General features: G+C 33.8%; 18 protein-coding genes, 1 long non-coding RNA gene, 1 other non-coding gene and 1 pseudogene across 30 annotated transcripts in view; 11 read left to right on the top strand and 10 right to left on the bottom strand.

Annotated features, from left to right (window-relative positions):
* LOC7464525 (MAG2-interacting protein 2) overlaps nucleotides 1-3496 on the top strand; it is an 11929-nt gene extending 8433 nt beyond the window's left edge. For 3 of the 5 annotated variants that reach the window (XM_024586035.2, XM_052447297.1, XM_024586036.2), the window contains 2 exons: nucleotides 1-2643; nucleotides 2750-3496. The exon at nucleotides 1-2643 is cut by the window's left edge and continues 599 nt beyond it. In XM_024586035.2, coding sequence (XP_024441803.2) covers nucleotides 1-2017 — 2017 coding nt within the window. In that variant the 3' untranslated portion in view covers nucleotides 2018-2643; nucleotides 2750-3496. The remainder of the gene's footprint in view (nucleotides 2644-2749) is intronic. The other 2 variants (XM_052447296.1, XM_052447295.1) reach the window with 2 other exon arrangements.
* Nucleotides 3497-6550: 3054 nt separating this feature from the next.
* Nucleotides 6551-8228, bottom strand: LOC7475163 (scarecrow-like protein 18). The gene has a single exon (XM_002321348.3). The coding sequence runs from the start codon at nucleotides 7977-7979 to the stop codon at nucleotides 6675-6677; it is 1305 nt and encodes a 434-aa protein (XP_002321384.1). The 5' UTR covers nucleotides 7980-8228; the 3' UTR covers nucleotides 6551-6674.
* A 15606-nt stretch (nucleotides 8229-23834) lies between these two features.
* LOC7464524 (uncharacterized) lies at nucleotides 23835-27528 on the bottom strand. The gene is made up of 8 exons (XM_002321346.4): nucleotides 27117-27528; nucleotides 26412-26556; nucleotides 26172-26340; nucleotides 25632-25902; nucleotides 25193-25458; nucleotides 24886-25101; nucleotides 24428-24530; nucleotides 23835-24278 (listed from the first exon to the last, which is right to left on the bottom strand). Exons 1-8 carry the CDS (start codon nucleotides 27265-27267, stop codon nucleotides 24220-24222), a joined length of 1380 nt encoding a protein of 459 aa, XP_002321382.1. The 5' UTR covers nucleotides 27268-27528; the 3' UTR covers nucleotides 23835-24219.
* Nucleotides 27529-38231: 10703 nt separating this feature from the next.
* On the top strand, nucleotides 38232-40029 carry LOC7475161 (rhodanese-like domain-containing protein 14, chloroplastic). The gene is made up of 6 exons (XM_002321939.4): nucleotides 38232-38736; nucleotides 38911-38957; nucleotides 39043-39135; nucleotides 39269-39407; nucleotides 39497-39599; nucleotides 39728-40029. The coding sequence occupies exons 1-6, from the start codon at nucleotides 38514-38516 to the stop codon at nucleotides 39840-39842; spliced, it is 720 nt and encodes a 239-aa protein (XP_002321975.1). The 5' UTR covers nucleotides 38232-38513; the 3' UTR covers nucleotides 39843-40029.
* A 194-nt stretch (nucleotides 40030-40223) lies between these two features.
* LOC7475160 (MYG1 protein C694.04c) lies at nucleotides 40224-43201 on the bottom strand. The gene is made up of 7 exons (XM_002321345.3): nucleotides 42902-43201; nucleotides 42441-42587; nucleotides 42210-42308; nucleotides 41769-41960; nucleotides 41464-41583; nucleotides 41032-41103; nucleotides 40224-40760 (listed from the first exon to the last, which is right to left on the bottom strand). Exons 1-7 carry the CDS (start codon nucleotides 43130-43132, stop codon nucleotides 40536-40538), a joined length of 1086 nt encoding a protein of 361 aa, XP_002321381.2. The 5' UTR covers nucleotides 43133-43201; the 3' UTR covers nucleotides 40224-40535.
* A 1522-nt stretch (nucleotides 43202-44723) lies between these two features.
* LOC7475159 (AAA-ATPase At2g46620) lies at nucleotides 44724-46730 on the bottom strand. Its single transcript, XM_002321344.4, has one exon. It carries the CDS (start codon nucleotides 46483-46485, stop codon nucleotides 44995-44997), a length of 1491 nt encoding a protein of 496 aa, XP_002321380.3. The 5' UTR covers nucleotides 46486-46730; the 3' UTR covers nucleotides 44724-44994.
* A 3330-nt stretch (nucleotides 46731-50060) lies between these two features.
* Nucleotides 50061-54160, bottom strand: LOC7464521 (uncharacterized). The gene is made up of 5 exons (XM_002321343.4): nucleotides 53717-54160; nucleotides 52238-52538; nucleotides 51378-51536; nucleotides 50934-51229; nucleotides 50061-50508 (listed from the first exon to the last, which is right to left on the bottom strand). Exons 1-5 carry the CDS (start codon nucleotides 53912-53914, stop codon nucleotides 50290-50292), a joined length of 1173 nt encoding a protein of 390 aa, XP_002321379.3. The 5' UTR covers nucleotides 53915-54160; the 3' UTR covers nucleotides 50061-50289.
* A 4526-nt stretch (nucleotides 54161-58686) lies between these two features.
* On the top strand, nucleotides 58687-60794 carry LOC7464520 (cytochrome b5). Of its 2 annotated transcripts, none has more exons than XM_052447294.1 (4): nucleotides 58687-58909; nucleotides 59108-59205; nucleotides 60083-60149; nucleotides 60322-60794. In XM_052447294.1, the coding sequence occupies exons 2-4, from the start codon at nucleotides 59122-59124 to the stop codon at nucleotides 60573-60575; spliced, it is 405 nt and encodes a 134-aa protein (XP_052303254.1). In that variant the 5' UTR covers nucleotides 58687-58909; nucleotides 59108-59121; the 3' UTR covers nucleotides 60576-60794. The 2 variants fall into 2 exon arrangements, with proteins under 2 accessions (XP_052303254.1, XP_002321974.2); XM_002321938.4 differs by having other exon boundaries at nucleotides 58690-58890.
* Nucleotides 60795-61361: 567 nt separating this feature from the next.
* Nucleotides 61362-64004, top strand: LOC112324363 (phosphatidylinositol 4-kinase gamma 7-like; annotated as a pseudogene).
* Nucleotides 64005-64037: 33 nt separating this feature from the next.
* LOC7475157 (rab GTPase-activating protein 22) lies at nucleotides 64038-68159 on the bottom strand. Of its 2 annotated transcripts, none has more exons than XM_024586571.2 (5): nucleotides 67515-68159; nucleotides 66738-66873; nucleotides 66607-66656; nucleotides 65772-65825; nucleotides 64038-65610 (listed from the first exon to the last, which is right to left on the bottom strand). In XM_024586571.2, exons 1-5 carry the CDS (start codon nucleotides 67670-67672, stop codon nucleotides 64368-64370), a joined length of 1641 nt encoding a protein of 546 aa, XP_024442339.2. In that variant the 5' UTR covers nucleotides 67673-68159; the 3' UTR covers nucleotides 64038-64367. The 2 variants fall into 2 exon arrangements, with proteins under 2 accessions (XP_024442339.2, XP_002321378.4); XM_002321342.4 differs by having other exon boundaries at nucleotides 67753-68159.
* Nucleotides 68160-73923: 5764 nt separating this feature from the next.
* On the bottom strand, nucleotides 73924-76108 carry LOC7475156 (probable 6-phosphogluconolactonase 4, chloroplastic). The gene is made up of 3 exons (XM_002321341.3): nucleotides 75680-76108; nucleotides 75205-75340; nucleotides 73924-74529 (listed from the first exon to the last, which is right to left on the bottom strand). Exons 1-3 carry the CDS (start codon nucleotides 75841-75843, stop codon nucleotides 74059-74061), a joined length of 771 nt encoding a protein of 256 aa, XP_002321377.1. The 5' UTR covers nucleotides 75844-76108; the 3' UTR covers nucleotides 73924-74058.
* A 4235-nt stretch (nucleotides 76109-80343) lies between these two features.
* On the bottom strand, nucleotides 80344-82192 carry LOC7464519 (6-phosphogluconolactonase 3, chloroplastic). Its single transcript, XM_002321339.4, has 3 exons — nucleotides 81756-82192; nucleotides 81504-81639; nucleotides 80344-81030 (listed from the first exon to the last, which is right to left on the bottom strand). Exons 1-3 carry the CDS (start codon nucleotides 82106-82108, stop codon nucleotides 80566-80568), a joined length of 954 nt encoding a protein of 317 aa, XP_002321375.4. The 5' UTR covers nucleotides 82109-82192; the 3' UTR covers nucleotides 80344-80565.
* A 2270-nt stretch (nucleotides 82193-84462) lies between these two features.
* Nucleotides 84463-86628, top strand: LOC7464518 (ubiquitin-60S ribosomal protein L40). Its single transcript, XM_002321936.4, has 4 exons — nucleotides 84463-84720; nucleotides 85754-85856; nucleotides 86184-86250; nucleotides 86363-86628. Exons 1-4 carry the CDS (start codon nucleotides 84531-84533, stop codon nucleotides 86387-86389), a joined length of 387 nt encoding a protein of 128 aa, XP_002321972.1. The 5' UTR covers nucleotides 84463-84530; the 3' UTR covers nucleotides 86390-86628.
* A 1770-nt stretch (nucleotides 86629-88398) lies between these two features.
* On the top strand, nucleotides 88399-91453 carry LOC7475154 (NAC domain-containing protein 41). Of its 2 annotated transcripts, none has more exons than XR_008057367.1 (3): nucleotides 88399-89032; nucleotides 90557-90834; nucleotides 90912-91453. XR_008057367.1 is itself a non-coding variant. In XM_002321935.4 (3 exons), the coding sequence occupies exons 1-3, from the start codon at nucleotides 90067-90069 to the stop codon at nucleotides 90981-90983; spliced, it is 522 nt and encodes a 173-aa protein (XP_002321971.3). In that variant the 5' UTR covers nucleotides 90033-90066; the 3' UTR covers nucleotides 90984-91453. The 2 variants fall into 2 exon arrangements, 1 of the variants encoding a protein (XP_002321971.3); XM_002321935.4 differs by lacking the exon at nucleotides 88399-89032 and adding an exon at nucleotides 90033-90238.
* A 609-nt stretch (nucleotides 91454-92062) lies between these two features.
* Nucleotides 92063-95275, bottom strand: LOC7464517 (pyridoxal reductase, chloroplastic). Of its 2 annotated transcripts, XM_024586805.2 has the most exons (8): nucleotides 94783-95274; nucleotides 94356-94446; nucleotides 94084-94207; nucleotides 93545-93646; nucleotides 93275-93426; nucleotides 93086-93179; nucleotides 92463-92644; nucleotides 92063-92379 (listed from the first exon to the last, which is right to left on the bottom strand). In XM_024586805.2, the coding sequence occupies exons 1-8, from the start codon at nucleotides 95132-95134 to the stop codon at nucleotides 92376-92378; spliced, it is 1101 nt and encodes a 366-aa protein (XP_024442573.1). In that variant the 5' UTR covers nucleotides 95135-95274; the 3' UTR covers nucleotides 92063-92375. The 2 variants fall into 2 exon arrangements, with proteins under 2 accessions (XP_024442573.1, XP_024442574.1); XM_024586806.2 differs by lacking the exon at nucleotides 92063-92379 and having other exon boundaries at nucleotides 92459-92644; nucleotides 94783-95275.
* Nucleotides 95276-95516: 241 nt separating this feature from the next.
* On the bottom strand, nucleotides 95517-95596 carry TRNAL-UAG (transfer RNA leucine (anticodon UAG)). Its single transcript has one exon. It is a non-coding gene; the product is annotated as a tRNA-Leu (tRNA).
* Nucleotides 95597-98893: 3297 nt separating this feature from the next.
* On the top strand, nucleotides 98894-100737 carry LOC112324343 (uncharacterized). The gene is made up of 2 exons (XR_002978146.2): nucleotides 98894-99753; nucleotides 99895-100737. It is a non-coding gene; the product is annotated as an uncharacterized LOC112324343 (long non-coding RNA).
* An 11498-nt stretch (nucleotides 100738-112235) lies between these two features.
* On the top strand, nucleotides 112236-112592 carry LOC7464516 (auxin-responsive protein SAUR32). Its single transcript, XM_002321934.4, has one exon. It carries the CDS (start codon nucleotides 112236-112238, stop codon nucleotides 112590-112592), a length of 357 nt encoding a protein of 118 aa, XP_002321970.3.
* A 4809-nt stretch (nucleotides 112593-117401) lies between these two features.
* Nucleotides 117402-123724, top strand: LOC7464522 (uncharacterized). Of its 3 annotated transcripts, XM_024586335.2 has the most exons (17): nucleotides 117403-117662; nucleotides 117752-117923; nucleotides 118410-118460; nucleotides 118537-118773; nucleotides 119111-119209; nucleotides 119298-119353; nucleotides 119616-119727; nucleotides 119937-120107; nucleotides 120424-120690; nucleotides 121241-121453; nucleotides 121627-121830; nucleotides 121924-122049; nucleotides 122179-122481; nucleotides 122572-122670; nucleotides 122752-123134; nucleotides 123249-123286; nucleotides 123419-123724. In XM_024586335.2, exons 2-16 carry the CDS (start codon nucleotides 117813-117815, stop codon nucleotides 123280-123282), a joined length of 2466 nt encoding a protein of 821 aa, XP_024442103.2. In that variant the 5' UTR covers nucleotides 117403-117662; nucleotides 117752-117812; the 3' UTR covers nucleotides 123283-123286; nucleotides 123419-123724. The 3 variants fall into 3 exon arrangements, with proteins under 3 accessions (XP_024442105.2, XP_024442103.2, XP_024442104.2); XM_024586336.2 differs by having other exon boundaries at nucleotides 117403-117923; nucleotides 118543-118773; XM_024586337.2 differs by lacking the exon at nucleotides 123249-123286 and having other exon boundaries at nucleotides 117402-117923.
* A 2556-nt stretch (nucleotides 123725-126280) lies between these two features.
* LOC7464514 (uncharacterized) lies at nucleotides 126281-129033 on the top strand. Its single transcript, XM_002321932.4, has 2 exons — nucleotides 126281-126505; nucleotides 128619-129033. Exons 1-2 carry the CDS (start codon nucleotides 126383-126385, stop codon nucleotides 128712-128714), a joined length of 219 nt encoding a protein of 72 aa, XP_002321968.2. The 5' UTR covers nucleotides 126281-126382; the 3' UTR covers nucleotides 128715-129033.
* A 9168-nt stretch (nucleotides 129034-138201) lies between these two features.
* The window catches only part of LOC7475152 (growth-regulating factor 4), a 2526-nt gene continuing 417 nt past the window's right edge, over nucleotides 138202-140310 (top strand). Inside the window, 4 exon segments of the mRNA XM_002321929.4 lie at nucleotides 138202-138791; nucleotides 138979-139116; nucleotides 139232-139658; nucleotides 139763-140310. The exon segment at nucleotides 139763-140310 is cut by the window's right edge and continues 72 nt beyond it. Of these exon segments, the coding sequence (XP_002321965.3) occupies nucleotides 138452-138791; nucleotides 138979-139116; nucleotides 139232-139658; nucleotides 139763-140310 (1453 nt within the window). The 5' untranslated portion in view covers nucleotides 138202-138451.

The raw sequence follows: 140310 nt of genomic DNA, 5'->3' as shown, positions 1-140310 counted from the left end.
GGACTTTATGAGTCGACTGGAGCAAACCTATGATTTTTGTAGAACATATATCAGGCTTTTGGCACTTTCAGATTCTTTAGATATTATGAAGCAATACTTCACAGTGATTATACCACTGCATGATTCTCATGAGAGTATACCAGATAACTCAAAATGGCAGGATTGCCTCATCATTCTCTTGAACTTTTGGCTTAAATTGAGCGAAGAAATGCAGGAAATGGCATTAAATGAGAGGTCAGTTGGAAAATTCAGGTTTGATCCAGAGTTCTTATCTAGTGGTCTGAAGGTTTTTATGAGGATGATGATGGAGGACAGTGTTTCACCAAGTCAGGTCTGGGGCACCTTAATTGGTTATGCAAGTTGTGGTTTAATTGGTGATTTTTCTGTTGAGATACCAATTTTCTGCAGATCTATGTTATATGCTTGTTGCGGGTTTGGAGCCATTTCAGAAGTATTCTTGGAAGCAATGTCGAAGTGTGCCATCAGTTCAGCTCCAACTGCTGACAATGAATCCCTGGATCTTCCTCATCTCTATATAAATATGTTGGAGCCGATTCTAAGAGATTTGGTTGGTGGATCCCATGACCACCAGAATTTGTATCAATTTTTGTCATCTCTGAGTAAGTTGGAAGGTCAAATAGAGGATTTGCAGAGAGTCAGGCATGCAGTTTGGGAAAGAATGGCCCAATTCTCTAATAATTTGGAGCTCCCTAGCCATGTTCGAGTTTATGTTCTAGAGATTATGCAGTTCATAACAGGTAGAAACATTAAGGGCTTCCCTACAGAGCTAGAATCTAATCTATTATCATGGGAAGGATGGGATGGGTTGATCTCTACCAGTAAAAAGAGTGAGACTTCTGCAAATCAGGGGTTGCCTGATCATATAGATACTTCTAGCAGGTTTACAAGTACACTGGTTGCCCTCAAATCATCTCAGCTTGCATCCTCCATATCCCCTAGGATAGAAATTACCCCTGATGATCTCGTGAATATTGAGACTGCAGTCTCTTGCTTCTTGAAGTTGTGTGCATCTTCCTGTACAGAACCTCATTTTGATGCATTGATAGGCATTTTAGAAGAGTGGGAAGGTTTTTTTGTAACGGCAAAAGATGAAGTAGATACCACAGAAGCAGAAAATTGCTGGAGTAATGATGGCTGGGATGAAGGATGGGAAAGCTTTCAGGACGAAGAAGCTCCTGAGAAAGAGAAGACAGAGAATTCTAATCATGTTCATCCTTTACATGTTTGTTGGATGGAAATTATCAAAAAGCTCATCGGGTTGTCCCAGTTTAAGGATGTGTCAAGGCTGATTGATCGATCTCTTTCAAAAACTTATGGAATATTGCTTGATGAAGATGATGCTAGGAGCTTGAGCCAGGCTGTACTTGAGAAGGATTCTTTTATGGCTCTAAAAATGGTGCTTCTTCTGCCTTATGAAGCAATACAGTTGCAGTGTTTGGATGTAGTTGAAGACAAGCTGAAACAAGGAGGGATTTCGGACTTGGCTGGCAGGGACCATGAGTTCTTAATGCTCGTGTTATCTTCTGGGGTTATCTCAACTATAATCGCCAAACCCTCTTACAGCACCACTTTCTCTTATCTCTGCTATTTGGTTGGGAATTTCTCACGCCAGAGTCAGGAAGCTCAGTCATCAACAATCATGAACAAGGGAACAAATGAACATGTAAACACAGAGAAAGACGTGTTATTACTTTTCAGAAGAATCATGTTCCCCTGCTTCATTTCAGAGCTTGTGAAGGGCGATCAGCAGATCCTAGCAGGATTTCTCATTACCAAATTTATGCACACAAATCCTTCTCTCAGTCTCATTAACATCACAGAGGCTAGTCTTAGTAGGTACTTGGAGAGGCAGCTCCATGCACTGCAGCAAGCTGACTTTTCTGCCGAGGAGATAATTTCCTGCGAAATGTTTAAGAATACAGTCTCCAGATTGACTATCAAGTTGCAAGATCTGATCCAGTCTGCATTGCCATTGATTTCTAGCAATGCTAGATGATAGGCTTGTTAGAAGATTTTCATGTCAGAATAGCAGTTGTATAAACTATCTTATGAACTCTTCATTTTTGCCCCTGAAGGGGGGTAGAGAGGGTTTGATTTTAAAAAACCCATCTAGATCACAACACACGTGTGTGCATTGTTCCTTCCCTGGTTTTGTAAAAGAAGATAGGGTTAGCCTGGTTCTTCGGTCCACTGGCCTTTCCCAGTAAGATTTTTCAATTTTGCAACCTGGAATCGCTTGAACTTTTTTATTTTGTGTTTCAACTGTAGGATATTTTTGAACCTGTTTTTTCCATCAATATCTCTCTTTCCTGATTAGTTCTTAGTTAGGTTATTTAGTTCTTAAGGAGATATATAAAGACCTGAATTGGATTGGTGTATTCATGAGAATTTTAGATAGACTATTATTTGTCTAAGCAAATATGTTTAACCATTAAATGTATTGGAAAGCCTACTGCTACATATAACATTCATTTATAGTCTTTTGGTTTGAAATGTTTCCATGGCCTTTTCCTTCAACTGTGTTTATTATGTTGAGTTTCTTTTCTTGGGCAGTATGGGAGAGCTGGAAAATTATCTGGTTTGAAAGAGTAATAATCTATTTTGTTTGTGATAAAGGACAATGTGAGCTTGAACCCTTTTCTTTTGTGGATAATCTATATTTCTATGCTGATAAATGTCATTTTTTGAGGAAATAAACTTATTTGTTTTTCCCTTGAATGTTTTGCAGGTACCAATCCTCCCAGGTGATGCTTATGCCATCAACAATGCCTTGTCGGCTGAGGGTGCAGCTGATGATTATGAAACCTGTCTCAAACTTTTGGTTCATACTGGCGTGGTAGATAAATCTTCATTGAGTGGACTCCCAAAGTTTGATCGGATGCTTATCGGCACGGTCTGGATGGGCATGTAGCTTCTGTTTTCCCTAGACATCCACTCCTCAAGGAAAATCAGGAATGGGTTACATCAGTCTCTCCAAAACCACCTCCAGAGAGAATCACCTTTACTTTCCCTGTGATCAATTCTTCTGAACATATTGCACTTGTGTGTGGCGCTGGTAAAGCTGGGGTGGTGGAATCAGCAGTGGGAAATAATCAGAATTCTGATGCAAATGATTCAAAGCTGCAGGATTGCATGTCTTAGCTGATGATTTCATCCCGTCCAAGTATATACTATATAGAACTAGCAGCATGTTTGTTTTCTCCTGTGTGGTTGATGATCAACAATGGATCGTGCCTTCAGAATACAGAGATTCGCCTCCCAGTCCTCAACCTTCCTGCCTGTGGAGTTCTCAGGGGCGATAATATCTTGTCAGCTTTTCCAAAGTTTACACACCCACACCCACACCCTTTTCTGTCATAAATCTCTAATGATTGTTTTAGCTTAATTGTTGTTTGATAATTACCAACACCCTTAATATACATAGCTTTTGATAAAAACTTTTTATCAAAATAATAATATTTTTTAAATTCATCAATGTTGATTTGGCCATGTTTTACTAAGTTAATTGAATTACAAGTTGATCAATATTTAGTTTCATCAGGTCAATTTTGGGTTCAAAGTAAACCTCTAATCTAATTTAGATTTTGAATCATGGATTTCTTAGATTTGAATTATAGATTAAATTGGACTTACCCTTTGGACCAACCATGATTCCCATTCGTTTACCCTTTCAAAGCCCAAAGACGTACAGGTTGTCTTCTTAACCATTCACGACTTCTCTGTAACCCGTAACTTAGCCAAGCTCACTACTAAATTTCATCTCTGGCATCATGCCATAAGTATGCCTCATTTGCGTCGTCAAATATTTGCAGGGCTTTCTTCTACAATGGAAATAAACCTTTTCTCTCTTTTGTTTTGGAGTTTCATTGGGCTGCACTAAACAAAAACTTACCCATCCGAGGGCTGTACTACTCTTCAAGTATTTTAATTAACATTAGGACATGGTGTGTGTGTTAGATTATTTGAAATTTAAGTTTGATTCTGTGGTCTTCTGTCCGTTTGTCAACAACAATTTCAGTACTTCTCATTGATTTAATTAATGCGATCCAGCTTTACCACTTCAATTACTTTAGTTATTATTTGTGTCCTTTCATATTATATCCAATTTAGAGTGATGCTGAGAGATTTCTTACGTAAATATACCTATAGTTGAAGGACAACATGCATGCTAGCTTTCCGACATGTTGTGCCCAAGTACAAGAGATCTTGAGCCGAAATGAATGGCTAACTACTCATGTCAAGAAATATTGACGACAGAGGAGAGGAGGATAGGGATATAAGCTCTCCCTTTCGTGTGTACAACGTATACCCTATGATTCATATGCTTATTATGAAAAGAAGCTAGATATTTGGATTTTATATTAGCCATATAATTTCTAATAAGGATTAGGGTTTCGGTGTAGGAATTTTATACAAAAAAATACCTAGCTTAATTTTTCTGTACGAATTTGATAATTAAGTTTAAATATTGTAATTTTAAAGTTTGTGAAATTCTAAGCTCTTCTTTTCCATTATGCGCGGCGTAAACTCATCACATATTTACACGATCCTCAATAAACTTGTATTCCATGTATGTATTAGTTGGCTCATTTTCTCCTTGCATTAAAATATCTTTAATTAGTTTGAGCTTGCATACGAGTCACCCTTCCTGGAAAATGCTCTGAGAAAAAGATGACAGCTGCTTCCATTCCATCTACAAAGCTGATCATCTCACCAAATACTCGCTTGTTTTAAGTGTTACTATTGAACCATGATCCTGCTTAAATACCCACACAGTTCTGTCAAAAACTCATCATTCACCTTAGCATTCATCATATTTGTGTGTGTGTGTGTGTGTGTGTGTGTGTGATGAATGGTCGTTGTTCCCTTACATATTGTGTTGGTTCCTGTTGATGACGCCTCGCTAATTAATTGGCTTGAATTCTTATTGCATGAGTTGATATGGAATTGTACCAAAGGGACAATGATACTGCAGACAAGTTCAGAAACAAATCTTAGACATTAATTTGTTGTCACTGCTACTTTGTTTTGGGAATTATTGTTCTTATTTCTTGTTTATAATATAATTTCTAAAAGCATTATATACTGTCATGGAAATAGTCAGTAGGCAACCATCATTTTTTATTTTTTTTATTTTTTTTATCAAGCAACATATGAATCGATGTGGATTTCAGTTTTGATTTTTTTTTATTAGTCCCTTGCAATTTAAATAAAAGTTAAGGTCCTAACTCTCACTTCTTCTCAATTCAACATAGTATAAAATTATTGAATACATATATATATATGAATAGTTGCTTATTGGTGACCAAGAGTCAGACTATCTAGGAGAGTTAGAAAGAGACCTAGTATACATGAGTTGCTTATTGCTTATAGTGTAAATAGTACTCTTGCATGTATGATCAAATGCCAGATGAGTTAGTAGTGATGATAGAAATAGGAAAAGCAGAGGGCAGCAGCAGCAGCAGCACGGCAGGAGATTACGTCTCCATGGGTGCACCAACCCTAGCTAGCGGTAGCTAAGGCGCCGTATAACATGTCTTTGGCTTGAACACGCAAACTAAGATTTTAGATTTTTCCATGCTAGCTAGTGACCATCTTATCAGTGTCAGCTATCAGAGAGGAACCATTAGTAAGCTGCTAAAAGCTTATCGTGCCATCTTTCTTCTGTTTTTGTTTTTTTATATGGAGATTGTGATAAATTACAAGACCAAGAAACCACAAGACCATCTTTCTTCTACCTTCTCCTAATTAATTCTCTAATAAATTACAGCCCTTCCCTCCCTGGCATCATCATGCCAATGGCCATGCAAAGAGGTGCATGTTTAGAAAATATGGGAGAATTTTAAATATAGTGCAGGCTTAGTTTTCATGTGTTGCATGCATGGCATTAGAGGAGGCAAGGTATAGGCAAGAAAAAGGTTTATTTTGGTAACTTCGATGATTTTGTTGCTGGGGAGACAAAGGGCAGATATTAGGGTACCGATTAATGGTGCGAGAATGAAAGACAGCAATAGGAATATACGGGTAACTTGGTGCTAAAAACAAGAAGAAAACCCTAGTTCAAGCTCATGTTCATCCATCCCCTCGGTCTAAAAAGTTGAAACCACAGCTACCTAGCTAGATAGCTAGCTATATTCAACAAGACAAAGGAATTTCGGGAAACAATTGCGGGCTCTTCTCTCGTCATTTGCTTGCAAATTAGTAAAACTGATCAAGCATCACCATGGATAGAGCTTATGTATATTCCAATTAAGTAAAGCTAGCATTATTAATTATCATTAAAGATTGCAACATATATAACAACCTCAACATTGCACTAATATTTAATTAATTAGCAGACAAACAAGATAATCTTCTGAGAAAATGCTGCTAAATGCTTTGAGACTGCTTAATTTGTCAGTGGAAACTGACTGTCACCTTCCTCGATATATAATATTGATGCTGTGTTCATGATAAATACAAAACATCGATCGTTCTAGCTGAATTAATTAATTAAGAAACAAAGAAATTAAAAAGTTTACTCCTGATCTAAATAGAAGACAGATAATTATTACTATATTCATATAGGATCAGAACTAGCATTGATCATGTATAAGAGGAGACATTAATGATTAATTAGAAGAAGGCTATTGATATTTTAGCATGCATGCTAGCTAGTGCCAGGAAGAGATAGAGAAGAGGGAATGATTCTGCCAACCTAAGAAGAAAGAATTTTTGAGAATCTGAAGCTGATAACCCTCTGAAGGATAATGGAGCCTTAGCAAGAGCTTGGCCTGCGAAAGTGCAAAGGGACTCAATGGAACTTTGTTAAACCCTACACTCTTCAGCATCATTTCCCAAGTCTCAAACTTCTGGTGCCTTTCTCTTCTTCCTTCTCCCTCTGCTGCTACTATGTCCAATATCTCTCTCCCAAACCATATCTGCTCAACTGCCAGTCTCTCCCTGTTGTTTGGTGGGAGGGTTGCCTCTAGGGAGTCAAAGAGAGCTTTGTAGTGATCCAAGGCCTCCAGGAATCTCTGCAAGAAGAGAGGCTGGTTGTGGTTGGCTTCCCTTTCAGCAACAGTCACCACCTTAGGGTTCAAGGCCTTGATTTTATGGAGAAAAAGGAGGAGTTCGCGAGAATCATCCTTAAGGAACCTGTGAAGATACAACACGCAGTTCACGGCTAGGGCTTCATCTGGGAGAAGAGTAATTGCTGAAGGGAGATAGAGGGCAAGAGTGGTAGGGTCATTGTTGAGAAGAAGAAGAGGATGGAATTGGAACCTGAGGCCCAAGGACTGAGCAAATTTCAAAAGGCGGTCTCCAGTCCTGTGTAGAATGTTCAAATCATGTCCAGTTCCAGTGATTCGAAGCATAGGAGGAGGATGGAGAGTGTTGTTGGGTCGATCAGCTAAAGCTTGCATCAATGGAGGCCATTGCACCCCATGCATGATATCAAAGTCTATGATGTGAATGGCTTGCTGCCCTCCTTGTACGGCTTCCAAGATAGCCTGATTGGCTGTTAGATGGCTGAATCTTATGAATGGGGTGATCTGATTCAAGGACAAATAGCAAGACCGAAGAGTCTCCTGATCCGAATCATAGCTGTTCAACATCTTATTATTAGTACCACAAGGAGGAGAAGTATGAACTATGTTGTTGATATTGAAAACATGAGGAGCAGGAGCAGGACTAGTGGGGATGCCATGGCGATCGAGGCGGAGAGAAAGGGCTCGAACGAATTGATAAACCAACCTCTCAATAGAGTCACCATAAGGAGAAGAGTTGGAGGACAAAATGGAGAGGAGGCGTTTCGCGGCTGAGTAGTCAGATTGAGTGATGAGGTCTGCACAAGTGACTAGCAATTGACGCAATTGAAATGCTGTTTGTGGCCGCGGAATCTCTTCTTCTTGACCTTGAACATGGGAAGTAGATGAACTCATGAGCTGTGACTGTGACTGCAACTGTGAGCCAAGCATAGTGATCTATGCTAGAATCCAGCTGGTGACCTGCCTTGGCCGAAGCTTAAAATGCATCAGGTCAAGGGTTCTTTCACAGCTGGTAAAAAAAAGAAAAAAGATTTATCAAACAGTGAACCGTAAAATGTAGCTTGTGCTGAGCTTGGTGTGAAAAAGGGAAATTAATTAATGGCGACAGAAACCAGCAGTCGGTCGTGGGTTGACATGGGCAGCAGGAGAGATGAAAACCAATCAAATACATTCGTCTGCCTCTACCTGCTACTGCTGCAGCAGAAGCTGCACGTCCCATAGCTCATCTTGCTCCAAGCTAGCAAGATACTCCGGTAATTAATTAATTCTGTGTGTAAAGGTGCATGCACTAATTAGACGTCGACTGTTCTTTCTAGCCACCTCTTTCTTAATTAGGTGGATCAATTCTAAGGATAGACGATGTAATTAAAAATATTTTTTTTCTCCTTTTTAATTCTATGAGTTACCAATATAAGAACAATATTTTAAAAATAATATTAAGAAGAATTAGTCTTAATTGACACAGGATTATTAAAAAAGATATTATCTGCAGATATTAAAATAAAATAAAAAAATAATTAGGTGGACCTCTCTAAGTAAATGTCATGTTACAGGTAGGTAGACGTGGTACGACGTACGATCCTGAAAGAACAGTGAATCCCATCAATCTTTGTGTTGTGTTGCAGACTTTGGAATTTGCTCAGGGCCCGGGAAATTATATAATTATTATATATGGAATGTGTTTGATGAGTGTTTTTTGGCCGGTAGTTTTTGCCTTTTTTTAACAAAAAAAATTGCTATTTATTTTAAAAACTGTTAAATTAATATTTTTATCCATGTTTTTGTTTTTTTTAAATGAATTTGATATGAAACTAAAAATATAAAAAAATCATTTTAATATATTTTTAATTAAAAAAACACATCCAATGTTAAGCTAGATTCCTTTAATGAATTGAAAATTTCATAATGAGTGTTGATTTGAAAATCTTTCTTATTTAAGCTAAAGCAGTGATATATATATATATATATATATATATAAACAAGTGAAGAAATTCTTACAAGTAATCAAGTTGTTTCTAATACTAAAAATAGTGGATTGAGATGTAGTTTTGAGTTGATTCTTTATTTTATCTTGTTAAATAAAAGTAACGAGTTTTTTATATACAGAATTTTATCTTATTTTTAGTGTTGAAAGTATTCATCTTTAAATAAATATCAAATAAAAAACACGCAAGTAGTGAAACTTAGATTATGATGTTACTGATATATTATATTGTAATTAGACTTGTTTCAATTTTTTTTTCTTTTAGTTTTTTTTTAAATTTATTGTGTTTTTTCTGGCTATTATCTAAATAATTATTTCATTAATAAATCAATTGATTATTATAAAACAAATAAGGTAATTCTTATTTCAATACCCTCGATTCTTTTTTCGTGAAGAAAAATGAATATAGATTTACATGGTCGTGCTGGGTTATTTTCCCTGGTTTAGCCAACGTCATATATGCACGAGAGAGAGCTTTCAAAATTGCAATTATCAGTAAAAATTAACAAATATTTGACGATCCATGCCATAGCATGGATTACTAGCTAGCCACTGTTGGGATTATGAGAGTTGCACAGTGCTGGATCATCCCTTCAAACTCATGGTCAACTACTTTTTAACATCTTCATGCAGCTACTCTTTTAGAGCGTGTTTGACAGTGTGGTTGCGGGTGCTTTTCAAATAACTTTTCGTGTCAAAATACATATTAATGATATTTTTTTTATTTTTTAAAAATTATTTTTGACATCAGTACATCAAAACGATCCAAAACGTACAAACCATATTAAATTTTAACAAACAAAAAAAAATTCAAATTTTTTGGGAACGCGGGTTGAACCGCGTTCCCAAACACTTCTTTAGTCTTTGATTTCTTTCCAATTAGTAGGATGATAAGTTATTATTAAAGATAAAGCAAATATTGTAAATTATATAAAAAATGGTTATGTAAAATTACAGTCTTTATATATATACATTACAAAAGAGGTTAGAATCCATGATCTTTAATTAAACTATGAAACAGAAGCGTAAACAAACGCTATCATCAAGGATTCCAAGTTTAGATTATCATAATTTTAAAAATTATTTAATTTTTATTATTTAAACTTATTTTTTATATCGAATTATGTTACAAATTTAGGTTTAAAAAAGCTATAATTTATAAATTTTTTAATCTGTTTCTATAAACTTCAATAGTAAAAAAAGGAATACTAAATTCATCACTCTTTGTTAACATGGTACACCATGTTAATAATAATTTATTTGAAAATGTAATAAATGTTGTTTTTTAAAAATATTATTTATTCAAAATATATATTAAAATAATATTTTTTATTTTTAATATTAATATATCAAAAATAATTTAAAAAAATAATTTTAAACAAAAATTTTAAAAACTTTTGAGAAACCAGTTTCAACAGTACTCCACTACCCTTCGTGAGGGTGCAAAAGGAATTAATGTTGGATGATCCAAACTTAATACATCCAAGATTGCAATAATTACAAGTGGGCCGAGGTAGAGAGCATCAATAGTCTTGTATGATTACAAATAAGTGAGTATTGACAGAAATAGAAAAAGCAGAGTTCAGCAGCAGCAGCAGGAGGAGGAGGGTAACGTCTGAATCAGATTGAAAGCTATATATTATATAAAAAATAAAGGGAATGATTTGATTCTATCTATCACTATTCAGGGCTTGCAAATGCAATGGCATGCCATGCGTGCACTAACCCTAGCTAGCTAGATATAGTCATAACTTGAACACGCGAACTAAAAGTTATAGGGACTATCTCATCAGTGTCAGCTATCAAAGAGGAAGCAGCAGCAGCAGCTTGCTGCTGAAAGCTTGTGGTGACAAAACAAAATAAATAAATAACCATGGACGTACAGGATACGACAGAGATCCATCATCCATCCCTAGCTTACAGGAGAGCAGGAGGAGGGTTTTGATCACATGTGTGTGTGTGTGTGTGTGTGTGTGTGTGTGGTTTGCATGGTGTTAGAGGAGGCAAGAAAAAGGTCTATTTAGGGAAGTTCGATGATTTTGTAGTGGTTCAGGGGACAGGGGATAAATATTAGCGCTAATTAATTAACGGTGTTAATCTGGAAGACAGCAGTGGGTATATAGTGAGGAAAACAAGAAGATGCTGCCTGCAATATACTTAAAGTTAGAGATTGTAGGAGATAAGATTTCTGAATATATTAGGAAGTTTAAACAAGAGAGATAACAGCCCTCCTCTTGTATTTATATGTGCAGGATTGTGTACAGTAACAAACATACAATGTATTACACAGACTTATCCTATAAAAGCAAATATGTGAAATAATCCTGTAATTCCTATAAAACTTTTTATAATATACCCCTTCAGGTAGTTGGTGAAGACTCCATATAAAGTTTGGAGTGAAGTTAAGCAAATAAACCACGAGGAAGATGCTTGGTAAGAACAGATAAGTAGCATTTAAATTATCACACCAGAATATAGTCATAGGAGTAAGGAGAAAAAAAAAGATTTGAGAGCAAAGAACGAAGCCATAAAATCTCAGCAGTACTATCTACTAAAGCTTTATATTCTACATCAGTTGAAGACCTAGTCACTGTTCTTTGCTTTCCAAACTTCCATGAGATGGGTGTATTGTCGAGATACACTAAGTAATTGTTAGTGGATTTTCGATTATCAACACTACTAACCCAATTAATATCAGTGAAATCATGCAAAGAGATACGAGTAATATGCAACCCATATAAGGTTGTACCCTTCAGATAACATAAGATATGTTTGATAAGAGACCAAGAACCTTCAGAAGAAGAATACATAAACTGACATATCTTCCTGATAGCATAACAAATATTTGGTCTAGTAAAAATGAGATATTAAAAAGCATCAACAATCTGTCTATACCGTGTAGAATCAAAATATAAAGTACCAGAAGCCAAAGCAAACTTAAAAGAGGAAGAAACATGTGTGTCTACAGGTTTACAGGAAAACATACAACTCTATGAAGGGTATTAAGGTCATATTTATGTTGTGTGAGCATGAATCACATAAAGGTGTGTTTAAATTCAATCCCTAAAAAATAGTGCATAAAGCCTAAGTCCTAAAGTTTAAACTATGAATTCAGCAAGTAAATCAATTGTTTAAACATAACCAGATTGCTCCTAGTAAGCAAAAAGTCATCCATATACATACGTAAGAAAGACATAACATCACCCATAACTAAAATAAACAATGATGTATCAACTTTAGAGGTATAAAAAATGAGAGAAAGAAGGTAATCACTGAGTCTAGTATACCATTCTCCAGAGGTCTATTTTAAGCTATATATAAACTTATAAAGGCGGCAAACATGAAAGGATAGAGTAGTGACTGAAGCCATATGGTTGCTCCATATACACCTCTTCATAAAGGATCTCATTATAGAAGGCATTATAAAAATAAAGTTGATTAATGAACCGACCACGAGAAATAACAATAGTGAGCACTAACCTCATAGTAACAGGTTTAAATACAGGACTGAAAGTTTTTTAAAAGTCAATCCCCTCTTGTTGTGTAAACTCTTTAATAACTAGACGAGCTTTGTATTTTTCAATATTGCCATCTACTCGCCTTTTAATTTTATACACTTAATGATTACCAACAATATTCATTTACGGAAGAAAAGGAACAAGAATCCATGTACCTTTTGAGTGCAAAGCCTGAATCTCATCTTACATGGCCTAATGCCATGCTGAATACTTGGTGGCTTCTTTGAAGGTTAGTGGTTCCCTGTTAAGAGGAGAAGTAATCAAAGAATCTAAAGGCATCGACACATTAAAGTTAGCATGCTTAATTAGGTTGCCATAGACGATGAACTATGAGATGAAATTGGGAAGGTTATGTTGGAGGCACTTGATCACTATTTGAGACACTCTAAAGATTAAAGTTAGAAAGATCAATTACTAGATTTAACCCGAGAGGAGACACAGATGAGGGAGAATCCGGTACTGGACTAGGCTATGGAAGAGGAGACAACACAGGTGAAGGATATGACCCTGATGGAAGAGAAATAGTACTTGGAGAAGCAGAAACTATACCTTGAGAGTGATCAATAAAAGAGGAGAAAATTAGAGATGGATCATCAGGACTATTGCTCACGGGAATAAGTTGTGGAGAGGTATTGTTCATAGGGTTTGTCATAGTTTGATGAGAGATGTAAGTTGTAGATGAGGGACATAGATGAACATGACTATTATGTATGGGAATAGATTATGGAGAAGTGTTGGCTTTGGGGTTTGATTTAGGTCAATAGGAAATGTAATCCGTAAGTGATAGAAAAGATGTCAAGATTGATAGAGATGTTATCATAGATGATAAAGGGAATTATATTGTCTGTTCATAATATGCGAAGGTAAACACATTTTCATGGAACCAAACATGTCGTGCAATATATATGCGATTGGAAGACAAATCAAGAAATCTATAACCCAAGTGAGAGGCACTATAACCAAGAAACACACAAGGAGCAGGACAAAAATCTAACTTGTATCTATTATAGGGACGAAGCAATGGAAAAAACAAACACTTGAAAATATGAAGAAAACTATAATCAGGAGAAGACTTAAACAAGCTTTCAAATGGTGTGCGACCATTCAAAAAAAACAATTGGCATGTGATTAATTTGATAGCCAGCCGTTTTAAAGGCATAACTCTAAAACTAAGCAATAATTTAATATTTCTTTATAATTTTTGGACGTTTTTAATATGTTATCACTTAAAGCATAAAAAAAATACTTGAAGAATATCAATACATATATTTTATAAAAGTATTTAGATCACATTACTAAAACTCACACTTAAATATTTTTATAGAACATAGAATATATATATATATATATATATATATATATATATATATATATATATATAAGAAAAAAACATTGAATGTAGGTGAAATTAAGAGTAAATGTTTGGTATTTGGAATTGGGATAATGTGGACACCATAAATGGGTAAATTCTACAAATGTCTTAGATTGGGAATATCCTAAACTAGGCATTTTTTTATGCCAAAGAGGAATATTTTTTTTCGAATCAGTTCAATTGGATGGGAACAATTATGAAACATGAACATAATTTTTTTATTTGCTCATTTAACATTAAAAGTATTATCAGGCTAGCTAGAACGTCAATCAAGACTAAAAACATATTTTTTATATCAGTTTAGTGTATTAAAAAAAATTAATAAATCTTCACGATTTTTTTTTATATAAACAAAATATAGTTAAAACCTAAAAAAGGCAACAGCAACTACCCAAGTGGTTTGCGAAACAAAAACAACAGGAAAAACAACACAACCAGGACATGAAAACATCTTGTGTTTTGGCTATAACCAGGACATTAAATTCAGTACTGAATTTAATGTATGGACTTCCAACAAAAGGAAAGAAATAACTAGAGAGAGGAGAGAAGAAAAGGGAAAGCTATAATGAAGAGAAGATTGAGATTGAAGAGTAGCTGTGGAACAAGATTGATATCCTCGGCAGCAACACGCAAAGCCATAAATGCGTATAAGAGATCAGAGCTGCTTCTCTTCTAAATGTATTGAAGTCTCAAGCCTCAACGCTGCTAGCTGCTCAGGCACCTCCTGTTGTGGCTTTGCTTGTCCCATTAATTAATTTACTCTTGGGATTGATTCCTTTCCTTTCCATTTCATTTCACAGTGAAAGATACTCTCCAATTATAGGCCAGAAATTAATAAATGACCACTACAGAGATATATTTCCTGTAACGTGCATGTATATATCCATGCTAGCTTCAAGCCATGGCTCCATGTGTATTCGCAATATTTAGATATGAAACCTTTCCTTTACTTTCGGTGAATGTTATGCAATCACCCCCTGCTCGCTTATGATCAGTAATGCATATTCCTTTGTTTTTTTAACTTGCAGGGAGACGAGACCATCTCCCATATCGATCCCTTGCCGTAACAAGTCATGATGATCTACAGTTCTACACTACACAAGCAAACTCCCCTCCTCCTACTCTCTTTGTCACAGCCCCACGCACGTGTGCTACCTACCCTATATACCTGTACCCTAGCTAGCTAGCTTGCTTACAAGTTTAGGTTAGCTTCAATTCATGAATTCCTGCTCTCTTTTCTTTCTAAATGGAGTAGTAGTGATTTATTAGGCCTCCCTCCACGAATTCGTGAGTGTTTTGAAGTACAATAGCTTTTGTTTTCTTGGTGTAATATAAAAATATATTACCTTGCACATGGAAATACTTTGTGACGCACATCTCAACAACGCTCCCAAAGCACATCAACATTGCTGGAACCCTAGTAGCATATATCAAGAAAATCGAGTCATCGACAATTCTTAGCTCTTGAAGCCATTAGAATCGAGCATCATCAACCTTGATAACGCTGATGCTCATGTTTTTGAGCAAAGAAGCCAATTTTAAAGATGGCCCAGATTGCCTTGATATATGCTTACAAGGTTGCACCTGTACAGATGGGTGGAGAGCATGTTGAGATCTGTGTCTCAATACAACTCCATATGCAGGGGTCTGGAATTTTGGAAAAATAAAAATATATACATCACCTTCACCAAATCAGTGCTTCTTGTGAGTTGCAAGAGAAAACTTGCATGAAATAACTACTTACTAGTTGGTTTCAAGATAAATTTTTTGCTTGTGAAAAGAAGATGAGTTAACTAGATATACGTATTGAATATTTTCCGATCATATTTGTAATTGATAAATTTAGAGAGGGAGAAAAAAAAATAGGCACAAATAGTCTCTAAATTACAACTAAAATTTAATCTGGTCCCTTTCATATTTTGTTTTTTCTATTCACACCCCCGAGTACATTTAAGTTAAATATATAGCCTTCTGAAATCTAAATTTTAATTGAGTAGTCGACCGAAATGCTTTCCTCTATACACAACAGATAACATTTCTCCATATTTCTTTGCCATCTAGGCTGTTCATAATATATATAATCGACTATTATTAAGAAAAAAAATAATTCCATATGGATATAGTAATGTTCAACCTTATTATTTATATAATATCTATCCTATACTAGGAGAAATTGATAATTGAAGCATGTCATATTTCAGTTTTCATTGTTTCTATATTATGATTCCATTTTTAAAATCCTTGAGGATGAAATGCCATCGATGGTATATATATTTTTATACCTAGACACCATGTTTTATAAATTCAATTGAATCAACTAAGTTTTATAATAAACGTACTCAATGACGTTCCTTGAAACAAAAGGGGTTTTCAAATTTGGACCATATATGCAGCCAGAAGAAAAATCTCATGATGCTCAACATTTTTTTTATATAATAATATTCGAGGTAATATATCATGTAATAAGGCTAGTTTCAAAATAAGATAACTATCGTCAAATAATTATTTCAATATAAAAATTTAAGTCGTTAGGTGAAGTCATAAGAATAATTTTATTTTATTGTCTGACACATTTCCTTAAGTGAAAACAAATTAGACTTAAAATTTATATAAGCTCATACTATCTTATGTTTAAATATTCTTATTAATTAAAATAGAGGTGGTGAGATTTGAACTTATAATTACTTAATTAATAAGATTTTAATATCATATTAAAAAATCATTTCATCTAAAATCTTAAACTTTTAAATTGAAATGATTCTTTAATAACTGTTAGAGAATAATATAAATCATATCCTGGGACCTCACCTAACAGTTTAAGCTATTGAGTTGAGATGGTTCTTTGACATGGTATCAGAGCCTTGATGACCAAGCGGTCACGAGTTCGAATCTCACCATCCCTATTTATTTGATAAAAAATTAAGTATAAGGTAATGTGGGCCTGTGTAAGTTTCACGCCTAAAGGGTTTTCACTTGAGGGGATGTATTAGAGAATAATATAAATCATATTCTAAAACCCCATCTAATAGCTTAAATTATTGAATTGAGATGATTCTTTGACAATAACTATCAAGAAAGTTTACAAACATATATACATGTACACAAACAGAGGAGTTTAAAAGAAACTAGAATACAAGCCCACAGATAAAAACAGAAGAGACAAAAAGAACCCGCAAAAGCCAGTGACAAGAGGATGCAAGAAAGGGTATGGAATCAAGGCTTCTGTGCTATTGCGGAAATTTCAAGATTCAATAGCACATCTTCTGACATGTACAACAAAGAATAAATAAGATAATATGGTACAACATTATTACAAAAAATATCTCACATTGAATGAATATAAAAATATTACAAAAATAAAAATGGACCATCAACCATATATAAAGCTTATTATATAATTTATTTAATTATCAAATTCAATACAATACCAAAAAAAGAAAACAAGACAAAATGGGTGAAGAGAAATAATGTTCTTCTAGGATGAGAGAACTAGAGTCATATTGCTTAACTCTTTATACTTACATAAGGATACGAAATGTCCCAAATTAATGGGATTGAGAAAATAAAAATAAAAAATAAGGTGAGATTTTTTAAAATTTAATTTGTTCTTCGTAAAATGCCTTCAAGATCTTATATAGATCCAGGCTCAGGCCCGTATAAAAAAAAATTATTGTTTATAGATTAACCAAAGAGCCAACATGAAGTATGACATAAAAGATTGATCTATTTACTGTATATATAGACAAAGAATCATGCAGGCAGGCAGGCAGGCATGTCCTTATATGTTGTTATTAAGGGATTTTTGTTTTTTTCAGACCATTGTGGACGTTTGCATGATGGTGGTCTTTCTTTCCAAAACTACAAAATTCCCTGTGTATGGAGTTTGGCTTGCGTGGCTGCAACGTGGAAGCCTTACGGCGACCAAAGCCTGTGTGTAAAGTGTAAACTGCATGGAACTCTTGTGGACATGTTCTTTGACTTTCTTTAATGGATAATGGAGCCGACACTTGGCTTGTGCGATCTCTCAGCTAATATTCCTCCCGACGACGTTGGTGCTCGTATCGATGTCGTCTTTTGATTTTTCCTTATCTAAACAGGTGATGCAGTGATCGACCATTCACTTGTTTGTCGGTATTGTCGGCAGTGTTTTAAAAAATAATATCACTTATTTTTAAAAAAAAAATTTAAAAAAAATATATTAAAATAATTTTTTTTTTTAAAAAAATATTTTTAATATAGAAGATCAAAATAATACCCTCATCAAAAACAAGTCAAACAGGACGCTCAAGAGTTAGAGCTGAAATCCATATCACCCTATATTAAGCTTTATATTAGTTACGAGGATGAGTTGTGGTGCGTGTAAACCGGTCCGAACATGTTGGATTATAAAAAAAAAAAAAATATCAAGTCACTAATCAGCAGAAGTAAAAAAAGCAAAATAAAGTGATGTTAATAAACCTATATCACCCTCATCAAAAACTGAAAAATCAAACAATCCAACGCAAAATCATGAAACAAAAAGACACTCAAGAGTTAGAGCTGAAATCCATCCGACTTGAAAGAGAACTCTACTGTTAAATGTTAAAACACCAGAGATGGAGAGAAAAACAGGAGTTAACTGACCTTGTTGAGCAGTTGCAAGGTTCTGATGATCTAAGAACAGAATATTTAAGATAAAGATCTGCTGCCTGCTGGTAAACTTTACATCTTAATTTTGTGATGTGCTCCCTTCTCTGAGAATGTGCTACAATGTTGCAAAGTATAATAAATTATAAAAGAAATTTGGATAAAGAATCAAGAAAATGAAATAAGAAATTCTCATAGATGAGAAAAAATAATTACTTTATTATTGAGTTACTGAATAGAGGTAAATAACCCAATGTGCCATTATCTCTCGCAATATATCTTCAGCTGCTGCTTCTCTTCTCTGTTGCATATTTTACCACAGACCTAATCACTTAGGTCGGTGTAGAAATAAAGTGAACATGTTTGTAGCCTTCACCTGCTTTGACTTTGTTTACAGTTGCCAAGGCAATCGCGTAAAGTTTCCATTTTTAAGCGAAAAAAATATTGATGCTGAAAAAACTATGCCGAGCTGTTGATAACTAAGTAGAAAAATAAAGGTGTGTTTACTTGTAATGTTCTTGAGGATTCACTATCCAAGAATTAACCAAATGAGCATATATTCAACACATGAACGCATAACTAATCATTACTTGAAAACACCAGTTTACGGAATTTTCTTGTTTTTGCAGTCTTTCATGGCGCTACTTAGTTTCAGAGAACAAATACTTTTAGGCAGCATCTAAGCTAGAGTATTTGGGATCATCCAAACTGATTAAATTATCTAATCAGTTAATAGGAAAGTACTAATGTGTTTGATTGGGTGGTTGATGTGATCTTTCAACCAAAATATGGAAGTTAATGTGCAAACTCATGTTATTTTTTTTCTGTTCTTTTTTGTTCTTTTCTGATAAGCCATGCAATTGCATTATGAAGAGAAACTCCAGAGGGCTAAGAATGCAACAGGTAACAAGCACATTCGCTGAGTGAGAAAAGCTGATTTTTGTTTAAAAATATATTAAAATAATATTTTTTTTAAAAAAAAATATTTATTTTTAACATCATCCCATTAAAATAATTAAAAAACATTAAAAAATTAAAAAATAAATAAATTTTAACCCATCTCTATTTAAACTGTACTTCTAAACAGGGCCAAATTCTAACCAAAACGAAAAACTAAATTACAAAGCGAGTCAAAAGTGCGTGAAAAACCAGAGCAATAATACACAAGGGTTGAGGACTTCACAGACAGCCTATAACAAAATTAATCCCATAATCAACTTCTATGGACTAACTCAACTTATTATGAATCAGCTGCAGCAATGCAGAAACAGTAGTAACAACCCAGAGGAACAATTGCAGGAGCAGCTGCATCGTACTTTGCATAAACAGATTACAATCAGCGGAATTAATTCAATGCAAACATTCCCACTCAATGCTTAGTTTAAAAAATAAGATTTCCCATTAAACAAGCAGCATCAACAAACAGTAAGATACAAGGCACAAGATCAGGAACATATCTGCAGTCTATAATGGAGTAGCAGGAGCAAAACCTCAGACCTTTACATGAAGAGCTTACTTATCAGTACTTTGATTCTATATTGGTGCATTGTTTAATCAACATCCCATAGACAACATACTTCCAGGACTGAATTCAAATAAAGCACCTTTTTCCTTTTATCTTTCTCCTTAGACATGCAATGCTCATACTTATAGAGTCACGACAACAATTAAAACAAAACAAAAGGAAGACCAAGAGCTGCAACTAGCATATAAAATAAAATGCCAAACAGAATGTTGTGGCACGGAGCTTTAATCAATCAAATGGCATAGGGGAGCTTTCCTTGTTAGAATCCAAGGACAACATACTGAAACTTCCAAATAGTTGATAAACAAAAACAAATATGTAATAAAACTCTATCAAGCAAAGCCAACCATCTGCATTCACATTTTTTAAAATGAAGCAAAGCAAAGAACATCCCGGCCCATAAATAAACAGTCACATAGAGCAGATAAAAACTCCCGGAACAGATCCTTTACTGCATATCATATAAAATTGCTACTTCCGCATTCCTTCGCTTAACATAGAAGTGTTCCAGATATTCTCAAACCAGCAGTCATTCAGGCTAAATATCAGTGAATTTTATATCAAAGCATGCTCATTAAATAAGAAAGATCACGAGTACACAGAATTTTATACAGAAAGGAAAATGTGAACTTGTTTAACTCTTTGAAAACTCAAAAGTTGAGAGCCTAACAGAAATCTATATGTAAATCTGCAACATCCATGGCCATCATTAACATATCCACAATGGTTCTTTAGAACACCTTAGCAGTTGTCCTGTAGTGGATGTCCAAGTCTTGAGAGCAAGCCTTCATAAAGGAACTTGGGCCTACCATTCGGAATTAACCTCTCATCTAACTTTCTCCTACAATACTTGAGCATAACCTTTCTCCTACTATACTTGAACAAAACCCTTTTCCTACTATACTTCAGCAGATAGCGATCATGCTTTCTCTTGCATCCTTTATCATCAGGAACCAAAGACTCGTTTCCTTCCCTATAAGACTGAAAATCAGAGTTCACACTGCAATCATTCCCCCTTGAGTTTATCAACTTGTTGAAAAAGCTCTGTTCTTGCTGCTGCATGCCCACATTCCTATCTTTCTTAGCATCTGGTCTGATTACACCATCATCATTTCCATTTGATTTCCGACGCCCCACGTCCACACTTTTACTCATGAAGCCATCAAGCTTTCCAAAAGCACCGAGATTCCTCAATTCTGAATTTCTAATCCGCATTTCACCATTACCCTCCCCTATCATAGGAACACCCAAACAACTTGAATTAACCAAGCACAAATTACTTGAAATCCGAGGTGAACTATTCATTGCTCTATGCAATTGAAATGCCAATTCAATATCATCAACATTATCATTATTCTCCTTGCCACCCTCATTATTAGCCACTAAATCTAATGCTTTCCTAGCCACATCCGCCGCCTTCCTTGCCTCCAAAGCCTTCCTCACAGCCAACTCTCTAGCCCTAACCGCAGACTCAACCTTCTCCTGTACCGTGCAAGCAGCATCCTTCACCACATCCTCCAAACTTCTACCCAAAACCCCAGTATCGTTCCTCTTGCTAACCCCACAAACCTTCCCCCTTTTAATAGCAACCGATTTCGGCACCCAACAATCAATACAAACAGAAAAACCACCACTATCACCATAACAAGAATACGACCAAGGGGCAACATTCTTACGTTTAGCAAAACAAGATTTATGAACAACCCTCTTACATTGGCAACAACGAAGACACTTAGTCTTGACAGAAAATTTTCTAAAACAATAAGAGCAAATTTTGGAAGACTCAACAAGGTTAAAACATTTTGTACAAAGAAGGATGATTCGCCACTCACTGTATAAAATTTCGAGTCTTTTATGAGAGGGGGTGCGGAGACCACAGGACTGACATTCTGTCAAATTTGGCTGATCCCTTGTCTTCTTGGCTTCGTTGCTGATCATTGGCTGCTCTTGTTCTGCACTCATTCTCTCTTTTCGTGAAAAAATCGATGGAGAATTTCTGGTTAAGACCAACTTCTTATCGTTTCCATTCTCTTCTTTATTAGAGACCCTAGAAGAGCAAGAAAAAAATGAAAATGAGAGGTTAATGAGGTTTGGAGGTCCTTATAGTTTTTGTTGTTTGTGTAAATAGTCCCTCATCAAAACAATCTTTTAATCTGACCCCTATACTTTTGCCGCCTATATCACAAGTTTGCTAGGTCATTTTAACGAAGATAAAAGATTTAAAATTTTAAAAAAATATCAGAGTTTATTAAATTATATTTTATTCAGATTTATTTAACTAGATCAATTAAATCAATCAATCTTAAAATTAATTTGAAATAAAACTGGACCGGAACCAAGTTTTAAATTAATAAATTATTAAATCTCACATACTAAACCGGGTTTAATATATACATCTTACTTTCATTTATCGTTTTACTCTAATTATAATACCATTTTTATTTTTATTTTTTTACTCTGACACTTGTCTTCTTTTTCGTATTTAATTTTTGTATCCATTTCTTAAAAAATATATTTTTAGTTCCTTTTCAGATTATATTTGTTTGGTTTTATTGTGGTTTATATCTATCATTTTAGGTATATTTCTTGGTATTCTTTTATATTCATCTCTCTTGGTTTAATTTTTCTTGATTTTTCTCAAATATTCATAGTATATTTCATGGAAAAATTCCCAAGAGTTAATGAAACAAAGGAGCTAATCATATGAACAAACTTGTATAAAGATTGGATTAAAAAAAAAATTCTCTCTTTTTCATGGAAGACCCTTTGTATAAAAACCCAAACTCATTGCACTGCATGTCTAGCCGAAGAAGATGAACTTAAACATTACATGTATTTCTAGCTTTTCAATCTGCCAATCTTGATGACTACTCAAAAGCATTTTAATATCATCAATGATTTGATAGATATCCCAATTAATATCCTCATGTTGCTGTGATAATGCTTCAGCTACAATGGCTGAATCAGTTTCAATGATCAGATTGTCATGTCTTCTTGATACTGCCATCCTCATTGCCCCTCAAAGAGGAAAATTAAGCTTCAACCTGTCACGAGTTTCCGCACCTTAGTCGCAGTGAGATGCCATCCATGGCTGTACCTCTGTGCTTTATCCATACAATCCCAACGCCAGCATCAATTTCATTTCCTTTGAAGGCTGCATCAATGTTGCTTTATCCATTCAAAATATTATAGCCCTAGTATAAGATCAAAAATTGGAAAAAAAAAAAAACTAGCATAATTCAATGAAAAGTCAAGAAAAACTACATATCCTTCTATTCATTCGAAGAAAGAAACACAACATATCACTCACCAACCAAAAAAGAGAAAAAGCAATCAAGTTCAATGCAAGAATCATTAAAAAAAAAAGAGACCCTTAGAATCTAGAACTGATTATTTCATTTGATGATTTTTGTGTTTTACATATACAGAGATGTTCTTTCCTCACAAGTATTGGTCAAATCACTTGTGATCACAAAAGGGAAGAGTAAGTAAGATCAGCGTGCCTAATTTCTAAACTTATCAGCTAAGATTTCCTTTTTCTCCTAATAATTATCAGGGTCACTTTCAGGCCCCATCAGTAAATTTCAATAACCTGTAGCTTCCTTGTAAAGCATCAAGAAATCATATCTTAAACCTTACATGTAAAGCATCAAGAAAAGCATTAGGATACATCATCGATCATTAGTTCGTTGCGACATCTACATATCAAAACCATCTAAAAAATCATTTCAGCGCAAAAGCTTGAAAACACATCATCAAATAGGTAAGCACATTGAGAAGCCATATATAATTTAAATTGAGAGTAGAGACTTATAGACCAAGTTTTGAAAACTATTACATGAATTACTTTGTAGACATGACAAATTCCTTGCAGACTTGCAGTAATAAGCAAAGGTGGGGGAACCAAAAAGACTACTACTAATACACTACTACTACTCTGTCAAATAAGTGACAGCCAAAAATGAATAATTGTAGAAGTCAAAGAGGCATGTTTGTATCTCCTTCTTCTTTGAAGACAGACCACTATATTCTCCTTGTTGATTTCAAGGTTAAATCATATGTAAACTTCGAACTATCTGGAAGCACAACAGATATATAGAATGAATTGGGTGGTTGTTGTTTCCAAAAGTAATCGGTCTGTTTGATCAAATGTTCAGTGGCTCTGCCTCATTATCCCTTTCCTTCATTTCCCAGACTTCTGTCTCTGTAATAATGCAACAGGCAAGTATTGGTAAATATATGCACCATGTTTCTTCCACTATGCAGTATGCACAATATAATCTAAAGATGAACTGAGAACTGCATTTATATCTAAGTTCAACAGAAGTTGCAAAGTAGAGGGAAAAGATTTACTTTGCTTTTCTGCAATCACCAAGAGCCTCCTCTGCAAGATAGACGCCACCACAAGGAAAATCGAGCACATACCAAACATAACAGTGATAGGGAATGCATTGACCTTCAAATAAAAAACCAAAGAACTAGTAAGCAAACACAAAACCAGAGACACTCCATGTTTGCAGTCTTATGTGGTGCGTGAGTTGGAGGGGAGGGGGAGGGTGGTAGCATGGAACAGAAAACTACTTCCAAGTTACAGGTTGGTCATGCTGGAGATGGATACCAATAAGGTTAGTCTTAACTAACTGAAGGTTAAACCACTGCACTGAGTCTATCGAGTGTGATCAAAACTTATACAATGCTAGCACAAATGCATAAACACCTGGTGAGTAATCTAGGTTTTTCCAGTTTTATGAGCAATTCTACAATTACTACTCCTAATGGGTCAGGATATACAAGCAAAACTAGCAACTTACATTGTATAAAACAACGCACACAAAGATATTGAGTGGAATGCGGAAGAAGTTCATAATGGTGCTTCTGGCCTCCTCAGGAATGTATTGGGACCTCATCTTCATAATAGAAGGCCAGAATATCCCTACACAAGCCTCAAAGGTGCAGAAGCCAAGCATCTGGAGACAGCCTGATAATGACATGCTGCCACCCTTAACTTTAGAAGGTGCTACTAAGAACTGTTCCATGTCAGAGAAACTGCAGATTAATAGGAGAACATGAAAGGGAGGAAACAAAGGATCAAAATGATAGATTGGAAACCATACATACACTGGTTACAATAGGAAGCAGAAGAGATGCTGATGAGACAATGAAAACAATCTGCATGTAGCTCTCTACCCTGGGTGATGAGCGGGCCATCAACCGAGATGCAATAGAGCTTCCCAACATTGATGCCAACATGAATGTTGCAAAAATAAATCCATGAGGAATTTCCTCATCGTTTGGGCTCAAAGCAGGTGTCCAGAGGAACACAAAGGTATACATAGAACCTTCAAACAGAGACTGAATTGCACCCAGCAAAGCAATTTTCTCATCTGAAAAGCATTAAATATAATTCAGAGGAAAGGGGAAAAGTATAAGAAGGAAAGAATATGGGGAAGCAAGGTCAAAAAAGTAGCAAGGAAGAAACAGACTAAAAAAAAAACTAGCTTGCCAAACACCACACTGAACAATGAATGCATCATGCAAAGCAACTATCAGACTCTACCAGAAGCAATGGCCACGGCAGCACCCCTGAATTGGGTAATCAAGTCCTTGTTCTCTGAAGGATCTCCGTAGTTCTCTGTCCATGATGACAAAATAACAGCCATTCCAATTGCAAGAAAGCATGCAGCAGCATCAAAAGGAGCCACAGGGCCAAGTTGAAATGTATCTACAAGAAAGTTTCCAAACAATCCTGACAAGATAGCCACAAGTCCATTTCCCAGAAAAATTGCCTTTGAAAATGTCAGTGACAGCCATTGTTGATCAAAGCCCCTCTGCACCAATTAAGTGAGAATAAGAAGAATTAAGATGAGGTTACATTTAAAGGTGATTACCCATCTGTTAATGATTAGATTGAATTGGTTTTAGCAAAGAACAGTGAGGAGAAATTGTTATGGCAGAAACTTGGATCAGAAATCTTGAACCACTAATGTTAAGGAGGTTCACTGATCTACCAAGTGTTATTTAATGATTTGTTCTTCTAAACCCGAAACCAGAAAGTATTATTAACTAATAACACGACAGCAGAAAAACAATCCATTACCTTATTGTGTTCTGCGACCAGCCATGACTCAAATGATGAAAATAGGAGAGAAGTGGCGATACCTCCCAAGACACGGCCTATCATTAAAACTCTGTACTGAGGAGAATGCTTGGTAATGCAGCTCAGTATATAGGTAATGCAATAAGTCACACATGCTCTCCTTCGACCCCTGCCAAGCAGATCACACTTAGTAAAGGAAAAACATTATCATAAAACAACAACTCTCGAGGAACCACTCACTGTTTATCAGCCAAAGATCCAACAATCGTCCCAAACAGCATGGAGGACCCAAAACCAGCAATAAAAAGCTGCCCAATCTCCCCTTTCCCAAAGCCATATGTAGTATAAAGGAAGTAAACATATGGACCTTGCAACCAATCACCAGCTGTCATATAAACAGTAATTTATCAGGAACAGAATTGCTGAAACAACTTAATCAACAAATTCTAGTCTGATATTGAAGGCAAGATAGAATATCCAAATCTAGCTAGCCTTAAGAAGCTGCTCAACTAAAATTCAACAAAATAAACCAGATCCAGTCTCCATTATCAGTTTTACAGCACGGAAAGTACAAAACACAACGGAAGCTCAAACTTTTACAGCACCAAATACTAACCCTCAACTAAGTAGTAGAAAAAACAAACAAAATGAAAAACCAGAACCCATATCAGACCCACTTATTTATGACCAATCTAAATCCAGATCCCACTTCCCCGCCCTATAAAAAACACAACCCAAGTCCCGCATTCCTCACACTTCTCATTTCTCTAATAAAATTTCCATCTTTGAAGACCAGAAAAAACAAATCCCACAAAAATGCTAATAAGCCCACCTCCAAAAAACAATCAAACACACGTAAATCACATCAGATCCATGCAAATACATTATAGATCTAAAAAGGTTAGGATTTTTAATGGAAAAATAAAAGAAAAGGCACACACTTACCCATCATAAGAGAGTACACTACAAGGTAGTTATTCTTGAAAGAATTGAAAGCAGGAGATGTATTGATTCGATCTTTTGTTGTCTTGCTTATCTCAACTCCAAACACTACGGCACTTAATGCCGCAAAAACCAAATAGTAAAAGGCTTCCATTTTTTCTTATTTCACTCAATATCTCTCTGTTTTTGAGAGAAAGAACCCCAGAACAATACCCCTTGCAATGTATAATGTAGTGTTGCCCGGCGTAACAATCTCTACACAGAGCGTGTGAGATTCACTTTTCTTTGAAGCCCGTGCTAGCGAGGGAGAGAGGAGGTATATATAGTAAAGTTGAAGACGAGTGGGCTGTTATCTTCTGCATGCAATTCTATCATCATTTCATAGTATTTTTAGCCGTTGCTCGTGATTCTTGGACTCTTGCTTTTTCGTTTTGTTGTACGTTTGACTTTTCACTTTTTATTTTGGTTGGGTCTCAAAATCATCAAGGCTTAATTATCTATCTAATATTGCAATTAAATGCTACCATGAAACTAATAATATGGAGTTGTATTTAATAATAATGGTATTTTTTAAATCAACTTATATGTTCATCAATACTAAATTTCTTTCTAAATAATTTTAATGATTCATCTCTCATATCAGTCTGATATATTTAATGAAATTTAATAGATTTTTATAGGCTTTGATCTCAAGATTTAAACCTAAAAAGTCAAGGAATAATGAAGCATACCTCCTTAAATACTTAGACTAATCATTTAAATCTTTTGATAACTGTAGCCACGAGAGAAATAAAAAAAAGATCAACTTTAAATTATTTTTTAATTATAAATATTTTAAAATAATATTTTTTATTTTTTGTTAATATTAACATGTTAAAACAATTTAAATATTAAAAAATAATTTAATATTAAAAAAAATCGGACCATGTCAATAAGAATCTAAGTAATATAATATTAAGGAACAGCTTAATTAATTAAACTTTAAATTTATTTTTTAATAATCATAAGTTTGAAATTTTTTATAATTATTAAAAATTTATATAACCATTAACGTGAAAACTCGCAAAAAAATTAATTGAGGTTAATGTAAATTTACTCAAACATTAATATTACATGATAAAATTGTCAGGGCCCTGAAAAACGCGGTTTTCACGTCACGGAAGTAGTACACGTGTCGAGATCAGACGGTTTGATATAATAAATTCCGGCCTACAGTGTCGGTGGTCTGTGGACGAGAGCTAGTGGTAGTCTGGTAGAGACCCGTATGGCAACGTCTTGGATCATGTGCTTCCCTTGACATTTTGTGGACCCTACTTTCCTATTCTGTTCACCGTCGATTATATCATCATGTGGGACATGGATCAGGAATTAACTCTCTTTGATCATGCACTTGCTGGGGAGCGTAAATAGAAGGTTATTCTCTTATTACTTAAGTTAATGTGGTGTAAGTGATTTTTAAAAATATATTTTGATTAAAAATATATTAAAATATATTTTTTATATTTTATATTTTTATAAAATTATTAAAAATTACCTAAAAAGTATTAATTTAATTTTTTTAAATCAAATATATTTTTAAAACTTATTAAAATATAGAAGTTGTCACTCTCTCAAACAATCAATAAATTGATGGGTAGGATTTACTAGAGGAACTAGATCTTACATGGAACTTGTTGGTTTGTGTGATAAATGTTATTTTTTAAAGTATTTTTTTAATTGAAAATATATTAAAATAATATATTTTTTATTTTTTACATCAGCACATCAAAACCATATGAAAACACAAAAACATAATTTGAAGCAAGGAAAAAATTAAAAAAATAAATAAATTTTTTCAAAAGCACCATTGAAATGAGAAAGCAAACGAGCTCGTGAAATGATTTCTCTACGGATAAATCATTCATTTTAATAGAAAATTGAGTGTTTTTAAAATTTATTAAGGGAATTTTTGAAGGGATTTTGTAATGCTTTTAAATTTTTTAATGATACCTGTATTTTTCAGGTTATCGTAATTTTTTAATGAAATGAGTGTATATATAAATAAATGGCATACCCAACAAGAAACATTGTGATTTACGTGTATATATTTTTTGATATACAATTTTATTGTTGAATTGGTACATAAAAAAAATCCACTTACAATCTCAGCTAAGATTCAAACTCAAGATGATATGGAGGAAATAAATCACTCACTAAATCAGTTAATATCTTAAATGACATAGAGTGTTTTATGTGCATATATAATTAATAAAAATAATAGAATATTTTATCATATTCCTAGCTCGCACTTGAATTGCATCCCATCTTTTCTTAAATCCAACAGATACATTTGCTATGATCCCACTGCTCTCACCTTTGCATTGGTACTGGTGTGTGTTGAGTATAGTTTCGCTAAAATCTCTTGGAATGGTAAAGAGGGCATGATTTTGGTTTTATATATATATATAATGAGGGAATTCACTTCGTTAATCACTTATATTTTAAACAAACAAAAAAAGATTCTGATTTTGAAACTATCGATAAATATTTTCATAAACTACCATGCATTCATTAGATTAGTTTGATGTTGTAATATGAATGTTTGTTTTTGTTTTATTACTTTATTTTTAAATTGTTTTTTATTTTAAAAATCATCAAATTGATATGTTTTTAATTGATTTTGAATGATTTCGATATGCTAATTAATATATATATATATATAATAATAATAATTTTGTTTTTTATTTTAAAATCTGTATAATAATACCAAACACAAATTCATTCTCTCATCTTTTAATGAGAAATTTTTAAGAAGTGTTTAAAAGTATGACAGCGGTTGCGGTTTAAAATGTTATTTTGCTCGAAAATACATCAAAAATAATATTTTTTATTTTTAACATCAACACATCAAAATGATATATATAATTTTAATAAAAGAAATTAATTTTTTTTTTAAATATAAATTCAATCTCAATCGTATTTCCAAACGCAACTTGAACTTACATGTAGGGTGCAGCATTTATATTGGACCGGGGCAATAAATATACCAACTTCTTTGAAAAGGGTTTGAATTTAAACAATTAGGCCAAGTACAAGTTTGGACCTAGCTAGGGCATGAAAAGGAAACAGCATGCATCCTACGTTTGCTTAGCACATTAGAATTGAAACTGTAAATTGCTCCCATGTACGTAGTTTCATGAACAAACAAAACTTTACTGCTAGATCTAAACAGAGTAGACAAGAAAATTGTAATAAATTGCCAGTTGTTCTTGATTATCTTATCATAAACTATGAATTCTTTTAAGTCGTGCTCAGACATGGCAATGATGGCAGGGTTCCTGAACCCGACAACATAATAACTACTGTTAAAACCTTTTTTTCTGCCTGCAACAATTACATTAGAGCTAGCTTACAACACTGATCCATTTTTTGTGCTGTTTCGCACTGGGATTCAACTATATTTTGAATGTTTTAATATATTAATATCAAAAATAAATTTTAAAAAATAAAAAATATATATTATTTTGATACAGTTATAAATACTTTAAAAAATAACAATCAGTTCATCCCACGTAAATTAAAAGAGAGATAGGGAGGTATAAACAAGTTACCTGTACGTAAATGGAGAACAAAATGTTCATAGAGAGAGGTGTGAAATGGAGACAGAAATGTTGTCGAGACTTGAGAGGCTTTTGCTGCTGAGCTTAGTTGAGAGAAGGCAGGGATCCTCGTGTCGGTGTTCGATTTTAAGGTTGGCCAAAATTTTAAAACAGCCCCTCAACTTAACTTGAAAAAACAGATGCCCCTGAACTAAAATATTCTTAATTTTTCACCCTAAACAATATGATTTTTTAAATGTATCCTTTATGTTAGGATTTTATTGAGAAATTGATGGAAAAATCTTCCCGACTCCCCTCTTTTTCAGGGTTCAATTCGATGCTTCATTGGATGAAAAACACTTACAACAATATTTTTATTATTGTTTTAGGATTAAAGCAATTATAAGACATAGGATGGGAGGTTAATTAATTGTTCCACTAATATTACCAAACCATGCAAATTAATTCAATTAAATATAATTATCAACAATATAATTAAAGTGATTAAAATAAATATATAAATGAGAGAATTTGCAAACTCTATTTTTAACGTGGTACGATAAGTTTTCATTCACTAGTCCATGTTCAAGAGTACAATAATTAATCATTTGATGAATCCACACCAACATCTTTCTCACTTGAAGATATGTTGTTTTCAAGATTTTTTCTTTGTGAAATTACCTAATCAACACCAAGAGTTTATACCTAACTCTTAAAGGCTTATAAATATGATTTCATTATCACAATTAACTCTCTCAATAGAATAGACAATACAATTCAAAATTCTAATATATTTATATCTCACAAGATAGCATTTCAAGGAATTGAAGGTATTTAAATATAGTGAATATGGGATTAAATACTTTTGTGCTACAATATAAAGGTTTTAATAACACTAAATAGATTATAATCAAGGCTGTGTTTGATTGCAGGAAAGTGAATTTCTGGAATTCACTTTCCTGCTTTTCCCATGTTTGGCAATAATATGGAAAAGTAGTCAAAGGAAACTGAATTCCAGTCAAACTAAAAAAAGCAACGTTACCAAAGGAAAGTGTTTTCCTTCTGTTAAAGAAAGGAAAACACTTTCCTTTTTTTTCAGCGTCGTTCATTTTCTCATACACAGTCTCCTTTTCGTCAAAATCAATTGGAAGCTGAGCAGAAACAAGAGCATTTTTCTGGAACAAAGCATTTGTCTGGACCAATTAATTTCAGGTATTTTTTTTTCTCTTTATTTCCTTTATGTTTCTATCTTCTTCTTCGTAGATCTGTAAACATAATGGCATAAATTCTTTGATATTCTTGATAAATCTGCTACTGTCATATTTTTTCCATAACATTTCCATAACTCTTCATCTGATCTCGTCACTTTCCACAGTTAAAACTAATCAAGCAACCCAAAAAACACACATTTTTTCCATGACTGTTTTCTTCTCACAATCCGCAGCTCAAAGCATCTAACCAAACCGGGGGGGAATTTCTAACCAAACAGAGAGACAAAACCGGGGGGGGAGATAACTGTGAACAGAGAGAGGAAGGCTATACCATGGGGAGTGCCAAACAACTATTGGACAGATAGGTAGCAGGGGGCTGCAAGTCTTGCCCTTCTATTTCTTCCCCTCAAAGAGCATAGCGAAGGTCCATAGAGAGGCAAAACAGTGGGGTGGGGCGATTTATGTGAATGGTGAGAGGCAAAACAGGGAGGCGATTTTTGTTAACATAGAGAGGCAAAACGGTGGGTTGGGGGGGCGATCGATTTCTGTGAACAGAGAGAGGCCAAAACAGGGGGGGCGATTTCTGTTAACACAGAGAGGCAAAACGGGGGGGGAAGATTTCTGTGAACTTTACTGTGAAGCAGCCCCTCCCTGTCCCCGAATCCGGCCACCATATACTTTCTGTCAACCCTTGCTCTTGTTTTTGTCAAGTCACGGCGTTACCAGAGCAAGTAGCCGGGGGAGAGAGGAGGAGAAACCGAGAGTGAGAGGGAACAGGGGAATGGGGGAATGAGAGAAACCGAGAGGGAGAGGGAACAGAGGAATTGGGGAAACTGGAACCAGGAGAGGGGAATTGGAACAGGGGAATTGGGGAACTGGAACCGAGAGGAGAGGGGAATGAGAGGGCAATAGGAACAGAACAATTGGGGAATGGTAATGGGGAATTATCAAACCGATAGCTGTGAGGGGAATGGGTGGGGAATGAGAGAATGAGATGGGAACAACGAAATTATAACAGAACCCTAATAAACATAAATTTGTGTTTTATTTTGCTTTGATTAATTTATGATTAGTGTTTGATTAAATTTGTTATATATGGATAAATTTGTGTGACTATGCCGGTAATTATATGGATTTCATTGCGCAATGTTTATTGATCGTTTTGAACTTAGGAAATGTATAATTTTCAAAACGGTTTTACCATCGAGAAATTGAATGTTATGGTCTTAAATAATATATGTTAAGACCTTGTTTGTTTAGGGAGTCAGATATAATTGCCATAACTATTATACATTGTCCGCTTCTTTCTGCATAATTTATTGTATTCATTGTGTAAGTATTTTATATGCTTTTTTAATATTTATTTCCCTAAATTTTTAGGTTTTGTTATCAGAAAACTTCACTTTCATTATATGGATAGTAAGATAATTCATGCAGCATGTATGGGAGCAGCTGTAATTGTGATAGCTACAGGAGTAGCTATTATTGAACAAGAAAGAAATACAATTTATATACCAAGAGAACCACGTATAAATGCAATTGCTCAACGAGAATTCTATATTGACAGCATTTTGAATCGAGGTGATAGGCATTGCGTTGAACAAATTCATATGAAACCTGTTGTCTTATATAGATTGTGTGATGTTCTCACAAGTCATGACCTATTACGAGCAACTCAAAATGTGTCGATTAGGGAGCAAATAATTGTGTTCTTACAAATTGTAGGCCAAAACCAAAGATTTCGTTTTATTAGTGGTATATACTATAGGTCTGTTGAAACTATCCATCGTTACTTTAGAATTGTTTTAAAAGCAATTCTTAAGTTATACAAACACCTTATTAAAGATCCAGAGGATACAGTTCCAGCTGAGATAATGAATAATCGAAGATTCTATCCTTATTTTAAGGTATGAGAACAATACCAATATTTTTATACATTAGTTAATTACATCTAGAAGAAAAGTTTATAAATCATTTTTTCATGTTTATATAGGATTGTGTGGGAGCAATTGATGGTACCCATGTTCCTGCAAATGTTCCTGTTGAGATTCAAGGAAAGTTTCGAGGTCGAAAAGAAGGAACAACACAAAATGTTTTAGCAGCGATAACTTTTGATTTGAAGTTTATATATGTTTTAGCTGGCTGGGAAGGAAGTGCACATGATTCACGGGTTTTAGGTGATGCATTATCAAGACCTAGTGGTCTAAAAATTCCAGAAGATATATAATAAAGTATTGTATTATATGCAATAAACATATAAAATGTCTTATCAGATAAAGATAGTAATAGGTTTTTTTTTTTAATTTGTAGGGAAATATTATCTTGGTGATGCTGGTTACGGTATTCGAAAAGGAATCATTTCTCCTTTTCGTGGAGTTCGATATCACTTGAATGAGTTTACAGAACGTGCATCAGAAAATGAAAAGGAGCTATTTAATCTTCGACACTCTTCATTGAGAACCGCTATTGAGCGAGGGTTTGGTATTTTGAAGAGTCGTTTTAGATCAATTGATGGAAAATCTTTTTGGTCTTATGAAACACAAATAGATGTTGTGCTTGCATATTGTATTATTCATAATCACATAATGGGGGTTGATCCTTATGACTTTCTTATGGAAGAAATATGTTCGGAAAGTGAACCAATTAGACGAACAACCAACTTAAGTCAACGGGAGGAGAGGGAAGAGAATAGGGAGTGGATAACAAAAAGAGAAATGATTGCATCAACCATGTGGAATGATTATAACACTCAAAGAAACTAGTAATTGAGTGTTAGTTATATGTGTTTGTTTTTATTATGTCTTGTTTGAGTTTGTATTATATTTGTTATGTATTTGGAGTAGATGTTGACTTTATTATAATTTATCTTTTAATTATTAATGGTAGTTGTTATATGAAATTTATTAAATCTAAATATTGTATGATGTTATTTTGTATAAATTTGTAATTTCTTTTTTGTAGAAATGAGTTCCACGCAGAATGTAAAATGCAAGGGCAAGCACTTCACATGGTCTAAGCCTATGTCTCACATGTTACTTGAGATATTAGCTGAGGAGGCACTTAAAGGAAGCAAACCTTCTTCCACCTTTAAAGCAGAATCTTTTGTTAAGGTGGCTACAGAAATTAGTCAAAAGTTCAACGTGCAATGCGAGCCTAAACATGTGGACAATCATCTCAAGACTGTGAAAAAAGAATGGGGAATAATAACCAAACTTAAAAATAAAAGTGGCTTTGGCTGGGATGATTGTTTGAAGATGATTACTGTTTCGAAAGATGTATATGATGAAGAAGTAAAGGTATGATAAATATTATACTCTTTGTAATTTTTATATTTACTTTTGTTTCTAAAATGTTATACAATGAACTAAAAAATTACATATTCTAAATTTTATGAACAGGCACATCCCAATCATGACAAGTATCTCTACAAAAAACTCGATATGTATGAGGCAATGGCAATTGTTGTTGGAAAAGACATGGCAACCGGGAATTATGCCAAATCATATGCTGATGTCAACTTGGAAGAGAACACTGAAGAGCAATCAATTTCAATTGAAAATGAAGGGGAATATGAAGAAACTTCTAAGGGAAAAGAGACATCTTCCTCTAGTACGCAAAAGAGGCAACATAGGAAGAGAAATCGCATGTATGAAGATGATGGTGTTGAAAAGTTATCTAAACAGATTGGAGATGTAGCACTTGCAATTCAAAGCCTCAGCAAAAATCAACTTGATGTTAATGCGTTGTATGCGGAAGTGATGAAAATTGAAGGCTTTGATGAGATCACTCTTGGGGAGGCATTCGATCATTTGGTCCAAAATGAAATGTTGGCAAAAGCATTTATGGCAAAAAATGCTAATTTGAGGAAAATTTGGGTTCAGAATTTTGTGAACCAACACTACTACAGGCCTGCTTGCTAAGATGGTTTGACTATGTTTAAAATTTGGGTTCAGACTATGTTTGTTATTTGACAAGTATGTTTACTTGTTTAATTCGGTCTAGCATATTTATGTTTGTAATTTGAACTAATATGTATGTATATGACATCAAAACTTAATATTTATGCATGATTTTGTTTGATGTTAGATATTTATATTTATTTCTTGATGCTTATTCGATATATATTAAAGGGATATTAAAGGGATAATTGCCTTTACTCGTAAAAAAAAATATTTATAAAAAAAACCCATCAAAATATTTTTTGAATCTATTTATCTTTTTAAAAAAACTTCATACCAAAAAAAAAAACTCCAAATATATAACTCTTACCATAAACTAATTTGGCTTTCTTCATATGAAAAAAAAACTTATTTTAAGCTTTTAAAATTGAAAAAAATATAGTAATAGGTTTTACTTAAAAAATATTTCACAAGCTTATTTCTATATAATATGATATGACATATATAGTTATATTTTATAAAAAAAGCTATGTATGAATATATATTATAAGAAAAAAAATTCATCATTATACTTTTTAGATTTCATTCTTTTATTGTAACTGATTAAATTTTTATATTAAATATTTTATATATATTAGATAAACTTGAAAAAAAAATTAATTCATTAATAAATTATTTTCCAGTTTCTTTTCCATAACATAACCAAACACAGGAAAGTGTTTTCCAGTTCATTTTCCATAACACTACCAAACATCGGAATTCACTTTCCCCGGAATTCACTTTCCAAAAGGAAACAACTTTCCTGCAAACAAACGGAGCCCAAGTATTGATGATTTTGATGTGTTTTTGCAATTATAATAGCTTATATATCATATATTTTCATGTTCTTCTTAATTTTACAATTAGGCAAGTTATATATATGTTTATAACAAAAACTAATCATTTATAGCTATTGCAGTCCCATTGAATGCTGAAACAGTCAACCAGCTCATATTGATCAAACTAATCCATCACTCAGTTCCTATAGAATTTCTAAGTGTTTATCACAACAAAATTAACAGGTGTTTTATCATAAATGAACAAATAATCGTTTGATTTATGCAAAATTCCAAATTTATCAGTTTTAACTTAACTGAATTCTTAGAATCATTTTATTAATCCTTTTAAAATGTATACATAGTAAAGTGTGTGCTTTCATTTTAATTTTGTGCTACCAATATGAGATAAAATGATTTACATCAAGCACTAAAAATGAATGTTTAATTCTAAGTCTTTAATACGCTTCCTTCTTGGACTTGTTCTTGATTTCTTCATGGAGTTCTTCATGCTTGTCGACATGATATTTATATAAATTTGTTTAAAATTTATTCTCAACCAAACATATTATTAGTTTAATTTTCATATTATTGTTATCATCAATATATATATATATAAAAAAACATAAATGTATGACCTGAAGGTCAACACCTATCACTAATAAAAAAAATGCTTGACTTGTTTTTTCAAAAAAATTATTTTGAACTTTTTTTTAAAAAAAATTCTTAATTAATCCAAGTTAACTCGCTCAACATATGACACAAGCCTCACTTTAGATCAACCTCGGGTTAGGTTTAATGACAATGACTTTTATACCATACCTTATAATTTTGAATATATTAATAAATGAAAAATTATAAAAAAATATTAAATAATTTATTGATCATGGAAATTTCATATGTGACTTAAAATATGCTTATTTTTTAATTATTTGAATACAATCACATTTTTAACCTAACATTCAATCAAATGTCTTGGAAGCGCAACTAACCTCAAGTTAAACACACATTGCTTTGTTTGGCAACACACCGTGCGATTGAGTGTGGTACCAAACAGGCTCTTAGGCAGTGTTTAGAAACGTAATTGAAATTATGTTTTCTAAAAAATTGAAAATTTTTCTTTTTATTACTTAAAATTATTTTTTTATGTTTTCAAATTGTTTTGATGTGCTATTGTCAAAAATATTTTTTTTAAAATAAAAAATATTAATTTAATATATTTATAAATAAAAAACACTTTAAACCGTAATCACCACCAAATACCCTTTAATGGTTACCATACACAGTCAAGAATCTTGAAGGGTGAGTCCGAGTGTTGAATATTTTTTTTAGATTAATATGGGTGTCCGGGTCAGCTTACACATACTTCAACTAATTTTACGGATCCTAAAATTAATAACCATGTAAATATCCAATAATATTGAGATTTGTAGAACCTATAATTTTTAAAAAATAAACCCAAAAACTGCGAGCTTAAGATTAACTAGATTAACCGGTGATCATACGAGTCCTACAATCCCAAAAAAGAAAAAAAGCCATAGGCATGACTTTTATGGTAGCATGACTTGGATCTTGGGGCGCCATGAATGCAAAAATCGGTGCGCAGATGGGGGGAGATGTATCACTGCTCTGCAGCAGCAGCAAAACACAAGGGACAAAATAAAAGGATCCCGTGTAATCCCAAAGGTAACAAACCCTCAAACACGAACCACATATCCAGATTTTTTAGACAGATAACACCATAAATATCCACAATGCCTAGGGCCCAGTCAGCTCTTAATCTGGCTAGCATTCAATGAACTCCAAATGTAACAAAAGCAAGGAGCAGCAAGCAGTTCAACCAGCTATCAATTGTTGAACAAGGAACCAATCTCTCTAACCTGAAGTACCTTCTCAAATGACTGCACTTCCTTCAATCAGTTCACCCTCATCTTCATCTTCTTTGTATCCTAATTATCAATCATCGCCACTAATTTTCTCTTCAAAGACTGCCCAAGACCCTAGCTTACCTTTCTTCACTGTCAGATCAAATGGATCTTTAAGGGGTAGGTCATCCTCATGCACGGTTCCGAGAGGCCTAAGAGTCTTCAATGCAGCAACAAAACCTGCAAAATCACCAGGTACTTTGCTCTAACCTGGGTTTTATTAGCAAGATTTCCCATGGCTTTTGAACAGAAACAAGATCACTGAGCTCCAACTGATTGTTCCCAACTAGTCATGGAGTCTTTGCTGTGTTTATCTTCGATCTTGACTCTGAGTGAGTTATTTTTCTTATCTTTCTTTGGAGGGATTAGCTGAGGAAGATTGGAAGACTAAGAGAGAAGTTCTTCTACAGAAAAAGGTCCCTCCTTCCTCCCTTTGTCTCTCTTAGACACACACATACACATTGAGAGAGAAAACTAAGAACTAAACTTGGTTATTTTCAGGTCAGGAGTGTGGATGTGAAGGAAGCTCTGCGCCTTCAGAAAGAAAACAACTTTGTGATTCTTGATGTGAGACCAGAAGCGGAATTCAAAGAGGTTAGGGATCTTGTCATTATGTCTGAATAAGAAATATCAATCATAACTTACAGCTCATGAACAGAGCTCAAAATAGTAAACTGCATCATTTGAGACTGAATTACTTAACTTATTTTTCCTGTTTTGATCGCAGGCTCATCCACCAGGTGCTATCAATGTACAAGTATATAGGCTTATAAAGGAATGGACAGCATGGGACATTGCAAGGCGTGCTGCATTTGCATTTTTTGGCATCTTTGCTGGCACAGAAGAAAATCCTGAGTTTATGCAGAGTATGAAATATGTAACAATGCTTTCAAATCGTTGTAATTCTCAAGTTATGTGCCCAAGGGAAAACTAATAAGTTAGAGTATGTTTGCAGCTGTGGAATCAAAGATTGATAAAAGTGCAAAGATAATAGTGGCTTGCTCAGCTGGGGGTACAATGAGGCCATCCCAAAATCTTCCTGAAGGTCAACAGTCAAGGTATGTGAACTTCTCTGATTCCACTGTTACTATTCTCTATTTTCAATTTTCCCTGTTATGAAATCTATTCATTTACTTGTTCCCTGCCCCAGAAAGATATGAAAGCTTATTCTTGCTACTTCCTGCAGATCACTGATAGCAGCCTACCTATTAGTCCTAAATGGTTACACGAATGTCTTCCACTTAGAAGGGGGCCTCTACAAATGGTTCAAAGAGGGTTTGCCAGCAGAGTCTGAAGGGTGAAGCAACATAAGTGCTAAAAATGGTGCTTCTAGAGAATCTCAAGTTTTGTCTTCATTAGAGATGGTAATGTACTTGTATCGTGACCGTCTCTAGTTTGTCCACAGATTGAAGATCAATGTATTGAAACTGAGTTTAATCACACTGAGGGGCATATGCCTTATGCCTCATCACGAAAATTTGGCACTAAGCTATCTATACAAGAAACTTCAATGTATATGAAATGACCGTAGTAAAAACTATCTAGTAGTTTACTGATAGTAAGAGTGATGAACTTTGATCTAGAGAACGATTTTCCTCACAACTACTCCATAAACATAAGTCAATCAAAGACTTCATATACAAGGTTTTTAACAGGATCATAGTTGTTGCGCATGATGGGAGTTGTGAAAAAGTATATATGTGATTACAGAGTGTTCAAATATAGTAAATTAACAAGTACTCCAGAGCATACCTCTTAAAAATAAAGGGGAGTTGTGGCATTCTCTATATGTGCTGATTTAAAAAACCAGATGCACGCCTGATAAACTGCACCATGTATGGTTCCAACAAATGTCCAAACAACCATGTTTGACATGTGCCAGTTCAATAACCAACTCAATTCTTCGTAACACTAATCACAGGTGCAGAGGACTGCAGCACTTAATGATTCGAGAATGTGAACATAGTATCTCCACTGATAAAACTCCTATTTGGTCAAGCCTTTAAAGAAGCTCTAGCCATAGCAAGAGCACCTTCATAACTTCGATTTCCACCTATGAATCCACTCATGTGAACAAACACACAGCCAGGGATCCCTGTTGCCTTGGAGAGCTCGTCATCTACCAAACCTCTCCAAGGTAATGGTAGAGGTTTCCGGCTCTCAAACTTATCAGGTGACACTGCCACTGCCTGTATTCGCCAGTTTTCACTCCTATCATCCTACAAATAGCCAAAGAGAAAAGAAAATGAAAAAAAGAAAAGGAAAAGGAAAAAGAAATAAATATTGCAAACTCTGATCTTGCATGACACGCAGCACACAGAGAACAAACATCAGCCCTCGTGTTAAATGTCAAGTGAATCTATATCAGAATATCGATAAAAGATGCTTGTGAACATATGGGTTTTTATGATACCGCATTTGTTACTTGATTAATTAGTGTCCTCATCCACATGTGATAGCAGGTAAATGACAAAAGACTATTATTAGTACCTGGTAAATAACATATTTGATGGAAGGATTGATCTTCATTTTTTCCTCGAGTTCAAATATGTGGAGCTTCCACTGCCAGAAAGATCAAATGCAATTTCAGTTCTAACAATGACTAAATGTCTCAAATAATCTCTACTCAACTTATGATTCGTGTAATGCTTACTAGCTAGATATTAATATAAACAATGGTCAAAGTCACTCTCATTCTTCACTTTCAAGGAAAATAAGCCATGACATATAGGGAAGCAGATTTAAAAATCTGCTATTGAAAGATGTTTTTGCATGCCATGCCAAATACTTTATAAATCTGCTCATCCTTGTTTTTGCATACAGCACAAAATAATCAATTTAAATGGATACGAGTCATATACAAATCTCATAAACAAGGAATGAGGCTGTTAAACAGTACAGGTTATGTAACTACCCACTTACAGGGCATGATCTTGTCAGCACCATGATTTCTCCACTGTGATCAATATCTTCTCTTGATGCAAGGCACTCCATGACAATTGATCGAGCTGGTAGCCACGATTTTGCATGAAAATTAATATTCTGTGACATCAACATTGTTATGAAATTTTCAAACATGACTGCTCGAAGCATTCATTCAATTATTCATTAATTCAGCATCATCAGGTGTGGTCTAAGAAGAGCCTTCCAGTCAACTTGCATATTATTGACAAATAATTTTGACACAATGAAGCTGATGTAAACATGGAGAACGTTAGAATACACACCTCCATAAATTCAGTTCCAGCAACTTTCATTGCGTGTTGAAAGGCTTCATCCTCTCTCTCAGAGGATTGACTAGGATCAACCCAGTCCAGGTTCAACCTCCCCACTCTCTGTGATAAGCTTGTGTTATTAACGTATTTAGGAGGTTGATCTATGTCATATTGATTAATTCCATTATCAGCAGCATCAATTGCCTGTTACAACGCGTAACGTTTCAGTTGGTATTGGATATGCAAGCACAAAAATAATACAATAGATTAAAAGGACTATTTGAAGATATTCAGGTTTGGAAAATGATGTTCTATTATGCATTTAAGCTTAGAACATGAATGATGTTTTCACAAGAAACACACAAAGAATAAAAAATTAGAACATGAAGAACAACAATTCTGATCATTCAGTTAATTTGTACATTATTGTCGACAAAATATATAATGCATTACCTCCACAAAGTTTTTATACACTGCTAGAAATAACTCATGCACATCTTGATGCCCTTCATTTAGCTGAAGCTCCTTTGCTATTATCTCTGCCCCGTAATGCTAGAGAAGGAGAGAAGAAAAACAGTACAACCCTTTTTGTCATTTAAGACACATTTAACAGAACGTGTCCTTGACTTATAACAAGTATGGAAACATATGATGCAGGAAGCTTGGAATTTTATAACAGTATACCTTGTAAACTAGGCCCGCACTGCTTAGTTTAGTAGTGAAGCCATGGCCAAAAACTTCATGAAATCCTTTCTGGTGATGATCATAACGATCTCTACTTGGATCATATACCCCTCCAACATCAAGCACAGCATCAAGTGTCTCCAATACCTTCAATAAACCATAAAAGTCCTCACCAAAATTTGAAACTAACCATTCAAGAAACAACCCCATCAGACCAGTAAAATAAAACTTCAAGGCTTTAAGCACATGAAACTAAAACATTAAGCCTTTATACTGAAAAAAGTTCAAGAAACAACCCCATTAAACTAACAAATGAAAGCTTAAATCTTTAAGCTTAAAAAGCTTCAAGAAACAACCCCATTAAATTAATGAAAGAAGATTTCAAAACTTTAACCTCAGCAAACAAAAAGAAACAAACGACCCCATTTAAGCTAATAAAAAAGAGGAGTGAAAAGAAGAACCTGGGGGTCTCTTGAACGGATTATATGGGCATTGGAGAACTTGTCTGTTAAGCGAATGAGGAAGCAACCTAAAGCTTCATCACAGTGAAACTTGCCATTGTGAGTGCCCACCGCTCGCTTTGCAAGATTTGTTGTTGTTGAGAATGAGAAAACAGAGCTTGATACACACCTCTTATTGCATACAAGGTGTTTGTAGAAATTTTGTGAGAGGTTTTTGCTAAACCCCAACATGTCTTGTTTGTTTGATGTTTTTTTCCCTCTCTCGCTCAAAGCAAATTTTCATTCAAGAAACTATTGGGCCTCACAAGCCCAATTGTTCTCTGTCAATCTAAGAGGTTCCTTGGATCGTTTACTTCTTGGAAGTGTGATATTTTTTTAATTTTTAGGTGTCTTAAAAATTTTTATATATATATATTTTAAATTATTTAATTAATATTTTTTTAGTGTATTTAGATGTTTTTGATGTACTAATATAAAAAATTTAAAAATTTAAAAAATTATTTTAAAGTATTTTCAAATAAAAAACTCTTAAAAAGTATATTACCCTATAATACCAAACTCGTATATTAACAAAAATTATCATATGAATCATATATATTTGAATCAAAATTGTTTTAATGGTTGATGAGAGAATATTAGTAATTTTATTGGCTGGTATGGTCTACATCAGTTTATATAAAAAAAATTTCTATGCATAGTCCCTTAAAACCATAGTTATAAGAATTAATTTTAGATCGACTAGTTCAAGATCCGACCATAAATTAGACGAGTTAATTCGAATCAATACAAACTCTTTTTTACTTAAAAAAAACATTATCTTAATAAAAAAATAACTTGGTTTGGATAAAATTTCAAATAAAAAAATTATTAAATTAATCCATCAACCAGATCTCATAACTTTGACTTTGGTAGGACAATATTTCAAGTGACTTGAAATGAACTTGTGCTCAAATTAAAATGGAAAAGATTTTAGAAGAATGGAGAGTGATTTGTGTACATGAGTGGCTTAGAACCCAATCAGTCATGCAATAATAAAAGAAATCATTGTCACTTGAGAGGAGGAGGTAACTACTAACTACTGTATTTGAATTTGTTGGCTAAACCTTCCATTCAAAGCAATGATGATGTGTTGATCTTAGAAGATACTCCTAATCATGTCTTATTTATGAAATTGATTCAAGAAATACAGTAAGCACTTCACTACTTTCACTGTTTATATATATATAACCCACATTTTAAAATAATTTTCAAATTAGTTTTCGTCAGAAAAATATTAAACTAATTTTTAGGTGTTTTTGGATTATCTTAATGTTCTCATGTTAAAAATATATATATAAAAATATTATTTTGATTTATTTTCAATTAAAATGAGTGCTGTAACTTATACTTTTGGGTGCTTTTTAAAAATAATTTTCACTTGAAAAAATATTAAATTGATGTATTTTTGGTGTTTTTCAATGATTTTGATGTATTGATGTTAAAAATTAAAAAAAATCTTAAAAAAATCATTTTAATATATTTTCAAGTAAAAAACATTTTAAAAAAACATATTTCATCGCAACAACAACAACTGTACTAAAAAAAACCATTTTTAAAAAATATTTTGTAACACGAAACTACACACCCAATGAAATAAGGCAGTATCTTTACCATCAAACCCTATGCAGCCAAAGATGGTTAGAAATGGACAAGTTATTGACAAGAAATAACGCATAGAATTCCTTTAATTAAACAGATTTGACCATTCAGAATTGTAGCATAGGTTGCTGGCAATCTAGCTAGTGCCATCAAATTCTAAGGATGAGCTAAGAGTGCTTGAAACTTTATAATAAAGTCACAGAAGACTTTTCATTCCATTATTATTTCTGACTGCTCAAAATGTCTTTGCTGCATTGCTATATTGACAATAACTAATTTGGAATGTTCATCATCTTTAAGCTTTTAGGGCAGAGTCAATTATTCACTGCCATTGAAGAAAGAAAAAAAAAACCCTTTTTTTCTCACTAAGAGATGTATCTTTCTACTTTGCAACAAAAAAAAAAAAAAAAAAAAAAATTGAATTTTATGATCTAAATCTCTGAACTGAACATAGATTAGGCTTCTTGATGTGATCCTTGCTTCTCTGTTGAAGAACTCAAATCCACTGATTCCTTTCTTCTGCTTCCCATCCTTAATAATCCATACAATTTCTTGAGTTCCTTCACTGTATGAGCACCACTCTCTTGGCAAAACACGCCTCCAGTTTCACCTGTCTCGTCTCTGCTGGACCGAGCTGATCCGCTCTCGCTCATTCCTTGTCCAACCTTACTGGCCCTTCTTGCATCGCCACTGCTGGTTTGGAACTGCAGAGCTGAAATGACCAGTCTCAAGGCCCGGCTTGGCGAATTTCGGTTGGAGATCATAATTTCACCAATCTCAGCTGGAGTTAAACTTGATCCTCCTTGTAAAATTTCTTCAACTAGAGAGAAAAGCTTGTGTTCCTTGACGCCTAAGTAATTATTGGCTAAACTCTTAAATGCTGAGAAATCACATAATGGGAACTGGATGTGAACATCAACCCTGCCAGGCCTTAGCACTGATTGATCAATTTGATCCTTGGAGTTCATTGTGAACACCATCACACGCTCCTCGCCGCAACACGAAACAATTCCATCCATGAAATTCAAGACCCCAGACAAGCTCACATCCTTCGATTTCTCCATCAATAACCTATCAAGATCCTCAATTACAATCATGGACCGACTCGTGGTTTGCAGCAGAAGCATTTTCAGATCAGAATCATCAGAAACCTTGGAGATGTCAATGTCATAGACATCAAAACTGAGGAATCTAGCCATGGCTGCAATGAAACTGGATTTGCCTGTCCCGGACGCGCCATAAAGGAGATAGCTCCTTTTCCAAACATGGCCTAATCTGTGATAATACTGCTTAGACTTCAAAAACAATTCAAGGTCAGCTTTCACCTTGCTCTTCAATTCTCCATCCATAACCACTGTATCCATGGTAGCTGGATGTGTGAAAGGAACTGATGTCCACCGTCCACTTTCATAAGGCTTCTTCTCAAGATTCATAAACAGTTTGATCTCTTCGTTCTTCTGCTTAATCTGATCAGCAACCGAAAGAATATGCTGCAAGTAAGGACGAAGAATCGTTCTCTTATCCTTCTTTCTCAACTTCAACACCAATGTTCTCTTGCCATTATTTCCCTCGCAATATTTCTCATTGCTCCACTGCACTCTAGCCCCAAGAAAACTATCATGAATCACTTGATTCTTGTCAAGATGGAGGATGATATCATTCGCTTTCGAACCCGAAAACAGGTTGGTGAAATCAGAATCTTCAATGGCAGGCAGTGAGGTTAAATAAGTGGAAACCTTGTGATACAACTGGTTTTCTTGAAAAAGATCATTGAATTGTGGAACCTTGAAGATTTGGTAAACACAAAACTTGTCTTCAAATGATCTCCAACACCTAGCAAGAATATGTAGAAAAGATGTTTTAGACAAAAATCTAAGTACTAAAAAGACAATGATTGTAATGAAAAAAACAAGAATCGGGCTACTAAGATTCATGATAAATAACATCAAAAGATGTTAGAAAGGTAAGAACAAAGGAGATTGAAGGAAAGTAGATAGAAATAACGGCCAAGAATGGAAAGTAAGGGATGGTGATTTTAATGGTGGGGATGGGATACGTATGGCTTATGTAGTTAGGAGTTAGTAGACTCGAGCCAGCAAATTTTAATGGGTCAGAGACATTGGAGGAAGGAGGGAGGTGGGGTCATTGGCCCAGGCTGGCGATGCATGACTAAAGGGCTCAAGGTGCATTCTCATCTATTAATGGCTTTGTAGAAATTAACGTTAAAGAATTTCTTTAATGTGATTGAATATCTTATTCTATTGTCTTGACTAAAGATAAAGCCTTGCTAGAAATTAAATTATATACTTTTTTCACATTGCTTGATTGATCCTTTGAATATTCAATTATTTGATGGAGCATTCTTTTCTTTCTTTTTGAATACTCAAATAAGGAAGGCTTTTCTTTTTTGTTTTTTTTGAGAAAAAGGGCCCCTCCTACCTCTTCCATGGAGTAAGATTTTATATACTAATAATAAAGAACTAATTATACACATGACATAATTGTAAGTTTTGCCAAATTTCTTTGCTGTAGCGGTGATAAAATTATAATTTTAAGGTTTTTTTTTATATATTCTCTCTCTCTTTATATATATATATATATATTATTTTCTTATTATATTTTTTCTAGTTTTTTTTCCTAATTTATTTTTTTTATTTAATATTATTACATTTTTCTAGTTTTTTCCATGTAGAAGATTGTAATATTCTTTTGACAAACGAAAATATAAATAAATAAAATTAATTAATTTAAGACTCTCTATACTTGTGGTGTTCTTTATATTTGAGGGTTTTAATATGGAACAAATTTCTTTATCCTTTACTCCCGTTTATATTACTTGATTTCAGAGATTCTTAATAGTTATTTTGTTTTATTGGCTTATGCAAAATAATTATGGTCGAAAGAAGTTGCAAAACATGACATGTTTTGTGTAGGAGGGGATGATAATGTTTTCTTTCAGAAAAAAAAAAAAATGTTCGGGAACTAGCGTGTTATTTTCTTTTGCATCGGTTATAGTTATTCAAAATCATGACAGCGGGATCCATGATGAAACGGCTCGCATAAATGTGTAGTGTTAAAGATTTATGATGGAGCGATCTACACAAAAATGTTATGTTAAGGCTCACAGTGGAGTGACCCAAGCACAAAATGATATTTTAAATGAAGGATAATTTTTAACAGAAAACTAAACTCGAGAAAACTCAAGGATGAGTTCCTTCTAACAAGTTTTTTTTTTATTGAAATAGTTATTTTTCTATTTTTATTTTCTTGTTCTTTATTATGATATCTTTTTCAAGTTTTTTCTTCTATTTGTAGGAACTTTTGACAAGAATAGACATGAATTAGTAAAATTAGATATTTTAAAAGTCTCCTTATACACTTATAATGTTTCTTTTTTTTTTTTAGTTTAACGTGGGTGTCCGGGCCAGCTTGCGCGCACCTCGACTAATCCCACGGGCCCTGAAGTTAACGATCATGTAAGTCTCCAGTGGCCATCATATGAGTAACTACAGGGTTCGAACCTGAGACCATAGAGAGAGCAAACCTCTTGGTCCCAAATTCTTACCACTGGACCACCACCTAGATGATTCACTTATAATGTTTCTTAATCTTCGTCTCTCGTGCAAGAGAGGGTTTACCATTAATAGTAACTCTTAGGAGCATCAGCAGAAAGGGTATGGGGCTTGTGCCTTGTGCTCCTTGATATCACGTTTTAAGAAACCTCTTTAGTGTTGCGGTTTACTTTGTGTTTTATATTGCAGCAAATAATATTTATTAAAAATATTTTTTATTTAAAAATATATTAAAATATATTTATTTAGATTTTTATATTTTTTTCGATATATTAAAACTATTAAAAAATATTATAAAAATATCAATTTAATATTTTTTCAAATTACCGCACTTTTAATATATCTAACCACAATCTCAACAGTAGAGTCATAATGCTAAGGGGTGTTTGGAAGTGTGGTAGCGGTTGCTTTTTAAAGTATTTTTTGTTCGGAAATGTATCAAAATAATATATTTTTTTATTTTTTAAAAATTATTTTTGATATCAGCATATCAAAATGATCTGAAAACACGAAAAATAAATAATTTAAAACAAAGAAAAAAATATAAAAAAATTAATTTTTTTAAAAGTACTTTTAAAATGTAAAAATAAACATAAAAAAATTCAAATTTACACCGCATTTCCAAACATTTTCAAACAGTTGTTATCCCTAGCTGCAATTTCCCAGGACTTCACATGTGACTAGTCCACTAATATATCACCTAATGCTTTGACGGTCCTTGTTCACCGTGTCTCTATCAGAATGTTATAGCCGCAAGCATCAAAACTGGAAAAGCATTAGACAAGAGCTCAAGTCTTTCTATGTTCAATACCTGTAGACATTTGCTTCATTGCTCTGTTTTCTTCTGTGGTTTTTGGTCTCTTGCAAACTAAAACAACAAGCATGGAAAAGCATCTACAGCCTAAGCACTTTAATCATTTGACATCGTGTAGGCAGAACTTGCACTCATGATAGAATGCTGTTCTGGAATTGAACAAAAGCTTGCAGCCTTCGAGGAATGAGATGAGCCTTTGCTTTAAAGGCTGTACCTGTCTGCTTTATACAAACCACTGCCAGCTTTTTCCCCAACGAAGTTAATCATTGATGGATGTTGTCATTTTGCATATCATATGAAGTAACGAAACCCTAAAAAGAAACAAGAGGGTGATGAGTATTGGCAATGGCCGCAAATTATTGCCACAATCGTGCCACCTTCCACATGTTAAAATGCTATGCAAGTACCATGCCCTACTGAAATGATTACAATCTCGCACGAAAGAAATTTCTCGTAAGCATAGATGGCATGATTAGAGTCTAAAACATACTTTAACCTCAATTAAGGAAGACTAATTTGCAAATACCCTAACCTTAGCGAATCCAAATGATATCTCAAGTGTGCAGACAAACGGTTTAAGTATCAAAATGATGCTTTTCACTATGGTTGGCCACAGACAAACAGGCCTTAAGCCATACAGGAATTTTCTAATAACCAAGAAATTAAAGAAAAACAACTGGAAATTAGTTCGATTCCAGAAGCCAATCTGCAAGACCAACTTTTACAGTAGTAAATGCTTTTCTAGTGCAGCCTTAGCAGCGCAACATTTAGACACTTTAAAAAGATAAATTGGAAAATCTAAAGCCACAAGAAAAACCATAAGCTAAATGAAGCATGAATGATCATTCCAAAAGAACAACACTCAGAATGACTGATTCTGTTCTTACAGCAGCAGCAATATTTGCAAGAATGATACATGTTTAATTATGACAATTTGAAAGACATGACTGTCTATTCAAGAGAATAATAAACCGATACCAAAAGGGATGAACAATGTTCCAGAACTGCTAGATCAAAATTGATATTCTAAAAGACACCCAAAACCTTCAACAAAGTAAGGCATCATTGACTGACAAGTTTATCTCCATACAAGAGGGACATTCCTAAAGCAGATAGAGAGAGAGAGAGAGATGCATATTGAAACCATGTCAAGAGCTCTATGCCAAAACACAATCTGTAATTCTGACAATAAAACATATGTCGAGTGGCTTAAAATCAATAGCTTTGGCGGTCAGTTGCATAGAAACAACATATTAAATGTAGAATATTTCATTGGAGAAACATTAAAATAAGTTAAGATACAATTTCTCTTCGCCTGATAATTTTAAAAAACCAGATTGCTCCAAGCAAGAGAGATGAATATTTCAAGTGTCCTGGTTATCCGGGGGCTGGAGATTCAAGATTTGAGAAACCATGAGCTTAGAGAGCTCATTAATTGTGGCCTGAACCTGATAATCATCTGACTGCCTTGGCCACCCAGGTGATTGTGAGCTTGACCTACTGTACTCATTTGCAGCAACCCCAGTCTTAGTTGATGTGGCAAGAACTCTCTGCAAGTCTGCCTGGGACAATGGCCTTGGTGCCTGATAAAGAGTCACAATGAAGAAACTCAGTAAGGGTTCAAGAATCCAACAGCAAGCTAATACAATAGAAAGATACAATTCTTGAAGAGAATATTTTTGACACCAATAGCTATCCCTTGTAGGTTCAAAAAACACTTTGTTTAATTCCTTCTAGTTCTCACGAGGAACCATATTATGGTCTATCCCTTGCAATGGAAGCCATTGATTTTGGATAGTGCACAGCAGGCAACCAAACCATAACTTTGCCATGATAGCCTCAAGCTTGTATAGGATTTCTAAGCTAAAATTACAAATCAGTAAAAGTACCTTGAAGAATTAGCTGTGAGTATAATAATTTGCAGCCGAGAACTATATTATTCAATATATGGTAAAATAACTGTAGGAAGTTAAATTGTGGAATAACACAGTGTTAAATATATACTTACACAAGATTTTTTCCCCTTCTTCTCCTCATCCAATATTTCCCTAATAGGAAAGTAAGCTGCTTTCTTGCAAAGTTCAAGAAGATCCGAACCAGTGTAGCCCTCACACAAACTTGCTATGTAGTTGAAGTCAATGCTGTTTTCAATCTTCTCCCCTTTCAAAACAACCTTCAGGATCTCAGCCCTCTCTCTTTGATCAGGCATCCCAATCTCAAAGGCCTGAGGAAGACGCCGGAGGATTGCTTCATCAAGTTCTGAAGGACGGTTGGTTGCGGCAAGTACCATCACTTGTGCATTCTCTGTAAGAATATAATCACTAAATCAGCCCAGGCCAAACCCATGAATAAATTACAGCAATTACACAAATCATAGATATAACACATACTAGCAAGTCACTGCACAAAAAGAATACACAAATGTAGCACTTGTTTCAAGTGAAAGACTCACGATCTGTAGTAAACCCATCCCATAATGCCATGAACTCAGTCTTCATATTGGTTAATGCCTCATGATCTGTAGTACGACGCTGGCCCAGAAAACTGTCGACCTCGTCAATAAATATAATAGCAGGCTGGAGTTTATAAGCCAGGCTAAAAACAGCAGCAACTGAAACAATAATCAGACTATGAAAACTTCGATAGAAGGAACGAAAAAGCAACTATGCAAAATAGTTACTTCTAAATCTGTTTCTAGTCAGCACAAAACCAACAATACTTGCAAAATACAGAGAAGAAGAGATGGTTCAACACAAATATGTAGTTGCAAAATACTGTGATGATCACTTTCACAATTGACAGAATATATGCGATTCAGTACCCTTTTGAAATAGTCCTGATTCAGGATATAGAGAAATACTACATAACAACAAAAATACCAATATTGTAATCATTTGACAATCTTGATCATCAGACTAAAAGATCCAGCATATAAGCAAACTACAGTGCTCGTTTTCTTTAAGTTAATCAGGCATCTAACAAAATCATGCTGCCAACAAATATTTTATCAAGTGGGTTTTTACCAAAGAAAGTATATTAACACAATGTTTAGTTATTTTCTGACTTTTAGCACAATTAATCTCATAAGGATAACAGAGGCATGTTCCGTCTTAGTTATAAACAGCAAGGTCACAGACTACTACCTTGCTTCCATTGTCAGAGAGAAACTAAATTTCATTCAGTATAATCAGTTGGCCACAGCAAATTCTTGAATAAAAAGGCAATAATTTTAAATCATCATTAATTTTGCCAAGTGCAAGACAGAAACCTTGAAAATGCAAGACAGGCAATTCAAACACGATCTATACTCACCGAGCTTTTGTGCATCACCAAACCATTTGCTCATTAAATTAGAGATCCTCACATTTATGAAAACAGCTCCAGACTCTCTTGCAATAGCTTTGGCAAGCATGGTCTTTCCAGTGCCTGGTGGTCCATATAACAATACCCCCTTTTGTGGACCAAGAAGTTTCCCATGTGAAAAGAGTTCGGGTCTCCGCAGAGGAAGTATCACCAGTTCATACAAAGCTTGCTTGATAGCTTCCAGTCCTCCAATTGACCCAAATTCCACATCTATGTGATCAGGATTTATAACATCACATGCTATTACATCCTGTTCAAAATAAAAATACCCAATTGCCGCAAATTAATAAACCACTGCACTGACCATGATCCTAAAGTCTCCATTCCAACCAAATATACTTTCAACATGAAAACATGGCTACATTGAATAGTGTTTAGAGAATGAACTCAATTGTTACAAAGCAGTTTAATCTTCCACAAAGCAATCACAAACAAAAGGTTTCAAATTGAAAAGATAGTTTTTTTGGTGTTGACACCTCCAAATTTCATCAGGTATAAAAACAACTACTATCTATATATTTGCCGATTACAACCATCATATTGGTTCAGAACCAAGTCTTCAAATTTCATTTCTTCCAACTAAGAACCTGCCTCCAGTCAGTTCATGCCAGAGGCTATTACTGAAAATGGCAGGCACCAATGTTAACATAGTATCACTTTCAAATAGGATGGACTCACATGACTCTAAATTAATTTGGTGTCCTTAGTTCACGAGATAGTAGTGACTAATCTAATCTACTCAATATGATGGATATTTTCATGTGTTCAGATGACATTAGAAACTCTCGGTATTTGTTGCGTGAGAGCAGCCAACTAAGAATGGACCACCTATAAAAACAAATGATAGGTTTGAAGACACCAAGAGATATTATAACTGTCTATGGTTGTCTAAATAATGATAGCGGTACAATAACACCAACCCAGAGGCCTAAACTCCAATGCACCCTTACAAAAGTTCAACACACAACTCAATCAGAAATGAACTTAGTTTCTACTAACACAAACAAAAAAAGGCCATTCCCCAAGAAGAACTGGAAATTTAATCACATCCCATTCATCACAAGCAATCACTCTACATCCTGAAAACTGATTTAAGCACCTATCTTCACTAAAACACCCAAATCCCCCAATCCCTATTCCTAAAACAAGCCACCAAACCACCCACATCCCTCATTGCAATATTAACCTCAACCCCGCCATCACTGACAGAATTCTTCAAAACCCCATTAAAATAAACAAACCCTTCATTCCATTATCTGACCATATAATCCAAACACACAAAATCTACCAAAAACCCAATAAACCAAAACAAGCCCTATATTCCATTATCTAACCCTACACCCAAAGTTCACAAAACCCTCCAAAACCCAAATTAAAACTTGCAAAAAAATCCAAACTTTTCAACAAAAATAGAAACTTTGCACACACCTCATAAGGGTTTGTTTGGATAAGAGGACGACCCAAACGCTTAGCGATTTCCTTCTTATGTTCAAGGGCTTTCTTTGATGCTTCACGATTCGGGTCAAGTTGTCGGAGCCCAGCAAACAATACCAAACAACTCAAAGCAGCACTTGCTGCGTATAGCAGTAGCTCTTGCAAAAACTTGGTTTCTGATGAACCCCTCATTGATGATGTTAGGGTTTTCTGCGTAATAATTAATAAAGCAGGAAACTTTCTGTTTCTTTTGCTTGAAGAGAATAAATAGAAAGAAAAAAAAAAGGATGCTAGATTTATTGAAATTATGTTGTGTTTAATAGTTTTTTGGTTTTTGGGTTTTGGGTTTTGGGAAGTCCTTAGGGAATAAGGAAGGTAGCGCGAGAGATGTTTCTGGATTTTGTAATTATTTTTTAAGAGTCCGATGACGTCCTTAATTTTGGTGTTTTGTGGCTGGGGTGGGGGTGCTGGGGTTGTGTTGTAAAAAGCAGTGGTGGTGGACCGGTGGTGCTGGTGGTTAGGGTTTGGGCTGTTTTGGGTGGTTGGGTGGTGTTTAGGGTTTGGCCTGTTTTGGGTGGTGGAGAGGTGGGCTAGGAAAGGCCTGGCTCAATTTTGGGGTGAAGCTTTATTACAATAGAAAGCTAAGCCCTCTTTCTAATTCTAGGCCTAATGAAAGTTCCTTGAAAGCCTTGTGAGTAGTGAAGTGAGGGGGGAAAAAAAAATTTCCATGTCAAGAATAATTTCAGACCATCTAGAGAAACAGAGAACAGTCTAAAGAGAATGATTTTAAGACACAATGTCATAAAGGGATCAAAGTAAGATAAGATTAAGAGTAGAGGGAGCAAAATGAACTTTTAACTTGCCATGCACCTATTAATTATTACAACTTCTTTAGTTCCATTTCTTGCTTTCTTCACTTTATGCACTCACTCTCATGCCCACCATTGCCCACTTCTCTTAACTTTCCGTTTTTTCAGTCTTGGACTGGCATTTTTATGATCTTGATTGTTGCATTGGAAGGCAAAATCATTCTGTTTCGTGGCTTTTCTTGCATACATGGAAGCTCCCAACTCCCAACTCAAGTTCGTCTGCTGTCGTCTGTTTTTCTTGGAGGGTTTGTTTCTTTAGGTCATCTCAGAGGTTCGGTCTTGCCCATGTGTTGATTCGAAGGTTTTGTTGTCTTTCTGTGGGAACTTTTATGCTTTTATTTCCATTTGTATAGATTCATGAATCATGTTGTTTTTTTAATGTATTTTTTATTTATAAATAATATTTTTTATTTTTAAAATTTTATTTTTGATATTAACTAGTAAAAATAATTTAAAAACACTAAAAAAATTAATTTCAAGCAAAAAAAATTCAAATTTCAATAAAAAAACAAGTTTAATCTCAATTTCAAATGTTGTCTTAGTTGTAACTAACCCGCTATTAGCACTCGGCTCCTGCAGGTGGAAGCAAATTTTTTTGCCCAACACCAAAAAATAATTTACAGGCATTGTTCTTGCTACAACATTCACAAAAATTAAGATTGTGTAGCAAAAAAAAAAAGCGTTCATTTGCTAACATAAACCGAGAAACATATGTGTTAAAAAGTTTTTTAAATGATATTCTTTCTCTAATTAAAACTTAAGCTGATCTAATCCCGGAATAACCCCTTTTTTTTTATATTAAGATAGTAATATATTAAACTGATACTAGACAACTTGAATTAGCAGTTTAATTCATGATTCGGGTTATGAATACAATCACAATACACTAGCTTCGTGGACCAATTATCTCTTTCTTTTTTCTATTTCTTCTTTCCTTCCAATATTGGGTCTTTTCTGGGCTCAAGTTGAGTGAAGTTCAATATCAAGTTGAAAAGTTATTATAAAAACAAAAATTAAATTAAAAAAGCAGAGCTTAGGTTCAAAATTTAATTAAAAGGTTATCATATATTCATGGATTAAAATGAATAAAGAAAAAGAAAAAAGATTGATGCGTGCAGAATACATGTCAGCGAATGAAAGGTGACATTATGCTTTGGGTACAACTTGTAAAGACAGGTTGTTTTTGTGTTATTAAAATCGTTGTATAGTTGTCATTCTGTCAAGGTGGCATGTGTCTAAAATACAAGTATAATAATTCTGAGGGGTGTAACTTTAAGTTTTAAGTTTACTCCTTAGAGATCACTAGTTCGAGTCTTACAAATTTTAGGGTAACTGAAGGTTTACATGGTTATTAACTTCAGGACCTGTAAAATTAATTGAGCTGCGTGTAAACTGAGCTGAATATCCTTCTTAATAATTATATATATATATATATATAAAATACAATTACGGTGTAGCTCGTTTTCTTTTCCTTTTGTTTTTCCCTCGTTTCCCGCGCATGCTTCTCCTTGAATGAAAAAATTCGAATAGTTTGGAAAGGGCCTTAAAGGTTTGACTCTCTTCAACCAGTGACCCAGTTCATGCATCACTTATTTCATAATTTTTTTTATTATTTAAAATTTATTTTAAGTAATTTAAAAACATAAAAAAAATTAAAATTTTTCGAAGCTGTCATTGTAGACTTGACTTTCATTGCTTGACAAATCCGAAAAATAGAGAGTAGCAGTAGTCATTGAAACAGCCATGTGAGAATAGACAAATACCAATATAGATGACATTAGACTACAGAAATTAAAATATTAATATTTGACTATATATTTTATTTTAAAGATCACCTATTTTTTAGTTAGTTTTCACATATTATCACCAAAATAAAAATATATATATATTTCAGAGAAATTGGCTTCTCTTCTTTGAAGATCTAGCTCAAAATGAAAATAATAATATTGAAAAATCAACTAAGGAAAAAAAAAAAGGAAAGGTTAAAAATTAAAAAACAATTGTTCAACTGAACAGTCAAATTTGACCTTGGGGGAAACAACCTTAATAGATTTGACTTCCTATTTTATACCAAAGAATGACAAAGCCACAATCTGGTCCAAAAATCTCCAGGTCAAATACGGCATAAATAGATTTTCTCATTATGCATCTTATAGGGATGATTTTCTATTTTTTTTTCTCTAATTAAATGAATTGTGAGATGCATGTATTCAATTATCTTTATAAAAAAAATTATTTCTTAATCATGAAATATATCAAAACTAAATCCTCTTCTCTACAACCTTAAATAATTATTTACACTCGTTTTGATGTATTTCTAATAAATTATTGTTTTATATCTTTTAAAAATCAAGATTTTAAATAATAATAATAATAATATAAGGAGTAAAGCCATTCAATGCTACTACAAATAATCTCTTAAAATCTTCATTGTAATCATTAAAAAGAATAACTCTTTATTTGTTATTGTCATCAACGATGTTGTTGACTATTGATTTTTCAGGGGTATTTAAAAATATAATAACGGTAGTTTTTTAAAATATTTTTTGTTTGAAAATATATTAAAATAATATTTTTTATTTTAAAAAATTATTTTTAACATCAACACATCGAAACGATCCTAAAATATAAAAAAGTTTAATTTTAAACAAAAAAATTTTAAATTTTACTTAGTCCCTATTTAAAACGGAATACCAAACAAGAATTTTATTGATGTTTTTATTTTTATTTTTAAAACGGCCAACAACATGTCGGCTGCAATAACAAACTAGCTCTAAATTAATTAAAAAAAAAGAAGAAGAAAGATAATGGAGCCTGCGTGGTAAGACAATTGCTAGCATAAATTATAAGGTAAAGTTGCCATAGTAGTTCAATGTCTACGGCACTGACCGACAATTGACGAAGTTTTGATGGCCATAGCTTGTCTTGTTTTGTTTCCATGGGCGTGTGAGGATTGCTGCTGCGAACAGCCAGTTGTTTTGCCAGGCGACTGACTCTATGAGCTCAGAGTGTTTCTTCCATGGCAGCCACTGGTTTTATGTTTTGACCTTGACCAGTTGGCATGTTTTCATCCTCATCTTCCTTGGAGGCCCACGACTTCTTTTGTGGGTTTGGACACACTTTTTGTTGGTCGATTTTTCTTTTTTCTAGCTATTTTTCTATCAGTTTTTATGAATAGAAATTATTGTTTATATCAGTTTTTTGTGGGTTTTTATGTATTTTTTTTTTAATTTTTGAAAATGGGATAATAATTTGAGAAAGAAAGTCTGGATCAAGTTTATCATATTTTGGTTGAGGATTTGGATAATGGTTTGGATAAATTAACTTATGATTTAAAATAATTGATTTAATTTAAAATTTATATTATATCAATCCCGAGATCATAAATCACTAGATTAACAATTCCAGTCAAACAAGTTTGAACAAAAAAATAAATAAATAAAAAATCAAGATAGATTCAGTCATTAATGGAAACAATATTCAACATTGACGTGTATAGAGCATGAATTGTACAACAACGTGCAGATTGGATTGATTGTGACATTGAAACTTATTGCAATTTGATTGAAATAAATAATAGGATTGGTTAAAAACGTGTAAAAATTATTTATTCTTAAAGATTCCATTAATTATTAGAATGAATAAAAAATAATTTATTAAAAAAATTGGAATTGTATTCTCTTTATTTGATGTCAAATTCAATCAGTATGAAGTTGGATCGTATTTATTTAATTTTTTATTTTTTGAAAATGATTTAAATTGATATTTTTAGTTTTTTTTTATCAATTTGATATATCAATATTAAAAATAAAAAATAATTATAAAAAATATTATTTTAATATAATTTCAAATAAATAACCTCCTTCTCCTTGAAATTAATTTGTTTAATTTATCATTAAATTCAATGAATATTTGATTATCTCAAGTTATTCCACATGTGCAATCTAAAATTCTTCATGTGTGTAATACACGCATCAAATCAATCAAGTAGTCGAGTGCTTGGCACACGAAAAAATTCATAGAATTTTTTTTATTGTTCTAAATTTGCTGCAAGTTAAGATAGGTAATTTCCCTCAATCAATACAAAACTAATCAATATTCCAAATATTTTATTTTTCTTTCTCTAAATAAGGCATCTCATGGAGGAGAGGAGAAAGTCCACCAAACCATACTTCGTCGTCTTGTCACCGCTCCTGAGTTCATTAATGCTATAAATCAGAATATAAGGCAGTTTTTTCTAACACCAAGATAGAGAAAGAGAAAGAAGCAGTATCTTGCATCTTACCAGACATCTCTCATGTGAGCAACATTGATTCTTGTTGGTGTCCTTTTTTAGTCCTTAATCCTACTTACCTGTTTTGATTATCTTTTTTTGTTTTGGTTATGGGTTTTTTTGTTAATAGTAGTGGGTCATTTTTATTTTTTTATATTGACCGTTCTTTTGAGGGTAAATCTGAAGGGTTTTGGTCGTAGATATTTGTGGGTTTTGAATGTTTTTTTGTGGTTTTGTGATCAGTGTTTGTGAAAGATATGGCTTCTTCAAAGGTTTACTTGTTCGATGAGATCGCCAAGCACAACAAAACCGAGGATTGTTGGCTTATTATCTCCGGCAAGGTCAGATCTCTTTCTACAAGTTTCATTTTTTGGTATTTTTTAGATTAAAAGTGGGGAATTCTGTTTGGTTGGTGGGAAAATCTAGTTTGAGATTATAAGATGAGAACTTTGACTTTTTGTGATTAGTTTTATTTACCCCTTTTGGATTTTTTGTTTATTGAAAATTAAATCTGTGTCGGTGCTATCAGTTTTATTGCATGATTAAGGTGTTGAAAGTTTATTTGAAATGCTTAAAATTGCAAAGTTTGTTCCTTTTTGAACCGAGTGCTATCTCTTCGTTGGAAGGAAAAGTCACTGAACATACCAAAGCAATGCTCCAGTGTTCCCTCCTCACCTAGTAGTATGTAAGAACCTTTGGTCCCATTTAAATTTGTGAAGCGTGTAATTGGATAAATCCCTTATGGAAGAGGTGAAAAGAAAGGCCCATGAGAAGCTAACATGCATTATATTTGTCAAAATCTTACTGTGGTAGGAATTGTGTTATTAAAAGTTACTTGAACTATCCTGCTTTGGATATCCTGGTGAATTGACAAGTGAGGTGGCCTACCCAAACCTCCCAAGGAAGGAAAACATGTTGATAGGCCTTCCACAAAATAAATGAATATAGGAAATTGATGCCTGAACCCAATACACATGGTCATTCGCCTTGTGTAAAATAACTCTCAATGCGATAACCGATTGTCATGTGATAATTTCCTCTTGCGGGGAAAGCACGAGCTATGGTAATTACTCTTTGAGATAGGGTGTGAACTGCCTGTTCTGCTTTTTTTTCTTTGATATGAAAAATAATGTCATTATGTGTCTAATGAAATCTTTACTTCATTGCTACTGTATTTTCTTTTTTAATTTTTATTGACGTTTTGAGTTTCATATTCAGGTGTATGATGTCACCTCGTTTATGGATGATCATCCTGGAGGCGGAGAAGTTTTGCTGTCATCAACAGGTTGGTTATGATGCCAGTTCTGTTAAACCTCATAAATTTTAGCTCGAAGAGTTTGTAGGGGAATCCTACTGTCTCTAACCCATTCGGCATGTCCTTTTACTAAACAGTACAAAAACCCAAATTCAACCACCTTATCTTAGTTAGTAGCATGAACTCTTCTTTCATTTCTCAGGGAAAGATGCAACGAATGATTTTGAAGATGTTGGTCACAGCGATGATGCTAGAGGGATGATGGGAAAGTATGTCATTGGTGAGGTAGATGTAACAACTGTTCCAACGAAACGTCTTTACGTAGCACCAGGTTTGGGAGGAACAAGCTCCAAAGATGACAAGTCTGAGTTTCTGATTAAGATCTTGCAGCTACTCGTGCCACTCTTAATCTTGGGCTTAGCTCTTGCTGCCCGAACCTACACCAAGAAAGAGTAGAGGCTATTACTTGTACCCTTTTGAGGGGTTAGTTCTGGACTTGATCAGTTTAATTTTAAATTACTCTTTTCTTTAGTTCCTCCCTTTGCAGTGTGTTTGTGCCAACTTTAGTCAGTGCTCCATAATTGGCCCGCTGGTGTGTTTGAACTGTTGGTCAATGGCAACTGGACAATGTCTGATTTTGTTGGATGATAAGCAGGAAACGTTTCTTTTTTTAAACTCTCTAACCTTTCTTCCATTCTTCTATCAGTAGCTGATTAATTATTTCCCTTGGAAAAACCAGTAAAGGTGTGAATGTTGATTTACATGATGTTAAGAGGACCAAGATGCAATTATTTCCCTTGGAAAAACCTCCATGCTTTTGACCCACCACATGCTTAGCCAGTGAAATTGCATTGCGGTCTCTCACGAGATGCTAGAGGAGTGAAAATTTATACGTCCACGAAATTGCCTATTACAAAAAAAAAAAAAAACTAGTTGTCTTTCGCTCTTCTACAAATGTTACTGTAGATTAAAGGATAAAATTTATTATTAAGAAAATAATTTGAAATAAAATGGTTTGTTTATTTTTTTATTATAATATAAATACTAATTTGACATAAAATTTTAAACTTTAGGTGGAGAATTTTTTTAAACAATTAAACATAGTGAAGTTACAGTCATATCTTTGAAAGGGAAAAAATATACATATATTGAGGGGTTACTTTATTTTTTTTCTTTTTTAAACAGTGCAAATATAAAATTATCCTTGGATTTTGAAAAAATAAGGCTATGTATAGGGGTATTTTTATCGATTTAATATGGTTTTGTTATAAATATAAGATGAAGTCAGAGAGGTAATTAGATTCTTTTTATATATATAAATTATTATTTATATTAAAAAATAATTGGCGGCAACCACCAGCAAGAATGCGTAGGCAGAGCCCTTCAGGTGGCACTGTGAAGCCAACAGATGAAGAACCTTTTGCACCAAACAATCCAAAAGGTTTTGTTGGCAAAGCTCCTGGGCAACCGGGTTTGAAACGGTCTGTGCGGAGACAGGGTTCAGGGAAGTGGCAGCATACCTTCTTGACTATGATCACTTTGCTAATGTGCCCCTACTGCACTTGTGAAGATCACTCACTCAATCTTCAATGTCAATGACGGGGTAAATGGCAATAAGCCACACAAGAAGAAGCAGGGCAGCAAGATTGCGTCTTTCCAGCAGTTCATTCCACATGATTTTGATGCCAGTGATCACGGGACATCAAGCTTCCCAGTATCTTCTGTGCATCGTATTGGGATATTAGACATTAGATTTTTTAACACTGACAGACATGCTGGGAACCTTCTAGTCAGGAAGCTTGGTGGTGTCGGGAGATTGGGCGAGTGGAGCTGATTCCAATTGATCATGGGCTTTGCTTACCAGAAACATTGGAGGATCCATACTTCGAGTGGATTCATTTGCCTCAGGCTTCAATTCCGTTCTCAGATGACGAGCTTGACTATATAGAAGAACTTGATCCTGGCAAGGATTGTGATATGCTGCGAATGCAGCTTCCGATGATCAGAGAGGCTTGCCTGCGGGTTCTAGCTCTCTGCACAACTTTTCTCAAGGAGGCTGCCATTCATGGTCTCTGTCTTGCTGAAATCGGTGAGTGATGAGCAGGGAGTTCCGACCTGGTGAGGAGGAACCCAGTGAGCTTGAGCTTGTGTGCATTGAGGCTTTTTCTCCCAGGGGTGATTTGGGAGATGATCAGGAATTCCAATTTGATTTAGACTGCGATGAAACACAATATGACTTCACTGCTAAGCTAACAGCAGATGACTACATGATCAGGTCACCATTCCAATTTGGAATTGGAGCTGGGAGTGGTCGTTTCCCACTCTCAAAATTGGAGGAAAGCATTGAGGAGGACGAGGACAGTGAAGGGGAGGAAGAGCAAGAGGGTTTTGCTGCCCTGCGTACTGCGTACTCTTGAAAAACTCCCAACCATGTCAAAGCTTTCGATGGGGCTCGCCACCCCAAGCACAGTGAAAAGGCGTGTATACCGAGCGCTACGCGGAGGAGCTCTAACCAAAGGTTTTTCCCTCCCTCCCTCTTTCCCGTCTCTTTCTAGAAAACCGTGCTCTCCATTCCCAAAAAACAAAGAAGAAAGTCTGATTATTTATTTATTAAGTTAAATTAGGTTATCGTTTTTTTATTGTAATATATTTAATCTTAAATTATTTATTAAGTTATTTAAAAAAAAAATTTATCCATTTACAATTATTTTTTATGTCAAATTTTATTCTCATTAATATATCTGGTCTTGAATAATTTATTAAGTTATTTTTAAAAAAATTCATTCATTTACATATAATTTTTATATTAGATTTGATTTTTATTGTTTTAATTGTGATGTATTTAGTCTTGAATTTTTTTTGAATTGATTGAATTTCATTACTTAACATTTTATTTTTATGTCAAATATAATTTTTATTATTTTGATTGTTTTTTTTTTGTTCTTATTCTTTTCTAGATTGAAATTATTTTTCAATTTCATCTCTTATAATTTGATTTTATTTTATTTTTGTGTCAAATTTGGTTCTTTCTTTTTAAATCTAAATTTTTTAAATCACTTTTTTTTTATTTATTTTTTTCAATTTTATCCCTAATTATTTTGGAAATTTTACATTGTTATTTTTCCAGGTTAGACTTTTATGCTATAATTCGGTCTCATGATTCGTGTTACAAAATTCTAAAGGTTAAACCACTTCAGTCATTTTTCATTATTTTTTTTAAAATTTCATTTATCATCATTGAGTTCATTGAAAATTGACATTCTTTGTTTTTTTTTGGTTTTGGATTCATTTATTAATTAAATTTTTTAAATTCTTTTCTTCAATTCAAGATTTTTGTTTGTCCTCTCAACTTTTTTCTTCAAATGAGATTTTTATTCTCTTAATTGCTATTTTTTTATAATTTAGTTTTTTTATTTCATCATTTGATATTTTAATTATTGAGATTTGGTTTTCTAGATTTTTCTCATTGTGACAATGATCAAGTTACTGGTCGAATAGGTTAACTCGAGTTAACCTAAATCAACCAAATCTTTTTGTTTATAAAAAATCAAAATAATATCATTTTGAATAAAAAAGAAAGAAAATAGTCAAAGTTAAGAAATAAACATTTCCACTCAAGATTGTCCAGGATAGTTTAGCTTCAACCAGATTAATGAAGAACTAAAAAGATTACATCATTTAAGTCTATTATTATCAGTTAAAAGGATAAGCTGCAAGCACCCAAACCTGCCATAATCGACTAGCTATTACTATCAGGCATGATACCTTTGTTACAAAACAGGCTTCAGCATTTGTAATGTCTGGAAATTTCAATTGGATTCTGTTGGCATCCAGCTGAAAATACCTTTGGTTACTGTATCATTTGCCATTGATCTATTAAGATAAGCCCTTCCTAGACAGAAAATATTTGGGATTCAATGATCAAAATCTTGATATTTCTCATTCAATATGGTACATTGATCGACAATACAGATCCCACCTGCTTGATTTGATTTGGCGAAGATGAAGATCGTTTCTGTATTCAAAATAAATGGTTTGAGTAGAATGCATATAAAAATCTTTTCATGTAATGCCACGTCAACTAAAGACCTGAAAGCGAGCAGCTAGCAGCATTGCTGAGGATGGATAACCTCCTCCTTCGGGCACGTTTCGAGCATAACATAAGGAGGCTGGCAATACCCCTTACAGAACAAAAACCTTTAAAAGAATTGAAGGACATAAATCACTGATAAAATGTTTGAAATGAAGTCATCGGAAGGGTGCCTCTATCTTGTCATGAAGGTTCACTACCAGATTATGCGCATCGTCGAGGAGTTTCCATACATCAAGGTGCCCAGACATGCTATTGCATTCCCTTAAGATCTCGTCCATGCTGCTATATTTCTCTATGATTAATTTCCTTTTCTGTAACACAGAAGCTGCAATAGCATAAAGCAATAAATCCTCTGTTGGTGGTGCTCGCTGCCTTATCCTGCTCCAAGCAGACTTTCCAATACCGGCCCTTATTGCTGCCTGATCTGCCCACATCACCTCCCAGAGGCAAATTGTCTGTTCAAATGTCAATTCTCTCCTGAACAGCACCACTACCATCCTATAAACAAAAAAGCAATCCTCAGCCTGTAGCTTCTCCAAGTGCCTGTAGAGGTGGGAGTCTTTGCATTTGATAATCTTGGAAACAATACTGAGTTGCCTTCGAATCCCCACTTCATCAAGCCTAAAATTATGCCTAGCCTTTCTCATGAAACCCACAAAACACCAGAAAGCCTCGTGATCCTCTGTGACCACTGCAATTATTGGAGAAAGTAGATCACTCATGCCCTGGCAATACCCAATTTCAGGGTCATAGACTGCATAGGCTTCAAGAATAGCAACTAGTCTTGCAGCATGGAAAATTCTGCAGGGTTCCAGCGAATCATAGTCCTTCAACCCAACAGCGTCTGCAGCATGACGTGCTCTTAACTCTGAAACTGTTGCCTGAGACGGAGAATATGGAATCCATTCAGCATTGGCTCGCACTGCATCAACACGAATGATCCGCTGCCATGTGGCAAAATTTTCACCAGCGCATTGGTTTGGATGGAGCTCAGTCCTTGAGGGAGAAGTGTTCTCTTTCAAAGGCACATCAAGATCATTCTCTTCCCTGCCCTCTGAAGAGGAGGAAGCCTGAATGACTTCAGGATCTTCAGAAGATTCTGAGTCAGAAGACTCGGTGTTTAGTGCAGAGGCATCAGTGTTTGTGGTCTGTCCTGAAGCATCATAACCTTCCAACAGTGCACTGGAAGGGTCATCAGAGTCCTCAACATCAGGACTCCTTTCCTCGCTGGAAAGAGACTCCCTGGCACTAACCACATCTTCATAACTTGAATAGTCAGAGTCTTCAGCAAGACTTCCGCTGTCCTCAATACAGCTTCTTTCACTGGTTCCTTTGGAGCAATCATTGCTGTGTTTGCGAAGTCGACGGCACTGTCTGCGAAAATTCTCATATTCCTTTCTGCAGCGAAAGATTGTCAAGAAAAAAACCATGAGAATAGAAGTCAAAGGAAAACAGAAAAGGCTTTACATTTAGGGGCTTCAATACCACCAATCAAATTATCCGTGATCAAAATAGCTCACAAGTAGTCTGAATCTATAAATTGAGCGAGCAGACAGTACCTTTTCTGGATTCTTATAATCTCTCTCTCTTCTGAGGTACTATTCAAGTCATATCTGTTAACATAAAACAAGACCCACTCATGTTGGTGATGGAGGAACAATGTGATAGTATAAACCAAAATTGGCTAGTACAGAACTCTTAAATGATTTAAAACACAAAGAAATTCAAGATTAAGGTTCTGGAAAGAAAGAACAAGGTGCACCGGGAAAGAGGACATGGGGACATAAACCAATGAATAGCATTTCCAGGTCAATGATTTAAACACACACACAAAATAAATACCAATAAATAAATGGAAAAGGAGATGTTGTACAAAAGCATAAATTTTACAATTTCACTGTTGAAATGCAGTAAAGTTCTCCCAAGTAACCAATTCAGGGGAAAAGGACTCACAACGGTCCTTCAACTTCTTGATTTTAATGTGATATTTCAGTGGAACTCTCATCAAACATCGCGGTAACACTGATGAAGAGGTTGTAAGGACCACACTGGAAGATGCATTAGCTAAGAGACCTTTTTCAATTGAGTGATAGATGGAGGGATGTGGTACAGCTAACCATTTTTAAAATATCATTGACCAGAACTCAGTAGATGAGCAGGAAGAAGTACACAATGAATCTGATGTAAAATGCAAGAACACAAATTTCTACAAAATTGAACACCAATTCATAGTGTGAATTTAGCGGAAGGAAAGATAATTGAAATCCTTTCCAGTGTAAGCCAAACTCATACCATGAAGTTCAGAAGAACACATTCAGGATCTATCCTAAGCCATGAGACAGAAGCAGCAGCTAAAAACATATATGACAATAAAATAAGGTTCAATATGCTTACACTCCAAGGAGGAATGGCCAGACCTCTGTTCTAATACTTGGATCAATACCCTACAAGAGAAACATAAGAGATAAATATTCCCATGAAACTGCCATAGCAAAACACAAATTGTAATTGGAATGATTACTCACCCCGCTTCGAACTTTCTTCAAAAACGTAACTCCGCCATCACGGAGTTTGCCATCTGGTGTAAACAAACTTTTCCATTGCCTAGGAGTAAGGGCATGTTTTCTCTTCCTTCGAGACCATGGCGACTTAAGCCGGCCCCTGCAATAAAAGAACAATATTGATCAAGTTCCAGTTAAAAAAAAAAAGTGAACGTGAAAGGGCACCAGCAAACAGCTCACTTTATTTGGTAGTTTCCCAAGTTTTTTTCAAAAAAAAAACCAGCAAAGATTTTGAAAGACCACCCATCTCTAATTCAAATAAAATAGAATTTTTGCAAGAAACATTATAAATAATTTAACGAGAGAAGCCCGCTATAAGATAAAGTTAAATCCATACCCTAACTCCCGGAAATGTAATGCAAAAACAAACAAATCTTCAATTTTCAACTCAATAATCAACACCATTGTTACTAAAAAACAAGTTATGCATTAAATTACCAATAACCCATGTCAAAAAATTCCGTGAAAATAATAAAAAAATAAAAATTGCCTAAATTGACCAAGCCAAAGCCACACCCATTCCATCTAAGAAAGCAGTAACTTAAAAAAAAACAAAGAGAAAAAGAACAAGTGGAGTGAGTAGTAGTAGTAGTAGTAGTAGAGAGTAGAGACTGTAAACACGATCTACACTTAATATTTCTTCAAGATCGGATCTGAACAAAGCAAAAAAGAAGAAAATCACTAGAATCATCAAGAAAGAGTAAAAGAAAGTACTTTCAGAGAGAGAAAAGGAGGACTCACCGATCAGAAGAGGAAGAGGAGGAACAATAAGCCGGTGAGGAGGAAGTAACTACAAAGAGAACCGAACGCAAATGAATCCACGACGAAGACGAAGACGACGGAGGAGAAGATGAATTTGACGAAGACGACGATGTTTGACTCCGTTTTAGAGCTTTCATCTACTTAATAATCTCACTCTTTCCTTCAAAATATTTCAAAAAAATTAGGGTTTCTTTTGTGGTTCTTCTAGTATTATTACCTACTGGTAGTGTAGAGCAGGGCGGCGAACACGGCGATTCCGGCTACGGCAGTGAAAGCAAGAGTTGTTCTCGACGACGGCGCCACTGGCACAACTTCCCACCAGAATCTACCGCCGCCGCCGCCACCGGAGAGCTGGATTCCGCCGTTTGGACTGTTGCTGCTGCTGATTAACATCGAGAGAGAGACCGCAGAGGGATCTGTGAAGCTACCGAAATGACCTTTCTTCTTTCAAGTTTGATGCTGCTGCTGCTGCTTCTTTGTGATTTTTTGAAGAGTGCGGGGCAAAAGGGAAATTAACAGATTTTTTTGGGTTTTTAACTTTTACTTCTAACTACTTCAGTTGAGAGAGAGAGAGAGAGAGAGAGGTTTTGTTTTGTCTGTCTCTAGACAGCAGACACTACTGGTGGAGATAAAGTGAGGGAGAGGAGGTGGGTCTTAAAATAAAGAGTTAACCATAACAGCTTAGTCCCTATAGTTTAACATAACTAATTAACTAGTCCTTTTTATTTGAAAATTATTTATTTAGTCCCTATGCTCTAAATATATTTTGTAACTTGGTAGTTCTTTTTGTCAACTTAATGCTATTTAGAAAAGAAGAGAAAAAAATGGATAAAAGTTGTAAAATTAACAAGGAAAATAGATTTTTCTAAACAAAAATTTATTAAATCAATAATGATTAAACTTAAAAGGATTGATTCGATGGTTAGAAAGGTACGCTTCTTTCTTAATCATCAAAATTAAAACTTGAAGTCAAGCTCTAAGGAGTAAAATCTCGTAAGAAATTGTTTATATATAACTTATTTTTGATTTGTTTCGAGAGGTTGACTTGATTTCGGTGCATTAAAGTTGATATGAATATATCAATAAAAACTCCGGTATTCTAAGGATATGAATTATTTTATACTCCATCTACTTAATTCAAGCTATATATATTAATTAACAATCACATTAAAGTTGATAATTTATATGATTTTAGTGATCTAAGAAAGTGAAAACAATATAGAAAAACAGAAACAATATATAAAAATAAAAATAAAAGTCAATTTTTATATGATTATAAATGACTTAATTTAATTTAATGAAATACAAAAACTTACATACTTTGAATACTAGAGGTTTTTTTTCTTGAAGGATACCATTTAGTTGTATTATCATATAAAAAAATGAGGATGGTCAACATTGTTCAGGGGACTATATGTTATTTTTTTATACCACAAGGATTAATCAATAATTTTTAATAAATCACAAGGACTAGGTTACAACTAACTTTAAAATAAGAGGAGAGTTGATTGATCTTGATTGGTGCAGCAGCAGTAGAGTAGTTTACCTATAGAAATACACTAAGAGTTTGCTTGTTATCATGGTGATTGTTATTTTAAAGTGTTTTTTATTTATAAATATATTAAATTAATATTATTTTTAATATTAATAATCAAAATTATCTGAATAAATTAAAAAAAATTGAAATAAAAAATTAATATTTTTTAAAAAACATATTTAAAATATAAAAACAAATAGTATCTGGCCAACTACTAGTCTTGGTCTTCTCTGAAAAAAGTTGGGGGGTGGGACCTTAACCCCTTTCTTATACTATATGATAATTTATTATTATTATTGTTATTTTATAGTTAGGCCTAAATCAAATCTTATATATTTGTATTGTAAATTAGTAGTCTTATCTTCTTATATTTACCACCGACCTGTCTAATACGACAGCGTATTAATCCTTGCAAAACTAGTAGTGTGTCACAATGTTTTTTAGGAGAATAGAAGGAATATCGGTGATTAGGAGTGTAACCACCTGATCTATTGTTTTGATGCTTTTGGATATTTTTCCCTGTTTTAATTGTTAGAATATTCATGTATCCATTTTTATGCATAGTTGCAATTGTATAATCGGATTTCAGATTGAACAAGTTAACTCATAAATCAATGAATTAACTCGGATTTATTAGGGTTTTTTTAATGAAACAATCTTATTGTAGACAAAAATTAAAAAATAAATAGTTGACTAGGTGACAGGTTGATTCACCGGGTTACTCAAGTTTGATTAAAACAACTTCCATAATGGTTTAAAAATAAATTGGACAGTTGTTAAGTCAACTCATTAGGTCGGCTTGAGTTGAGTTTGATAATTATATTTATATTTATTGAGAATGAATGGTTTAAGTTATTTTTTTTAATAAAATGATATAATCTTAAATAAAAACAATCAACACGTGTCAAGTCCCTCAAATTTGATTAAGAAAATTGTAAGAATAGTTTAAAAGCAAACCTGTTTCAAGCTGGTCACCGGGTCGGATCATGCTTAATAATTGTGGTTGTATGAACTGTGATTAAACGGCGAAGTAATTTTATTCTATGTGATTTTTTCTAGGGCAAATTAACATTCTCATGGCTATAAATATCCAAGTTCTCCAAGTCAACCTCAAGGATTTGATGAATGGAAATTGCAACCTTGATCATAGCTTGTGAAGTAAGATTAAGTTGGAACCTGTAATTTCAACGAGGTGTATATTAAAGTAAAAAAGTCAATTGATTTGACAACGATGAATCAATAGGGTAGCTACCGTGTGTGGAGATTGCCTTGCCTGTGTGAAGAGATGCTGGTGGGATGAAGAAGAACTTTCAAAGAGTCTTTTCCTCCCAAGATCCATGTCAATCGAGCCATGTTTGATTTTTCCAGTAAATCCTAAAGAGGTTGCGCATTGATCTATATCAATACAATTTACCAACTATATTCACTAACTTTTTTTTTTATAATTAATGGAAGTGCTCGGGCTAACTTGCGTGCATCTCGACTACAAACTCTGAAATTAAAGACAATGTAAGCCTTTAGTGACTTTAAAGTTTGTGAATCTTAAACTAGTAATTTTTAAAAAGTAAATTTAAAACCTGACCAGTTAAATTATACCCCTCAAGATTACTGTAATCATTAACTTCATAGGCTTTATGATTATTCATCACAAAAACTCATGTGAAATATTATAGAATTAAATAGTTCTCTAAAAACATTGCGAAAACCTCTTTTTAATCCAAAATATCCTTGATGTTTTTTAAACTATTTCCTTAATATTAAAATGTTTATGTATGACTGTAACTTTTAATGTTGCTATTTAAACAAACAAGTTAAAAAAAACGCAGGCCGCACAACACGAACAAACAAAAGTTTGAAGATATTCCGAGTATTAAATGAAATTTTTTATAATATTTTTAGAATTTTAATGATTATTATAGTCTTATATAGTTCAAGGAGCTATGGTAATTAATTTACTCTATGAATAATATGGTTGGTCTCGTCAAGTATACTATATATTTCTCTGTACCAAAAACCATGTGTAAGAGTTTGGTAAAACCATAAATTCTAACTTTATTGCATATGGACAATTATAACTTTATTGTTTCAGCTTGAAATTCACAGTTCTTTGCTTGAAACTCAAGTTATAACTTTGTTTTTTTTAGTTTTTTTTTTCAGTGAAAAAGTCAATGACGAGGATGAGTAAAGTTGAAGATGTGATTAAGTAATCTAGCCCATTTACTAATTACCATCATCAAACCCTAAGGGCACACCAACAACAGTGATATGTCTTCAACATGGAAGGAAAAATTAAAGTGTTTGCAGCAGCAGCATGCCCCATTTGCCATTCTGATTTCCACAGTGCTAATTAGCATGATCGTGGACGCCTCTGTCAACTGAAGAACAAAGGGTCAAATGCGGTCAAATTGGATTTGATTAGACAATGATCATGATTATGTCTTGATAATGGATTTCCCTTGGACAGTGATCATGATCAAGTTTGCTTTGCTGTCTTCCTCAGAAAAGAAAAAAAAAAAAAGGGAAAAGGGAAAAGAAAAGGAAGAGAAGAAGAGAAGCGTTTGCTTTTGATTCAGCTAGCGGCTTGTGCTCAAACTAGCTTGGTCAAAAGTTCTGTAGAGGGAGGAACAGCATTTTTGTGCTAGAATTTTTTGATATGGCTAGAGCTTGATCCATGCTAGCTCGAACACTTAAGATTTAATAAATTTAAAACTAAATTTTCATTAACTTCATTGTATTATGAAGTGAAAATTTAACTTGATTATCGAATTTATCTTATTTTTTTTTTTAAAAAAATTATCCTTTTCTTTTCGAGTTAAAAAAAGTTTAGACCTACTCGGCGTCCACGGGCCATTAATCCAGTGAACTTCTAATTAATATGGATCATTACTATAGATTTAATTAATTTAAAACTAAAATGACCCAACACCGTAAATCCCAAGCAATGAAAAACCAGATATAGCAGCAGCTGGATTGCCAGAAAGAATCCATGCTACAAGCCACAGCTTGTTTAACAGGGGGTTTTGCATCTTGCACTGCTCTTGGCTGGCTGGTGCTGCAAACATCATCCATCTGTTAGCTAGTAAAAACGAACCTTGATTGCTTCCCTAGCCTAGCCTATAACCAGAAATCCATGGAACTCGGCTTGTAGATGAGGAAACCGAGGGGAAAGGGAACGTAAGAGGGTCAACAAAATCACGCGCAGTGATTTTGGACAAAGAAAAGTATATAAAAAAAGAAGAAGAGAGAGTAAAAAAACAAAAAAAAGTAGATAAGAGACTAGACAGCAACAGAAGTGTAGATGACAACGATTTCTAACGTGAGTGTCATTGTTACTTGGTTTTGGAAGTCATACCTAACATATTACTCCATTTTCTTAATTTCGTGTTTTAATATCTCATATATTTTCAATTGTATCCTTCCATTTGAAACTATCTTCTTAAAAGGCATGGATTGGGGGATTTAATTGAGGAGTGTCCAATGCTTTAGGGATTGGATTGAAAAGGAGTTTAGTTTAGGGATCTAAGTGGGAATTGGTGGATAGTTATGGGACTAAATTGAGGCATCCCTTTTGTTTTCCATTAGAAATTAAACTGGGGTTGAAAGCTAATTATGAATTTGAGACTGACTGAAACGATGGCGAAACTGGGAGGGGCAAAGCGACTGTAGGTAGATAACTTTTCTTTTCTTTTCTCTTCTTTTTCACCCTTTAACTTTTACTTTCTTTACATTCTGGACCTCGAAAAAGACGTCGAAATGCAGAAGAAGGGAAATGATCAATCACTCGAGCATGTGTGGGCACAGGCAGCAGGCAATTGCAGACAAAAACATGAACATGAAAAAAATCTCTTGCTGCATGGATGGAGATAACCCGTGCCCCCACATGAACGTTATGGATCATCTTTAACACTGTGCATCAAATGCTGGGCCTTGAACCTATCTACCATTGTGCCCTACACCTTCAACCTTTTGTCAATCATGAAAGAGATTCAAGAGAATAAATGGGCTCCAATTTCCATGAGACAATGACAACACCCTCTGAGGGTGTCACGTAAACCATGCTTACTTATGATCCAATTCTTTATGGTCTACCACTGTTGTACCATTCTACACACCCATCTTTTCTGGGACCAATGTTTTCTTTTTCTTTTTTTGTCTATAATGTGTGTTGTCAAGTTATAAGTTGTCTGCAGAAACTAGTAGGTTTTGTTTGTTTGTGCGGTGATTAATGGTACTTTTTATGTTTGGTCAATCAACAACGCATACCAACATATACGACGGTTTTGCATGTATAATACTCAAATCTTTCTATGAAGTTTAGTTAAGAATAAACTATAATTTGTATTTTATGTTATGATAGTTTTTATGGTTGTGATTTGAAAAAGCAGGTTTGAAATCGCACAAACGAAACAACAACATCGGGTGCGATGGTGGCTCTGCCATGCTAGTCGGCAGCTGTGCATAGGCATTGGCTAGCTATATTGTAAACCATTCTTCAATGGCTTTGGTTCAATCTTTAATACTGAACAGGCAAGAATCCTGAAGGACTTTCCCGTTCAAATATTAGCATCTCGGCGGTCTCGTTGCAATCAGCAGTGATGGGTCTGTGCATAAACAGAATCGGATGCTGATCAGTTCCAAAAAGAAGCAATGCAGGCTAAAAATCGTCTCCATCCCGAGATTAGTGCATTGCAGAAATCTTAAAATGGGCATGAACAATCACTGTAAAAGAGCAAAGTGGTAATCTTGAATTCGTTAGGGAGGAAAAGGAATCGGATGAATGCCGACAAATGGAGAAAAGGCAAGAAAAATGAGAACTAGAGAAGGTTTTTTTTAGCTAAAAACACATCAAGCTAGCTTCAAACGTTATTTCATCATTTTTTATTTATTAAGGCCACCAAGAAGGCATCCCCAGTAAACATACTGATCACAGTCAACGAAGCATACACAAGATGCTAGTCTTATTGTAAATAAAGCTAGGGAATCATTTCACTCCTGCAGCTTCGAAGCTGCAACTTTGTCCAAAAACCACCTCAATTCTTCTTCTGGTGTCACCCTCTGAACAGGCAGCAATTCGGGATTTTCAGTCTTTCCCAATGCTTTGTAAACCGCATCAACTTCACCAGGACCGCACACCACCATGGCTATATATGCAGATGAATTGATGACAGGAAAGGTAAAGGTAATTCTCTGTGGAGGTGGTTTTGGTGAGTCCATAATGTGAGTAACCCATTTCACATTTTCCTCGAGAAGTGGATGCCCAGGGAACAGAGAAGCTACATGTCCATCCGGACCCATCCCCAGAAGCATGAGATCAAACTTCGGGAATCCAGTCACCGATGATTTGGCTAACACCCCAGTATCAACCAAATGCTTGAGAACGGTTTGGTAATCCTCAGCTGCACCTTCAGCTGACAGGGCATCATTGATGGCATAAACCTGACCGGCAGGGATCGGTACCTACGAAAAACCGGGAAGAAGTAAGGGTTTTTCTGATTAAAAAACGACGGGAACCAGCAACATTAGAAGTGGAATAAGCATGAAGAATACTCTGAGCCTTTAAGGTTTTTTATATACCACCCTTTCAACATCAACTACATAAAAATTGAAGGACTCTGCGCCTTCGAGATATCGCTGTTACTGTACTCGTAAAAATTAGAAAGTTCCCTCTCGTACGCACCAGAAGAAATCGATGATGATAACATCACAGCTAAAGAACATTCATGAAAATGAGCAATAACAATCATTCCAATTCAGCTTCAACCAGTTCCATAACAAGATTAATCCACTTTAACAAGGCCATTTTTCAAAATTATTTGACTGATTAAATATTTTTATTCACTTATCAATCATCATTATTTCTCTTCTTTCTGCAAAATAACTAAAACAATAACCAGACAAGCCTTTCCCCTTTCATTCAATATCTCCATTTTAGATTGTTTCCTTGGGACTTTTTCTGTAAACAAATTTGCCTTCACTTTTGCAAAACCAAGAGTTATAACATGGAAGCTCATTCATCACAATATTCACATTGATTCCTCAGTTAATATTTAGGCAACACCATCAAATGTATGATCACTGATTCCACAGCAAAATGTTATTAAATTTGAGAGAAAACAAGCAAAATGTTATTACCTTAGAGAGAAAACCATCAAAGGCAAGTTTATAGTTACTGTCAACATGATTCCTAGGAACAACTCTCTCATCCACCCAGAAAACATGCCATTTTGACCACTCTACCGAATCAACATAAGGCGGCTCTGTCAATTTCCTGAAAACAAAAATCCCAACCCATTAAACACCATCATCAGCCAAGATTTAAAAAAACTTCAAACCCACCAGTCACCAGCAAGCTAGATCAAATTCCACTCACACATGAAATCGCATAAATTAAAAATTCTCAGAAATCCCCTAATCCTAACATTAAATCCTTGTCTTTTGACTGTACAGGAAAGTTGTACTTAGCGTGGTGCACCGAAACTAGCTCTCACGAAAAAACTAGATCACATATATTCAAAGAGGCACGAAGGGTGCTCAGCTGTTCAACCTCAACATTTCCAGCAGTATTCCAGATAAGATTATGATCAAATCAAAATGACCAGTAACTAACCTGATGCTGTCAATGAGATAACCTCCAGACAAAACAACAGTGAAAGACCCTCTCTCTTTAGCAAATTTAGCTGACAAATCGGCAACATATTTGGCCAAGGAAACAGCCACATCCTGTTCCGTGTCATACACCTTCACCACTTTCTTGTTATTCTGATCTGCCATGAATGATGATGATGAAGACTTTGCTTTGCAGCAGCAGACAAATCTCTTGAACAGTTAAACTCTGTGCCAGTAACTACAGAAACAGTCCTGTGCTTATTGGTTTCTTGGAAAGAAATACAACGTGGGGTTTTGTGATTATTATGGGAATATTTTAACGAGGTTTTTGTATGCGAAGAATGTGGAGAAAGTTTGTGATGAGGTTGCCGCTATGGAACCACGTTGTGCCTGTTTTTATATATCTCTAGCCGTCGAACTTGGATCAATGGTTGAATCTTCTTATTAACAAGATTGGACCAAAAAAAACAGGGTTTGGTCTTACATTCTTGAACGTTGAAACATTCTGGCCAAAAATGTATCAACGGCAGACATTTCAATGATCGATATCTTCTTTTTGGGTAAAAATCTATGATATAATTTTTTAGTGAGATTATTTGTAATGATTATCCATGTCTATGTTTATATTAAAAAAATTATTGTTAATAATTGTTAAAAAGTTGCTAGCCCGATCTTACGTTGAGAAAATTCTTGCACTATATGATAGTATTCTTTTTTTTTTTTTTTACTATAATAGTAAAAAACCTCTTGTGATTTTTTTTTGAAAAACTCCTTTTAAATTGGCATACAATTTAAATATATTACATGATATATAGGTTGTGAAGAAGTTATACAATTCTTTTTTTTTCAAGAATTGATGTGTTTTATTAAAAATAAATAAATACAGAAAATAATTCACATTTATTAAAGATTAAACACGTGTTTATTGAGAAAATATTAAAAAATTGTTTCAAAAAACACGTATTTTGGTTAAAATCTTTATTGTGAAGAAGCTGCAGATATATATTGAATTAAAATTATTAATGAAATGACATGTTTTATTAAAAAAATTAAACTAATTTATATTTATTAAAAATTAAACATTAAGAAAACTTTAAAAAGAGTTTCGAAATTCGAAGTTTTCAAATAGTATTTAAAACTTATGTAGTTGAAAACAACACCCTTTTTCATTTAAGGATAAAAAAAAACCCTTGAAATTATTCCAAAATATTTTAAAGACTCATAATTTAAATATTATGTAGATATCTAACTAAATATTAAATAGATCAATTGATACAAAAATGACGTATAAATAGCAAGTTAGGAGTGCAAATTATTTTAAAATATATTTTTTAATTTTTAATATTAACATAATAAAATTATAAAAAAATATTTTAAAAAATATTAATTTAATATATATTTTTAAAAATATACTTTTAAAAAACATATAAAAACAAAATATTATGCCTTTCACATCGGACTTATAGATGAATGACACATGGAGTAAAACAATTCCTTTTCATCGTCATTGTAAGGATAATATTACAAACACATTCGTTGTCTGAATTCATGGGTGAACTAATTTCAGGAATAACGTGTTTATTTGTGCAGTTAAATTGTGTTTTTTAAATTTTTTTGATTTTTTTAATTTTAAATTAATATTTTTTTATTGTTTGGATATACTAATATTAAAAATAAATAAAAAATATTATTTTAATATTAAGATCTAAATAGATGGGAAATTTTCGTTTTTTTCCATGGTTGTTTAGAGTTTTTATTCAAAGCACATCAAATTTGAAATATAACAGAGACGTCTCTTGCTTAATCCAATCTCTTTGTTCTTTCGTTTTGGTGAAATTTCTCTGTTTTATCCATGGCCAACCTGTAGATAAGCATTGCGTATACTTCTCCTCTGAGGAAGAGTCTGGAAATTCTCTTCCTCGGCGGCCAACAACCTTGAAGCTTCTCTTCCTTCATTCATTATAATTCAGGTCAAACCTCTTCTGTTCTACAATCAACTTTGGCTGCAACAACGAAGTACCAAACACTGGTGTTGATATAAAATTAGAATCATAATTCTGGAATTTTGACATAACCATCAATAAATTATAATAATTTTATTTATTTTTATGATAAAGTTATTCTCGGACTAGCTTTCAGATACCGAGAATGCGGTCAGTTCTGCAGTTGGCCGCCTTCCCAAATGAAGCATATATCCCTCAAGCTATCCACATCCAAATTGATGCATTCACACTTTCTTCAAGTCTTCCCTGGAAGCATGAATCTTGAGAGGATGTAGAAGATGTAGAATGAGGCGTAAAGCTAATAGTAATACTTGAAGAGAAGGAATAAATGAAAATCGCGCATATAAAGCATAAGTACAGAGAATAGCATCAACCAACAGGGCATCTATATAGTTCAAATTCATCACCGTTCTTCGTTTCACTTGAATGCAACCGTGGAAAAATGACTTGAAACTTGACCTAAAAATAAAGAACAGCGAATCTGCCAAGATAATAATATTAGTATAAGAAAGAGAAAAACGAAGCATAAAAAGATAAAGAGAAGGAAGCATAAAGTGTGAAGCTGATTACTAACAAAGATAAAGCACGAAGCACAAAGCTAACACAACCGACCAGACAAATCACTATCGAATAGATACCAAGGCCACCATCAGGTGGATCAAGATGATTTTAGAATATCAAAAACCAATACACAGCAGTCCAGAGAGATACTATGTTCTGCGGTTGATAGGGTATGATGATAGTGATTTGTGCGGCATCTAAGTAATTATAAAGAGCACATTCTTTCAATACGAAAATCTGGAAGTCCAGGGAGTGTATAATATCAGAAGAACCAGTTCATAATTACAGGGAAAAAAGATAGCAGAGGATGTCATCACAGCTTAATCTTCGTGGACACCATGCTCAGAAATTGAAGGCACGTCCACGTTTCTTCAACAGATTTTCAATAATCCTTCAATCATGCCCAAAAGAATGTTAAACAAGATACTAAAAATCCTAAGCAAAAGAAACAGCTGTCGAGATGTAACAGTAGACGAATGAAAATGCAACTAGCACTATCACTTGCTCATAATACTAAGACGTTTTCACTTCTACAGCTTTGAAGGTGCATCCTTGCCTAAAAATCACTTTAATTCCCCTTCAGGTTAAACATTAGTACAGGCAGCACAATAGACTTTTGACTATTTCCCCATGCTGTTTGCACTGCACCGGCTTTACTAGCATTGCACACAGCAAGGGCAATGTATGAATATGAGTTGATGACTGGGAAGGTAAAGTAATTCTCTGGAGGTGTTTCCGGTGAGAGTTTAATGTGAGAAACCCATTTCTGATTTTCTTTGGGAAGTGGATTCTCAGGGAAAGTGAAGCTACATGTCAAACTTTGGGAAACCACTCACTGATGATTTGTCTTCACCCCAGCATTAACCAAGTGTTTGAGACAGGTTTCATGACTATCAGAAGTCAGCTGCTCCCTCGGCTGACAGTGCATTGTTGATGGCGCACACATTTCCAGTGAGAATTCTTATCTGCTGAAAATTTAAAAGTTTATCTAGTTAAGGACATAAACTAGCATCAGAAGTCTTAATATTCACAAAGAAAAGGACATCAGCTCCCAAATTAAAACACTAACACCATGTTTTGTGAGTCAGTTACTTGGACATATAAGTTTCAACAAGAGATTAAGATTGTTATGGCGATAAAAGGAAGTTCTCTCATATCCATAACAAAAGAAATAAACCTGCCTCAATTTTCAACATATTTACTTTCAAAATCAAAATATTAGCATTAACAATGATTAAAAATTCAACATCAATCAGAGGCAGCTTCAATTTTAAGGGTTCCATTTTTGCGCTGGAAGATGGATTTGTAAGACCATTTTTACTTTCATGTCAGAATCTTTTCATGGTTTTTCCATTTGTCAGAGGAACACCTCTCCGTTGTCCAATACTTTAATGTCAAACAAATAATTACCTGAAAACATGACTTTTCTAGACTACCCAGCATACTCAACTGGAGCCTAACAAAGAAATAATTCAAATTGGCAACAGACATCTGTCCAGACATGAAGTAGACAATTCCGAATTGAAAAGATTAAAATCCTAAGCCCAAGAACAAGGTAACTTGAAGAATGATCACGTGACATGAATTGATGATATCAATATTATCTTTCAGGTACACAGACCATGTTATTACTAAAAAAGAAAGAGATATCCCTTTGAGAGAACCATCAAAAGCAAGTTTGTAGTTAATGCCACCATTATCTTTAGGAAGACCTCTCTCATCCACCCAAAACATATGCCATTTGACATATTCATTGAATCCACAAAAGGTGATTCCACTAATATCCTAAAACGAACAAAAGATTACAATAAACCAACAAGAACCCATCATCATCAATTCCATGCAAGCAAAAAATGATTTACAAATTTAATTAAGTGGGTAATTAAGTGGGAGAGAGCGACAGACCTGAATGACTTAATTAGAGAACCAGAAATCTAATCCTCAAGAATGAAATGCCAGGATTTGCCTTGAGAGTAAAATGCCATGCCCTCTGGCTCTTTCTGCATAGACAGGTATTTATCAGGAAAAGAATTATTAGAACTCGACAGAAACTATAGAATCAACAAGTTCAATAATAAAAATCTGTGAAATACAAGCATGATTGTATCTGCAAAAACAATTCTCTTTAAAAAGCTACTTAACAACATTCCATACAATATAAGTCTTTTGATTGACCAAATACAAGAAGAAAATCCCCACTAATCCAAAACTATCACTGAGATTACAACAACGAGTAGCACATCTACTGTTCAACAACACGGCAGAAGCAATCATGCAGCTCGTGACTCTTATTTGTTGAACTCATAAAGTTACATTTGCTCTCCTACAGCTTTGAAGCCGCATCTTTGTCCAAAAACCACTTCAACTCCCCTTCAGGTGAAACCATTTGAACAGGAAACACCTCAGAGTTTTGACTCTTTCCCAATGCTGTCTGCACTATGCTAGCTTTACCAGCACCGCACACCACAAGAGCAATGTATGCAGATGAGTTGATGACAGGGAAGGTAAAGGTAATTCTCTCTGGGGGTGGTTTTGGAGAATCTGTGATGTGAGTAACCCATTTCTGGTTTTCCTTGAGGAGTGGATGACCAGGGAACAGAGAGGCTACATGTCCATCTGGACCCATTCCCACAAGCATGAGATCAAACTTTGGGAACCCGCTCAATGAAGATATATTTATCACACCAGTATGAACCAGATGTTTGAGACAAGTTTCATAATCATCCGCAGCACCCTCAGAAGACAGGGCATCGTTGATGGCATAAACATTACCAGGGGGTATTGGTACCTGCAAAAAATTAAGGAGAAAAAAGGCTTCTCTGGTTAAAGTAGGACACAAACTAGCATCAAAAGTCTGATATCCATGACAGAAAGGAACTAGATTTGCAAGAGCATTCGTACTTTCATGATCAGATATTTTCAGCATTTCTCCATTTGGTGGAATACCTATCTCCAATATCTAATAATATAATGTAAAACAAATAATAAAAAAACATGACTTTTTTAGACTTCTCAGAAAAATCAATTGGGCCACCTAAATGATCTACTCATATTTCGAAACTTATGATAAAAAAACAGAAATGACACCACTCAAACTGACAATAGAGAATCAAACCATCATCAATAATTTCCTATGGGAAGATCATAATACTAAGAACAACATAACTTGAAGAGTGACCACATAACATGAACTGATGATATCAATGTAATGTTTTCAGCCAAAAAAACACAAAGTTACAAAACAAATAAAGATAAATGTACCTTTGAGAGGAAACCATCAAAAGCAAGTTTGTAGTTACTGTCTGGATGATCTTTAGGAACAACTCTCTCATCCACCCAAAACACGTGCCATCTTGACCAATCTATTGAATCCACATAAGGTGCCTCCACCAATTTCCTGAACCCCGCAATAAAATCACAAACCATCAAGAACCCATCATCATCAATCCATTAATGAACATCAAATTTATGAACTTGACTGGTTTAATCAAGTAAGACTACAGTGACAAATACCTGAGGGACTTAATGAGAGAACCACCAGATACAACAACAGTAAAAGCCCCTCTTTCTTTAGCAAACTTATCAGATAAATCAGCAGTGTATTTTGCAAGAGACACAGCCAAATCCTCCTCCGTATCAAACACTTCCACTACCTTCTTGTTATTCTGATCAATGGTGGTGATCCCAGAAGAAGTCATGGATGATGCCCTTGTTGTTGTTCTTCTTGATATCTTTAAAGAAGAACTGATAGAGAGTTTCTTAAAATAGACTGATACCTGTGGTGGTGGGGTTCTAGAAATGGAGTAGGGTCTGCAAAATTTTGGCAGGGAAGTGGAGAAGGTGAGAGATGAAGAAGCAGTAGCCATGGAAAGTGTGAGTGATTTATTTCTAGCCGTTGGATTGTTTGAAGCACTTGTGATTCTCTGATGATCTGGATTGATGTTAGGTGAAGGATAGAGCTTGGGATTTTGGGTTTTTTCTTTGATGAGGTGGCGTTACAAACTATGCGGAGAGAGGTACACGTGTATCATTGCAATGTGTGCGTCTCGCTGTGAGAGTTTGGAAAGCTGTGATTGGTTGTTTCTCTTACAAGTCCACACATATAGAGTGTTTGTTTTTTAATTTAGCATGATTTTAAATTATTTTTTTATTTAAAATATTTTTTAAAATTTTGTAATATTCACATATTGAAACAATTAAAAATATATAAAAAAATATTAATTTTTTTATATAGATGATAATTTTAAAAACATATTGAACACCATTAATTACTAAACAGAGCTTTAAAAGTTAAATAAATAAGAACTTAAAAAACTATATAACATGGTATGATGAGAAACTCTAACTTAGTTTGGATAAATTATTCTTTAGCCCTTGATGTTTTAGTTTTGTTAAACTGTCGTCACTTTATTTGTTGATTAGAAACTAATAATAATTTTCTTTGCATTTAAACAATTTCTTCTTCTTTCTCTGGGAAGTGCTAGATATTTAAAAATAATTTAAAAAAAGTTGTGAATCATTTAGAGTTTATTTGATATTGTATTTAATAGTTGTTTTTTAAAATATTTTTTACTTAGCAATATATTAAAATAATATTTATATTTTTTAAATTTATCTTTAATATCAGCACGTCATAACAATCTAAAATTAATTAATTTAAAGCAACAAAATAATAAAAAATATTTTTTTATAAAGTGCTTTTAAAACTTAAAAACAAACAAACTAGAGTTTGTGCATACTAATTTTGATCTTTTTTGAAAAATAAAATCATCAATTTTAACCAAAATAATTAACATATCATTAAAGTTGAGGCATTTAATGTATTGTTTTTATTTTATTTATGAGAATATAATTTTTTATTTATGTTGAATTGGTTATACACGTAAAAGTGATTATTTTTTAATATATTATTTACTTCAATTGATATCCGGATAGTGGATCCATATTAATGGTATCCATCCAGTAAACGTGAAGTATAAGGTTTACATCAGCAAATTTAATTGACGAGGAGCTATATGAAACATTCAGAATAGTCGAGGGACCAACTAAAAAGGTAATTTGACCTTGGGTTATTGATGAGGTGGACAGACTATGCTGAGGAAGGCAAAAGTGTGCCGCAAGGTTCGGGTCCCATAAAGAGAGTTTTCTGTAGCCGTGAATTCTTTTTTTCTCCAATATTTTCTCACTTGTCTAATCTACACGAGTTTTATTTTAAACTATTTTTGGCATTGCCTGACTGTTGAGAAGGCTTGTTTAATTTTATATTTTAAAAATGTTTTAAAAAAATTAATATTTTTTTATTTTAAATTAATATGTTTTGATGTTTCAGATCATTTTGATGTGCTGATATCAAAAATAATTTTTAAAAATTAAAAAAATATATTATTTTAATACATTTCTGAGTGAAAAACACTTTGAAAAGCAACTGTAATCATCACACTCCCAAACACGCTCTAACCAGGAACCATACGAGTTGACTTGCGTTTTGGATGGCTCGGTTTAAATAAAATCGAATTTTAGTTGTTCAAAACTAACAAATTTAAAATAAATTTAAAAAATATTATTTTAAATAAAAATAATAAATTTAAACTGAACAAATAATCTGCTTGTTGATTAGATAACTCTAATAATTCAAATTATTAATCAAGCTAAGTTTTGTATCAAATTTAATGAATATGATGTCTCACTCCCATGGAAGAACATCTCTTTCAATTGTATTGAAGAAAAAAATAGTTTTATTTTGTGGGAGCAAAATTTTAAGATGGAAAAATAATATAAATCTTATCAAGCATAGTTGAATCTTTATGATTTTTATACCTTAGTTTTTTTATTTAAAATAATTACTTTTATACTTTTTAACAAAAAATTATATTAATCCCTGGATTAAATATATGAGAAATATGTTTTACAAGACTTAATTCTAAATATAGAAATATTTTGATACCTACCTCTACATTTTTTTTTTTTTTTTTCATTGACCATCCAAATAAACAATGGGAAAGAAAATCTCTCGTTGATGTTATTTACTCAAAAAATTTAAAATTTAAATTTAATATATATATTAAAAAATTAATAACCAATGCCCATCTAAAAACTGAGATCTGCATGAATTAACTAAACTGGGATGACATCATCATGACATTAAAAAAATGATGCCTATTCTCGTTCAGCATACCACAATCCTAAAATACAAACACCACCTCAAAACAGGAGTGAAACCCTAGCTGCCACTGACCGTCAAACTATATAAAGAAAGCGGGCTCATACGGTGGCCTCACATTTGGCAGAATGCAGATCTTTGTGAAAACCCTGACTGGCAAGACCATCACTCTTGAGGTCGAATCTAGTGATACTATTGACAATGTCAAAGCCAAAATCCAGGACAAGGAAGGGATTCCTCCTGATCAGCAGAGACTGATCTTTGCTGGGAAGCAGCTGGAAGATGGCCGTACCCTTGCTGATTACAATATCCAGAAGGGTTAGTTTCTTGAATAACAATTTTACTTTTTTTTGTTGGGTTTAGTTGAAAAGTTTGAATTTTATTCTCGTTGAGTTCTTGCTCCTGCTCAATTATGGTAAAATTGAAGTTTTGTGATTGAAGGGCTGATTTAGCAGTAGATTAGTTGTTGTAGTGGCCATATTTTGGAGAGTTTAAATGGTAAAAGATAAAGGTTTGCAATTATAGACCCAGTAGTCCTAGCCGTAAATGATGGATACTGGGCGCTGTGCGTATCGACCCGTGCAGTTCTGTAGCTAACGCGTTAAGTATCCCTCCTGGGTAGTACGTTCGCAAGAATGAAACTCAAAGGAATTGACTGGGGCACGCACAAGCAGTGGAGTATGTGGTTTAATTCGATGCAACGTGAAGAATCTTACCAGGTGTTGACATGCAGGGAATCCTCTTGCAAGAGAGGGGTGACTTTGAGAATGCTGAATCTTTGCTGAAAATTTAATTGAAAATAAACAATAGTCAATTTGATTCTTTCATTTACCTTTAAATGAAAGGTTTGCAATTCAAAGAGTGGGTTTTTGTTGAATAATTATAACTATGATGATTGTATTGTATAGAATCTTAATGATAAAAAGAAAAGTATATAGTTTTGCTAAAAAAAACATAAAAACTTTTAGATGGGCTTGGTGTTCTTATTAATTTGGCTTCTGGCTTCTTTTGAATTATGTTTAAATGAACCATTTGTGATTCAAAAGGTATAACTCTGCTGATTTATTATAATTTTCATGGTCATATCATAGAAAATCTTAAGCATTGGTTGAAAAAAGTTACCCTGTCAAATAACATTGCATTATATAGATAGATGTGAAATACTATGGTAAAAAGCTTTACATTGCAATATATAGATAGATGTGAAATATTGTGATAAAAAGCTTTTAACTTGCTGGATTTTCTCTCCTAGACCAATCAAATGAATGTGAATACGGTGCTGAATTGGATATTTGTTTTGTGTGATGGGGCTGTAATGGATGTTTGATTTTAAATCTGTGTATTTGTGCAGAGTCAACACTGCATCTGGTTCTGAGGCTTCGTGGTGGCATTATTGAGCCATCTTTGATGGCTTTGGCCAGGAAATATAACCAGGAAAAGATGATTTGCCGCAAGTAAGTTAAATTGTCCTAAAACTCTTCATTTGTTTCTACCCTAACGATGTTGATCAATAGCTAGAAGTTCTTATGCTCATTGAAACCATTTCCCATTTAAGATACCTAACACCTTGAATGCTTTTAAGTAGTGAACAAGCTGGTAAAAATTTCATAAGAAGTTCAGTGCATCTTTACTACTATCGGGCATGCAGCATGTTAAGCAGTTGTGATATTGAATGTCTTGGCATCAAAATTTTTTCTTTTATCTGCGGATATGTGTAATGCACATCGCGTTATGTGGTGATAGTAGGCATAATTCTGACTGTTGAATATTGTGCTGTACAGATGTTATGCACGCCTCCATCCTCGTGCTGTCAACTGCAGGAAGAAGAAGTGTGGCCACAGCAACCAGGTAAATCATCTCAGCACGGCAATTGCCTTTGATGTTTATATTTTAGTATTATACAGCTTTACATGTTTTATTTTCAAATAGTTAACACCCATTATCACGTTTTATCTTGCAGTTGAGGCCAAAGAAGAAGATTAAGTAGACTATTGATCAGGAGGCGTGGTTACTGCATTTCCTATTAGGTTTTTGGATGTTTGTCTTTGATTATGTTGGTATCAAATATTTTTCTGGTTAGGGTTCAAGACTTTCATGTTATTTGGTTTTAGAATACTTTTGTACTGTGATCTTTATTTCGAATGCGTGATCCAAACTTAACACAAATCTTTTTTAAATAATGTGGCAGATATCACTTAATCTGATTAAAGGGAATATTCTGTTGAAGTGGTATGTTTATAGAAAATGAAATTTAGGTCACTTGACTTTGTAGCTACTTGGTCCTTGAGATCCGAGTTTCATCAGAAAATGATAGCTTTGTAGTTACCATGCTCTCACCAGCAGCTTTGTCCATTTCAGTTTTCATATTTTTATGTTTGTATCCGTTACATATAACTTGTTCTTCAAAGTGTTTTAAATTATTTTTTACTTAAAAGAAACTTTAAATTCATATTTTTAGGTGCTTTTTTTTAAAATGTATTGATGTTAGAAATGAAAAAAATAAAACTTGAAAAAAACATTAGTCGTCCAAGTTTGCGATTAATGCGACTTCAGATTCGATGCACTTTCTCATTGTTTGCAACAGAGGAGGTGTTTTCGAAAAGAAATAGACTGGTTCATTGTTTCGGCCTAGAAGACGATTAATCCAGCATTCCTGACTCGCCATGCAGAATCTGTGGTTTTTTGGTTATGACTAGCTAAATTTAAGTTCCATTGAAGAGCTTTTGCACTGGATAAAATCTTTTTAGAAAAAATAAGATTTTCATGAGACTAATCTTGAGCCGCATCCCAGAATGCTTTCACATTTACAATAATGTTGTTAATGTTGGAAGTCTCAAAATCAGAACTAGACCACCTCCACTGTTCAGATTTCTTAAAAATAAAATAAAATTATGGGCATGCAGGATCAAAACTAGACCAACTAATTTATGGGCATGGAGGTTAAGCTAGACCAGCTACTCCAAGATCACTCGTCTTCTCGAACTATACAAGGGAGCTGCTGTATTCATGGGATATCTTGTGTTCATAATGTTATGCATGAATTTCTTCAGCAATAAGGTCCATTGATTTTCAATTAATTGCTGTTCATCTTATTTCTTCTATTGTAAATGCATGTTGACTAGTGTGTTTCCTATGGTCTATCTCACTTTCTGAAGCAACTTAATTGAACTTTACAATGCATCTCATTCTCTGTGTTTCATTGATTGTTGTCCGACATGAAGCTTGAAGTTTTGCTCTTGATGCTCTTCTCCTCTGCTTCAATGGGCACATAACGCGTTCTTGTTTTCAGATTTTAACATAATTGGCCGAGTTTCATGCCGATACATCCTTTTCTGACTTCCGCACCGTCGCCCCAGCCGTTTTTCTCCTCTTGAGCGTGTGATTAGAGGAGACACACCTGGGTATTTGATCGTCCTTGAATTCAATTTTATCCTCTGAAAGTTGATTTATACTGACAAACTACACTTCACTAAAGGACTTGTGTCCAACTTGAACCTAAAAGTTTAAGTTGATAGGTAAAGCTACATGAATGATTTATATTGTTCTTGAGGAAGACTTGTGGACATTCCATCTACTTTTGAGGTGTAATGATTTGTAACGTGCATAACTGCACATAACTGTGCTAGAGAAATTCTCAGGTTGAAGAAAATAAATCTCTACAATTAACACATGAAGCATTTATGGTGCTCTATTCGTGCGAAGGTAGTCGGCTTGTGACTTCCTCAAAGCTCATTAATGCTCCATGAAAATGTAGTCTCCTGTGACAATTTGCAGAAGCTGGTCTTGGTGCTTGCGTCTGCATTGTAAGCAGTCAATTGGTATGCCGCATATTGCTTGATAATATCCTGGGCATACCTGCTGCATTGCCTCACAGAATTCTGGCAAGCTAATGCTGTTGTTCAGTATGAAGAATTTTCAACTTCTTTCTGGACTTGATAGATTCGGTATGAGTAGAGCATGTTGGGTTGGTTGATGTGCAACAATTATTGACAATTGCAACAGCTGCAGCTGGAGTTGCACCTACCATGTGCACCCATCCAAGATGTCAAAGGTTGGCAGCTACCATTGTTGAAGAAGAGCTGGAGTTGGCAGCTATTTTTATTGAAGAAGAGTAGGAGCTGGTGGCACCATTGTTGCCTATAAAAGGGCACCGGGAGTGAGAGCAAAATGAGAGAGAGCTGTGAGTGCAGTAGAGAGACCAAGAGAGAAAGTGAGGGGCTGCAATGGCAGCAGCTGCAAGTGCAGCAAGAGAGCTGGGAGTAGAGTTTGAGTGAAGTGATCCTCCTTCTCCATGTATTGTGTTGTAATCATTTCTCTATCTCTAAATAATATGGACTCTCCCGTGGATGTAGGCGGTTTTGCCGAACCACGTTAAATATTGTGTCCCAGTGTGCTTAGCCTCCTTTTTGAGCAACTATCAGTACACCACCGGTCGGATTTCCCAACAGAGCAGTCTCCCATCAGTTGGCAAATAAATTTGTAAAATGCAAACTCTAAAAAATGTTAGAAAAACTAGTTGCCCAGGTCTTCTGTCCTCATGGGTTGTAAGAATCTTGAGCCTGAGCCACACTGGAGACCTGGCAACCCGAGACAGACTACAGACCAGGCAGATTTGCCCCATAAACTAAAGGTACATTGCATGTTTTGAGTCTCAACTTTACTTGAGCATGCTGTGAAGAAAGGAGTGAGGATTTCAAGATAAATTCATCTAGTCTACAATATGAAAATCACAACTTAACATCTTATCTTTTTTTTTTTCCTGTTTTGGTCCCGAAAACAGCCTGCTTGAATTGTATAAGGTAGAGTCAGATTCATAGGCATTTAAGTTCTTCAAATCTGAACCACTAGTGCTGTTTTCCACTTTTTATGATAGAATCCTGGTGCACAGGAAGAAGCACAAAAGACAACAAGAAGAACAAAAAAAAAAAAAACAGAATTTTATGAAGGAAAAGGTTTAGAAATCTAAATTCATAGTTTTATTCTCTAAAATAAAGTTTAATCAAGCTCCTTTTTTTTATAAGTTTACAATTCCTTTAAATAGACTAGAAAATCAACTTCTAATAAGTAATAAAATCAAAATCCTAAAACATTAAAAAAAATAACAAAAAATCCAAAATCAAACAAATATAAAAAAAAAAAATCAAAATTAGTTCAAACAAGATCGTCTAAATCTAATTTGAGAAAACCTGTGCAGCAAATGACCTAACAAAGCATCCCTGCTTGGAACTGGGTCTCAAGAATCCCTCGTAAAAACTTAAACATGATTCAATAATTGAAATAAAAGTTATGGTTTTTTTTAATTACCATGTTAGTCTGACGCGACCAGTCTTTCTCTTGAGCTCATTCTTTTTTTACGAGTCTATAAAAATCTATTTATAATATATCCACATAATCCTTTAGTTTCTACAAGTCTTACAACATCATATCTCCTTGTTAGCACTGGTTGAGTTCTAATAGGAAAAGCACTTAATTGTAACATCAGGATTTACCAACACAAATTGGACTTGATTCAATTTCCAATCTCTCTCTCTCTCTCTCTCTCTATGTGTATATATATATATATATATATATATATATATATACACTACCGTACCATGCACAAATCAATATCTCCAGTGACTAGCATTTCAGTTTTTCTTATTAGAATTTTGTCTAAATACCACTATGGCCAGTGGTGCACAAGCTACGAATGTGCCTACCGGCTACAGATTTAGCCCTAATGATGATGATCTAATAGTTCATTATTTGAAGAAAAAAATTCTGGGTCAGCAACTTCCTGCTGATGTTATTCCCACCACTGATGTATATGCATCAAGCCCTGATAAACTCCCCTTAGGTTTGTCTCTTTCATATTTTTTTTGACACGTGAACATCTTTTTTTTTTCTATAACTTTTCTTCCATTACACCACATGTTTCCACTGTTAATTAGTTGCAACATCGGCATTGTGGCAGCCGAATCTTAGGAATAGAAATCAAATAATTTCCAGAAGAAGAAGGGATCACAATGACTCTTCTGAGGTCATCTAGTCGAAATACATAAATATTAGGCCATCCACGAGATCCTAATACAATTCATCAAAACCTCCTGCATCAAGCACGAATAAAGTCTACATTATTTGTATTACTTAAAAATCTAACTTTTGTAATTACTAGACGATTTTAAAGGCGGGGTGGCCAACGAGTGGTTTTTCTTTTCGACTAGGAGCGAGGACGCTGACATTATCTTAACAGAGAATGGCTACTATGCGGTTGACCCCGAAGGCACAGCCCCGATCGCATGGAAGGATAAAATTGTTGGTTATGCAAAGACTCTGAATTTCTATCAAGGAAGCCCACCCAATGGATCTGAAACTGATTGGATGGTAGAAGAATTCAGCGTTAATGCTGAGTTTGTTCCAATTAACAAAGATGACCATAGCACTCAAGAAAAGGTGATGTAATTCACATCAATGCATATATTTTAGGAATCACACTTTGTCTAATGATACTTTATGTTGTTGATGTTCAGAAAGCCAACTTTGTTGTATGCAAAATTTATCGAGTAGAAACAGAACCTGAATGGGACAAGCAGTTCAAGTAAGAAGAAGAAACGAAGAAGCACAAGAGAGGAAAATTTGGAATCCCAGCAAGCTTGTTAAATGAAGGCTCTCTAATTAGTTTAGGAACATCCTTATATCTTGTTTTATGATTAGTTTTCGATTACATAGGTCTAAAGCCAGCAATGCTGCAGAATTTTGACCGTAGTTTCTTCCCATGTCTGATTTAAAGAAACTGTTGTGCTTTTCATGTCATCAACCTTTTTTTTTGTTGTTGTTTGCTTAGCTAGGTAGGAAAGTGTTTGATTAATCTCTGGATGGACTGAACATTATCCTGTCTGCAAGCATTGATTATTGGCAAACAGATGGCAATTCATACACAAGTTACAACTAGAACTTTTGCTCTTGGTGCTCTTCTCCTTTGTTTCAGCGGGCACTTGGAGCTTTCCTGTTACAACATTTCAAAATGATTTTCTGAGTTTCATAGCGATGCATCCTTTCCTATTTCTCAGTAGCATAGGCATTGAAAGTTTCCGCTTCCGTTTCTCTACTCCTGAGCATGTGTGTGGAGGAGGTACTCGGGCTTTCGGTCAATCCAATTTGGCCTCTGTAAGTGCATTTATACTGAAGCTGTATTTCATAGACCTGAGGACATGTTGACAGGAAGAAACTGGAGGCATGTAGACTCTTTGATACTGCCAGTTAGTCTCGTATCCTCGATACTACAGTTAAATCATTATGTCCTCTTTCGAATTTTATTGCTCCTGGTAGTTTTCTGTTCCTCAGTGGCATTCAATAACTAGATTGGGCCTGAGCACTCTGCGGAATTCAACAACTTGGCTACTAGGCCAGATTCTTGAGGTGTGAACTCATTCAGAGACATTATAGGCTTTTATTTACCAAACCATCTCCTCATTACCCTGTAACTTTGGTTCATCTCCATTCAAATATTTCCAGCAAGGTTGGGATAACCTGACGATTAAGATTGGAGGCTCTGGCATATTGGAGGCCCTGGCATATCCCAAATGATGCCAAGGCAACTGAAGCAGTCTTGCATTCAGATTTCAGATAACTGGAAATTGTAGGGATTATAACGATTTCTCTCAAAATATGCACTCCGGAATGAATTGGTCAATCTTCTATCAATCACTAAAAGATACATGTTCATTGGAAATACAGAAGATCACTGAGACTAACAGATCTTGTTCAATTGTAATTATCAACATCAACATCGTCTAATAAGGGATAAAGGTCAAGCAGGAGATGCAGCTTCTTGTTTTTTCTCCATTTAGTCTCTTTGCAACCCATGTCAACTTTCCCTCATGTTTTGAGTACTAATAACAGAGGATTTCTACCTGGTTTTCGACTTCTGCCTTGTCCATGCCTTCAATTCTTGTCAAAGGGACTTCCAGTACATAGATTTCTTTATCCCCAAGTCATCTGTGGTTACTCATGATTTGGTCAATAGAACTCCTTTTAAGGAAAATTGAAACAAAAATAGTGAGGTTTTATACAATGCTTACCTTGTCTGAAAAATGTTTTGGATCATTTTCTGAGGAGACTCACTTGCTGCATATTCCAATTGAAGCAACTCGTCTGAACTCAAGCGCCAACCAAGGGCACCCAAGTTTTCCTCAGCTTGTTTTACTGTCTTGATTCCAGGAATTGGAATAGCACCTTTGCAGATGCACCAGTTTATAGCAACCTGCTAACATAATATCCTAAATTAGTAAACACATTGTTGCTTTGGAATGTCTGCCGCTAAAAGCCAGATGAACTCAACTGACAGAAAAACATCTGGAACTACAATATATGCCTGGTATAAGAGACTTAAGAGGCATTGGTTACTTAAATAAGCAGCTTGTGGATCGCCCTCTTATCCCATAATTATTTTTTTCATTTGTGCTCTCAATAACATGTGCACTGCTGAAACTTGAAAACAAAGCGAGATTATCTTGCTTTATTAATGCATTGGAATCTGGCCTTCTCTAAACTAAAGAAGTTCATGTTTCGTAAATCTGCGTAGATATTATTCTCTACCCATAGTTTACTCACTTATGGTCTTTCAGACAAGAAAACAGGCCCAGGAATGTAAATTTTTCAATAGGCACAATCAAGAAGCAGTCACTAAAAATTTGAACTTCACCTGTGACAGAGTTTTACCCCTTCTCTGTGCAATTTCTCCTAGGGAATTCAACAAAGGTTCCAGTCCTGGAAGAATTTGCCTGAATAAGAAGGCCCTACAGAAGAAAAGATCATTATTATGGGACAAGCAGTCAATAAGCAACCTCCTCTTATCACACATTTAAAGTAGCAAGTTCACAAATCTTAGTACCGAGGCCCAAGTGGAAGTCTGGACGATGTATATTTCCCGGTAAGCATTCCGAGTCCTAAAGGACTATAAGCAATCAACCGGATTCCCAGAGAATCACAAACCTTCTTGATCTCCATCTGATCTTCTCCCATGCTTAGCAAAGAAAATTGTACCTAGTGGTTGGTTTCGTGTCAATATGAGATTGATGGTGCTAGATATAGCTGAAAAAATTGCTGTTCATGCAGCTACTCTGCTCTGCTAATGTCATGACAAATTGTGCATGTAAAATACCTGTGCTGAGCAAAGGGGCACTCCACGGGCTTTAAGGTAATCATGGATCTTTATGAGCTGCTTTGGGCCATAATTGCTCACTCCAACAGCACGAACTAAACCCTAAATAACACCTTTCGTGAGTTTAACCATTTGGATTTATAAAGGAAATCTCAACAGATTAAGAAATTATATTAAAACTTGTGTATATAAAAAAAACCAAAGAAAGGAAAATCTGATTACTTAATGTTGATGAAAATGGGTAAAAAAGAAAGAAGGATAACATTGTTATCATCTCTTCTTTAGATTTTGAGCAGTAAAAAAGCACGTTGATTCTTCAGAAAAGTTCTTTCGCAAATATTGGTTCTTGAATGAAAATAAACATATGAATGTTTATGCATATCGTGTGATAATTACTAGTAATGTTCATGTCTTGCATATGGACTAAAAAACATTTGCTTCAATATTATTCAGATTTCAACTGCGATCCTGGACAGGTTCTTGCAAGTCAACACGCATTTCTAGTAGCTGAAATTCCTTTGAAAATAAGTAACGGTAACCTGCTCATACATTGCAACTAAACCATCCCAGAGAGCTAACTCTTGTGGAGGAGCATAGTTTGCAGTAGACCAGTGTAATTGACCTATGCCTATCTGCTCAACTTGCAGCCTTTCCAACGACGCCCTAAAAAACCATTCAAAGCCATTTCAGTTCATATTGAACATGATAAAGCTAAGTGTCTCCAGGCAGCATACAGTCAAGTTTTTGAAGAAAAAAAATGAGAAAGCACGCACTACATGAGACAGAAAACAGAATAGTTAGAGATGTTTACTTGCAAGCTTTCACAAACAGCCCCGGTGTCAGACGCCACGGGTATGCTGCAAACTTTGTAGCAATCACAATGTCATTTCGCATCTGTTTTCCTGAGAATTAAGGTATGAATGCACTTAGTGACAACCAAAACACATTCTTTCCCTATCTTTATGCAAGGATGACACTCACAAAGGGGGGGCAATGGTTAAGATTTAGCAGTATTTATTCATCTAGTCCAGCGATCAAGTGGATATTGAAATCATACTGCATGTCTATTATCAGAAATTATGCATACATTATGCCACATTGATCATCAAATTAATCACTACAAACTGGATTAAATCCTGTGTCAGTAATTAAGCGAAAAGGGCCAGTATTATAATTGATTAAATCCTACATAATTCAATCAATACAACGAAGTAAATGAAACCAAGAAAGATACCAACCTGGAAATTCTTGTATAAACTTGCCAAGAAGCTTTTCACTTTGGCCATTTAACCTGCCAGTCCCATAAGAATCAGCAGTGTCAAAAAGATTGATGCCATTCTCAACAGCCAAGTTAAAAGTTTGTTGAAGATCAGTGTCCATTGATTCTTGATACCCCCATAAAAGCTGGTTGCCCCAAGCCCATGTTCCAAAACCCATTGGAGAGACAGTAAGTGGGCCCATCTTCACCTTCTGCCAAGGCCAGAATGGAGGGAGTTTGAGTGGCTTGAAAGGCAAAGATGGAAGGGAAGGTTGGTTTGAAGAGTTAAAACAGCTGAAATAGGCTGTTGGTGTGGAAATTGAGATTGCCATGTTGCTCTCTTTTTAGGCTGCTTTCTTGCAGAGATCAGTAGCAAGAAGGGAAGAAGGAACACTTGAAAGAGTTGTATAGAAGTTGGTTGCTAGTTATGTACTTGCTTTTTTGTGGTCATTATTCAATGTTGGTGTGGATAATAAGATGCTATACTCTCTCTCTCTCTCTCTCTCTCTCTCTCTCTCTATATATATATATATATATATATATAATTATGAAGATATCCTTTTCTTTTCTCTTTTTATGAGAAATGCTAAAATTAATCGGAAAGGGAAAGAGGGATCCAATCTCAAGAAAGTATTTAATACAAGGATGGATTTAGAAGACAAAAAAGAGAGTGAAAGGACCACATTAAAAAAAAACAAAATAAGATGTGAAAAGTGACAGCTGTGGGATTTGAACCCACGCCCTTTCCGACCAGAGCCTAAATCTGGCGCCTTAGACCACTCGGCCAAACTGTCATTTGTGAGTGAACAATGTAGTTTCATTATAATACCCACAAACGGTTCTCCAAATTTGAAGATTTGAAGGTTCAAATAAGAATCCTTGAAAAGGCTAGGAAGGAAGTGTTATTTGTGTCATCTCCAGACATATCCAAAGAGGAAATCACGAGAGACAAATAAGTAACTTTTATTTCTTGATATATTTTTAAAATATATTTCATTTGAAAAAAAATATTGAATTGTTATTTCTTTAGTGTTTCATTATTAGTTTTAAATATTTGTTGGATTGAAAATTAAATAAAAAAAATATTTTAATATATTTAAAAAACAATGCATATATATAACCCTGGATAAATATTTTCACTTAACAAAGGAGTCATAAGTAGCACGCCAAAATAAAATAATGATGGCATCTATGGGGAAAAAAGGGAGCAACCGAGGCAAATGGTCATGCTGAGCAGTGTTTTGGCCTGGCAGGACAAAAACTAACTGTCAAAATCAAGGATAGGAGACTTCAAAGAAGACTAGGAGACTGCGTCTGAGATGAAAAATCATTAATTCTTGCATCAAATCCTGTCTCTGAGAATGATACAGTCTTTTTTGTCTTTGAACGGCCATGATTACCCACTAAGGTAAAGTCATGCATGTACTTGCTTGCGTGACCCAGCAAAACCAGAACCCTCCTCCTCCTCCTTCTTTATCACAGCATGTCAAAGAACTCATTCTTGCATTAATTCGGCTGTACGTGCTTTCTTTTGTTATGTATGTATTTCTTTTTTAACTATATTTGCTTGCTGTTAACGACACTTTACGAGTGGAAGATGAGAGTTTGGGGTGGTGAAATGGGATTATGTTGTGGTTCTGATTGTCAATTTCATGAATTATTGCTTCTTCTTCTTCTTCTTTTAAAAAAGGGTTTCCCATGAAGAAATTGCTTAGATATGTGTTGAACATAGACCAGAAACATTTCACATTATCTTGATTATATTATGTTGAAACTAAATTAAGCTGATAATTGATCAAGATTTTGGCTTTACGACAGTAAAATAAGTTTATGTTTGGTTAGTGTTTTAGAACAAATATATATATACATATTAATGTTTGGTTGCAGAGAAAAAAATTAAAATATAGAATGAATATTTATTTGAATAAGTTTAGGAGTAGATTTTCTACATAAAAATATTTTCTCTATCTTTTTTATTTAAAAACAGTAAACAAATGCTCCCTAAATACTAGACTAAAACAATATATTTTTTAATTAAATCGCAATAATTAATCTGAAGTGCAAGGCAAAAAAAATCTTGGCAATATTAACAACTAGATATCACTAAAAAAAGAAAAGAGAAGAAATCACATAATTCTTGGAGGTTCAAAATGCTTGTTTCCTAAGAAATAAATCTTAATTTTAAGATTAAAAAGAAAATGGTAAGTATTTATAATTTCTATGACACTTTGAATTAAAAAGATTTATTAAGTTAAAAAAGAAAAGAGTGATAAGAATGGGCTGGGCCATATTTGTGTGAAAAATACTATTCAACCCAATAAATACAAATTTATGGATAACAATAAAGCAGGTACCAACTCAACTGGCCTAACAATTATTTATTAAAAATGTTATCCAGTAGATCAAAGGGATTATTTTCTTTGTGATTTAAGGTTCGAGTCCTGTGATTGTTAATATTGATGGTACATCTTTGGAGATTTACCTGATCGTTAACTTCAGGATCCGTAAAGATTAGTCGAGATATACGCAAGCTGATCCAGATATCCCACATGAATAATAAAAAAAAAATATTATTTATTAAAAGCGTACCCAACGAGGGAAAGGGTAAGAAAAGGATAAACACTCGTTAATATGTTTTCGGGGTATCAGTGCCCACTTGCTAATTTAAAAACAAATTATTATTCTAAGTACTTGATTGCACAAACTTTATAGTTTAGTTTTTTTTTTACTTTGAGGACATAAAACTTCAAAATAAAATTATACCAAAATAACTCTTTAAGAAATCATATGGATTAAGATAAAATATATATATATATATATATATATATATATATATATATCCCAGGTTATATTTGGGTTGAATTTCAAGTTGAATTTGGCAATATATATATAATTTATCAATTATTCATTAAGTAAGATAATTATTAAAAAAAAACAGATTTATTTGACAGTCTACAGAACTTCAAAATAAAAGATTAATTAAATTGTAACAAAGAATTAATTTTAAAGACTAAAATAACTTTTTAAAATGTTAAATGGAATAAAATAATGTGTTTTGGCAAATTATTTCTTAGCGAGTATTAAATGGGTGGGCAAACCGAGTACGAGCCAAATATGAGTTTAGAGGGTACTTTTCTAACGAGTATAGGCAAGATTTTTTTTTTTTTTTGAAGGGCATGAGAAGGGATTGAATTAGAGCGTACTTGATATTATAATGTGTTATGTTTTTCTTTTAATTCTTTTTTCTTAAAAATAAGTTAAAATATTTCTTTTTATATTTTATTTTATCTTTAATATTAACTCATCAAATTTATTAGAAAATACTAAAAAATATTAATTTAATATTTTTTAAGTGAATTACACTTTTAAAATATACCCAAATACAAATATTTTTACCCAAATACAAATACAAATATTTTTAAACAAATCATTGATGATTTGATACAAATATAGTTTTCTTAAAAAAAAAATTTAGTGAAAAATAATCACTATTATAATACAAAACACTAAGACAACCGCATTTCAATGCCATCTTTGCTGGCTTTCCGTATGAATTTGTTAATTTCTTTGATCAGATTTTAGAAAAACTATATATATCCGGAATATTATTCGTGCATTCAAGATGGATTATTTTCTTTTGATCTGTCCTTCAATTCCAAACCTCACAAGGCAATAAAACCCACCAGCCGTAAGGAAAAAAAAACAAGGAAATATGAATTAATTTCTTGTTTGTAGATGGAATTCCCGTTGTAATACCTGTCACTACATGGAATCTGATTCATGGTACAAAACATGACTAACAGGCAGTCATGAACAGTCTTAATTATGTATGCTTTGTTTGATTTTCATTTTACCTTTTTTTTTATTTATTTCCTAAAATTAAAGAAGCATATATATATATATATATATATATACACACAGAGAGAGAGAGACGTAGAGGATGACATCTATGAGTCATGATGGCCAAAATCTAAGGGTAGAAGTCGAAGGGATTCTGTTGCCAAATATATTCTTATTGTTTTGTTGTATTATTTATGAGACAGCAGACTAAAGGGAGAAACCAAATTTTTATACAGCTGGGTTCAAGAAAAATGACCATAACTCATGGACGGCCAGACCCCATATTCTCTCCCTTCTCTCTCCTTTGGGGCCCTTTTTTTCTTTCCAATAAAACTAAATGATTATTTTCATCATCATGTTTGTTGTTTTGTCCATGGTATTTAGCACAAAACCCTTATTCATTCCCTTCTGTTTCGTCCCTTTATAGCTACATTTCTTGAGAACTTTGTTCATCATCAAGAAAAGAGAAAAGCTTGCCAAGAATTTAGAGAAGATGGTAGCTAGCTAGGAAGCTTAACTTTTGTGGTGAATGTTGTCTGGTTCAAGGCATGGCCACCACATCTCTTGGTGAATATATGTCCTCGGACCAGGCTTCATTCCCCTCAATTAATGCTTCCATACATGCATGAGTTCTTCAGCTATATATATATTGCTTGATTGATCATCATCAATTTCAAGATATGGAGGTGATGTCTAGTGTTTTCTTTTTCCTTTTATTTGATTTTGGTAATTTATCTGGTTTTCTCTAATCGGATTCAATGTTTTAGTAAATTTCACATAGATCAAGGTTGTTGACTAACTAGTATCAGATTGGTGTAATGATGATCCATTTTGACTGTCTTGAGATCACATGGGTAGACACATAAATTTCTATCATTACTTCTTGTTATAAGTATGAAAGATCCAAATTACTATTCAATTATTACTTATGTTTTTCAACTTAGGTTATCATGGGGCTATGAGATTTTGTCAGTTCTCCTCTTTTTCTCCCTTTTCCAATTAACCTTTTTGTGTTTTATCATCATTGGATACATGGATTTTCACATGTTCAAATGTTGTTTCAAAGGAAATGGGTGTGTGTCTGCAACTCTCTTCTCGAGCAGTAGCTAGGGTTAGTCTCTCTCTCTTTCTCTCCATATATACCAATATATTATTCTTTTTATGTTATCTTTTCAGCCTTCTCCCTTTTTTTAAATTAGGTTTAGTGCAGTAATGGCAGGCATGTGATGATCAACTTTCTTCACTCTTGCAGAGAGGTTCTAAAAGAAACGATAAAAGAAATTTTGTCAAAAACTTAGCCTGCAGAACTTGAAAGAACAAAACCCTTTTGAAGACCAAGGCATGCATTCTCTTTTTTTATATGTTATTTCTTGATGGGGGTAACTGGATCTGCAGAGTTATGTAGATAGATTATAGATATATCGCTGCTCTCTAATTACCTTTACCAATGTTTAATTTCCAGTTCATTATATATTTATTCTAAACTCAACATCGTAGAATATATCCATTGACATTTTAGTGGAAGACAAGCTAGCAGCTGCACTGAAGATTTGAAGCTGAGTATAGCATGCAGTGGATATATTCTCTAGTATTTGATTCCCATGGCCACACTTTCTTTACTAAAAGAGAGGTATCTTTCTACTTCTATCTTTTCACATCCTTTCTTCTTGTTGACGCAATCAAATTACTTGATTATCTTCTACGCATTTTATTCCCTTTCCAGATCATAGATTTAAACCATGTTTACGGCTAAAATCTTGATTGATGTGTTCAAGTTGGTTTTATCCTTTGGAAAAACACATGACTTGAACTACAAATGGCATGGTACACCTTTCAAATCCCTACGAAGGCAGCATGAAGAAGCTCTGTAGCAAATCTTGTTTAATTGTGTTTTGTTTCTTGTGAAATAGACAAATGAGAAAGCACTGGGATCTAACTCTAGAATATAATGATGTCTACACATTATCGTGGAAGATTTTGATATCTTTGATCATCAGTTACAACTAGAGTTATTGATTTGTTCTGTGCAACTCTAGGGTGAAAACAGTTGCATGGAAAAGGAAAGGTAGTCATGGAAATTCAAGCCATGTCATGCAACATTTACTTTCTTTCATTACTGTGCATGATTTCACTACTTGATCATGAGAATGATGATGCATTCAAAAGGACTGTGATGATGATAATGATGAATGGCCTTTGTAAGCGTCAAAATCTTTTACTCTGTTGGGTTTTTTGAACTTTTTCAGAACAATTTCTAAACATACGTCATGAACACCAGCTAAATTCAGATAAAGGCATCTGTCATGTTCCTGTTCTTGGCAAAAACCCCATTACAAAATGTCCAGTTCCAAACTCCAAGGCCTTGTCTTTTAATTGCTAGAACTCTCCTTAGTTACCAGTGATTCCTAAGTTTAAACAATCACCTTCTACTTTGTGGACTGGTGGTGGTATGTTTGAATCTGATTTTTCAATTTCTTTGTCGAATTTTATAATATAATTGAAATATTTCTTATTTTATGTTAACTTTATTTCTTTTTAAGTTTATTCGATAATGTAGTAGTAGTTGATTTTAAGAGTATTTTTTATTTGGAAATATATTAAAATAGATTTTTTTATTTTTTTAAATTTATTTTTGATATTAGCACATCAAAACAATCTAAAAACACAAAAAAAAAATTTAAAATAAAAAAAATATATTTTTAAAACGCAAAAACAAATAATAATATCCTAGCACAAATTATACACATTCTTTTTGGATCTTGGAAGATTTTAAATTTTGGTGCTTGCATGCCATATATGGTGATTGGAGTTATAGCATGTGGTAATTTTGCTTTGGTTATGAAAATAGAAAACTGCAAAATTTGGGTGCAGATTTAACATGCATATTTACATAATTTGTTTTTATGCTTAAAATATTTACATAATTTGTTTTTATGCTTAAAATGGAGATAGAATTAATCTCGGGTTTGAATTCAAGAAGAGATCATAATCATTAAATTTTTTTATAGATGAATGCTATAACTAACTTAGTCTAAGATGATCCCGATGAAAGAAAAAAAATATATGATCTTGAGGGGTAAGAGATGACTCGAATGTTTTTTTTTTTTAATTAAAAACAATAGTATTTATTATTACAGGAAAGCTCATCGATCATCGGCCGGTTATATACAGTGGAGATCGATAATTAAGGGTGTTAAATCTAAGATTTTCAACTTGAAATTTCTCAATTTAATCACTAGGCTACGTACCCCTTTGAGCAAGAGATTTTTTCCTTGCTGTAGCTTGGAAAGATTAATGAAATCTGGGTCTCCAGCTCCCAAAACCTCACCTTGAAGCTCGGTTTTTGTTTATTTTTATGGTACGGTTTATTTTTTTATTCAAAACATATATTTGAAAGTGTTTCGTTAGTTATAATTTTACATGAAATCTATTGAAAACTCTATTTATTCAAACAATGATTTATATATTTATTCTTAAATTTATTTTTTTAAAATTATAACCACAAAAACTATTACAACACAAATACGCATTCACTCATGTTCATTAAAGGCAAGTGATTGAGGTATTCTCAAGACAAAACAGGCTATGTACATCAAAGAGCAATGTTTCAAGATCAAGAAAATGCACTCTCTCCTTCTGCGACATCCGATATATATATATAAAAAAAGACAATGCACTCTCTCATGGATTTTAGTATTATTGTATTGTTTGGACCACAGGGGCTTGGTGCTAGGCTAAATATCTCAAAAAATTGTAAAGCACTTACTATATATATATATATATGTATATATATTATCAATAGTGGGTGGCAGGTGTGCAATGCAGGAAGACAAAGGTAAAAAAGAGAGAGGCTTTCACTTTTATATATATAGGATCGAGCTAGGTCCAACAGAAAGGGATCGCTGGAAATGCCATGCCTTGAACCACTTTTCTCTGCTTTTTAGTGTAGTAAAATGTAAAATATCAGCAGAAACAAAAACAAATATATTAAAGTAATGTCTGATCACTGCTTAATTAGTTTTAATCTTATTCGATTAACGTGTTCTCAATTGACATGATGCTATCCATGTTAGCATGCAAAGTCCCAACTCGATCCGGCCCTCTGCTGCCATTAATTCTACCGGTTCTTCTTCTTCTTCTTGGCAATCATATTATATATATTAGTTCCTAGGTCTTAGAAAATTATTCTTTAATCCCTAGCTAGGCTACCTTTGTGTTTGTACGTAAATATATTTATTTATTAGTTCTTGGAGAATTCTATGGTGTTTGTTTAGTATTTCAAGATAAAAAAATCGATTGAGATGTATTTGATTGGAAAAAAAAATATATGTTTTAATATTGTAATTAGTTCTTAAAGAAAAAATCGGTGTTTTAAATATACAATATTGATGAACAAGCTAACCTTGTGTATTGTATTGGTTTACAAACATGAAGTACGATTAAGTACTTATAATTGTATTCAAAAGCCAAATACTAAAGATTAATTAATTCACTTACGAGTGTGTTTGATATTGCGGTAGCTGTTGTGATTGTGGTTTGAAAAAAGTTGTTTTGTAAAAAGTACTTTTAGTTGAGGTTGATTTGAAAAAAATAGGTGTTTGGTTAAAAATGTGGTTGAAATTGAGGTTGAAGAAAAAGTAGTTTAATATGTTTGGTTAAGAATGCTTTTGAAATTGAGGTTATAAAATAATTTAAAAAAACATATATTAATATTGATGGTTTTAAATTTAAATATTGTAGAATTAATTACTCCTATTACATCATAAAATAAAAAATATTTTATAAAAAATACTTTTTATTATTCCATTAAACTATTTATAATTCCATTACGTACAAAATTCATCCGATAAGAATTACAGTTTTCATAATTTTTTGAGCGTAGATAAAATATTATCAAGTATAAAATTGATATTACAGTGCGAGTGAATTTAATTAATTCACTTTATACTAGTGTTTTTAAAAAAAATGTTAAAAAAATTAACACACTAAAAAAAGAAAAAAAAGAATTTCACGTGAACACTGCAATTCGCACTGTTCACATGCTCCACTGTTCAATGAACAGTGGAGTATGCCTCCCCTGTTCACTGAACAGTGGAGGCATGATATATTGTTCACTGAACAGTGTATCATGGTTGAATTGAGAGCCGCGTAAGAAAGCAGCATTTTTCTGCTTTCCATCTGCCTGCGTTTCGCACGTAATTTATTGTGAGACCCATGCACAGTAAACAGTTTTTTTTTCTTAACCAAACATTTGCTCAGTGCGTTTTTAAAGAAACGCAACCTCTACCTCGTAACCAAACGGGCTCTACAACTTGAATGACAACCGAGTCTTGTGGCTCAAATGATAGTACATATATATCGAATAATTTATAGGGATTTCAGAACATAAAGTGAAGTAATGCAATTTGACAGTTTGTAATAATAGTTATTTTTAAAAATATTTTTTATTTAGCTTAGGGAATGAAAGGTGTCGGGCGGACGCCCAACACACTTGGGCTCGAGCTACCCCACCCGAGCTTATAAGGAGGTGCTGGATATGTTCAGCACTCGAACGTTGCCTAGAGCTCACTTTGATACCTGGACTCGGGTATTCTACTCAAGCCCATTAAAGATGTATGGAAATGGGCTAAAAATTGAGCCCATAAATATTATGTGTTTTGTACTAAAAGGAATATATATATTTACAGATCAAATTTATATTAAAGAAGTTTGTTTTAATGTATATATATATTTTTTTTTTAAAGTATGGTTTATATCCATGGAATGAGCAAATCTTCTGCTGGCTGGATTTTTTATTTTGGTCCATGACATAGTGCTTAATTAACACATCTTTAGTCGTTGCATGCCATTACGACCTAGACAACTTCAATGCATTGTGCAGATATTGAAGTTAAAATACAGCCCCCGTAATCATCTAGGTGAGCATTTTGTCTCAAGATTTGCCTTTAGTTTCTAGCTAGTACCAGACAACAATATATCTAGGATCTAAATATAGCTGTAATTTTTTCATTCCCAAGATATTATATTCTTTTATCAAACATTGAAGGGTTTTTTTATATAAAAAAATGTCTGTTGACTCGATATTCATATGAATATTTAAAAAAAAATAATCATTCTTACCTAAAATTAACAAAAGTTTTTGGCACGTACATTCATATACCAAAACAATCTCATCACCTAACCATACAAACCCGAAATCAAATCAACCATATATATATATATACTCTTATCTGCCCTCTGCTTTTCCTTTCTCAATTGTTTTCCTTCCTTTTGTAGCTTTCCACCGGCCTGGTTTCAGCCGATTGGGAACTGGGGAGAAAAAAGTACCGTATATTCAATTCTTTGATCTCTCTCCATCCCCCTTCCGATCATCAAATCTTTGATTTCTATGCATTTTCCAACCCTAATTTCTTTTTAAACCAACACCACCACCACCTTTGCCTTGTAATCTTCAACGTAATCATTATCATTGCCATTATCAATAATATCATCATGACCAACACCATTTGTTATAGCAATTCAGTTGATTATTAGGTTATGCCATGTTGAACATTTCTTCTACCTTTGATCCATTCCATGACACCACCTTTGACTTGGCGATTTAATTTCCACTCCATCATTGCCCCTCTTCTTGCTTTCCCTCTTCTCACTTTCCTTTGTCTTTCATCTGCGATTCAAGTCACAAAATTCCCATCATTTACAAAGATTCAACTCCCTTTGGTCCGTCCGATTCCTTCTTGTCTTTATCATTACTCTATGGGGTCTTAACGAGCTTTTTCGCTTACCCTTTTTTATCTTCTTTAACCATATCACAACAAGAAAACAATGCAACTTCCACGTTGCTTTCTCATTGGGGTTATACTAGAACCTGGTTTCTTGGTGATCTTCCTTTTTCTTGTGAACATTTCAATCAAGAGAAGGGTATATTGGTAATCAGACCAATCATCGATTCGTTGGCTGCCTAAGGATATATACACATGCCGGTTGCCGGAGAAGCAGGAAGCTGGCCAGAGGGATCGATGTGCTTGTAATTAATAATACAAAGTTAAAATTGCAGCTCGACCAAGACATTCATGCTAATGTGCAGTATGGCACGTGGCCAGGTTATTCCAATTGATTAGCTAAGATTAGGTTATTTATGCTGTTTGGTATTAATTATTATAGATATTATTTTTTCAGGTTAATATCGTTTCGTGTTCATGTTAAATATATAGGGATATTGATCATATCAAAGATCATGTTGAAAATTAATCAGCAGGTGTAGATTAAGAGAACATAATCTATATATATATATTCATATCTTAACCTAAACCATGGAAGATTCTAAGTCCAATTTTGTTGCGGATCGATCGATCAATGTAGGTAAATAAACTATCTATATATACTATGCTTCAATCTCATCAAGCCAAGAACATATTCTGTCCCAGATACCAACTCTTTCACTGTTAACCTTGGCAACTTTTCTTGCTCTAATGGTGGCAATCGTTGGTCTTGCTTTCTTTCATCTCCTATCGCTATGCAACAGTTTGCACTGAATAATAAGATAATGAACTCGGCAGGGCCTATATATAGACAAGGAAAACTCGGTTGCCATTAGAAACTTCTTTCTTGTCTTCACAAATTTGAAGGAACTTCTTCAAGGACTTTATTAAGGGTCCTAAGCTAGCCCGTGTTTATTAATTATTAGTGATCGATCAATCGATATGCTATAGATCCCATGGCTTTAAATGCCCAGCCCAAATGGCTAGAGCTAGCTCAATAAGTGGTCGCGCTGTAAAGATTAGCCCAGTTGGCTCAGACCTGCAATTGTTACCCCTGGTTACGGGTTATCAAGGCAGTATTGAAGTTATGATGGTGACAGTTAATATTTAAAATATTTTTTTATTTTTTAAAATTAACTTTTAATATCACCCTATCAAAACTATCTAAAATTATAAAAAATAACTTGAAAAAAAATAAAAAATTTCAAAATTGTTTTTTGAACCAAAAAACAAATACACTCTAAAGTGTTTTTTTTACTTGAAAAAATCAAATTAATATTTTTTAGACAATTTTCAATAGTTTTGATACAGTGATATAAATATTTAAAAAATATTATTTTAATATATTTTTAATTTAAAAATACTTCTAAAAAAACATATTGCATAACATTACCAAACACATAATAAACATGAGTTTTTAGCTTTTATATATAAAAAAGAAAAAGAAAAACAAGAGAAAGATCCATATGATTTGTTTTGCAATGTATATATTACCATTACAGATATAAATGGTTAAATATATATGATATTTAAAAATAAAAATAAAAATAAAGAAAGATACATAATAATTGAAAATATCAAATTTATATGTTTTTTTAAGGAATAGTAATAGCTATTTTAGAGCTATATATCTTCTCTTTTTTAGAGTTGTAGTACTACTATATTATTATTGAATAGGCTTCCATATGGTTGCCACGTAATTTATATGAAAATTATGTATGATTTGTCTGTAAACAAAGTTAAAATCACGTATATCCACTATATATATATATATATATATATATATAGTGGAAGAATGAAAAGCAAAGGCCATGATCATATCACTCACAAGGATTACAAACTCAAGCGTATTTGAAGTTCTAGAGGTTATTATTCCATTATTGCTGGTTTTTTTTTTTTATTATTATTATTATGGGTATCTAAGTCAGCTTGTGTGTGCCTCGATTAATTTTATTGGCTCTAAAGTTAACGAACATGTAAATTTCTAGTGGCTCTAGGAAACTTATTGGTATTTATTATTATTATTATTATTATTATTATGGGTATCTAGATCAACTTTTGTGTGTCTCGATTAATTTTATTGGCTCTAAAGTTAACGAACATGTAAACTTCTAGTGGCTCTGAGGAAACTTGTTGGTATTTATTATTATTATTATTATTATTGTGGGTATCTATATCAGCTTGTGTGTGCCTCGATTAATTTTATTGGCTCTAAAGTTAACGAACATATAAACTTCTAGTGGCTCTGAGGAAACTTGCTGGTATTTATTATTATTATTATTAATATGAGTATTTAGATGAGCTCATGTAAGTTTCTAATAGTTTTAAGAAAACTTAAACTAATAATTATTTAAAAATAAATTTAAAACTTCACGAATTAAACTATTATTATTGTTGCGATCTTGCTATCTCTGATCATTAGCATCTCAGAAATGGGGATGTTTCATCTTAAAACTGATGGTTAAATCAACGTCTAATATTGTTGCTGATCTCACTTGAGAATGACTCACAGCCTAATGATTATTCTGAAACAGTGTGTGAGCTTTATCTTTTACCCTATGTAATGGATCTTGATTGACCACTGACGCTGCTGGTTATCTTGCCCGTCCATCTGGGGCCCTGGAAAGTTGGAAGCAAGATAGAAAATCATAGAAGAGGACCAGATAGCTAGGAGGGTCCAGCCTGTTGCTTTCTTCCCCACTGTGCCTGGAATTCACCATCAGAAGAGGTAGCTGAATCTTGTGAAGCTTAGATGTTAATTATATCTTCTGCGATTGTTACCTTTAACTGGTGAAAAAATAACTAGGAAAATCCGCAATACGGTTTGTACAAGCAATCAAGACACCGACTATCATATAGTTGTTGCTGGAATGGTGCGCGGCGCGATGTCACGGGCCGCATTAGTGTTTTTAATATATAAAAATAAATCTAAATGATGGTAGTGTTTTTAAATCAATACCTTGATTAATTTAATAATATAATTAAATAATGAAGATTAACTATAAAGGAAACTAGACGATGAAAGATAAAATAAAAAAAAATAAAAAAATTAAGAAAAACTCTCAGTCAACCCAAGCTAACTAGATTAACATGTGACCAGAGATATGAGATCTAGATAACCCTGTAGAAAGAATAACGAAAAAATCACAAAGTTCAAGGTCTAATAACCTAATCTTAAATTATAAAATTGAAAAAAAAAATTAATTTTTTAAAAAAAGACCTATTTTTTAAAAAAGGTTTAGTTAAATAAAAAATATTTTAGAAAAAAAACTAGATTAAACTTTATGGAGTTAGTGACTCGGTTTGCGAGTTTGGCGAGATGACCTTAGTTGCCCTGGCTTGCCGGTTTAGCAAGGTATTTTTTTATTTTTTTCCAATTAAACAAACTCGATTATGTGATCGTTTATTTTTTTTTATCATATAGTTAAGAAAATTAGTTTCATAAAAAAATGTTATTAAATTTTAAAAAGTCTATGAGCCTGTTGACGGGTTTGACAAGTTTAACTTCTTCTTTTTTAAGTTCATTTTTTTTCATCCCTTGATATTGGAGTAATTAAGAATTGAGTTTCATAATTTGTTTCATTTTGTTTTCTATAAGGTTATCATAGTCTTTTTTTAAATCTCAATATTGGTTTGACGTTCGATTTTATAATTGTTTATTTTTGTTATCGTATAGTTAAATAAACGGTGGTTTAGAAAAAAAATATTAATCCTAATGGAGTCCATTACCTTATTTGTGGGTTTGACGTGGTGATCCGGATTACCCGATTCATGGGTTTACCCATCAAACCTGATATTTTTTTTTTTAGTTTTTAGTCATTTAATATTTCTAATTTTTTCTTTTTTATTTCACTATTCTTTAATATTGTTTGGGAAATAAAATTCATGGTTTATTTTTTCTACTTTCTATAGGGTTATCACAATATCAAATAAACATTGTTTTTAGGGTTAGTGTTTGATTCTATAAGCATTTAATTTTATCATAAAAATAATTTATAAAAATAATAAAGTTATTAAACTCATTGAAGTCTATGACCAAAGTCGCAGGATGACCAAGATCGATCTAATTTGACATCGTTTCAATATTAAAAAATATTTTTATTTTAGAATTTTTTAAAAGATATGTCATGTTTTTATTAATCATCTAAATTATTTTTAAATCTGTTAAATTGAATAATTTGTTTTGAATTAACTTCCATTCTATTTAATTTAAAACTTGAACGAGGCACAGTTAACCATTTTCAAAATCAAACCGCTTGTATTTAATGATACTGTAATAAAAAATTTACATACTTTTAATATTTTTTTAAAAAAGAATAGTTTCCCCTAAACTAAACTAGATGATCTATGTGTTTGTTGTCCAATTGGAGGGCAGTGAGCCCAGGCACGAAGATTTCCAATTATCATGCTTGGCATTAATGATGATTGGTAATGACGAAGCTTTTGCAATGAAAGCCGGCAAAAGATCCGGTCCTTGATTGGACCTTTACTGAGGTCCCCCCTCCCTATAGATGTTTAATTCGTATACAATTTTGCAAAAATAAGTAAGTGGTAAGTAATTAATTAATCATATTGGTTGTCATTTAAAAATATGAACTTTGATAGCATTTAGTTATATACCTATTGATTAAAAATTAAAGATATAAAAATAATTTTAAAGTTTTAAAGTGAATTTTTTAATTTTCAAAATATAATGTATATGTTTTCATAGATAATATTTATTATTTATAAAATATCCCTATAAAAATTCTTAATCACAAATTTATCCAAATGTAAAATAATAGTTTTAAAATATAACACACGACAAGGCTCAAGTTATGAGTTTCAAGAGTATACACGGGCTCTAGTTAAACTAATTTTTTTTTAAAAGGGATCCAAATGAAGTTTTTAATATTTTTTTTAAAAAAATCAATGAGTTTTAAATTGGGTTTTATTTCAAATCACGGGTCAACCCATGTTTTTAATTTGATAAATCCAAGTCAATTATTTTTTTATTTGTTTTTGTTAAATTCAAGCCTCGACTTGTTCAGATCTCGGGTTAAATTGTTAACCTGCTTCGAGTTTTATAATTAGATTTATTATACTATTATTAATTTTAACATTCAATTTAAACTAAAGTAAAAAATAATATATAATTATTTTTAAAAAAAAATGTAAGCTTGCCCAAAGATAAAATATTTTTAAAAAAAAATTATGATTTTTATTTATTATTTACTAAATAAAATACAAAAACAATTATTTTACCATATATATATATATATATCACAATCAAATATAATTATATTTTGTATTTTGTATTTTGTTTTGTCTTTTCAATGTTTGACTCTTCATCTTTTTTTTTCCTGGAAAAATAATCTTATGCTATTCGGATGTCAAGTTGGATATTTTCGAGGCTTGCTATTCAGCTATTGGCTGTTCCCTTCATGCTGACATGTACAGGGCACCTCATTGCCCGTCAGGATTTCAATTCAGGGGTCCCACATTTCATACGTGGATAACGTTTTACCTTTCGTCATTATCCACGTGTCTTGTCAGGTAAGCAAACTTTAAGAGTGGTGATTGCTATTTGCAATTTATTTTCTCCTAATTCCAATATCATTGGCTTTTGAATTTATGAACAGTCCATTACGACCATGGAGATGGTCTTGATTTGTTGCCTAAAAAAATATAAATATTGAAGAGATTTTAAAAAAATATCAATTTTCAATTTTAAAAAAATATAAATAAAATTCAATTTTCTTAAAGAAGAAGAAGAAATTTTTCTAATTAAGACAGAGCTCATATCATCTCCAGCTTAAAAATAAAAATCTCTATAAAAATTATTTTATCTATAAAAAAAATTGTAATTTCCTTTTTTAATCTAAAATAAATTTATTGTGTTTATTTTTATATTATGTTTGGTATTATTCTAAGATAGAAATAATTAACATGTATAGAAGAGACAAAAACATATTTAATTAAAGAGATGAAAATATAAACTAAATTTATTTTTATATTAATTTTAAAATGAATTTATGGAAATTCAAAACATGAAATACAACGAAATGTGTTTTATCTCTTCAGTATCTCTATTTTTTTATATCAAAATAATAACAAAACACTATTTAAACATAGCTAATTTTAGGTTTTGTTTGGAATCACGCGCGATTTAATTATATTTTTAAAAAAATTAATTTTTTTAACTTCAAATAAATTTTTTATTGATTTGAAGCAATCACATGAAACATAGTTTTTGCCCGACAAATAATGGTTAGTAATTTATTTCTTAAAACTCAAAGGACCCTTTCCTTGTTAAAAGTCAAATATTTCAAGCAAATTACCTGTAAATATATAGCGTGTTTCGATCCCAGCTGTGAAATCATTTTTATGTATTATTACCTTCTCTTTTCCTAGACAGCAAATCATTGGAGGAAAAAAAAAGACCTTCCCAGGATGTGAACTCTTTGCAACTCTAGCTGTTTCTGTCTCTTGAATAACCTTTTTGTGTGTATAGTCTAACCATCCACTCCTATATATATTTATATTTATATATATAATTAAAAACCAATCTTCACAGCACAATGACCTCTCAATCTTTCTTTCTTGTGCTTATGTTGTTCTTCTTTGATTCTCATATATCATGAGCAACATACCAAGATCTCTTACAGGCTCTTCTTTTACCCTTTTCAAGCTGGCCATTTCTGCCTCTGACCCTTGGCCTTTCTCTCTCGTTTTCTTATAGCCAATATCCAAGAACTTCAGTGCAAAAACAAGAAAAGAAAGCAAGCTTGGGCTTTTAAGTTTCTTTTGCTGTTTCTTCGATTTTCTCTTTTATTTTTTGGGTTGTGGAAAAATGGGGAGTGGGGATAAACTCCATTTGAATTTCCATATTCACTTGCCAAAAAACCACCACCACCACCACCACCACAGGAAGAAAGAGTTGAAAGATATCCCAAAAGGGTGTCTTGCTGTCATGGTAGGTCAAGGTGAGGAGCAACAAAGGTTTGTGATTCCTGTGATTTATATAAATCATCCACTCTTCATGCACCTGTTGAAAGAAGCTGAGGAAGAGTTTGGATTTGATCAACAAGGCCCCATCACTATTCCTTGTCATGTTGAGGAGTTTCGCAATATTGTTCAAGGCATGATCGAAGAGGAGAATTCCCAGTATCACCACCACCACTATCATGTTTGGTGCTTTAGGGTTTGATTTATGGAATCGTGTAAAAATTATGATTCGTTTCTTTTCTTTATTTTCCTTTGTCTTCTGGATTAGTTATAATTAGCCAGTTCAATATTGTAAATTTTGATGATCAAGGACAAAATGGATGAAAAAATACTGTTTTTTGCTTAGAGAAAATTAATTAAAAAAGAAATGTAATGTTTTTTTGATATTTACGTCTTGGAAATATATAATTGTATTTTCAGTTTGCTTATTTAATTTCATATTTTCTGGTTAATGGGAACACAAGAAATTAAGAGTTGACTACTGATCAACAAGTAGTGAGAGAAGGGAAGAGGAGAGGCAACCGTACAAGACACGGCTCGAGCTTGGAAGGGGGCAGAGGGTTTGCTTAGAGCCATTGAATTTGATTCCTTCTCTATGATTTCACAAACCCTTTTGTTTCTTTCACCTTTTGTTTTTATTTTTTTTTATTTTGTGATTAATATTAAATGGAATATATTCCATTCATGTCGATCACACCTGTAGAGATAAGCATCAAGTTCCTTCAGTAAAGCCAGGTTTTGTTTAATTCTTCAGTTAAAATTTTATATGAAATTATAAAGAAAAAGAATTATAGTATTATCGAACCACATTGCTTCTTAATTAGAGCCTAGTCAAAGGCTCTCTCTACAATGAGTGTGTTTAGTATTACGGTAGTTATTGTGGTTGTGGTTTGAAAAAAATTATTTTATAAAAAGTACTTTTAGTTGAGGTTGGTTTGAAAAAATAGATGTTTGGTTAAAACTGTGGTTAAAATTAAGGTTGAACAAAAAGTAGTTTAAAGTGTTTGGTTAAAAATGTTTTTGAAATTGAGGTTATAAAATAATTTTAAAAAATATATATTAATATTGATGGTTTTTAATTTAAATATTATAGATTTAACTATTGTTATTACTTCATGAAATAAATAATACTTTATATAAAATATTTTTTATTATGTCATTAAACCATCTATAATTTCATTACGTACAAAATTCATTCGACAAGAATTACAGTTTCTATTATTTTTTGAGCGTGCAATAAAATTAGATAAAATATTATAGATTTAACTATTGTTATTACTTAATGAAATAAATAATACTTTATATAAAATATTTTTTATTATTCCATGAAACCATTTATAATTTCATTATGTATACATCTGATAAAAACTACAGTTTTCATAATATTTTTAGCATGTAATAAAATTAGATAAAATATTATCAGGTATAAAATTCACTATAAACTAGTTTTTTTAAAAAAAAATGTTAAAAAAATAACACACTAAAAAAAAAAAAAAAAGAGGTTCACGCAGGCAAGTGAACAGTGCAAGACAATTGCACTGTTCACTATTTTTAAGTGAACAGTGTCCACTATACACTGTTCATGTTAATTGCACTATTTAATGAACAGTGTAATTAACATGAACAGTGAAAAAAAATAAGAAATGATTGCTTTTTCTTTCTTGTGTTTCTAACGTAGAAATTAAGTGGGCCTAGTGAACAGTAAATCAATTTTTTCTTTAACCAAACAGCTGCGAATTGCGTTTTTAATAAAACGCAGCCGCAGTCACAAAGCCAAACGGGCTCATTATATCTTGTGAAAATCCAAAATCATTTAAAAAGAAAAAAAACCGCAGACAGTGTCTCTCTTCATCATGAACAGTGTGTCGACTGTTCATGACTTCAAGGGGTGCATGTTTGGTAAACCACCACCACCACCCTACCTTGGCCCTCCGCTCTTAAATTCAAAATCATTTGAATTTCTCAAATCCCTGGAGACTACAAGCATAATTTGTCCCGAAGTTAACCATTCATCCTTATCTGAGGTCTTTTTTTTTTTTATGAGTGATTAATAGGGTATTTAGGAGTGCGATAACAGTTATTTTTTAAAGTGTTTTTTTATCTAGAAATATATCAAAATAATATTTTTTATTTTTTAAAATTTATTTTTGATATCAGCACATTAAAATAATTTAAAAATAAAAAAAATTAAAATAAAAAAACATGAAATTTCAACAAACACAACACCAAATAATATCTAAATTATTGAGCACAAGGGTGGCTTGCATCATGCTTACTTATAGCTCCCTAGCTAAGCCATCAATTCTCGACAAAATATTGAATTCAGAAATAATTTTTTAATTTAATTTAATTAAAAAAATAAATCAAATTCATATATTTTAAAAAATAAAATTTAATTCATTGTATTTTCTATAATACTCCATCACCTTCATTTTATTCCTTCTAATGTCTTAAAAAAGATAGAGAAATGGGTATTTTAAAGGGGTTAGTTCCAAGTTAATTTATTCTTTTTAGTGTAGCAAACTGGACATGTTTGTTTCCGATGTATTTTTGTGATATTTTTAAAGATTAGATCCTATTTAAAATTCAATTTTTAACATTTAAAATGATTTTAAATTAATATGAGATTTCATTAGAAAAGATATTATTTGAATTCAATCAAGAAGGGTTCAATCATAATCACAGTGCCCCTCAAATTATGGGAAGAAATCACGATCCCAAAGTAGTGTAGGAAACGTGACTCACATTCTTGAAAAGCTCGGACGGGAGACTTTTCCGAGCAGTTTGGCCAGATAAAGTCATCAAGTGCATGTGATAGAACAGCTTAACGGAAGCAATTTGGTCCCATGGAAACCGAGAGTCGGAGAGGGCCAGAAGTTTGCTTTGCTTCAATGGAATTGCATCTTTCTTTCCTTTTCAATTTCTCTCCTCTCTGTTTTTTTGCACCGTTTAAGCTAACATCTTGTATCTTGCTGGGACCATTGTTAATTCCCTGTTGGATTATGTGTTTCTTATTATATAATCATCAAATACAGTTAACTTTTGAATTTATTTTCAGGAAACACTTTTCTAAAAATTAAATTAATTTTTTTTTAATTTTTATTGATTAATTTTTCTAATAACAAATAAACACATAAAAATTTAAAAAATAATTTTTAAGAAGTTATTTTTTATGAAACAAACAAGATATTAGACAAAAACTTAGATCGAAATAATATTTTACTCTCATGATATTGAGTTTTCATTTTATTTTCAAACAAGATTAATTTCTTAATTACTTTGTTACATGAACAGCGTTTTTAACACCATATGTAAATAGATTTTCATAAAAAAATATCATTTTTTATACATAAATTTATATGTAAATAGAAATTTACTTTATACATAAATTTCATTTTAATGTATATTTAATTAAAAAGTTCTTCTAAAAAATACTTTGTATAACGATAACAAATACATATAAAGTGAAGATACGTTTATGTGTTAGGAATGATTATTTTCGATTCGGTTTTTATAAAAAAAAAATAATTAAACCAATTTTTTTAAAAAAACCAAAACCGGTTTCGGTTCGGTTTTTAGAACAAAAACCAGTTTGGCTTATAAAACTGAAACCGAACTAGTTAGTTTTTTCAAAATTTTAATTGTTTTTTTTCACAGTTTGATTTTCTCAGTTATTTTTTTTCTAATTTTCTTAATTTAATCAGTTTTTTTAATTTTTTTCTCACCCATAGTCTGTATAACTCAAGATCGTGAAGAAACAAGTTAACTCTTAAGTAAATAAAAAAATAGAAATGCACGTGATAATCTTTTAATTGTAAAAAAAAAAACACTAACTTTAGGAAAAACAAAAAGGAAATCTTGAACCAAAATCATGCCCGACAACTGTATATAATTAATTAGCTTAATATTTTTTTCTTCTAAGCCACTGTTGCTTATACTTGTGTTTTTGGGAATTAATACGGTACATGATATGTTTTAAAAAATATATTAAAATAATATTTATTTTTATATTTCTATATTAGTACCTCAAATCATTAAAAATATTTAAAAAATATTAATTTAATATATTTTCTAGTAAAAAATACTTTAAAAAATCAATTAAATCACAAAAATAATTAAAAACAGCAATGACCATCAATTTCATTGACTTAGCCCCATTTGGGAGTGCGGCTCGAACATAGATTGAACAAAATTTAATTTTTTTATTTAAATTTTTTTTATATTTTTAGATTATTTTAATGTGTCGATATTAAAAATATTTTTTTAAAATAAAAAATATTATTTTAATATATTTTTTTATCAAAAAAATATTTTAAAAAACAATCATTATTATATTTTTAAATATTATAAAGTGTCAGAAAATAACATTTACCTTGATTTTCTCCCAGAAAGCTAGCTTGCTGTCCAAGGAAAAAACAATAAAGCATTGCCACCATGCAGGGAGAGTCGGATCCACCGACCATGTATGTTGTTAACAATATATTATTGAAAGGAATCAATGTGCTCTAATATACTATACCAATCATCAATCATATGGTTTTTTTTTTTTATATATATATATATATATATCAACCATCACATTTAAATTTTTTTACTCTCTAATATTTCGGTTTATTAATTATTTTATTTAAAATTAACTATCACACATGTAACATGTAATACAATTTATTTTATTAACTATACCAATTATCAATCATATGGTTTTAATAAAATCAACCATAAATAGATTTGGGCTTATTTGTTGGGCTGGGTTTGATGTGCTGCTCTGAACACTAGTACTTAATGGGCTTAAGCTTGGTCCTCTTCATCAATGCATTAATGGGCTAAATTGTGAGCTGTTGCAGCCATGGGTTTAGTGCTCATAAACACTTGGGCTTTCTCCCAATCTCCATTCAGGATTAGAATAACTAAAACAACAATTAACTAATTAATCCACCCACTCCTTTCCATTTTCTCACCTAAAATTTAATTTCATCCCATTTTCTCACCTTAACAACCCATTTTCTTACCAAACAAACACACGAAAAAAACATCAAAAAGGACTCAACCTGACCAAAAAGACCAAATGGTAATAAAACCCAAAAACGTTTCGTCTCTTTTTGTCCTATAAATGGCGGGAGTGCCCCTCGTTTCCCATCAACACCCCTCCTCTCTCTCCCCGTCACTTGTTCACTACTGACACTCCAAGCCCTCTCAAAACCCTAAAAAAAATAATTCCCAAATCCTACTTTTTTCACTTAGACCACTCCTCAATTTGTTTTTTTCACTCAAGGCAATTTCTTGTTCTTCTCTCTCATTTAAATTCCTCTTTTACAAAATTTTGTAATTCTAGGTTTTTTTTTAATTTTTTTTTGAAATTAGGGGTTTTTCGTTGTTGGGTTTCGTGCACGAATTGGAGAGGTATCGGTGATTTGTTGAGTAAATGGAGGCGACGGCCGGAGTAGCGGCAGCCTCACGAGGTGGTTCGTTGTCGAGGAAGGAGTGGCGAGCGGTTACGGAGCAGCAGCATCGGAATGGTGGTGGTGGAGATGAGGTATTGAGTGATTGCTTTTTTGGTTGATGGGAAAATGTGAGGGAAAAAGAGAAAAAATTGGTTTTATGTTTTGGGTTTTGGGTTTTTGTTATTTGGTTGGGTTTTATGGAAATGATGTGGTATTTTTTTCTTATCATGTTTTTGACGTGCCAAACAGGGAATTAGGGTTCATTTCTTGCTTGCGTGTGTTAAAATTTACTTATCTAGGGACATGTAAAATATATAGGCCACACCCGTGCTGTGTAATGCTCGGTTTCCTTTGGTGGGAGATTGAACAAAGCTAATAATTCGTCTCTGTTTTCGTTTAAATGTTTTTGTGTTGTGTTTGTATATGGACATTTAAATGCAAATCAAAGCAACTTTTTTTCTCGAGTTTTTCAGTTTATACTAGGCAACCAATGTGGGTATTAGATTTCTCAGTATTTCTTAAAAAAATTTGGGTATTAGATGTTTTTGGTCACTAAGTGTGGGAGTTGTTGATCACAGAACTTGGAACAGTCAAAGCTGGGGCAATCAGATGAGAGAACAATATATGAGGTAAATATTGTGATTTCTGGGCTGGACATTTGGTTAAAGTACCACGTAAAGTTAACTTGGTTTGATGTTTATCAAGGTGCAGCATCGAAGAGGGCCTGCTGATGTGGACTTTTGTTCGATCACAGTGGATGAGGGTTTAGATGATGACATTTTGCAGCAGCGAATTCACAGCATTGCTAGACAAAGAGAAGAGTTGCAACAGCTGGAGACTGAGCTCAGAGCTCAAGTGATTGCGAGGTCTGAGATTATGGAAATGCAGAACAGATTCCATGCTCAAATCCAAGAACATGAAGATGCTGCCGCAAAGCTTCAGGTTTGGATTTTTTTTTATCTGTGGGGTCTCTGCTTTCTTCTCCCTCTGTGTAAATTGTCATAATCTGTAATTGCATTAAAATTTTTACGCTAGTTGTGTTAGAAGGTGTAAAATTGCTACTGTGTATATTTGATCAGGTACAATTTCGTGTCATGAAAGAAAGCTATTTGTGTGTTGCAATTACAGTGATATCACCTGAAATCCTTAAGATCAGATCCATGAATTTTGTTGCATGTCTTAACTTTAACCCATATATCTGTTTTTAGACACAATGCATAGTGACAATATCTCATTTCTGCGACTTCCATCTTAAATGCAAGCTTACTTTGTTGTGCAGGAACAACTGCATGAAAGGGGACAGACCATACATGACTTGGACAGGAGAATGGAAGAAAAAGACAGGGAACTGCATGCTATTAAATTAGATAATGAAGCGGTTTGTTCATCTCTGTGCTGTACTTTTGAACAAAGTATTTGTGGCAAGCCATGCATTATGTGCTGTCTCTTGTCTCATTTTTTTGCAGGCCTGGGCTAAAGAGGACCTTCTCAGAGAACAAAATAAAGAACTGGCTACATTCAGGCATGTGTTCATTGTTTTGACACTGGTTCATGCCTTTAAACCTTAGTTTGATGATAGCAACAACATTCTAATCTCATGCAACGTTTCTATAAGATGCACACATGAAAAATTCATAGAACTATCATACATTTAGGTCCTGATGACCGTTTTTAATTATGTTGAGGTTTAACTATGTATTAGTTTTTTTCCATTTGTCTTTAAGGTTAGGCGGGGTTATTTAAGTCTGGATGGACTAATTTAGATGGTCTATTCCTTTATGCAGAAGAGAACGTGATCATTCTGAAGCTGAAAGAGCACAGCATATACAGCAATTGCGCGACCTTCAAGAACATATTCAAGACAAGGAAAGGCAGATTCTGGAGTTGCAGGAACAGGTCTGTTCATCTATTCAGTGCTGATCTGTTCTTCTGGTTCTGACCAGGTGTTGTTTATTGAAAATGAAAGTTTTCGTTATAAGATTGTCAAACAAGAATTTGTAAAACAAAAAGTAACATTGTCATGTTACCACTTAAAAGCAGGAGCGAAAAAGAATTTGTAAAACATGTGTTTTGTAGGGAGTCTAATATTGATCTTTATCTTTCAGCATAGGGCTGATCAGGAGACCATTTATTTGAAGGATGAACAATTGAAAGTTTGGATTGCACGTGTTCAGGAGATGGATGCCTTGCAATCTAATGCCAACCATTCCTTACAAGCTGAATTGAGAGAACGCACAGAACAGTACAATCAGCTTTGGCTTGGTTGTCAAAGACAGGTCACTTGCTTTTTTCATCCTTTGCACTTCTTTTTGGTCCTTGGTTTATATTACTCGGGCTTGAGGTGTGTGCATGCGAGCGCTTGTGTTTGCTAGTATGCATTTGTACACTTGTATCTCTGTCTGTACGATATTTTCTTGTATTTATTCAACTGAGTAACCAATTTCTACATTACAATAATGAAATTTTATTATAGCTTTCATTCCTTGGCCTGTTTTTGTTTGTTTACTACTCATCGCAGAACATTATACCATCCACCGAGGTTAAGATCTTGGATTGACTATTTTGTCCCTCTCTCCTGGTTACTGATATCAGTTTGCAGAGATGGAGAGAATTCATATGCATACCATACAACAACTTCAGTTGGAGCTAGCTGATGCCAGAGGAAGGAGTGGATCTTACACAGATGAGTCACACCTATCTCAATCAAACCCAAAGGACGTGTCAAGCTTTAGCCAGAACAATGGAAGGCAACTAGATGTAAATGGCACTACTGCCTCCAATGCTAATAATGGAGCATTGCAAAATGGGAATGCAGATAATGCCCTGTCTTTTGCGTCAACTGTAAATGTACCAAATCAGGTAGGATTCCTTGTCACTATGTTTTATTTTTCTCCCATTAATCTTAATATATATCATCCTGTTCTTTTCCAAGTTATCAATGCGAACTGTAAATACGACATCTCTTCTATTCTACGACATTGCTGGTCAGCTGCAATTCAGTATATGCCACATTGTGTGACCTCATATTCCCTGTTCCCCTCACACTCTTGCCTCCATTATTCTAGCTTAGTTTTGAGTCTTTCATCCCTTTCAGGTAGCTGGTTCCATACTATACCCCTGGAGTTGAGATCCGAGGTCATACCTATTGTGATAAGAGCAATCAAAAGGATTCATACCATAGAAAAGATCTAGTATGATGAGATTATTAATTACAAATTGACAGGTCAAAATAAAACCATGGGCCATACAGATAGAATATTTTATAGGGGTTCCAAGTGTTTGTCCCTAGAAAACTATTTTTTTTCTGTAATGCAGTAGGTGACTGAAACATACTTTTTAGTAGGAAGGAAAATTAACTGCTCAAATCCTGTATCCATGACTTCCAATATTCTGTTCTGTTGATCAATAGACCAGCCATGCCGCTGGTGTTCCAATGGCTCCAACGTCCTTACTCGGGATGCCAACCTACCTTCCATCTGGGCAGGTGGCTGCACTCCACCCGTTCATTCTGCATCAACAGGGGATTCACCATTCTATGACATCACATGCTCCCCAATCTCATGCTGGGCATTTTCACTCAATACCAGCAATGTCATCTCTCCCACAGTGGCAGAATCAACAGGTAACTATCAAAATGTAAACTTCTTCTGTCCTCGTTGTAGTTGTAGTTGCATATCATTGTAAATATGAAGTGTGCTTATTTCTATCTGGTATTAATAAAAAACATATTTTCTAACCTAGCTGTCCATGATAACAATTTGTATTCTTTTTGGTTTTTTTTTTAATCTTCTTCAGGCTGTAACAGAGAGTGCACAATTATCTACACAGAATCAACTTGCATCATCTCAAACTGATCATGATCCTATGAGGTCAGATGTAAAGTATGACTATGAAAGGCCTGTTAACGGCCACAACTTCCATCCAGACTATCTAGATGTTCATATCAGTCAAGGAGCAGAGCCTGATCCTGTAATCTTATCATCCACAGGGGAATCACAGGTTATGCATGTTAAGCTGTTGCACCACCTGTGGTAATGAACATGTTTCATGATGGTTATTGACTGGATTCTTAAAAAAATTAACCTCCTGCAGGTTCTGGAGTCGATTGATAGAAGTTACTTGGTCACTCCTCAACCTGAGCAGAGCCTGCAAGAGATTTCTTCCCAATTTAGTGATGCCCTGAGATTGAATACTCTTGAACAGACTATTGAAATGAAGGTCTGTGCTTATTTTTGCTCAATGTTCCTCTGCTTTTCTGGTGCCATTGGTTAACATCTTTTTAACTCCATTAGAAGCAGCTGGCAATTAGGGCAGGGACTAAAATCAGTTAAATTTGAACTGGTGTAGGATCAAAATGTTTTGAACTTCAATAACCAGGGGCTAGAGGGCCAAGCTTTGACAGAAGAGCAGGCAAGTTCTGCTGCCAGTGCATCACTCTCTGAAACATCTGTGCATTCAGTTAATGCCAGTGAAACCACAATCAACAATGGCACTGGTGCTGTATCATCTAAAGCATTTATCTCATCTGACCAGACAACTGTGGTCACCGGAGGAAAAACTTCAGACAACACTCTCCTTGATGAACGATCTCTCTTGGCTTGCATAGTTCGCACTATTCCAGCTGGTGGTAGAATTCGGATCAATTCAACGGTCAGTAGTGTAAAAAATTCTTTTCTTCTCATCTTAGCACATTTTAAAACCATTCAGAAGCAATGATAATTATCATTGTGTCAATAACAGCTACCAAATAGACTTGGCAAGATGCTTTCTCCTTTGCATTGGCACGATTACAAGAGAAAATATGGAAAGCTAGATGACTTTGTGGGTGGTCACCCAGAAGTGAGTTTTTGGGATCCTGATTTACATCTTTGCATGCATAGACTGTATCACTATATCTGAGCCTCTAAGTTGTGATTTCAGTTGTTTTTGATTGAGGGTGATTATATCCAGCTTCGGGAAGGAGCTCAAGAAATGATAGCTGCTACAGCAGCTGTTGCTAAAGTTGCTGCTGCTGCAGCAGCAGCAGCATCTCCTTACTCGTCATTTTTGCCTTCTGTGGCAGTTACTCCCATGGCACAATCTCATCGACTTAAGAAGGCTCCGTCAATTGAATCCAAATCTTCAAATGGTGTTAATTTTGGTGTTGCTAAAGGCATCTCCAATGTTAAAATTTTGAGCATATCGAAAGATTCTCACGAGCTAAATAGGCAAGATTTTGATAGATCAGGCGTAAGCAGCACTCAAAGCAAGGGCTCAATTCATGGGACAACTAACTCAATTTATTCTGGAAAACAGCAGAGCAGGTATGGTTTAAATCCCACTAAATATTGCAGACTTTGATATATATGTTGGATAATGTGTTAATCTGTACCAGTGGTTAAGGGCTCATTGAGTTTTATTTGACTGAATGTTTTCAGGACAACCGGGGCTGCATTAACTTCTAGAAGATAGTATGGTAATAATAATGATTATTTTAGAGGACCATTTGCATTTTATGCCAGTTCTTGGTTTAGTTGACCATGGTTTCTTGTCTTTGATTTGTGTGATTTGCCATTGATAAGTAATCAATTTTAATTTGTTTTTGCAGGAGGCAGTGATCAATGTATAAATGAACTTATGGAGTTAATTGGTGTGCAGATCGGGCATGTATGGGAGTGATCTGCAGTAGAGTGGTGCTCTTGCTGTAACTGCCAGCCATCTTTTGCTTCTTATAGAATCCACCATGGACTTGGCTGATTTTTTTTAAAATCCTTTTTAATCTTATGCTTTTGGAAAAACTGCTCTCTCTTTTATGTGTGTTTATGATACCAAAGATAACACATTCAACTTTCTGCATTGATATTCATGCACACAATTGCATCTGTGCATTTGATAGCCTATACTTCCTTTGTCAGTCCCTTGTCTTTGTGAATTTTTTCCAAGTTGGTCATCCTTGCACCTCTTAGTTCCCCCTTTAATTTCTTTGCTTGGCAAGATTTTTAATCAAGGCATTATTTCAGCAGCAAATGAATGCTTAAAAAAAAAAAAAAAAAACTTTTGATGCTGAATGTTATTGTCAGTGCTGTTCATGCATTGTTCAGATATACCCTTTGTGTGTGAGAGCTACTTTGATCTCTTGATTGTAATCGATAATGTAAAGATTGCTCAGGTGAAATCTTCAGGATGTGAACTATGTACTCGTTGGGGACCAAGCTCTTTGGCTGGAATCTACAGTAGTGGCTGTCTGGTACCCCCTCAATCCAGAAATAAGTAGCAAAATCACACACAAAGGGTATAATTTAATTTAATTTTAAAATTATAATAAATATATTTACCTATAAAAGCATATATTTTCTAATTTTATGAGTGGAACATTTTTTTCCTTCTAATTCCGAATATATATTATAGTAATTTTTATTCCTTTTTGATACTGAGGCTTTACATAGGTTATGCTTTATATATATATATATGTAAAGGGTATCATTTGATATTAATATTGTTTACAAATGATTTTAAGGATATATACTTGTATCTTTTTGGTATATTTGATATATCTTTCCAGTATATTCAAGAAAATAAATTCTCTCGAATACTAACTTTAAAATTAAGAAATATATACCGTGAAATTGTTCAAAATTGTTAGTATCTTACCACTCTATAAATATAAAGTTTGCAACCTAAATCTTCACTGTCTCCTTGTCAAGTTCACCCGAGTGGCCATGGTCATACTGATTGTTTCTCTGAAGCTTGACATTGTTTGAATGGGATTTAAAAATTCTTATTTTATGTAGCATTAGCACCTTTTGAATCACAGCCTATGACAAGAATTGGCAGTGACTGCTGCATTTGCTTGATTTGTGATGGCACCGTTTTGGACCAAACAATGCCTGCATGTTCTAACTTGTAAGAAGCTGCCTTTCACTGGAAGCTTTCCATTCAATGCAAAATAAAATAAAATAAAATAAATAAGCATTTTGGGTTTCACCTCTGCAGATTTACCTGAAAATCTCCAAGCATTCATGAAAGTAAAAGACAAAGGTACTTAATCATGCTCACAAGAGATACTAACTAGACAGCCTGCATAAAAGAAAATGAAGTTAGATGGGTGTAGTTGTACTAGTTCTCCATGAAGTCCTTAAACTATAAACATTCAAGGCAATGAGCACCAGCTGGTTTCATGCATCAGAATCTCCGTCAGTGGCACTCGGTCTCATTCTCATTTGTCCTTGGAGGAAATGTTGCTGTTGGAGATGTGGAGGCAGCTGTTGCTCCTGCTGATCATTCATTTGGAAAGGGAGCTTCTGATTGAAGAACATTGGTTGTTGAGGCATAGCAACTTGAGATGGCTACATGTACTGCTCTTGCTTTAATGCAGGCTGCTGCTGCTGGGGCATCTACAGTATTTTTTTAAAACAGGAGACATTCCAATTCAACAGCAGGTTCTCTGAAGTCGAATGTTTTTTTGACCCAGGAAAAACAAAGTAAAAAAGATAAAGTGTTCAGGTATTATTCAGCAAATTACTTGAGAAGGCATTGTGGTTCCTTGTGGTTGTGCATCAGCAATTCTTGCTAGGTACATCAGGTTCTGCTGTAACTGGGCTTGATACCTGAATCATTGGCAAATTTACATGAACAGATGTGAATACAAGTGCCTGTGTAGAGGAACTACAGAGTTGCAGAATAAGAGCTAGCATAATTTCCCGGCCTTTCTCAACAAGGGAAGAGAAAGAATGGCAAGAAGCTTTTCAAATGACACTAGTCTGACAGATATTAGTAAGCGAAGAAAGAGATTCAACAGTGATGCTCTGTTCCATTTCCAATAGCTAAAGAAAAAGGAAATGAATAGAAAATGTCAAACAAAAGCTAGATGAAGCTGATGAACCAAGGACTGAAAGCAAAACTATAAAAGCTCAAAGCTCCCAGTTCACACACTGTTCTAACGATCTCAAAAATATAATTCCAATCACCTCATTTTCAGCCAAACATGCTGCAAATGCTGTCTTTGTTTCCAATGCCATGTTTAAAACTATGGTTAAAGCTTATGTGCATTAATGCATGACCGTACCCTTTGAAACCAAATAATAATAATAATAATAATAGAAAAACTTGGATTTAGTCCTAACATATTGCTTTATTATTAATTAACTCCTAATGTGTTTAACCCTACCAAGTTTATCCAAAATCTTTAAATGCTCATCAATTGCTTTTATGTAATGCTCGAGAACAAGTTATAATAAGCCTTAAAGGGAGATCTTAGCCTGAAATCAATTTTTGGTTTTTTTGGCTAAGCTTCGCTTAGATGGATGAAGAGGTGGTATTGTCTAAAACACAAATGGGGTAGAATTAAAAGATCAAAGTTTTAGGACTGAATTGATAATGTATAATATATGAGAGCTAAATCGAGGTTTCTTCAAAAATAATATATACAAATACAAAAATTAAGAAAAAAAATAAAATAAAACCCAAAAATGAAAATACGTTCGTCGTATAGGACAAAGAAAAGGGCTTCACAGCTGACACCATTTTAGCATCGAAGAGAGAAAAACGAAGGGAAAAAAAAGAGGGAGAAAAAATGGGTTACGTATTGAGAGTAAGATTGGCTTCATTCTTTGCAGGAGCAGCAACAGCATCATTTGCAGGACTCTATCTCCTTTACAAAGATTTCAAGGTTGCCCATGATGCCATCTCTCAACAGGTAATCATCAAAATCTCAAAAAAGGAAAAAAAAGAAGAGAAATCTGTGCTTTTTAAGCTTAATTTTGCAGTCTATATGTAACCCATTTGGCATTGTAATGAAAGGCAGTAACTTGTGGTTCATTTAGCCCTTATTGCAACATATTAATCATGGGTTTTCATTTTTTATCGTCCCTTTTTCATTTTTTTTCTTGATTGATGCATGAAGTGGAATCGTATAGTTTATGGAATTTGAGAGAAAAGGTAGTAACTTGAGGCTCAATTATTCATTATTGGAATATGATAATTGTGGGTTTTGATTATTTTGTTCTCTTTTTTATTGTTTTTGCTCTTGCTGTTGATTTTTTGTATGTTGTGGATTAATGTATGTTGATGGGGTGCTTAGTAGAGTGATATTAGAATGTGGCTCATTTGCATCGATTGTTCTTTTATCAGGATTTTTATAGTATTAAAGAAGTTTGAGGATCCTAAGAGGCAGTAAAAATGGTATAAAAGTAGTGAAGCTAGTTGGGGAGATGTTAGGAGAACTTTATACAAGTATATCCTTGTATTGAAGAGGTTGATTTTCAAGATTGATTTGTTAATGGTAACTGTTTGATGCTGCATGCTCTTGTTGTTGGTCTTTTTTGCGGTGTAGCCTTGTTTGTATGTGTTTGTTACTGGATTTTCAAGTATATCCTTGTATAGAAGGTTATATGGACTCTTTTCATAGGATGCTTTACTTACTGGAATTATTTAATGAAAATTTCATGTAGCCTGTTTAGACAGAAACCAAATCATAATATTGTCACAACGATTGCAGTTTTTGTGCAAAACATGCATAGGAAAATCAGAAAGTAACCGTTGGGTTCCTTTTGTTTAGAGAAACTGTAGAAATAGTAGAGAATGATTTAGTTATCTGGTACTGCTATTAGAGGCTACTGATTGGAATTCACATTGCACATCCTTGTTTCTTTTCACATATGAATTAAGTTAAACTTTCTTGATCCAGATAACATCCTTAGAGCACTTCCCCCTTAGCGACGGAAAAAGGCGTTGCTAATTGAAGGATGTTCAAATGCTAATTATGTTAACATTTGTTCAGAAGATATTGTAAAAGAAACAGTAGGAATATCTCCCAAAGAAGTCCCGCTAAGATGCTCTTTATTTCATTTCCAAGTTCGGAACATGGAGGCATTCAGGTTGTTCTTGAATGAAAGAAAAACTTGGGTCCATCTATTAGCACTTTATCAAGTGTTAATGGTGCAAGACTTTTCTCTGTAAAGGTGTAGTGACATTAACAATTAATGGAGTGTTAAAAGATTTTCTCTGTTCATTTGGATTAAATGCATGGTTTACCATTGACATTAACTAAACAATTACTGGCATTCTTTGATGAGAGTTCCATGTTGCCCGTTCAGACTGAAAGCAAATCATAATTTGTCACAACAAATGCATTTTTTCGTGCAAAACATGCATTTGAAAGTCAGAAAGTAACTTGTTTTTTTGTCTTTAAAATTGTAGACATAGGGTTGAAAAGTGATATAGGAGGGAATAATGACTCAGAAGTCTGGTACTGGTATTAGAGGCTATGAATTCGATCTCATTGCAAGTTCTTCTTTTCATTTATCATATGAATTGAGTTAACCTTTCTTGATCCAGATAACATTCTCCCAATATAGCCTCCTTAATGTTTCATCAAAGTGTTTTAGCTCTCATTGCAACATGGGAAGGGCATAACTGACTGAAGAATGTTGCAGCGCAAATTCTGTTAGCATCTGCCCTTCAGAATATATTGTACAAGAACCAACAGGAATATGGTTTTTCCTTTCCAATGAATATTTTTTTTTTTGAGCGGAGCTACTAGCACTCCATCAAGTGTTAATGGCACAAGAGACTCCCTCATTAAAGGTGAAATGCCATTAACACTTCATGAAGACTTCATGAAGTGTTAGTAACACGACCCAAAAATTCTCTTCATTTGGACTAATTGCATGTTTTCTGTTGACTTTACATGAAGCATTATTCTCAAGGGTAGGATTGGCATTTGAAGACAGGACATGAAAGGTTCTTTCTGTGTTCTTGTTAGGAGAAACGTGGATATGCAACTCATATGTGGTTAATTTCTCATACAGGTGGAAAGCGTTCATGAGTCACTGGATAGACGGATCTCTAATTTGGAAAAATTGAAACAAAATGAAGCTTCACAACCTCTGCAAGCAGCAGAGTAGGAGCCTTGAGGCATTCTGCTGTACTTTGATGTTGTGACATCAGACATGCTTTTCTGATATTGCCGCTGGTTTCTTTACGGATTTTCCCCTCTTGTTTAAGAATAATCATGACTTCTAACTATCTTCATGGTAATACTCAAATCAGTTCACAAATTTTCTTGAAGATGCAAGATTGCAATTTGTATTGGATGAATGGCAATGCACGAGCATTCAATTTTTTTTTGTCTGGTGCTAGCATGTAAGATGTTTGGAAAAGTTATGTAATATGTCTTCCTTGTCCAGGAGACGATATACAGGCCTTCTTCAAAGCTGGTGGCAATTTTCTGAAAACAAGCTCTAACAGAAAGACTCCATAGCTGCATACATCGACTTTCTCTGTCAACCGGATAGAGTATGCATTTTCTGAAATTTTGGATAGGGAAATAGGAGAAATACAAGAAAGGAATTTAGTGTTTGAGCTTCTGCATAAATTTGTCATGATTAATAGTCCAAAAGAACAGTTTAGCTTGGTAGAATGTGACTTACTTGGTGCCATGTAGCCAAGAGTTCATACAATTCTAGACCTTGTCGAGCTTGAATCAGAACCAAGAAGCATTCTTTACATCCTGAAATGTCCAACCTCGGGTTCCAATTCAGAATCCATAAAATTATTTTCTGATTTGAAATCCCTGTGAATGATTTGCGGCACACGATCATGATGAAGGTAAGAAAGGCCTTGTGCAATACCTAAAGTAAAGCGATATCGGGTGTCCCAGTCCAAAACCATGCACGGTTCATGTCTGTGTAGGACATCAAATAATGTTCCTCCAGGCATGAAGTCAGTTACAAGGAACCCATATCCATCTTTAATGCAGCAACTCCCATTCTTACGATATTTCGATGCTTGTCCAGGCTCAAAGTTCTCATTTCGAGGCTAAAGTTAGCCTCAGACAAACTCACCTTCTTGACAGGCCAATGCTTTCTGGAGTTTGCAGATTATGTCCTGTAAAAACTGACCCATGCTTGCTTCTCCCAATTACATATTTCTCACTCCAGCCTTCTCTAGCAGGCATTATATCCTCAAACAGTAAATCTTCAGCCCGCGATTGACATTCATGAAGAAGTGATTGATCATGGTGATTCTCACATTGAAGGACTCAAAACACTAGTATGTAAACCACAGAACAAAGAAATACCACAAAGATTACCACACCGATAACGACACCAACCAGCACATGCAAGTCAAGCCCTCTTGCATGGCCTTCTCTAACATCCTTGCAGTATCTTTCATCATTATCCAGCAAACAAAGTTCTGGATTTCCAAGAAAGGATTCTAGATATGAAGCTGCTATTCTCATCCAAGAAGTTGGGAGCTTGCCAGAGAATTGATTGAAAGATATGTTGACAATGAAGCTGCTATTCTCATCCAAGAAGTTGGGAGCTTGCCAGAGAATTGATTGAAAGATATGTTGACAAAGTAAAGGGAGATCATGTTTAGTGCTGGTGGCATCTCACCAGAGAAGCTGTTGCTTGAGAGATCAAGAACATGTAACCTGTCTAGATTGTAAGAGAACAAAATAAATCATATCTTGGACTGTATTTAATAACTTAAACTTTTAAGTTAATTTTATTTTTTGATATGATATTATAGCTTTGTTGACTGAAATTCATGTGTTTAAATCAAACTTAAAAGATTTTCAATTGAGAGGTGATTTTGATTAAAAATAATTAATAATACAAAATAGTATCAGTCTATATAAGTTTCAAGTTTAAGAACTTTTATTTAAAAGTATATTAAAAAATAATATAAATCATATATTCAAACATCACCTACAATATTTTATGAAAAGCTTCAAATTTAGAACTGACCTAAAATAGTTAAGCTTACTAAAAACCGCAAGGAATAGGACCTTGAAGCATGTTACTAGCAAGCTGCACTTCAAATAGACCTTGAAGAGGGGAGAGAGAGTCATGAATTACTCCGCTAAGTTCATTCTCTTGGAGGAGAAGGCTTTCTATTTTTTCCAATGAAGTGATCTCAGGAGGAATTCTTCCTCAAAACTGATTCTTAATCAAATCCATTTTAATTAACTTTCTGCAATGACTCATGTCAGACAGAATGCTTCCTGTTAGACTATTAGAAGAAAGTCTCAAGACTTGAAGATTTGCAAGCTTTCCAAGCTCAGGAGTTACAGAGCTAGAGAGTTTGTTTCCTGAAAAACCTATCATTGATAGATTGCTCCAAAGACCAAAAACTGCTGGTATGTTTCCTTCAAGCAAGTTTCCTCTAAGTAAGAAATCCCAGAGTTCCTCTCCAAATCAGTCGGCATACTCCCTGAAAGAAGATTGTCACCACGAATCACCCTCCTAAGGAACAAACATATTCCAATCGGAAAGCTCCCATTAAACCGGAATTCCCCAAGCATTAAAACTCTCGGATTAGTGCCATTGCATACACAAGGAGGAATGAGTCCGTAAAGGCGGCTTGCAGTTTGGTCTAGTCTATGTAAATCTGATGAACATTCCCAAGCTCAGATGGTACCTCACCAGTAAGGTTAATATGAGCTAATGAAAGATAGGTGAGTTTTGTAAAATTTGTGATTTCAGATGCGATTCTACCAGTCAAATTATTGCTATACAGAGCTAATATTTTAAGGTTGCTCAATCTCCCCATCTCCCAATCTTGAGCATTATCTGCTATTGATGCCATGCTTCATTCACCATTTCAGATTTTTTCTGTTCTTTCGGGATTTCCTTCTTGTTGCCTTTTATTCTCAAACAGGCAGCCTGTGGAGTTGCTTCATTATATTCACGTTTGTGTTCATTGGAAAGAATCCTAATTTCTAAGATGCAGCGACCCGAAGCAATGTAAGGGTTGCTTTCGCTTCTTTTATTGATGCCATGTTCTTTGAGATTCTGTTTCCTATCATTAATGGCTGATGGTTAACTTGCTTGTGCATTACATCGATATCTGTTAAATATTTCCAATAATTTATGGCCTATCCTTTCTAAATCAGAAGCCAGCAACAAAAGAAGTGTATCTAGTTAATGTGAAAACAGCCAGGCTAAATTCCAAGTAAAATGTGCATTTGAATCCCTGTGTTTTTATTGGCCAAAGTCATTATAAATGTCATCATCATAAAGTTTCATTTTCAGACGGTACTTCTAAGCTACAAGGTTCTGTTTGTGCTCAAAATTCTGACTCATTTGCCTGGACTAGCCTGTAGGAACTGCCTCTTCGGTCTAGGTTCCTTGGATAGTGGATCTCTATAGTTTTGGCTTATAGTATCTGCAATTGCAGTGATTAATGTTAATTTGAAGAATCTAGTAGTTTGGCACTGCCATTGATTTTTTGAAGTTGCTTAAGGTTTGAACTGAACATCTAAGGAATTGGATTTTACAGTCAGGTGGCCAACTATTCTATCGGGGCCAATCATATCGGTTTTCACATGCTTTTGTACAGGCGTGGCATGCCCTTGTCATATCGCAAAACTGCGTTTTTTTCTTCTTCTCCGCTTGTTTTGCTGAGACTTGTCCTTTTCCCATCCTGGGATTTTTAACCAGGTACATGTTTAATGTGGAATGACAGATCCTTCTACTTGTATGGTTTCCGTAAACACTCCATCTGCCTTTCAGAGCTCAAAGAAATCAGTATCAGCCTGTACTTTGTATCATGATAAAGGGCCAGAGCCATTGCTCCGGAAGACAAGTCCAAATGCATGGCTTTTGTCAATACCCGAACCCCGGCCCGTGACGAAGGAGTAATACTAATGTCGTAAGGACATCTCATTTATATATCATAAAGCAAATTATATAAAAACTTTATAGATTCATAATCTTTTAAAATATAATATTCTTCGAAGTAACATACTTCAAATTAATCTCTTTATTATCAAACTCTTAAATTGTTCCATCATTAAATTAAGATAAAAACCCTAAAATCTACCTTAATAAAAAAAACGTTTTGTTTCTTCAACCTTTCTTGAATCATAAACTTAAATTCAAAACTGAAATCCCTTAGAACTAGGAGAGGAAAGTCACGACGGGGGGATAAGAAAAAGAAAAATCAATCCTCGATTAGTTGGGATAGGTTTGGGCTGAACTTTGAGCTTGGGTTTGTCGGACCAAAACATGGGTTGTACCGGAATTAGTGAGGCAATTGATGGTGCTGATGGTGGAGCACATGATCAGGGTGATATATACCGTGTCATTTGTTACGAGACTGGTGCCCTCGAAATATTTGATGTGCCGAATTTCAATTCTGTTTTCATTGTGGATAAATTTGTCTCGGGAAAAACTCATCTTGTTGATTCCTTCATGGGGGAACCTCCCAGAGATTTGACAAAGGGGATGAACGAAGAAGTTGCTGGTGCTGGCAGAAAAGAAGTATCAAAACATGAAGATTGTCGATTTGGCTATGCTGAGATGGTCTGAACATCACAGTTGTCCTTTTGTTTTTTGGAATATTGACTTATGGGACAATTCTATGTTACCATGCATGCCTGTTTGAAGGTCCAGATGGTAATTCTAAGCTAGAAGATCCTGTTTCCGCTCAAAATTCTGTTGGTGATAGCAGCATCAGTGCCTTCGCTGTTCTTTAACACTGTTAACTGGAATCGTGGGCTCATTTATGTCACGTTACAGGTTGAACAATAATAATGATATTTTTTTCCTTCTCTGGATGGTGTTTTGATAGAATATATTAAAACTCTTCAGCTTAGGTTGAAGTTCATTTTCATTTTCCTATCTCACAGGGCAATTTGAAGACCTGACAACTGTTATCTGTCTCAATTTATGACAACTATTGGCCAGTGCAGAAGGTGCTCCCCTTTCTCTTTCATGTTTCCTCCACCATCTTTTTCTATATGAGGTTTGATTTTTACTTACAGGCATCAATGTGCTCATTAGATATTTTGTCCTGAACTCTACTTTCGATGCTTGGTTAGTATTTGATCAAGACAGAAATATATCTTTGGTTTGAGAGATACAGACAGAGACAAAATAAATTTGGGACAATCCTGACATTGACAATGCCTGGTAATGGAAATTTGGTTTGGACTCTATGATAGAGAGCTAAGCGAAACTTCTAGGACTAATATTTGAGCATCTAGGTGCCGTTGATTATTAAAGATGATGTTCATACTGGAAATTGAGTATATGGAATAATCGTTAGTCAAACATTCTCTTCCAATTGACTGCTGTCCTTCATCACTTTAGATTGTCAAATATCATGAATTCTGCCAAGCAATGTGTTTGCTGGCCAAAAACAGAAAAAGAAGTGGAAAAGGAGAGAGAGGGAGAGTTGATTCCCTCACTTGTGCAGTACTTATCCTTTCTGATCTTCTTTTTCCTGGAGTGATCAACATCTGCTTAGCTTCTTTAATAACTTCTGTTATTGCTAGAATACCACTTACGCGTTTTCTTCTGCAGGTTCAAAGGCCAGTAAATCAAGTTCTTTCATCAATGGCTGATCAAGAATTTGGCCATCAGATTGAGAATTCTAATCTGAGCTCTGTTGAAATACACCGAACTGACAGTGTAGACGAATTTGAGGTTCGGATTTTGTAACCATCTAATGGCCATTGGCAAATTAAGGCTACAATCCCAGTGCATGCTGTTCCTTCTCACTCCGATATCTGATTTCTACAAAACATAACACGTGCATGTAAATAAATAAAAAATTTCAGCAAGATTCAGTGGTGATATCGGAAGTCATGGCCTGTGTTTATTAGAAAGATCATTTGACATGTCTAGACTTCTCGGCACAAAGGGAAATCAAATTCTTTTGGCTGTTGGGACAGCTTATGTGCAAGGGGAGGACGTGTGCTGCTGTTTTCTATAGTGAAATTCTGATTAATTATTTGTTTCATCCTTTTCTTCAATTTATTTTTTATTTTTTAAGATATAAAAAACAGAAAAAGGTAGATAATATAAAAAGATTGATGAAAAAACAGAAGTGAAATTTAATAAAACACAAATAACTAATTAATTAGTTTTTGAAACTAAAATGATTATTTAATTCGTATTACAATATTAAAAAAAAAACTAATTTATATTCACTCAGGATTTGAATGTTGCATCACGTTCTATACAAGATGAAAAAAACTATAATGTATTTATAGCATTATTAACGGACGAGATTTAATTTAGATCTCTGGATATTAATTACTACTGTACTCTTTTTTTTTTCTATATATAAACCTATCACATTATAAATAATCTATTTACAATTAATTAATTATATGTTTTCTCATATGGATCATGATCAGAATGCTTTCATGTGTGACAGCGACACCATGACTCGATCGACAATCAAGATATGCCTTTTGTTTTATTTACAGATATATAAAAAGATCCATAACCTAGCTAGCTACATGTATTTTTCTTCCATCAATCTCATGGTCCAGACCAAGAAGGCAGCTAGCAAGGTGGTCCTATGGAATGAACGTTAAAGAGGCCAAAAAGGAAAAAAAGAAAAAGAAAAAGAAAAAGCTTCCTTCAAGGAAAAAAGTAGTGAAGATTTAAAAATTTAATTATATGTTGAAAAGTTTGGGGGGTGTTTCCTTGTTGGTGGTAGCCTGAAAAAACACATAATTTTGGAAATTCTTTAAAAAAGGTAATGGAAAATATATGTTAAAACCAATAAACATACACACTATGATAGTCAAAGAGGAGAGAAGGTTGTTTTTTAGTTTTGTTTTGGTAGATTAGTTAGGGTTAGGGTTAGGGTGTGGCATGAGATATATGGTTGTATGATTATGCTTTTTAAAGCTGTCATTTTCTTTACGAACTTAATATTTTAATTTTTAAAAAATTATTAAAAAGTTATCTCAATTCAATAATTTAAATTTTTAGATGAGATCTCGAGATATGATTTATATGAAAGTAACTTAAAACTTACAAAGACTCATATTATTTTATGCTTAATTTTTATCAAATAAATAAGAATGACAAGATTAGAACTCGTGATCGCTTGATCATCAAGATTTTAATATCATGTGAAAGAATTATCTCAACACAATAACTTAAACTATGATGAAGATGTTATTTATATTAATCTCTGAAAATAATCTTACTATAAATTTCATTCCTGTTAGTTGGGGATTGATAATAAACATTTCCCGAAAGTAAAATCGAACTTCAAACAATCCTCGTTCGATTTAGGATGCAACAATTAAGATTAATTAGTTGTCTGTCTTTTCTTTCTTTTGAAAAGTGTACGGTAGAAGAAAATAAAGATAAGCAAGGACAACTTCTTCATCATCTTAAATAAACCCAGTATTTTTAATACATGAGGCTCGTAAATATTGTAGTTTCTGAAGCTTTCGAGATGGGTTGAAATCGTTGAAGAGATGTGGATAATTGATTTAGAAAGAAACAAGAATCTTGAATGTAGATCAATGGCTGGTTTTGTTTCATCACGAGACCCCACCATTGGAAGCCATGTCTTGCCCTTTGGATCATTTCTGGGTTACACAGTAGCAGCACAGCACATAATGGTACAAACTGCAATCAAGAACAAATTATTGCGTTGGATGCCCAAGAATTCTTCCTCGCTCTGTCTAGTCACATCCACTTCTTAACTTCCGATTCATTGATATTATGGCCCCACTCTCTTTCTTGGTGGTTGAGCAGCACTCTCTCTCTCTCTCCATGGCTAGGGTTCTCTTATCTTAACTTAACCTGGGTTTCGCATGAAGATGGTTGTTAAATAGATTTGATCACCTCGGATCAGCTTAGCAGTTAAATCGTGTTTTTGAAGGTTTTTATTTTTTTTTAATTTTAAGTTAATGTTTTATATATATATTTGCTGATATCAAAAATAAATTTTAAAAAGTAAAAAATATATTATTTTAATATATTTTTAAGTGAAAAATATTTTTAAAAATAATTTTTGAATAGCACGTTAATTTTAAAATAAATTAAGTTTATAATTGAATCAAATTACTCCTTAATTGTAACCTTTTCAATTTTACCAATCCAATTAAAATTCAATCTAATAAAAACTGAAAAAATATATTTTATTACTTATTTTAAAATGAAAACAATCAAACTTATGGATTAACTTAATGATCTATAATTGATCCAATAATATGTTAATTCAAACATTAATTAAACTAAGTGATTTTTTTATTGGATTTAGATTTTATTTAATAGTGCAGCTAATTGAATGGTTGTTTAACACTCGGGTCCAACAAACACTCCAACTTGTTTGTTTGAGTTTCAAAAGCGCTTGTGAAGAAATCTGATTTTTATTTTATTTTTTTATGCTTCAAATTAAGTTTTTAGATATTTTTAGATTGTGTTGATATACCGATATTAAAAATAAATTTTAAAAAATAAAAAATAAACTTTAGTATATTTTCAAGAAAAAAACACTTTGAAAAACAACAACTACCACAGTATTAATAAGCCTATAACTAGATAATATTTGGAATTAGAGTAACAATTATTTTTTAAAATGTTTTTTATTTGAAAATATATTAAAATAATATTTTATTTATTTTTAATATCAACTTATCAAAATAATATAAAATTAAAAAAATAATATAAAATTCAAAAATTTCAAAAACTCTTTTTTTTTAAAAATAAATAAATAAAAACTCTTACATGATTGAGCCATCCCTGGAGACAGTACACAATTTGTTAATGCATCAAATCCAATGGATCTCAAAGTGGGCCCCCCATCTTTGCCTGGTGCTTCTCCCGAGGCTATTGTTGAGGTTCGTTTTTAACTTTATGCAATTCTATCGCTCCGGGTTGCAAGATGTTTGAACACGGAACATAATAATATTATTTTATTTTTTATTTTTTACACTAACAAATAAAAATTATTTATTTAATTTGATTTTTGTAGATAAAAATATTTTAAAAAACATGTTAAACACCCCCGATTACATTAATAGTTTTACCGCATGTTCTTGTCTGATTATGTTAAATGCTGTCTTTTCATTATAATCACTACTAAATTATGCCCTAATTTCTTATGAACTTACTCGATCCAATGGATTAAAATTAATTGAATAATTAACTTGAAGGATTAGCTTGATGTTTGTGTTCCTTGTTTTCTTCTTCGTTTCTTCTCGGTCCAAGACTTGCAGTAGACTTTGTAATAAGCTACTTAAAGATTTTCAGACAACCTTTTAAGCCAGTTTTCAATGCTAATTTTGCCGTTAAGAGCATGGTTAGACTATATCTTTTAAAATTTATGAGTTTTTTTATATTAAAAGCTTCATATTAATATATTTTTTATTGTTTTAATATATTAATATATCATAAAAGAAAATAGAGAAAAAGGTGTGGGGGTCTAGTACGCTTGTTGGCTTGCTTTTGCACGCAGAAACGATGCAGTGTAATAATGATGAAAGAGAATTGCTTTTACTGATTTGTCGACTACTGGCACCCCGGTGGTGCGAATGTTGGAAGCATGGAAGCAAAGCAAAGGCCAAGAATGGCGGCAACCCATTCCTATCTCATAAAATCCCATATCAACCCCACATGACTCCATCCCCACCAGCTAGAGAGAGAGAGAGAGAGAGTTCTTTTCCAGACATCGTTCCAAGAGAAAATTAGAGATATGAGGCCCAACAAGGTGGCCTAGCTAGCTTGTTTCGGTCTCTTTAAAAAGCCCTACAAGCAAGAAAACTAGAGATTGTGTACAAGTGAGATTCTTTTCTCTTCTTTACGGTAGTTTGATGGGAAAGGAAAAGGGGATTTGCTAAATTGAGGAAATAAAGCTTTTTTTTTTTTTTTTCATTATGAGAATAAATTATGGGTTTGACGTCTCAGACAAAGCAGCCAAGGAAAGAAACATGACTAGTGATGTTGATTTTGGTGTGAAGCTACACCAACCTATTGATCATCATCAATCATTCCCCTTTAGGAGGACTACTATGATGGTTCATCATGCTAATCACCACCGTCCATTTGATAATGGTCCCACATCATCATATGATAGAAACAAGTCCTTAATCAACTATAGTCGTGAACATATATACAGTGTTGGTGCTTGTGGTGGTGCAGTTGGGGTTAGGACTTTGCAGCCTTTTGACACTTCTGAATCAATTATCACTACAGCTTCTGCCTTCAAATCTCCAGGTAGTATAAAAAATTCTCTCTCTCTCTCTCTCTCTCTCTCTCTTCCTTTCAATTAGTCATAGGATACTTCTAGCTGTTTGTCTCTCTGATTTTCCCTGTTCAACTTTCAAAGATTAGACCTTTATGAGTAAGAGTCAAGTTTGGTGTGGACTGACAAATACAGTGATTTTTTTCTTGCCAAGTTCAGGTGGCAATATGGCAGCATCCTTGGGGTTTCCTTTTACAAATGCACAATGGAACGAGCTTGAAAGACAAGCCATGATATACAAGTACATGGTGTCTTCAAATCATGTGCCTCCTCATCTTCTAATCCCAACCCCATTAAGTACTGCTAAACCCCTTAATTTCTTCTTGATTGTTCTTGGCTTGATGAGTTTTTCATAAGCCCATCAAAGTTGCAATGTTTGTGGTTAATTTTTGCTATTTTTGGGCACATGCAGTGGGAAATGGACTGGATGTGAGGTTCACAAAAAGGGCAGATCTAGAGCCAGGGAGGTGCAGGAGAACAGATGGGAAGAAATGGAGGTGCTCAAGAGATGTGGCACCTGATAAAAAATACTGTGAGCGTCATATGCATAGAGGCAGACCCCGTTCAAGAAAGCATGTGGAACTCAATACCAGCAGCAACAGCAACAGCAACAAGAAGAGCCGCCATAATCCTTCTATCTGTACAGAATCTCCTGTTACTGTGGCAATTTCTAACCCCACTATCAACAACAACAACAGTAGCTCTGCTTCTCATGATCATTTTGTTGGGACTATGCCTCAGCCATATATTCAGACCCCAGTTTTTGTAAACAAAACCAGTGAAAAGATTGCAACTTTTGATGCTAACGGAGCCTTTGGTTCTACATACAAGGAACCCAGGTTGGTTTGATCTTTAAATTTTGCTAATAAGTCATTTATTTTGAGGGAAATCTTGAAACTTTCCGATTCATAAGTCCCTGATTTCTGGTGGTTTTGTACCTAAGGAGCTTTGACTGGATGTTGAAAGGGGGAACTGGTCCTATTGTCACAAATGATCAACAATGGCCACATCTAGTGCACACAGAAATTGGACTTGCTACTGAAGGTTCCTTTAACAATGCTTCTGTTCTCAAGCAGCACTACCGAGAAGAGTCTCTGAATCTGAACTCATATGGAAATCTTAATGCTAGAGAAGATCAACACCGCAGCCAATATAGTCTATTTCTTGATGGGGCTCCAAGGAGTTATATTGATGCATGGTCTAATGATGCAAATTCTGGAAACACAAGTTCTGTGTCCTCAGATGGGAAGCTCCCTCTTTCGCCACTCAGTCTATCAATGGGAGGCAATAGGTCTGTTGATGATGAAATGGGTCAGATCCAAATGGGCTTAGGCCTAATCAAACCAGATCAAAACCAAGAATGTGGCGGTGACACCAGCAGCACACCAGGCGGGCCCTTAGCGGAGGTGTTACAATTGAGGACAGTCAACATCAATACAGGAACTAATCAATCTTCTTCTGTGATTGAAAATGGAGATTCTATTTGTCCTC

Source organism: Populus trichocarpa, chromosome 15 (assembly GCF_000002775.5).
Source record: "Populus trichocarpa isolate Nisqually-1 chromosome 15, P.trichocarpa_v4.1, whole genome shotgun sequence".
Classification (NCBI taxonomy): Eukaryota; Viridiplantae; Streptophyta; class Magnoliopsida; order Malpighiales; family Salicaceae; genus Populus; species Populus trichocarpa.
Note: the sequence above shows the minus strand (reverse complement) of the source record. Positions and strands in the feature narration are given on the sequence as shown.

Bases quoted from the DNA above. Each gene is read 5' to 3' on its own strand.
- LOC7475163 (XM_002321348.3), bottom strand. From the start codon at position 7,979: ATGCTTGGCTCACAGTTGCAGTCACAGTCACAGCTCATGAGTTCATCT.
- LOC7464524 (XM_002321346.4), bottom strand. From the start codon at position 27,267: ATGGAAGCCTTTTACTATTTGGTTTTTGCGGCATTAAGTGCCGTAGTG. The intron at 26,341-26,411 runs GTGAGTGGTTCC...TCTGCTTGGCAG, and splicing joins GGATCTTTGGCTGATAAACA to GGGTCGAAGGAGAGCATGTG. The intron at 25,903-26,171 runs GTAATGGATTGT...TAATTGGTGCAG, and splicing joins TGGTCGCAGAACACAATAAG to AGGGGCTTTGATCAACAATG.
- LOC7475161 (XM_002321939.4), top strand. From the start codon at position 38,514: ATGACTGCACTTCCTTCAATCAGTTCACCCTCATCTTCATCTTCTTTG. The intron at 38,958-39,042 runs GTCCCTCCTTCC...GGTTATTTTCAG, and splicing joins AAGTTCTTCTACAGAAAAAG to GTCAGGAGTGTGGATGTGAA. The intron at 39,136-39,268 runs GTTAGGGATCTT...TTTTGATCGCAG, and splicing joins CAGAAGCGGAATTCAAAGAG to GCTCATCCACCAGGTGCTAT.
- LOC7475160 (XM_002321345.3), bottom strand. From the start codon at position 43,132: ATGTTGGGGTTTAGCAAAAACCTCTCACAAAATTTCTACAAACACCTT. The intron at 42,588-42,901 runs GTTCTTCTTTTC...GGTTTATTGAAG, and splicing joins TCCGTTCAAGAGACCCCCAG to GTATTGGAGACACTTGATGC. The intron at 41,961-42,209 runs GTAATGCATTAT...GCGTTGTAACAG, and splicing joins TGTATAAAAACTTTGTGGAG to GCAATTGATGCTGCTGATAA.
- LOC7475159 (XM_002321344.4), bottom strand. From the start codon at position 46,485: ATGTTATTTATCATGAATCTTAGTAGCCCGATTCTTGTTTTTTTCATT.
- LOC7464521 (XM_002321343.4), bottom strand. From the start codon at position 53,914: ATGAGGGGTTCATCAGAAACCAAGTTTTTGCAAGAGCTACTGCTATAC. The intron at 52,539-53,716 runs GTGTGTGCAAAG...TATTTTGAACAG, and splicing joins TCCAAACAAACCCTTATGAG to GATGTAATAGCATGTGATGT. The intron at 51,230-51,377 runs GTGAGTCTTTCA...ATATTCTTACAG, and splicing joins GGATGGGTTTACTACAGATC to AGAATGCACAAGTGATGGTA.
- LOC7464520 (XM_052447294.1), top strand. From the start codon at position 59,122: ATGGCTTCTTCAAAGGTTTACTTGTTCGATGAGATCGCCAAGCACAAC. The intron at 59,206-60,082 runs GTCAGATCTCTT...TTTCATATTCAG, and splicing joins GGCTTATTATCTCCGGCAAG to GTGTATGATGTCACCTCGTT. The intron at 60,150-60,321 runs GTTGGTTATGAT...TTCATTTCTCAG, and splicing joins AGTTTTGCTGTCATCAACAG to GGAAAGATGCAACGAATGAT.
- LOC7475157 (XM_002321342.4), bottom strand. From the start codon at position 67,928: ATGTTAATCAGCAGCAGCAACAGTCCAAACGGCGGAATCCAGCTCTCC. The intron at 66,657-66,737 runs GTGAGTAATCAT...TTTCTCTTGTAG, and splicing joins TGAAGAAAGTTCGAAGCGGG to GGTATTGATCCAAGTATTAG. The intron at 65,611-65,771 runs GTACTGTCTGCT...CTTTCGCTGCAG, and splicing joins ATTATAAGAATCCAGAAAAG to AAAGGAATATGAGAATTTTC.
- LOC7475156 (XM_002321341.3), bottom strand. From the start codon at position 75,843: ATGGCAGATCAGAATAACAAGAAAGTGGTGAAGGTGTATGACACGGAA. The intron at 75,341-75,679 runs GTTAGTTACTGG...TTTTGTTTTCAG, and splicing joins TATCTCATTGACAGCATCAG to GAAATTGACAGAGCCGCCTT. The intron at 74,530-75,204 runs GTAATAACATTT...GGTTTTTCGTAG, and splicing joins TTGATGGTTTTCTCTCTAAG to GTACCGATCCCTGCCGGTCA.
- LOC7464519 (XM_002321339.4), bottom strand. From the start codon at position 82,108: ATGGCTACTGCTTCTTCATCTCTCACCTTCTCCACTTCCCTGCCAAAA. The intron at 81,640-81,755 runs GTATTTGTCACT...TGCGGGGTTCAG, and splicing joins TCTCTCATTAAGTCCCTCAG to GAAATTGGTGGAGGCACCTT. The intron at 81,031-81,503 runs GTACATTTATCT...AATTTTTTGCAG, and splicing joins TTGATGGTTTCCTCTCAAAG to GTACCAATACCCCCTGGTAA.
- LOC7464518 (XM_002321936.4), top strand. From the start codon at position 84,531: ATGCAGATCTTTGTGAAAACCCTGACTGGCAAGACCATCACTCTTGAG. The intron at 85,857-86,183 runs GTAAGTTAAATT...TGTGCTGTACAG, and splicing joins GAAAAGATGATTTGCCGCAA to ATGTTATGCACGCCTCCATC. The intron at 86,251-86,362 runs GTAAATCATCTC...TTTATCTTGCAG, and splicing joins AGTGTGGCCACAGCAACCAG to TTGAGGCCAAAGAAGAAGAT.
- LOC7475154 (XM_002321935.4), top strand. From the start codon at position 90,067: ATGGCCAGTGGTGCACAAGCTACGAATGTGCCTACCGGCTACAGATTT. The intron at 90,239-90,556 runs GTTTGTCTCTTT...TGTAATTACTAG, and splicing joins CCCTGATAAACTCCCCTTAG to ACGATTTTAAAGGCGGGGTG. The intron at 90,835-90,911 runs GTGATGTAATTC...GTTGATGTTCAG, and splicing joins ACCATAGCACTCAAGAAAAG to AAAGCCAACTTTGTTGTATG.
- LOC7464517 (XM_024586806.2), bottom strand. From the start codon at position 95,134: ATGGCAATCTCAATTTCCACACCAACAGCCTATTTCAGCTGTTTTAAC. The intron at 93,647-94,083 runs GTTACCGTTACT...GGTGTTATTTAG, and splicing joins TAGTTGCAATGTATGAGCAG to GGTTTAGTTCGTGCTGTTGG. The intron at 93,180-93,274 runs GTACTAAGATTT...TTTCTTCTGTAG, and splicing joins AGACTTCCACTTGGGCCTCG to GGCCTTCTTATTCAGGCAAA.
- LOC7464516 (XM_002321934.4), top strand. From the start codon at position 112,236: ATGGGGAGTGGGGATAAACTCCATTTGAATTTCCATATTCACTTGCCA.
- LOC7464522 (XM_024586335.2), top strand. From the start codon at position 117,813: ATGGAGGCGACGGCCGGAGTAGCGGCAGCCTCACGAGGTGGTTCGTTG. The intron at 118,461-118,536 runs GTAAATATTGTG...ATGTTTATCAAG, and splicing joins ATGAGAGAACAATATATGAG to GTGCAGCATCGAAGAGGGCC. The intron at 122,671-122,751 runs GTGAGTTTTTGG...TTGTGATTTCAG, and splicing joins TTGTGGGTGGTCACCCAGAA to TTGTTTTTGATTGAGGGTGA.
- LOC7464514 (XM_002321932.4), top strand. From the start codon at position 126,383: ATGGGTTACGTATTGAGAGTAAGATTGGCTTCATTCTTTGCAGGAGCA. The intron at 126,506-128,618 runs GTAATCATCAAA...TTTCTCATACAG, and splicing joins ATGATGCCATCTCTCAACAG to GTGGAAAGCGTTCATGAGTC.